General features: G+C 44.1%; 6 protein-coding genes and 2 pseudogenes across 8 annotated transcripts; 7 read left to right on the top strand and 1 right to left on the bottom strand.

Annotated features, from left to right (window-relative positions):
• Positions 1–14587: 14587 nt before the first annotated feature.
• On the bottom strand, positions 14588–50961 carry USP40 (ubiquitin specific peptidase 40). Of its 3 annotated transcripts, none has more exons than XM_074144937.1 (31): positions 50763–50961; positions 50187–50254; positions 49066–49179; positions 48353–48517; positions 47628–47774; positions 43802–43945; positions 42805–42933; positions 41613–41714; positions 41192–41299; positions 39294–39615; positions 38696–38777; positions 37476–37647; positions 36560–36644; positions 35305–35375; positions 33838–34157; positions 32459–32585; positions 31694–31751; positions 30978–31031; positions 28590–28678; positions 27848–27934; positions 26473–26509; positions 24918–25006; positions 24262–24336; positions 21970–22096; positions 20793–20887; positions 19451–19569; positions 19003–19068; positions 18368–18578; positions 18118–18213; positions 17179–17273; positions 14588–16765 (listed from the first exon to the last, which is right to left on the bottom strand). In XM_074144937.1, the coding sequence occupies exons 1-31, from the start codon at positions 50959–50961 to the stop codon at positions 16657–16659; spliced, it is 3762 nt and encodes a 1253-aa protein (XP_074001038.1). In that variant the 3' UTR covers positions 14588–16656. The 3 variants fall into 3 exon arrangements, with proteins under 3 accessions (XP_074001038.1, XP_074001039.1, XP_074001040.1); XM_074144938.1 differs by having other exon boundaries at positions 24918–24982; XM_074144939.1 differs by lacking the exons at positions 19003–19068; positions 20793–20887; positions 21970–22096; ... (21 more) ...; positions 50187–50254; positions 50763–50961 and having other exon boundaries at positions 19451–19566.
• A 7172-nt stretch (positions 50962–58133) lies between these two features.
• Positions 58134–59809, top strand: LOC141463474 (UDP-glucuronosyltransferase 1A9-like). Its single transcript, XM_074145902.1, has 2 exons — positions 58134–58979; positions 59774–59809. The coding sequence occupies exons 1-2, from the start codon at positions 58134–58136 to the stop codon at positions 59807–59809; spliced, it is 882 nt and encodes a 293-aa protein (XP_074002003.1).
• A 6373-nt stretch (positions 59810–66182) lies between these two features.
• On the top strand, positions 66183–67058 carry LOC141463468 (UDP-glucuronosyltransferase 1A6 pseudogene; annotated as a pseudogene).
• A 2573-nt stretch (positions 67059–69631) lies between these two features.
• Positions 69632–77261, top strand: LOC141463466 (UDP-glucuronosyltransferase 1A1-like). The gene is made up of 3 exons (XM_074145852.1): positions 69632–70468; positions 76826–76969; positions 77202–77261. Exons 1-3 carry the CDS (start codon positions 69632–69634, stop codon positions 77259–77261), a joined length of 1041 nt encoding a protein of 346 aa, XP_074001953.1.
• LOC141463233 (UDP-glucuronosyltransferase 1A5 pseudogene) lies at positions 73779–74672 on the top strand (annotated as a pseudogene).
• Positions 77262–78236: 975 nt separating the features above from the next.
• Positions 78237–79891, top strand: LOC141463465 (UDP-glucuronosyltransferase 1A1-like). The gene is made up of 2 exons (XM_074145851.1): positions 78237–79337; positions 79877–79891. Exons 1-2 carry the CDS (start codon positions 78237–78239, stop codon positions 79889–79891), a joined length of 1116 nt encoding a protein of 371 aa, XP_074001952.1.
• Positions 79892–80888: 997 nt separating this feature from the next.
• On the top strand, positions 80889–82345 carry LOC141463464 (UDP-glucuronosyltransferase 1A1-like). The gene is made up of 2 exons (XM_074145850.1): positions 80889–81791; positions 82331–82345. Exons 1-2 carry the CDS (start codon positions 80931–80933, stop codon positions 82343–82345), a joined length of 876 nt encoding a protein of 291 aa, XP_074001951.1. The 5' UTR covers positions 80889–80930.
• Positions 82346–83384: 1039 nt separating this feature from the next.
• LOC141463463 (UDP-glucuronosyltransferase 1A1-like) lies at positions 83385–97498 on the top strand. Its single transcript, XM_074145848.1, has 6 exons — positions 83385–83815; positions 89539–89974; positions 94344–94475; positions 94742–94829; positions 95643–95862; positions 97201–97498. Exons 1-6 carry the CDS (start codon positions 83385–83387, stop codon positions 97496–97498), a joined length of 1605 nt encoding a protein of 534 aa, XP_074001949.1.
• The last annotated feature ends 11292 nt before the right edge of the window (positions 97499–108790 follow it).

Below are 108790 nucleotides of genomic sequence, written 5' to 3'. Positions count from 1 at the left end.
ACTGGTATCAAGACATCAGTAACATGGAAGGACGTACAGACTGCATTATTGTAGAACAAGATCACAACAAGTCACTGTGTTGCTGACTGTGATAAATATTAGCAGGGTTTTGTGCTTGCTTCAATTGGTTTATCAGTTTTAGGACTTTTAAAAACAGTAACAGGAAACCAAACAGTTTGTAATTGTGCAGAGTTCTAAACCAAGTGGGGATTTCTCCAACAACCTCCATGGTAAAGGATTTGCGAGGTTAACATGAAAATCAGTTCCTCGGGCAGAAATAGTGATTCACACAGTACTCCTTACTTGCTAGAACAGCAACCAAACCAAGTCCAGAGAAAGAGCCCAAAATGCAGAAAGAATAGCATTTGATTGGGAGACAGCTTTCCGCACTCAACGTGCTCTTGAATTCTCCAGTCTCCTCTCCTCCTTTAAACAGCTGGGGGGGGGGGGGGTTGCCTTTTAAGTTCCTACCACCCCTTAAAAGCCATGTTTTGACATTTGAGCTCCTAATAAATGTGGAATTTGGAATTTTGTCCGGCAATCCCACACATTTCACGTGACTATCAACCATCAAAATTACTCCCAGCCCATCAGATAAACCTATCAAATGTATAGTTCAAACCACTGTGAAGACAGTATGGTTTTGGAGATCAACAGGAAGCTGGTGAAACGCAAACTACTGTCGTGCTGTACACCTCTGCTCCTAGATGAAGAAATTGTATTTGGTTACTGCACACACCTGAAATATTTGGTTGGCAGGTTCTGCAAGATGCCTTCGAAAATGTAGATTTAAAACAGCTTATAGCTGCCATAGAGTTCTGTTAAAGTTCATACTGTCTGCATCTCTGGATACGCTTTATTCTGTGAAGGATCTCCCTCCTATCCTGTTGTCACCAACTCCAGAACTGATACCAGCTTTGTCACACAGCATCTCCATGTGAAAAGTGTGGTCGTCAAAGCTACAAAACTACAAGGAGCGTGCGCTGCTCTCCCTGAGAGCAGCTTATATTCTTCTACAAGAAGGCCTATTTACACATATTTACTCTTTACCATAAATATGGTCCCTGGATTCCAAAAAATTGGTATCCAGTCTAAAGTCCTGAGCTAGGTTCTCCTCCTGACAATGATAAGAGTTTGCTTACCAGACAAGGTGTGATGGCTCATCAATACACCCTCTTAAGTTGGGAACAGTCATGCTCCACCAGCAGCTCAGGTTTTTCTGACAAATAAACTCAGACAAACGAATCCACATTCTGTGCTACACTGGCAAATGTTCAACCTTGACATGGAAAACTAATGGCTGTGACTGTTCCCCCTCTCTTCCCTGCTACTTTAATAGCACATCTCCACTGCAGTGGAAAACTAACCATTTTCACTTGGCATGGACATACCAGAGACACTTTGATGTGGTGTCATCTTGTGAATGTTTCAGAGAGCAGCCTCCAAGGATGGGACTTCACAGTGATCAGAGCTCCCACTTGGGACCACCTACGCAGTCTCAGTGTGTGCACGGTTCCCTTGTCCTAAAAGGTAATTGCAGAAGCCCAACACCTGCAGTATGGAAACCAGAGAGATTTTTCCATGTGGTCTGTGTCATTTTTTAGCTGTCCTCCAACTAGTAAGCCACGGAGAAATTGGTGACTATAACTCCAGGGCTAATGATTTCTCATTTTCACTTATTATAATTGCAAGAAAAGTCAATGATGGGGAACTTAAAGTTTGTAAAGGAGAATGAAGCTGGCATTTGACAGCAAGGATGTTCCCCATTGCTGGCTCTGCATTGGAAAGCCAGGGCTTGCAATAAGAAAAATAATTTTATTCCATGCAACTTCAGACTTGCAGGTTGCAAAATTCAGGTTCAGCCACCAATTGCTTCAACTGACTCCTTTCCCCTGTGTGCTGGATGGAGATCTCCAGAACACATTTGCCCTTCTCCAAGGCAGCTGAGCCGCATCTCACCAGTGCAACGTACTGCCAGATGCTCATGACCCCTTGGCTCCAAGCTGGTACCATATCAAAGGGGCAGACAGTTTAAAATGCTCAGCGTCTCTTGTGAAAGAGACTTCACACTTCAAAACACACTTGACTTCAAAATCTGAACCACATCCAATAGGATAAAATCTATGTCAGAGGGAAATTCTTTCCACCGGCCTGCCTGGTGACAAGCAATACACAGCTATAGGCACCTTCTACACCTTTTTAGTTTTCTGAATAGAGGATGAGTCTCAGAAAGCATTTTTTCTGCCAGCTGAGGTCCTGGCCTCTTACCTCTTTTGGGGCTGGGCATGGCCCCTGGGATTTGTTTCGTTTCCTGGCTGCTTGCCATAAGATGTATCTGTAGGGCTTCCAGCTCTGCCTGGAGAAGAGAAGGCTGAGAGGAGACCTTATCTATGTTTACAGGTACCTATAGGGTGGGTTGAAGGAGGAGGGAGCCGGACTCTTTTCAATGGTTCCCAGCGATAGGATGAGGGGCAACGGGCACAAGCTGGAACACGGGAAGTTCCATTCAAATATGAGGAAAAACTTCTTTCCGGTGAGGGTGCCAGAGCCCTGGAACAGGCTGCCCAGGGAAGTGGTGGAGTCCCCTTCTCTGGAGATCTTCAAGACCCTCCTGGATGCAGTCCTGAGTGATGTGCTCTGGGCAACCCTGCTTTGGCAGGGGAGTTGGACTAGATGGTCTCTAGAGGTCCCTTCCAACTCTGACAATTCCGATTCCGTGCCTTGCCTCTGCCGTCCAGCAACAATCCTGTGTCTCAGGAATGCTGTGTTGTGGAAAGCAAGGGAGAAATTAGGTGAATTGCCTTTGTGAGTTATTTTTTTTTCAGATATGAGAGCAATCAATTGATAAAATGCAACTTAAATACATATTGTGTGGACACAGTGACTAGACAGAGCTGTGTGATTTCCTAGATAGGCATTTCCTGCTGGTTTTGATAATTTCAGTACAGATTCTGTACAAACCATAAAAATACTTTGGTTTTCTTATCTTTACCTGCTGAAGATATGTAACAGAGGGACTGTTTGGTTTGGCTGGGTGTGTTTGGTGTATTGGATAAGACCCAAGCCCCAGTAAGCACCCTGGAAGCTTCAACGTGTTTACTCCAAGGGGTGTTAATGGAAAGGCTTGCTTGCTTTATTCTGTTAGATCAAATAAAAAGAATTTTGCAAGTAATGGGTGTGTGTTTCACAATCAGATTTATTTTATCAGGAGAAAGACTTCCCTCTGGGTCTGTTGAAGCAATGTAATATATCATGCCCGCAGTTCTGGTGTGGATCTATTCTATCTGCACTGCTGTAACTGAAATTGAAAACAGAAACTTCCGTGAGAGCTGGGTCTCTCCAAAGTGTCACTTCATTTTGGATTCTCCCCTTCTTTCCCCCCCCTCCCCCTTTTTTTTAATATTTTTTCTATATGTTAGTGTTGTGGTTTGAGTAACCCACAACAATTTACTGTCATTTACACAATTATTCTATCCCCTGACGAACATCCCCCTGACAATTATCCTATCCCTCCCCACCTGGGAAGGAGAATCGAGGAAAAAACAGGGAAAACCAAGGGTTAAAATATAAACAGGTAGAATAGTATAGATATAATAGAATCTTAATAGAATAAGATTAGATAATTAACATTAATAACGCTAAAGAACCAATATTGATCCCAATACCAATATAAGATATGCAAGGATTATACTCAGCCCATTCTCTCAGCAGGAAGCTGTGCGCTCCCAGCAGGGGACAGCAAATGTGGGACGCTGCCAGCGCTGTGGCTTTGGGAGGCTCAAGGGTCTGGCACCAGAGCAAGAAGTTCTCTGAATCGCAGCCATCAAGGAATAAAGAGGGCTTCGCAGCAAACTTTCTAATTTATATTGAATGTGACCTTCATGGTATGAAATAACCTTGTTGGCAGCCTGGGTCAAGTGCCCAGGTCTCACTCCTTCTCATCCCTGCACCTGGCAAGGCTCGAAAACACTGAGACCTCAAATCCCACATCCCAGAGCTGGCTATAAAGTAAATATTTTCACAAATTCAGACACTAGAGTCTTCTAAAAGTGCCATTTTTCCAAGCATTAGAAGAGAAATTAGTCCTGTGTCGCTCAAACCAGGACAGCTAGTTTCCTTTTGCCAACCTCTCCTAAAGCTGTCAATGCTGGCTTTTATTTCTCTTGTAATCAGAAAAGTTTGGCATTCGGAGCACAGCAGCATACTTGCGTTTTTTCTTACAGCCTAGCTTTGCAAATAAGCAGAGATTTTGAATTTCACCGTCATGAAATGACCATCCACCTTGCTCTGTACAGCTCAGCCTCCCATGCAGTTTGTAGCTGGACATCACGCAGTACCATTCCAGTTCAAGAAACGTGTGATGTTTGCACATTTCTGTGACTCTCCAGCCACTGTCATCTTCTGCCTCGAGCCAGCAATGTGCTGGAAGCCACTGGCCGTGAAACACCGTGTGAAGTCTTAGGTGGTGCTCCTGAGCTTCCTTTGTGACACTCCATGTCTGGATATTGCCTCTTCACCCTGCGAGTGACCTGGAGATAGAAGAAAACCACTGGTGATGTGTGAGAACATATATATGACCCTCTGCACCTGTGTTATGTTTTGAGAAAACCCATAACAATTTATTGTCATTTAGACAATTATTCTATCACCTGATGACCCCTCCCCACCCAGAAAGGGGAATTGGGGAAAGCAAGGAAACAGGAGGGTTGAAATATAAATAGATTTAATAGGATAAGACTAAATAATTAACAATAATACTAAAGAACCAGTATTAACCCTGATACTAATATAAGATATACAAGAATTATACTCAGCCCATTCTCTCAGCAGGAAGCCGTGCACTCCCAGAAGGGGACAGCAAATGTGGGACACTGTGAGCGCTGCAGCTTCAGAAGGAAGGGAAGGGCTAAGGCGTCTGGCACCAGGGCAAGGAGTTTTCTGGGCCACCACCATCAATGGAGAGAGCAAACTACACGGCAAACTTTTCTAATTTTATATTGAATGTGACATTCATGGTATGAAATAATGCTGTTGCCCAGCTTGGGTCAAGTGCTCAGGCTTCACTTCTCCTCATCCGGCAAGGCTCGAAAACACTGAGACCTTGAATCCCCCATCCCATAGCTGGCTATAAAGTAAATATTTTCATGAATACAGATACTAGAGTCTTCTAAAAGTGCAGTTTTCCCCAGCATTAGAAGAGAAATTAGTCCTGGGTCACTCAACCCAGGACAACCTGGCACCTTAGTTCTCTAGCTCAATAAAAACGTATGAGGAGGTGAGAACAGAGGGCAAGTCAAAGGAAAGAAGGGGCCTTTTCTTTCCCTTGAGCTGTGCTGGCACATATAGCCGTGACCCTCCTGGATGCAGTCCTGAGTGACGTGCTCTGGGCAACCCTGCTTTACCAGGGGAGTTGGACTAGATGGTCTCTAGAGGTGCCTTCCAACTCTGACAATTCCCTGATTCTGTGATACCTTTCACATGTGCCGTTTCCACAATGGCCAAGAGCACTGGTGCATTCAGCAGGGGAGAAATCCTCACGCTTTGTGCTTGGGAACAGGTACAGGTGCTTTGCTCCAAACTTGGGCTGGGGGGAGATCCAAGAGCCAGGCTGCTGATCAGCCGCTGGATCAGCTTTTCAGAGGCTGAGCTCGATAGACAGCCCCACCAGCAGCTCTCACACTTACAAAGGCATGCTGTACACACAGGAGAACATAGTCACACAGCCAGGCTGCAGCCAGCTCAACTCCTCTGCTGTCCTCCCTTGGGCTCTTTGGAAGAGTGGATGACTTCAGGGAGGAACCCTGGGCTCCAGCTTTCGAGTGGGTTTACCTGCTTTGGCAGGGGGGTTGGACTAGATGATCACCAAAGGTCCCTTCCAGTCCCTACCATTCTGTGATTCTGTGGCTGGAAATGCCTGTCTGTAACCCTAATCCACCACCTGAGCCCAAGCAAAACTGGGGTTTCACTCTCCTTCACTATCAGCTGTTTCTTTGCACCTTTCTGCTTGGGGCTCTCCTGGTACTCACAACCCACTTTGAGAGAAGGTGCCTAGTTTCTGCCACCCCATTGACGTGTGTGGCTCCAGCTCCCCGTTCAGCAGAACATCCTCATCCGTACTTGACCAGAAAATTAACTAAGGGTGCTCTCAACAGGCTGGGGAGATGACATTGAATGGGTGCAGACATATGAAGGACGTTTAGCACGATCAAAATACAGGTAATCCTCAATTCTTGTTATGCCGGATCATACGTTTAACGACACAGAACAAAGCGTGATGCTCAGACTGTGCACGGTGTCTTGCAAGCAAGGTACAAGATGTGTTTCGCTGTATAGTACAGAGGCTGAACAAGATTTTGATGAGTGCCAACCTTTTGGGAGATGAGCAAATGCCCTTGCAGTGCCTCCAGCGTTACCTTCGCAGTGATACACCCTTCTGCATGGGACTGTGTCCACACCTCCCTAATACCCAGGTTGCTATTGCTCCTCACAGGGTGAATTTATCCCTAGAGCAACTCAGTGCTGAAGACCCTGCAGGTGCAGCCTGTTAAGGGTCTGAGCCCCCTGCAGTGCTCCAGGCTTGGGGCAGAGTGGCTGGAGCTGCCTGGCAGAAAAGGACCTGGGGGTGTTGGTCAACTGTGGGCTGAACATGAGCCAGCAGTGTGCCCAGGTGGCCAAGAAGACCAACAGCATCCTGGCCTGGATCAGGAACGGTGTAGTGAGTAGGACTCTGGAGGTGATTGTCCCCCTGGACTGGGCACTGGTGAGGCCCCACCTCGAGGGCTGTGTCCAGTTTTGGGCCCCCCAATACAAAAAACACCTTGAGGTGCTGGAGCGGGTCCAGAGAAGGGCAATGGAGCTGGTGAGGGGTCTGGAGAAGAAGTCTTGTGAAGAGAGGCTGAGGGAGCTGGGGGTGTTCAGCCTGGAGAAAAGGAGGCTGAGGGGAGACCTTCTTGCTCTCTCCAACTCCCTGAAAGGAGGGTGTAGCCAGGGGGGGTCGGTCTCTTGTCCCAAGGAACAGGTGATAGGACAAGAGGAAACAGCCTCAAGCTGCACCAGGGGAGGTTCAGATTGGATATTAGGAAAAATTTCTACACTGAAAGGGTTGTCAAACATTGGAACAGGCTGCCCAGGGAAGTGGTTGAGGCACCATCTCTCTTGGTATTTAAAAGATGGGTAGACATAGTGCTTAGAGATATGGTTTAGTGATGGGTTTTGTCAGTGTTGGGTTGATGGTTGGACTAGATGATCTGAAAGGTCCCTTCCAACACAGGCAATTCTCAGTCCTTCCCTGCAACGTCATTTCAGCAAGAAGCCTCTGATGGTTATTCACCACCTGGAAGAATGTCCTTACAGCCAAGGTGAGCAAAGCAAACCCTGCCAAACCAAGTGGGGGATCCAAATCTTCCTGCCAGTGCTCATTCCTTACAAAGCATTTGAGCACTTGGTGTGAAGCCTTTGCAGCACATGCAGGGACTGGTGGAGAGACAGTAAATCCTCTGGGGGCCCTTGAGAAGAGTTGGGGAATAAAATGGCTGTAAAGTTTTTCTGGGCAGTAACATGCGCTAGGTCAACACTTGGCTACAAAAAAGGCAGGTAGTGACCAAGCTTTCCTCCTTCATTATCTTTCCCCCCTAATCTCCTGTTAATTCTCCTCCCTCCCTACTCCCAACTCCAGTCTTGGGCCTCAGCTAACATGCATATTTATCAGCTCGTGGGATTAAAGCTTGAGGAAGTTGTATCCCCCCAGAAAGAGGTCCTGAAAGTAGACCGTGTCAAGGCAGGGAGGTTAGCCATCAGGCTGCCTCCATTGTTTTATAGCCTGGCTTTGAAGTTACAGGCATCCTGCAAGCATGGAGAGCCAGACACCGAGAAAATTATCTCTGTAGCCTCATAATCACTGATTCACAGGGACTGCAACATGTCTTTAGTGGCATTATTTTCAGAACCTCAGAAGAGCAATAGTTTACAGCATTGGAAAGCTCAAGTCATCTTCTGGCCCACAAGAGCATCTGCTACCATCCCTTTTATACACTTTCCTCTTGCTCTTATGAGGCCTCCTGCCCAAGAGAATGTCAGACCACTCTGACATCTCTTGATAACCACCTAGGTTATTGAGATCAAAGTGGGATTTGTCAGGGAAGTCTGTCCCCACCATTTCTTATGAAACTTGTGGAAGTATTTGTTCCCCCAAATGCATACAGCATAAATTGACTCCTGTGCTCTGTCGTGCGGGGCCACAGATGGCTGAATAAAACCAAAGAGTGCGCATTCATGACCTCTTCAGCCCCTGGGAAGGAAACATGTCTGTACACCAGCATTTCAGTTTCTCAAGAAGACCTCAGGGAGGTGATTGTGCCCCTGTACTCAGCACTGGTGAGGCCACACCTGGAGTATTGTGTCCAGTTTTGGGCACCTCAATCCAAGAGAGATATCGAGGTGCTGGAGCAGGTATAGAGGAGGGCAACGAAGCTGGTGAAGGGCCTGGAAAACAAATCCTATGAAGAGCGGTTGAAGGAGCTGGGACTGTTTAGTATGAGGAAGAGGAGGCTGAGGGGAGACCTCATCACTCTCTACAACTACTTGAAAGGACACTGTAGGGAGGTTGGTGCTGGTCTCTTCGCACAAGCAATTAATAACAGAACGAGAGGGAATGGCTTCAAGCTCCAACAGGGTAGGTTTAGACTGAACATTAGGAAAGAATTTTTCACAGAAAGAGTGGTCAGACACTGGAACAGGCTGCCCAGGGAGGTGGTTGAGTTACCATCCCTGGATGTGTTTAAGAGCCGTTTAGATGTGGTGTTGGGGGATATGGTGTAGGGGAGAACTTTGTAGAGTAGGGTAGATGGTTGGACTCGATGATCCCAAGGGTCTTTTCCAACCTGGACAATTCTATGATTCTAAATGTCTTTTGCATTTTACTTTATGAGAATCAAGTCCTCCAAACTTTATGTGACACACACGCGTCACAATGTACCGCCAGCCATTTACTGGTGTATTTAGAATCAATATAAGATGATACAAAACCATGACAAGCAGTGATCCAGAATTGTTTTTTTCCACCCAAATAATGTACTTCTCTTTCTTTTAGTTTTAAGGAAAGCATTTGCTTCTAGCCCAGAGATTCAGCAGATGGCTCGGGAGGACTTTATCATGCTCAATCTGGTGGTAAGTCTGAATTTTAAAATATTAATCAAAATGTTAAGCCATCTTAAAAAAAATAAGCTATATTAAAAGCAGAAATTGAGTCACTTTGCACAGCTTTGAAGTTGTATTTGAAATTCCCTTTTTTCTCCCGCTTCTCTGAGGATGTACAACAGGAGTTTGCAAAACACCACCACGGTTCCTCCTTGAAGAGGGGACTGGGAGACGCTTCCATACACACATACACATACTTATTGGTATAAAAATACCATTTTATGTACTCCAACAACAGGTAGTACTCTGATACAATGAAAAAAATACCCAGTCCTCAGGCTTTCCAGGTTACACACTTCTGCCACCACCAGGAGTTAACAAAATTGTCCAAGTGAAAGGGAAAAAAAAAAAAAAAAAAAAAAAGTAATACTTCTGCCAAATTAGTGGCTTAACATTTCCGAAAAGCTAATTACTAATTGCAGTCAAAATCTGTCGCTGAGACAAAGTAACTCGAGAAAAGTATTCACGAAAATTGAAAAAAAAAATTTTTTTGTAAGACCTTTTAGACATCCAGAGTGACTTTAATTTCTGACCTTAAGCTGTGTAGACTTATAGGAAACTTTCCTGTCATCTTGAGTATCTTCTCGCTTTCTCCACGGTGATTGAAAACACGAGACGAGCGAAGCTGCTTCTGCACGCGGAGCTCTGAGCGAACGGCAGCACCGATCCACGTTAACAGAGAAGAATTTTCATTGCCAGTAAAAACTCTTCATTACTCCAATTAGCACCGTTCTGAAAAGGATACTGAGATTACAAATACGTTTTCTAAGTTCGTCTTGTGTGCGCCCAGCTACCTTGTACCTGTTGCAGTGAGTTTTCCGCAACACAATTTTTTTTTCTTTTTCTCCTCTTTTTTTTCAGCCCTAAGTCTTTTAGTTCGAAAGTCTTTTAGTACAGTAAGAAAAAAAAGCATGCAACTACAGTCTATATTAAGATAGGGTTTGTCTTTTTATTGCTTTGTGAATTGCCACGCTCGCTGCTGTGAATTTCAGGAAACTGGTTTATTATTATTATTATTTGTGTCGTGGTTTCGGCTGAATTTACCAAAACCGGACCGACAGATGGCCCTTCCCCCCCCCTTCACCCCCCCCCCAAAATTGGAGAGAGGAGGAGAAAGAGATAAGGAGATTCAGAAGTTTAGAATGAACTAAACTACTTCAATGAAGAATTAATATTAAAATAAAAAGAAAGAAGAAAATAATGAAATAGATACAATACATACAAAACCGTGTCAAGCTCCCAGGATGACAGTCACATCACCGGCAGGCACTGGGGAAGTCCCAGACTGGACTCAGTGACGAATGGGAACCGGATTCCAGCTCTGGAGTCAGGAACACACGGATCGGGATCAAAGGCAGACGGACAGACAGAGTCCTCTCTGGACATCGGCCATCGCAGGAAGGGACTGACCCTTTGATCCCTCAGCTTTTATACTGAGCATGGGGCAGATGGGATGGAACACCCCAGTTGGTCAGGTTTGGGTCACCTCTCCTGTCCACTCCTCCCCACTGATGTGACCTCTTTACGTTTTTTCCGTTTCCGGCCCTCTAAGGGGGCAAATAAGGAAATTGGCTGCCCTTGGTTGTTACAGCAATAAGGATAAGCAAGGGCCTCCCTGCACACCATCCCTTGGCACGGAGCACAAACATTGGGCTGATCATTCTGAGAACGAGCAGTTTTCTCCAAAATATGCCATTAATTTCAGAGAGTTAGAGGAGGCCTGGTTAGGATGTAAAGTTACAGAACAGAAAATTGGTTCGGTTTTACTCCAAACCGGGACAATTTGTTAAAACTTATGCTGTATGATTCAAACAACAAAAAATAAAGGATCAGCCCATTTCATTTCCAAATATCTTCTCTGCAGAACTGAACGAGTCCCTCTCATCACAACCCGGCTGGTAACCAGCTGCATTCAGCCTCCGGTCAGACACACCGAGCCTCTGACAGGAAAAATCAAGAATTTGTAAATCGCTGCAAGGAGCTGGGACTGTTTAGTTTGAGAAAGAGGAGGCTGAGGGGAGACCTCATCGCTCTCTACAACTACTTGAAAGGACACTGTAGAGAGGTTGGTGCTGGTCTCTTCGCACAGGTAACTAATGACAGAACGAGAGGGAATGGCTTCAAGCTCCAACAGGGTAGGTTTAGACTGAACATTAGGAAAGAATTTTTCACAGAAAGAGTGGTCGGACACTGGAACAGGCTGCCCAGGGAGGTGGTTGAGTCACCATCCCTGGATGTGTTTAAGAGCCGTTTCGATGTGGTGTTGGGGGATATGGTGTAGGGGAGAACTTTGTAGAGGAGGGTAGATGGTTGGACTCGATGATCCCAAGGGTCTTTTCCAACCTGGATGATTCTATGATTCTATGAAGGAAATTCTGACCGGAGAATCTTTAATGGCCCCTGCGCACCACCCCCAAGGCAGATAGGCTCCACGGGGGCATGGTAACTACAGCTGGATTCTTTCTGCAGTAATAAGTTTATTAGCCAAGTGAGACATTTATTAAGGAAACCAACTGGTGTCAGTTTAACAGTAACTATCGTGGCTGTACCTACCTACAACCAAAAAAAACCCCAAAAACCAAGCCTATCACAGCCTGTCCCTGTCATGAGCACCCAATGGGAACAAACCAAACCCCACCAGCTAACAATTAGCTTTCTCTTTACAAGTAAAAAGTGATCAAGTAGGGCAGCGATGGTGCCTCTGTACTCGGCACTGGTGAGGCCTCACCTCGAGTGCTGTGTTCAGTTCTGGGCCCCTCACTACAGGAAGGACATTGAGCTGCTGGAGCGTGTCCAGAGGAGAGCCACCAAGCTGGTGAGGGGTCTAGAGAAGAAGTCATAGGAGGAGAGGCTGAGGGAACTGGGCATGTGCAGTTTGGAGGAGGCTGAGGGGGGACCTCATTGTCCTCTACAACTCCCTGAAAGGAGGTTGCAGAGAGGTGGGTGTTGGCCTCTTCTCCCAAGGGAATAATGGCAGGACCAGAGGAAATGGTCTGAAGTTGGGGCAGGGGAGGTTTAGATTAGATATTAGGAAGAATGACTTTACTGAGAAGGGTGGTCAGGCCCTGGAACAGCCTGCCCAGGGAGGTGGTGGAGTCGCCATCCCTGGAGGTATTTAAGAAACGTGTAGAGGTGGCACTTCAGGGCATGCTCTAGTGCCCGAAAGTGTTGGTTTCTGTCTGTGGTTTTTTGTTGATTTTTTTTGTGGTTGGACTCAATGATAGAATCATAGAATGGTTAGAGTTGGAAGGGACCTTAAAGATCATTGAGTTCCAACCTCCCTGCCACGGGCAGGGACACCTCCACTAGAGCGGGTCTAGATGATCTCATCTCTAGATGATCTTTTATGATCTCAAAGGTCCCTTCCAACCATGTGATTCTGTGATTCTGTAAAAGGGCTGGTGTGTGGGAGGAGGGTTAAACTCCTTTAGGTGTTAAGAGCACAGGTACAATTCACAGAAACCACCCAGGAGCTGTTCCATGAGCAGAGGCTGCTGGCGGGGGCTTGCAGTCAGAACGTGGCTCTGGCCAGCATTGGCGGGCAGTTCCACAGTGGAATTAACACAGTGGTCTCACCCACTTCTGCATGGAACACAGACGGTTCTGTGATCAGCGATTCCCTACGACCACCAGGAAAAAGGGAATTAAAGAGGAATTTGAAGACAAGGCCTGTGGCAGATTGAGCCCCGGGGAGAAGAAGAGGCAGAAAAAAAAAAAAAAAAAACTCCGGGCAAATAAAGAGAGGAATGAGTCGTAAAGGAGGAAAAGCAAGCGTGGGGTTAGCCAGCAGGGAGAGCAGGGCTGGTACCAGCTCAGGGCAGCGGCAGGAAGGCGATGGGATGGGAGCATCCTGGCAGGTACCTGCAGGAGAGAGGCTGCCAGCACAGAGGGGCAGAAGGCACCCCTGAGCCCAGCCAGCAAGAAATTAAACAGGGTTGATCTGCGGAACCAGTAACAGTTACTAAATGCCAGTAAAACTCTTCAGCAAGGAAGCAAGCACGATGGCCTAAGGCCACTTTTGTTCTCGTTTTTCTAAGTTTCTCCCCAGTGATTAGCAGGGATGTTTTAACCAAAGCGAGTGGCTAAGCCCTACTGATCCCCATCCCAACACAAGCTCTGGAATCAAAATCTGTTTGGGCTGCAGTTAAACTTTATGGAAAAGCTTTGTAATGCAAGAGACCTTGGAGTCCTGGTGGACAATGAGTTGACGATGATCCAGAAACGGGGCCTTGTGGCCGAGGCCAATGGTCTCCTGGGGTGCATTAAAAAAAACATGGCCAGCAGGTTGATGGAGGCCATCCTCCTCCTCTGCTCTGCCCTGGGGAGGCCACATCTGGAGCACTGGGTCCAGTTCTGGGCTCCCCAGTTCAAGAAGGACAGGGAACTGCTGGAGAGGGTACAGCAGAGGGCTACAAAGATGATGAGGGGCCTAGAACGTCTCTCTTAGGAGGAGAGGCTGAGGGACTTGGGTCTTTTTGGTCTGGAGAAGAGAAGACTGAAGGGGGATCTGATCAATGCTTATAAATACTTCAAGGGAGGGTGTCAAGAGGATGGGGCCGGTCTTTTTTCAGTGGTGCACAGGGACAGGACAAGAGGTAACGGGCACAAATTTGAATAGAAGAAGTTCCACCTAAGCATGAGGAGGAACTTCTTTCCTGTGAGGGTGGCAGAGCCCTGGAACAGGCTGCCCAGGGAGGTGGTGGAGTCTCCTTCTCTGGAGACATTCAAACCCCACCTGGACACATTCCTGTGCAACCTGCTCTGGGTGGACCTGCTTTGGTAGGAGGGTTGGACTAGATGATGTCCAGAGGTCCATTCCAACCCCTGTGATTCTGTGTGACTTTGCTTTTTAACGGGCCACTTCCTCCTGCTCCATAATCACGTAAGCAAACTGTAATGAGTTACAAGGAAAAGAAAAAGGAAACCCACCATTTTCTCAAAAAGATTCCCAGGGCTGAACACTTGCTCTTTGACAGGGATTGCACCAGGAGCAGACGCAAGAGAGAACCAGTCCTTAGCAATCTGTGTTTCTTAGTCTGCGCAGAGCTGCAGCCCTCTAAATGATTTATGCTCGTCCTCTTGAAATCTAGACCAGATTAATGTGTTTGTGCGCAAGCGAGGAGTTAAAATAATGAGCAGGTCATTCTACACCGTGCTTTCCGAAAAAGGAAAAACACAAGCTAAAAATCTCTTTAACTTGTATCAGAATCCCAGTCCTCCACATGAACGCAGGTCTTTGCACAGTGCAACCCCACTTGGGTTGGGGAAACTTCTTGCACAGAGATGGGAATGCTGCCTTCCTAAGGAAAAGATTTGGAAATTAAGGCTTAATGAAGGTTGAGCCCATCCACTAACGTGTACTGGTGAGACACGCATAAGACAAACCAAAACAGACAATATAGAAACGACTTTTTATTTTGTGAAGAACACTTGAAAAATAAAGATGAAAGCTTTTCTAGGCTTTGGAATATAACCATCATAAACCGTGGAATCGCAAAGACTCCATTTTAAAAAGGTGTTCCCTCTCCCCACCCCCATTTTTAATGAACCCTCTTCATTGTGGAATGACCCACGACAGTTTTAAGAAAAAAAATGTGCACTTTGAGCCAACACTGGAAATCTAACATTGGCTCAGTGCAGGCGCTGCTACATTACACTTTAACAAAGGCACATACTCAAATTCCCACAGTAGTACTTGGAATCCATATTTAAATTTCTCCAAACTTCATGTTCTCAAGAAGAGACTGCAGTTACTGAAGGTAGGTGGGAAAGTTGAGCTCAGTACAGCTGCCCAGTAAGGAACTGGAAGAATTAAAGGGACAGCAAAGTAAGTGCAATGCGAAGGAACAATCTGCACACAAACCGTTCTTGCTTACCTCTGTAATCACTGTGTGCGATAACGTCTGTAAACCCTGGCTCACAAGAACACTTGTTGATACGGACGAAGGCGATGCAAAATAAGACGGGGAAAGCAGTTGGCTGCTCTCACCTCAGTCAGAAAAATCCAGCCATAAAACTAGGATTTGAAGATAATGACTACCTACAACCCAAAGAGCGGGGAAATTTAAATAGCCCCTTCTTGAATGAATCGACCTCAGAAAGCACAGAAGCACCTGCTGCTCAACTTTGAAGATATGCAAAGAAATAAATACTAATCATACGCTTCAAGGAACTTTTGACTTTTCCTCCCCCCGATAGCTGAGTCAGTTTTTGTCTTGAAGCTGTCTGAAATACCGGAATATTGTTAAAAAGGGTGAGAGATCTTCTCACACTAGCCAAAATTTTAGGAGTCTGTTGTACTGGCATTTGCTATTATGAAATCTTCCACACATACATAAAGGAGGTTAAACGTTTACGATAGTACCCATAAGTGACTGGTATTTTATCCTCTCATTACGAGAGTTTTAATTAAGGATCCTTCAGGCTATGTTCCAAAGCTATTTTTGAACAATTGCTTTGCTCGTTTTGGAATAGGTTTCCGGACATTTGTGTAGTTCAACAAGGCCCCGCAGTGTGTTTGAGAGCAGACTTCACTTGATACAGCAATCCATTCGCTCAGGCTCCCAGCAGCAAAAGGCAAAACCATTAGATGCCACCAGCACGTCACTGCTGCACAGAAACACTTGTGTGTGCCCACCGTCCCATTTTCACTTCATCATTCAAAACATGTTTGAACGAATAAGAGTACTGAAAAAAAAAAATACAAGCCTTTTTCCTGAGTACAATAAAAACCCAGCTCAGACCAAACATCAGCTCTGCTGATTTTTTCCATCCCTTTTGTTTGTTAAGGAAGCTTATGGACAACAAAAAAGCCCTAGAAACTTTATATTTTAAAGTTACCACACTGTTGTTCTGTATCACAAAGGTCTTTAGGTTTTAGAGCTTGACAAATTCTAAACTTGCCCTTCTTTGAGCCAATTTAATAGACTTCATCCAAAGATTTCCACATTTCCTTCTTTCCTGAAATCTGACTCCAGCTACTATAGACTTCGGCTTTAATAGACACAAAAGCAAGTTATAATGTTGCTAATAACTTCAGTGATCAGAGATGGAAAAATATTTCTAAAAAGAGATGTTTATGACTGTATTAGAAACCCCAGCAAACTCTGTAGTGGTGGTGCAAGACATCAGCATCTGACCAACAAAAAAAATCCCCCAACATACAGGGTGATTACTGAAAACAGTCACCAAAACATTATACAATATATTAATCCGTTTTTCTCATGGATAAAGTGCATTTACCTAGCCTGAGAGTAAGTACCACATTGATAAAGGGATGCTAAAGCACTTCCCCAAGAGAGATTAGAAGAAAATCAGAGTTATCCCGAATCCTACATCCAGTTTGTCTCAGCGATTCTTGAAGACACTTTGGGCCAGACCCTCTTCCTGGTCCAGTTGGGGTACTCCATTCCAACCGAGCGCATCGGCACTGTGGCCTGGTCAGCAAATCATCTCCTGTTGCTATCTGAAAATTCCCACATTGATAGAAAGAGCCACTTCTGGTTTACGGTGCTTAACGCTCAGCTTCTCCTCGGAGAAAACATGGTTCTGTAAGCGTTCGGCTTGCCGACTATTAAAAAAAAAAAAATTAAAATGCCTAATATTAGTATTGAGCCTTAGCACCGACAGCAGCACAAGCCTGGACTGGAACCCAATTTCCACATAGCTGTAAGAGTGACATTGCAAGCTCACACTTACCACCTGTGCAGCCCCAGTGCAGCTAAGGGGTTCATTTGTCATCTCCAGACAAATTCTGCAGCGCGTTGCAAGAGGAAAAACTAAGGCTCGGTGTAGGAACATGGCGCTTAAAGCCAGGAATTTGAATTACCTGAGCACGTCCTTCAGGACTACTGGAATTGTGTGCTCTGACAACACCCAGCTAGCACTGTCCCAAAAAAACTACCCAGGTATCAAGCCAGTCTGAAAAGCAGCAAAGAACACTTTGCATATTTCTAAAGAAAAATAAATATAAATACTCAATACCTTTTCTTTTTTTCTAATGCAAGCTGCCTTTGTTTCTCTTTTCCAACATCATCTCTCACTGTGCTGAAGTCCTTACTGTCATCAAGGAGAAGATTCTGTTGTGAAAAAGGATTGAGTGTTACCAGTTTATAATTTTCACCTACCAAAACCATATCCCACATTACTCAGTTCAAACAAATAACTTTCAGCGCGTTTCATTAAACTAGTTTTATAGCAATTAACTTCAAGTTAACTAGGTGGTAAAGATTCAAAAAAAGGCAGAAAAATTTTTTTAGACTCGTCTCTAGTTTTTGCATTTAACAGTGAATTTACATTATTCAGAGATTTCTCTCCATAGTATAATGCATCAGGACGGGACATCAGACTTTTCGCCTGCAGCTTTAAAACATAAAAAGTACGTTCTTTCAGAAGTCTCCTAAATAAGCCTTATTGCTAATTCAAACCTCAATATGCCGCTCTATAACTCTTATTTAAATAATGAAATAGATGTGTAATAATTCTTTGGAAAATGTAATGGGTTTAAATTTACAATATGGTTTTTAAAGGGTTCTTGGATTTTACGCAGAGATGAAAAAAAAAGTCAATAAAATGAGGGCAAGAAAAAAGATCCAGTTTCTTCTGGATCAAACGTAGTGTTCAAACCTAGAACAGAAACCGAGTGCTTGCACTGGCTGAGAGCAGCACAAGAGCCTCTAAGGTATTGCCCTCTAGTGCCAGCACCAAGATACAAGGGGAAAAGCACGAAAGCTCCACCAGGTTGCTAAAGAAAAACCACCAGTATCAACAAATTTCCTATCCACGCAAATGTGTCGCCCAGATGCAGAGATCAGCGCTTTCATAGAGACGCAGCAGGATGTAGGAAAACCAGGAAGAAATTCAGATACTGCAAAGCATACAGACTCTAATCCTTGTGCAACAATTCAAACAAAGTTAATTCACCTTCACACCAATGATATCTCCATCTTTCAGGTGATAAGGCGCTGACTGTAAACTCTCCTGCTTTTTCTTCCGTTTCCTCTTTGAAATTTGCTGTGTCTGAATTAAAAAAAAAAAAAAAAAAAAAAAAGAGAGGATTTGTACCCCACAGATTTCAGAAATCTGCTTAAATATGTTTGCTCAAGAACTGCAGCACAAACCAAAACATACTTCTCTCAAAACAACGGTTGGATTCTGTCATACCAGATCTTACCCAGCTAGATATCGGCAGCCACTCAAATTTTTCAGGGAAGTATTTGGCTATTTCAATTTTATCTACAGGGAGACAATAGTGAGAAGCCACTCGTTGCCTCAGCGCCCAGGTTGTGCACTCTTTGGAGATATCCCACACCAAATCTGTGGAGTCATAGTAGTCCCTCTCCCCTGGTATGCCCATCTGGACTCGAAGCAGCAGTTCATGGGGGCTGTCATCAGGAAGAGAAAATAGACCGTTTTCTTGTGAGTCACGCTTTCAGAACCCACAATTCCCAGTTTTCACTCCCTCCCGCCCTCCCTTATTTTTGTTTGTGGAAAACAAAAAAATAACCTCCAAAGTCTTCTCACATACCACTATCTGAAATCCTGACAGAATGTATTTAAGCCTTGGAACAGGCTGCCCAGGGCAGTGGTTGAGTCACCATCCCTGGAGGTATTTAAAAGACAGGTAGACATAGTGCTTACAGATATGGTTTAGTGATGGGTTTCACCAGAGTTAGGTTGATGGTTGGACTAGAAGATCTGAAAGGTCCTTTCCAACCTTGGGAATTCTATGATTTTAAGTTTAAAGCTGCTCAATTAAGTCTCATCTTAAAGGCACCTCTGTAATAAATAAGTAACTTGAGATCTTACCCCAAATGCTCTTCTTTTTGCAAAGCTTCTATGCAGATTTCCATTCGGGAGCCCAGCTTATAGTCACTGAAAATAAAACAAAGATTATACATATTTCCAGTCACATACCCTAAATTCTCCAAGAAGAAAAATCACTGTTTTAATCAAGTAGACCTGTAAGAACATCTTATATCTGGGAAACCAGAGCAAGAGGTACAAAAAGGAAAAACTCAGAACAAAAATGGCATTGAAAAACACCTAAAATAAAGCTTAGCATAAGCATGGTATGATTGACTTATCCTCACACCTCTCCCTTCCACAGCACTCGAGTTAAAAAACATGCTCAGTAAAAAACTGAAGTAACCAGAAATGAGCTTTCTGTTGACATTGGACTGAGGTGATTTAGTTCTCCCCCAATCCATCCCACAGTCCAACGCAACGCTACTTGAGCATTCCGTAAGACACCTACTTGAGTTGTTGCTTGTTGTTTCGTAGCAGCTTGCCTGGGCGCTTACTTTCCACTGTCCATGCTCTGAGAAATGAGGGCAGTGGGACAATCTGCTCCTGGCAGTATGGTAGGGTCATAGCCTGAAAAAAGAAGCATTTCTTCAATAATTTTAGCTGCCAGTCTTCGAGGGAAAAAAAAAAAAAAAAAAAAAGAAAAGAACAAACCACACCATCTTTTGGTGTGCAATCAGAAATAGGGCAAGGTATTTAGATTTATCCCACACCAGCTGTTGCTTGTGACTTACAGGTGATGGCTATGATCAACATATGCACTTTTCAGCCTCAAAGCCTCACTCCCTCCCAACATTTCTCAACTTAACTTCCATTTCAGAAGTACTGGATTTCTTCGTTTAACCAAAATTTATATAACTGAGAGGGAATGAGGCTGACAGAATCATGACCCCAACCTCTAGCCAGGTGCTAAGCAAGCTCCTTTAAGCCTTATCAAGGACACGATACTCTTCCCACGCTAAGACAATTCTCCTTGTTCACCAGATGCGAATGGTGAGTTTTTCCACAGCAGTAGTTTGCCAGAGACTGAAACTGAAGCTGTACCCAAAATAGTAAGTGCTGGTATAGATCAGAATCAGGTGAGATATCCTAGCCCCTGCAGTTTAAGTAGAACAGCCAACTGGCTAAACAATAAGGAGCCTTATGCTAGGACTCATTTATGTCTTTTTGTGGGTTTAGGTGGGTTTTTTGGTTGGGCTTTTGATTTTTTGCTTTTGCGGTGTTTTTTTGTTGTTTGGTTTGGTTTTTGGTGTATTAAAACATACTTTTCTGGTTAAAAAAAAAAAAAAAGCATATAAAGGCACCTTAATTTCTGGCCAAAGAAACTAAGCTACATCTTCCTCACTGACAAATATGACCTTCTGTGCATCAAATGCAATTCTTTATTCATTAGATTCAACATACAAAAAAAAAAAAAGCTGATGCAGAAAACAATGTGGAAATGGAAAGTGGCTTTTTAGGAAGTGCTTGTATGTGTGTGCTTCTAATGAGTAATTTTTACATTGTGAAATAAAGATAGGGCTGCAAGCCAAAGTTCCAGATGAAGGGCAACAAGGCTTTTGCAGGTCAGGACACATGACAGGTAGAATGGCAACTGCAGGAGACATACTAAGGAAGTCTCTGAGCTACATGCTCCAACTGCCTCTTGGTACTTACCACTGAACATGGCATATAAGCAAATGCCATATCAGAACATACTAGAGACAAGGGAAAAGGAAATAAAAAATAGGTATTAATAGAGCTCAATTGATCACAGTGTTGCTGTACATTTCCAATACAGGAGAACATCTAACCTGCATTTTCAGATCTTCCAAAGAAGCTTCTCCTGCTATTTCTATACTGCCAGCATAACAGAGATCCATGTCTGTGTGGATGTATTCTGGTGAATCTTCAGATGGGGGAGAGGAAGAAAGAAACAACGGAAGAGTCAACATGACTTTGTTTATCATCCTAAGAGGTAACAGTCACTTCAAGGTGAGATTTCACTTACAGAAGGGACCTGACCTCAATTTTTTTTGGAGGGCAGTTCAAGAAAGATAATATATAATTGATAAAATACATTCTGTTAGTTGCCAAACAGGATGAGTTCCACCTGAACCCATACTGCAAATTTTACAGTTATTCACATTTGTAAATAGTATTAATTACTGGTTCAGACTCTGAAATGTAGAGCATGTTGCAAGGAAACTTAAGTCTGCTCTTACCTACGCTACTGAAATCATCAGGGGAGAAAGTAAAACTCAGAAGACATTTGAGAGAAAAGGAGAAAAATGTGAATAAATCTTCTAAAAGGAGAGGGATCCTGCCCTGCAACACAACTTGGTAGCAAAGGAAGAGTATTATTTTTCCTGTAGAAAGGAAAATCAGTATGTTTCCCATTTTCCAATTTGCAGTTGTCCCCATTTCATTTTCTTCTTCTTTCTTAACCCTCACTTGATTTTCCTACCCTAGCTGGTTTTTGATTTCGATTTGAACTTTAGAAAAATAAATGCAGGTTAAAATACTGAATGTATTGTCTTTCATTCTATGTTAAGATTTACTTATCCCTCCTTTTTACAGCTTCTCAAAAAGCAACAAGCAAAAAGCCTGAAGGGAATGAAACGTGATCACCTGTATGCTACCTGAGTGGATGCTTTACAACGCCACTGCTTTCAGCTCTGGAGAAGCCATTTGATTTACTGACAGGTAAACTGCCCTGCTTCAAAATTTAGTGGAGGTCTTACCCTTGAACAAATACCGCTAAGGAACATCAGAATAGTACTATCCAGCATTCGTGGCCCTAGGAAACAGATGCAATTTTTCACAAGTGGCTCCTTTCACCATAAACTTGCTGAAACTTGTACAGTGACTCATAGCTTTCAGGAGGATTTTACAGCTTTGGACTAATATTTGGGTTTTGACTCAAAGCCCTCAATGTGATAATGGAGAATCAGGCCACAGAGTTCCTTTCAAAAACTGCATCAAGCTTACCTCCTGCAGGTGACATCTGCAAAGCATCCATCTTGCAGGTCATCCCATTCACTTGGTCTTGTGCGTTCTCTCCATGTTTCATATGACTTGAAGACTTGAACCACCAGATAGGTATTTTCAGGAAACCCTGAAACAAGTGAACAGAAAGAACTGGGTAGCTCGTGTGTTTCAACACAGAAAATGAAAAATGTTACCTTCGTCTCAGGAAGAAGGAAAAGACTTCTTCAAATCTGAGCTTTTATAATGGGATTGACATTCATCCAAGATCACACCTCATCAATTCTCACTTCCTACTTTTACAGGGACTAAAGTGAAAAAAATCCAGCCACACCCAGCCTAGCACCCCCATCCTGACTCTGCTGTCCTGGCATCCAACATCACGGGTGTAACTCAGTGGCTCCCAACACTCCTGGAACTCTTGCCACCATCTCATTGAGGGCACAAAAGGCGAGGTGGAGGGCAGTCCTGTGCCCAAGGGGCAGCGGAATGACACAGGGGAGCAATCCCTAGAGAAGGCACCGTTAACACCCCACCCCGACCCTCCTTCTCCCCCCACATTAGGGCATCTTCTAGGTCACAGGCCCCCCCAGCTCCCAAAACAGCCATATTTAGCAACATGGTGGTCTCCTGATGTTACAAGCCACCTCACTGCCTTCTGTTCTGGGCCCTACAAAGGCCCTGGCAACTAGCCCACAATTGAGCTTCAAGGCCCTCTAGTGCCTCTTATGCAGCTGACAGTGTGAAGCCCATGGAGGTAGATCTACCTGAAGACCAAGAAGAGCCAATGGAAGTGGATCCACCTCCAGCATGGCTGTCCTGGTACCACTACACTGTGCCAGGTCTCCCCTCCATGACACCACGCCAACACCAGCGCAGGAGCGCCCAGCCAGTGCCCTCCCACTGGCCCAGCCTCTATGCTTGGCATTAGCTGGGAGGTCCAGCCTCTCTGCCCAGCCATGCTGCGGGCTCACCCATGGCCCCTCCTGGCAATCAGCAATTGTTTTGTTGATTGCCATGAGTAGCGTGTGGCCCCTTCTCTCCTATTCCCCTACCCCCTTCCCCTACTTCCAGCCCTCCTGAAGGGGTGCCATCTCCTCTGCTCTGAGCCCCAAGAAAAGCAGGCCAGACAACGTGGCTTCTGTGGCCAAGGGGGCAGGAATCATCCCTCAGAGGACCACTGAGGACCCCGGGGCCTGGAGGTGGGGTCCCTTCACTTTGAGAACAATGGTGGTTGAAGATGAAGCCAGACCCTCTGTGGCAATGCATGAAGAAGCAAAGAAGTTAGAGAGACAGCTGCTCCTCTGGAGAGGCAGAAGACTACACGTCTGCCAAGAAGCAGCGCTGGCCTTTGGCATTAAGGTCCCTTCTAGCTGTTTCATTAGCAGTTCTTTCCAAGACTGAGTACTGCCCAATTAAAAAAAAAAAAACAACCAACAATAAAACAAGAAAAAGAACAGTAAAGATGCTTTCCTCCTTTCTGATTTGGAACTCTGGCAACTGCCTCTGGACTCCTCTGTCTCCTCCTGGTCTTTCCAGTCCAGGACAGACACTGATGGGTGGGCTGTGGGCTCAGCCCTTTGAGATAGTGAGGGGCCGGGGCACACAGCACACGAGGGCAGGCTGAGGGAACTGCCTCTGGTTATGAGGGTGGTGAGACACTGGCCCAGGTTGCCCAGAAGTTGTGGATGCCCCATCCCTGCAAATGTTCAAGGTCAGGTTGGATGTGGCTTTGAGCAACCTGGTCTAGTGAAAGATCAGAACTAGGTGATCTTTAAAGGTCCCTTCTGACCCAAACTGTCCTATGATACTGTTTGAGATTTCTTAGGAAAGAATCCTTCCGTTTGTATAACCATCCCTGACAAGAAGGTTTCTCAGCAGGGCCCTCCATTTCCAAACGCCATCCTCAGTACAAATCTTAACTGAAGGCAAACACTTCAGTTCCTCTATTTTTATGATTTTGTGAGCAAGTAGTAGTATAAGAGCCGTGCCTTCACAAGAACCTTGCATGCCAGAAATACTGATTTCCTCCAGATCTGTCAACCTTAACAGACTTTTAGGCAAAGAAGTTGCAGCGGGCAAGCCTTCTACTACAGAAGTTGAAAGAAGAAGAAATTTAGACAGACTAAGTATATTATAAATGTTGACTGAAATAAAAAAAAAAGCTGTAAAACTACAAAAAGCTTTATTCGTTATTGCTGATCAGAAAAAAAAAAAAAAAAGAAGAAACTACTAGCACAGTCAAGTCTTCAGACACTGTCAACCGACTGAAGAACACAATCTCTCTCGTTTTACCTTTGGTGGAAGTTTTCCTTCAGTTATAACCAAAGTATCTCCTCTGCAAACATTCAGCTCCTTCAGAGTGGCATTCTGCAGGAAGAGAAAGCACAGCATACTTGTAAGCCTAAACGTTCTTCTGCTTTGTTTCCTAAAGTACACATTGGTGGGTTTTTTAGCCAAGCACGCCAAAGGGCCAAGGTGTTTTGCTTTTCCAAAGAGCACAGAGATATCCATTTAACATCCCCTGCTCGGAGACTGTTTTGCAGCAGCACAAAAGTATTACACCTACAGGACTCTGCTCTGCTGGGAGCTCTTCCAGAGCATCCTTTGCACCTCCACTTCTCCCCAACTGAACACTTTGGGCTTCTTTGTAGATGTATCTTTAAAGTATTGTAAGCCTAGACTTTAGGGAAAAAAAACCCAAACCCTATGTAGATATGGCTTAATCCTAGTCCCTGAAAATAAGAGGCAGGTGCACAAGATTTACATTTTAAGCATACATATCTGTCTTTCTCAGGCCCTATGAAAGTAAAACAGGGTGCCTACTAATGTTGCACACACAAAGTCACCGCACGCTTGCTTTACCGCAGCTCTTCTCAGGGAGAGTCTCTACAGAAAAATGGAGTAAATAAACTATTGCACGAGTCAAGTCAAAAATAGGATCCTCTTACTTCCTGACTTAATGCTTCCCCTGCTTCATAGCACCAGTCAATCCTTCTCAAGTGCCAGTTGTCACCTACCAAAACACAAAAACATACGTATGGAAAACAAATTAGCTAATAACACTGCTTAAAAAACAAAGAAAAAAAAAAAAACAAACAAAACCCAAAATTACAAAACTTTCAGTAAGTGTTAAGGGGTTCTGTTGCTTGGTTTTTGATTGATTGGTTTTTTTAACACTGAACAAAGTACCACCTTCGTGTTCTCCCCCAGGCCCTGAAAACGCTTTCCTGTTTGGAAATGGTCTTCTCTTATTTGTAATAAATGTCTCTTCCTCACCTACCTAATTGATTTCCCTGCTTTAAGAGGAAAGCAAAGGAATTTGGTTGACAACACTTAGCCAAAAAGAAAACCAAAAACTATCACTGCAGGGGAAAGAAAAATAAAATGTTGAGAATGGAAAAAAGTCTGGAAACACCGAGTGTGAACTGATGATGAAACTCCCACGTCAATATACCATTTGAATCAACAACAGGCTCCTTAAAATAAAAACTATTAGGAAAAATCCAGCTTCCCCTCTCCAAGTGTCTACCAGGAGACCTCACACCAGAGGGGCAAAACGAAAACAAACAGAAAAACATGGTGTAGTCCAGAAACTACAATACTTTAGATTTAGCACCTATGTAGAAAGTGCACCATGTACAGAAGTAACAAATACACCTGAACTTTTTAATTTGATCAAATTAACCAATGAAAATGCACTTTATTCTTCACAAGGTAAAAAAATTTTGACTTTCATAACTAGTAAAACCCAAGCCCAGATGGCATCTCATCAATAAATTCTGCAGGGGAGGAAAAAAAAAAAAAAAACCAAAAAATACTTGCAGTCTTTTTAAACAAAAAAAGCATCAAAATCCACTGACGTCTGGCATTTCTTTGAATGAGAGGAGTCAGATCACGGATCGCTACACAAGGCCAAATGCGATTTTTTTTCCAAAACAGTAATATAAAACAAAGCAATAAAAACAGAACCGATGTTTCTTGGCAGGAAACCTGTTGTTGGACCAGGCAATTTATGTGTGCTGCTAGCACTGTCTAGGTCTCCTCCTTAATCCTCACGTAAAAGCTCAGTAACAAGAACCGCTAGCACTCAGATTAGCAAATAGTGGCCAAACTGTGATCTCATTTTTGAATAACTTGTTCTTGCAAAGTGACCAAAACATTATTTTTTCACAGTTCATCTCATGGAGTGGTTCCCACTGCCATAGCAAATCTTGTCAGAACAGCCAAACACCTCCACCTGCACCCAAGCAAAGAGTCCAGGAACTGTGAATTTTGCCCGATTTTGATTACGCAGCTTGAAACTGATTTCCAAGAGCAACCGCACGGCCAGCTTTTAAAAGAGCAAGACTAGAAGTTTATAATTCTTTCCTCTACTCACATTAAAATAAGACCGTAACAAATTTATGACTTGTAAGTTTTAGGGTAGCAAGAATATCTTAGAAATCCGGGAATTCCTTTTAAAAAAAAAAAAAAAACATGAAATAACAACATAATAGAACTAACCTGATAATCCAGATTTTTCCAGCATTAAATTTAGACACTGAAAAAAAGAAACAGACTTGTCTCAAGGCACAGGTTGGGAAATAAAGTTTTCAGCAAATCTACACAAGAATTTTCTAACATAAGAACTGAGTGACTGATTCCTGGTCAATTCCTAAAAAATATAATTGCATAAACACGGTGTATTTGAGATATATATTAAAACCTTCAAGTAGGAGATTGTTTTCAGGCAAGAAATTTACGTCGTCAGGTAAGTCAGCTTTTATGCTGTTAAAAAAAAAATAAATCTGTGCTGTCAGTTTGTTGCTTTGCTTGAACAAATTCTGTGCTGGTGTTTGAAAATGGCACTTTCGGGGAAAAAAAAAAAACCACCAAGTTTGAAAACTAAACCTGCAAACTCAATGCTTTCCAGCCACTACTCACAGATGTTGGCACTCCACCAGAAGTCGGGCTTGGCAGCACCAAGAACTGCTTCGTTCACTCTCCCCACAGTTCTTCCTGACTCCTCTCACTCTAATTCTGTGCGTTCAGAGTTTGATGAACTACAACAGAACCAGGGCAGGCTCTGCCTTGATCAAGTATCATGCTGAGGACTGCTATATATAAAATATATACATGCCTATATATATATATATATATATATATATATATATATGTAGAATCATAGAATTGCCTAGGTTGGACGGGACCTTTCAGGTCATCTAGTCCAACCACCAACCCATCACTAGACCATGTCTCTAAGCACTATGTCTACCCATCTTTTAAATACCTCCAGGGACAGTGACTCAACCACTTCCCTGGGCAGCCCATTCCAAGGCTTAATAACTCTTTCAGTGTAAAAATTTTTCTTAATAGCCAATCTAAACCTCCCCTGGTGCAACTTGAGGCTGTTTCCTCTTGTCCTATTGCCTGTTCCTTGGGACCGACCCCCACCTCTCTACACCCTCCTTTCAGGGAGTTGGAGAGAACGAGAAGGTCTCCCCTCAGCCTCCTCTTTTCCAGGCTGAACACCCCCAGCTCCCTCAGCCTCTCCTCATAAGACTTGTTCTCCAGACCCCTCACCAGCTCCGTTGCCCTTCTCTGGACCCGCTCCAGCACCTCAATGCCTGTTTTGTAGTGAGGGGCCCAAAACTAGATGCAGTACTCAAGGTGCGAAGCTTTTGGGCTACGTCCATCCTTGGGGAAAAAGCAAGGATGTCTCTTTACTACTTGTGATAGATCAAGGCATTCTTCCCACTGGTCTTTTGGACTTGAAACACTTCCTTCGCCTCCGTGTCTCTTGGTGGCCTGAAGTGACACAGGGGTATAATGCAAAGTTCTCCAGAAGCAGCAGACCTGTCCCAGCATGGCAAAAGCTTTCAAACGCAGCCAGACTTACCTCTTTGACAGAGGCAGTCTCTTCCACGATGATCTCCATCTCAGGGCTTGCGTTTTGGTCATTCCCAACAATAAAATATAAGAAGAGCTAAAAAGCCAAATATAAGCAATCAGAATACATATTTAAGTATGGAAATACTGTGAAATAACACCTCCTAATGCACGCATACACCAGTATAGCAAACCTGCCATCACCCAAGCAGCACTGGAACTCCTATGGGTTAAAGCGAAAAATTTAAGCAGGACAGAGGAGCAGATGCAATTGAGCTATGGCCATCAGAACAGCTTTATTAACCAGCTGTACGTGTACTTACCTGCTGCAAATGAGAGATAAGACCTGCTAGAACTCTGATTTTTAGAAACATACAATTATATTTTTCTTGAATAGTTGAAACTTGTCGATATCAAGAGCAAACTCTCCCTTTTCTTACTTTATGCTCTTTACAGAAGTATAGACATATCAAAGCACAGAAGTTGGACAACCACAAAGAGATGAATGATAAATGATTTACCATTAATCAAATGAGCTACATTAACTGGTCATGTATATGCTCTCGGTCTTCTACAACTGAGATAAATGGCATGAGCCTTCATGCTGATATGTGTAATTCTCAGTGCTACTGAGCATTTTTTCAATGCCTTTTGCAACCATTACAAGATAAATAAAATGACTACATGAAATATTGGGAAACGCAAGCATAAAAAGCAGCACAAGGCTCTCTTCAGTCACAGCACTACTGTACCTGAGTGGAAGTTGGAGCTTTCCCACGACACAGCCCTAGCAAGCTTCCCATTTTCAGTTCTGCTTCCTTGACAGTATAATCTTCAGGCACTTCAGGGAAGACAAAAACAAGGAGAACAACATAAGCTGCTGCTTCCTGAAAATACCCGCTCTATTATGCTGCTCTTTAGAATAAGATAAGAAGTTCAGTGACATTTAGAGAACTTTCGCCTCCACAGTGTTGACATCAGATCTGTAAGCCTCCTGTGACTAAAGCAAAGCCATATTTGTATAAAGGTTCCTCCCCACCACTTCTGGTATATGGGGTAACATATATATATATATATATATAACATATATATATATATATATAACATATATATATATATAACATATATATATATAACATATATATATATAACATATATATATATAACATATATATATATAACATATATATATATATATGGGGTATACAGAAGAATTTAGGTTGGAAGGGATCTTTGGAGGTTGCCTGGTCCAGACCTCTTCTCAAAGCAGAGCCAGCTCTGAAGTCAAATCAGTTCACTCTGGGCTTTTTCCAGTCAAGCTCTGAATACCTCCAGGGCTAGATATCCCCCCAGCTTCCCAGGGCTCCGTGTCTATTGTTCGACCTCTCCCAATGTGAATTCCTTTTCCCACCACCACCACCATACCCAGCTGGAATATCCCTTGCTGAAACTTGTGTTTGCTGCCTCTAATTCTTTCCATGTGCTCCTCTGTGAAGAATCTTGCTCTGCCTGCTCTACAGATCAATGCTAGCAAGTTAAAGATGGCAATTACTCCTCCTCCCCTCAAGCCTCTTCCTCTTCAGGTTGGAAAAACCCAGCTTCCCTCTTATCTCATATGTTCCAGCTCCCAGACCATTCTGGGTGCTCGCCTCTGGACTGGCTCTAGTTAGTAAGGGCTTCTTTCTCACATTGGGGAGCCCCCAAAATGGACACAATGCTCCAGATGTTGTCTGACAAACGCTGAGTGGAGGGGAATTAATCTCTCCTTGGCTTCCTGGCCATGTTTTACTAATGCAATACATTAGCAAAATATCAAAGACACAGAAAATGTTTCCCAGCAAGCACAAAGCCGATCCACTCAGCTTCTTACCACTGCCCCAACAATGGCAAAGCTGGGGGTCCTTTTCTGCTGAACGCTTGCCATCAGGAGCACAGTCACATAGTGACAAGTGGCACCACGTGTTCACGCAAATAAAAGAGCAGGCTACGGCATGATCGTGTTCCTCCACTCTTATGGAAGCAGAAATCCACACGTTATTCAGTGTGCTCCATAAACGACAGACGCAAGCTGCCTTCTCACAACAAACAGGAACCTAACAGTGCTTCCTCCACAACCGCCCAACTCAAGTTTTCTGCTCAAGTTGTCCTGAAATTCAACCTTGTGCATCAATGCTCTAACATATTTAGGCCATTTTGTTTCAGGAAATATAAGTCAGAAAGACACAGAACAATGACTTTGTTTCCTGGAACATCTAGAAAGTTGCTCTGTAATGTACAGTGGGAAAGTAACAGAAGATCAGCAAGGAGGACTGTAAACACGCTCAAGTGACTCACGCGTGGGGTGCTGGAAAACACGTATATCACACTAATTGTTGTTTAGTTTTGCGTGCTCAACAAGTAGAACATCTGCACTTAGATAGCATCGGCCTGGGATGGACTCAGGGGCACCTTATTGAAGATTCCCAGAGATTCCTGCCCTGCTGTTGAAGAGCTCAAAGCCCAAAGCGGAAAACTCTGCCTGCCTGAATCCTTGAAATACAGGTGAGAACAAGCAAGTGTGAGCTCTCTCGCTCCCTTGCTAACAAGGACTCTCTCGTGCTGCGCAGTGCCTGCATCCCCTGCTTGCCTGCCCCTGCCCGGGTGCTGCTTTGGAGATTCCCCGATCCATGAGGTATTGAGATTAAATTTGTTCTTTGCCTTTCATCCGTGGTTTTGTGGTTGTTCCTGCGTCCTGCCTGCATCGGCTCACACATTTACTAAATATGATTCAAAACAGACCTTGTAGAGACTTTTCAATTTATAAAATAAATACAGGGAATTGAAATTTCTGCTAAATCCTACAGTCTTGAAGTACATGGCCAGTGGTCAATAAACAACGGCAGGTAAGCTAAGCAGTTTTACTCATTAGGAAAGCAAGTAATAAAACCAAGCTGAGCATTTAAGTTTAACCTCTAGCTTTTTGTTAATAAGTAATAAATCTGGAAAAAAAAACAAAACAAAACAAAGCACATAACTGCTTCAGTTAAGCCTGGAAATTAGTGGAGTCACATGTATGTACTTCTCCCAGGAAAGGATAGAGTGAAGCTTAAAGTCTCCCGATAAAACTTCTTACAGAAAGATGATTAAATAAATAAATTTACCCGGAGAAAGAAGTTTCCCATTTCCATTAACAGGTCTAAGACAGCTGTCATTCACTGCAACAAGAAGGGCAGGAAAGAGATAGAGATGTATTAAGTAATTCAAATAGGAAATCTGGCTCAGGAGTTTAGACAGATAACATATTTAAGATTACTGACAACAACAGGTTTATCTTAGAGGCCTCTCTCTGGAGGCATTACATCACAAGTACAATTGGAGAGAGGTTCCCAGAGACTTCGTGAACAGCCTTAGTTTCTATCCTTTCAGCGCACAATTACTTTCTCTTTGAAGCCAGCTGCTAGCCACAATCAGTAAAATACTATGAAACGGATCAAGTGCTTCAAAAGGTAAAGACACCAACAAAAGCTTTAAAGAAAGAAAACTGGAGTTTCTTAAAACAAGAAATAAGGTTAAAAAAAAAGTCTTCTTCAATTCTTAGTGTAATAGATTATTCCTACTCTAACAGCTTCTGAAAAATAAGAGCTTCATAAAACATATTTTAAGCAAGATCTACATTGATTTATTTTTTTTTAAGCTAGGAAAAGTAACACTTTTATTCAAAATTGGATGAATTTAAAGTCTTTTGCACCCTTTCTGCCTCAAAAAACTCCTAATAGCAATGGATTTGCTGTTTTGAATAGACTGATACAAAAAGTAGGAAGCCAGCCACTAAATTCTAACATTATCAGATCTAAAACTAAAGCAGCTGAAGACTTACCTAGTTCCTCCTCTAGCTGAAGCTCCTGTATTGCTTTCATTTTGATATCTGACATCACCTAAAAGAAAGCAATATTAACACCTCTAATGCCAGTAACAAATCTGCCAGTCCACAAAAGGCAGCCTTCACTTGAAATGCATCATAGTTATTTTCTTATTCACATTAACACTACACATAGCTTTAACATTATCGTATCAAATATATATAATAAATAAAGGTACTGGTATCATAACACGTGTGAAAATATTCCTTAAAAACAGTATTACAAAGAAAATAAAATGGCATTTAATTTATCAAAAAACTAGTATTTCACAAATAGTAATTTTGTGAGCAAAACTAAGTAGCACTTCATATTTTCTGTAACAAAATCTAAGTTAAATGGCAGAAAAGATACCAGAGAAGTCCACCACTTGGGGAAAATCAGTATTTTTTTCTATCCTGTGTTGAAAGGAAGAAATAGTACTTTTCTCCCCTTTTAGCTTTTGTTTACTGACATAGCCTCACCAAACATACATTTACAGGATAGTCCAAATAGGAAACTGTTTCACACTACAATACACTAATGTAGACTGCACTGGTTTAAGTTACAAACATTACAGTCTTATTATACAGCAAAGTATTGCAGCAACAGTAACTCCAAGTCGTACACTTTTTAGATCACAGAAAAACTGCAGCCCTGAGGCTAAATCCAATCCTCATTAACCGGCCCAAGCGCACTGGCCAAGCTTTTCCGGGAAACAGGCTATGTTATATCGGACTTCTTACTGTTTCAATAGTGGCAGTAATTTTAACGTGTTTCTCTCCATCATCTGTTCTGCAGAAGTTTTTAACTTGGAGCCAGCTGATGTCATATGTAAAAGCAGTCAAATTGCCACTTGATGCATTCACGAAGCTGTAAAAATGAGAAGTGCAAAGATGATCGAAGACAGGAAAATTACACGTTGTCTGGGCTAGACTGCTAAATACCAAAGCTTGCAAATAAACCACAGAATCACAGAATGATATGGGGTTGGAAGGGACCTCTGGAGATCATCTAGTCCAACCCCCCTGCCAAAGTAGGTCCACCCAGAGCAGGTTTGAATGTCTCCAGAGAAGGAACTCCACCACCTCCCTGGGCAGCCTCTTCCAGGGCTCTGCCACCCTCACAGGAAAGAAGTTCCTCCTCATGTTTAGGTGGAACTTCTTATGTACAAGTTTGTGCCCATTTCCTCCTGTCCTGTCCCTGGGCACCACTGAAAAAAAGACCGGCCCCATCCTCTTGACACCCTTCCTTTAAGTATTTATAAGCACTGAAAGCAAACCAATAATGCCTAGGTCATTAATAGTGATGGCATGTTGCAGAGTAAGAGTCAGAGGCCTGCAGCAGCACCCAGGCACCTCTGGACTATGTTTTGGTAACTGGCTTTCAATAGGACTTGAGCTCCTGAAGGTATTTCAGAGTTTAAGTCATTTTCTGAGGCTGGATTTAAGGCTTCTAGGAAAAAAAATATGGTAAAGGCATACCTAGTCATAACTAAAATCTGAGATTTTCTGTGTCTCTCTGCTGCCATATAGAAACACAGAACCAGTTCTTGGTGAAGAACTCTCACTGTTTGATTTAATCTCAGTTTTACACCACTATTTCAACTATGAAGTCAGTAACAATGTATGTAACAAGCATATATACATCTCTGAAAACAGGAGCCTAACCTCAGGGCTATCCACGGGAAGCGAAACGAGACCAGAAATTTGCCCCTAGGAACTTTAGATTCAAGTGGGAGATTCAGCAGAGCTGCATACTCTTCTGATACTGCTGTGTCCTCTCACCCCACCAAGTCCCTCAGAGATCCACACAACTCAAACCTCAGAAATTCAGGTTTTGCCAAAGATGTGCAAGCAGACTGGGCACAAATTGTTTTCGCTAGGTTTTTTCCTTTACAAGTGTAAGTCAAAGGATGTGACTGCATCTGCGCTTCGAGAGCAAAGAAATATCTAATAGCTGGTAAGTACCTGATCCCCAAAATTTAAGAATACATTGTCTTGAATTAAAAAGCTCAAAGCGACAATTGGTTAAAAGAATACCTATGTAGCTAGCATAATTTAACTCCAATTATTCTGCCAAAATTGATTTTTTGTTTAATTATACTTGTTATCAAAATGGTTACCTCTGGTCATGGCTGTCTAAGATTAGTACTGAGCATCCATCCGTGAGACCAACACTTTTGACTGTTTCCTTCATATCTTCTTCAAGAAAAACTTCCCAGTTCTTGGCTTCTTTATCTGGTCCCGAGCCGTTCTTTAAGATGATTCCTCCTGATGGTGCTAAGGCTCTGCGCAGATCACCTAGTTTTGTGCTGCATGAGAAGACGTGCTGCGATTCTGTGAAATGCTGACCCTTCCCTCCTTCATTATACTCCGCTAAACGAAGAACGTTTACAACCACAGGTTCATGGTCAGGGCCTGTCATCACCTTTGTGCCACCAACCTGAAGTAAGGAATGCAAGATTTATGCAGAGGTGATCAATAAAATAAAGACTGGCCAGCAATAAATGACAACAATAATATGATTGAGACACAAAGATGGACCCTCCCTCCTCATTAGAAATAAACCACCTTTAACCAAATGCCTACTGAACAAACAACTAGACTGGGTCAAAGGTGTTAGGAAGAGAAGGAATGATGTTAAGATCTGTTCCAAGTCTGCATGTACAGCAAATGTATCGGTAACGGCAGCTGGGAAACCAGCGGACACTTGGTCTCCATCAGATTAAGAACAGAGGAATTTAACCTGTCGAGATATTAAAGAACTACCCTAAAGCGTGACTGAGGCAGATCAAAAGAGTTAGATTTTAAAATCTGACCTTTCTGATATCCAACCTAGGCCAAAAATACAGTTCCTTGACAAAAGCAATTTGATCAGGCAGGAAGCTGGAGTAGTGAAGACCATACCAAAAGTACAAGCATGATAAAAACAATTGTGTTGCTAGATGTTTCTTTTGATTTTTGGGGGTGGGTGATAAGTGAGGAAGAAAATGTATATTTTTATAACAAAAATACTTTAAAAGTAAAATTTTATTCCAGTACAGAGATGGAATAACTATGTTGCATAACCACTAAGGCAAGTATTTGAAAGTTATGCAGAAGCCTTAATATTAAAGGGAAGATGCAACACTAGAAAGGAGCACAGTACATTAGGGAGACCATATACAGAACTAGCCATTCGTAAGTCTAATTTTATATATGGAATGATTCACTACAGGGCATTAACTTTTTGTTCACGCATTGCTATTAATCAATTCTCCTTCAAAGAGGCACCAGATGTTTTCAGAATACACTCCAATATAACTGACATTGGATATCTACAGGCGCCTATCGATCTGACCATGTGACACTGCACAGTATAATTCTATTTATAATTTTATCAGGCAGCACACTGAACATCACATGAGGTATGCTGACAAGCTGTTAAAACATAGTATCCTAGATGAGGCTGAAGCAGTGTCCCCAATGCCAAAATTGGTATGTCAGTAGCCCATCTGCAGAACTGGAAATCAGTATTTCCAAAACCATGGCTGGAGACTGCATCTTATTTCTTCAGAATTGTCAAGGAGAGAGGTTTTCGGTGCTTTTACCTCTTTGCCATTCCACACGAAGATGTCTGCTCCGTCAGCCAGCCCAATGCCATCCAGTGTCCGTTCATCTCCTAAAAAGGAGCAAATCATCAAGTTGTTGCCCTCCACGAAACAGACAAGGAGGGTCAGCTAGTCAATGAAAAATAATTGAAATCATAAATTTTAAAACTGAAAAATATAACACGCTGGCTCAAGTGTAGCATTACAAAAGCTGCTGTGTGACTGGCATTTACAGAGGGTAATTAGGGTTCACTCACATAGCAAGAGCAACACAAGTGGGTACGCACCCCTACAACACTCATTAAGCAGAGGGCTGCAGCTTAATCAAATACTGAAATATAGTATCATAGTATATTATACTATACAAATACTATAACTATAATAACCATAAACCAAATACTGGCTTTCAATTCAATTTCCCTTGCAAACTGAAGCCCAAGTTAGCACTTGGCAAAGTTGTTTGGTCAGGATTATCTACATGAGATTTAAGAGTGAATCAATAATTTAAAATAAAAAGCTTGGATTTAATAAACGAGTTACATACTGTACATTCCAAGCTCATTCTTTGCAATACTAATGCCCCTGCTGCAGTTTCTTTTACCTTCCTGCTACAGGTCAGATTCACATTTTTTAAAAGTCACTGTCATTTAAAGAACATGTACTAGTTTGTGGAGGAATATTTACAGCAACTGTGAGTGTCACAAAGACTACAAAATTCAAAAATGGCTGAATAATAGGCTTTTAAACACTAACACCTAGAATTGCTGCAGACAGAACTCATGATTTTAAAATACTAATGTACTCTTAATAAATTAACGTCCTCCTTACGTAAACATTTTCCTTTACAAAATTCCTACTTCAGCTTAGATTTAACCTACATTTTTCTTATGTCACCCTGGCTCCTCTCTTCTATCCTATCCTCTAGCTACTCGGCAAATGCTACGAAAGCAAACATTCATATGCGAATCAAGGTCAAAATACAGACTGATACACTTTTGTCAGCAAATGCGTTTAACTTGCATAACATCTGCGGTCTTACTGCACTTCACAGCAAAGATTACGTACAAAAGTCTCAAAAACCTTTCATTTCACTAATAAAGTGTCCTAAATAACGGCAGTGGACTTGCACGTAAGTTTGAGGTTGGAGAGCGTTCAGTAATACACATCTCCAAGATGTTTTATGTATGAAATCCTCCTTGTCCGCAGTAAATACAACATATAACTAACATGGAAGCCTTGTATGCAGTAGTCTTACCATCAAGCATCTGGTAAAGATGCAGTCCTGCTGGTAAAGGCCTGGCAATACTGAGAATCATGTCTCCTTCCCAAGATTCCAACATCTAATTGGGAAGTAGTTTAAAAAAAAAAAAATTACATAAAACAACAGCAAGCAATAACTCGCGTCACTCAAAATTACAACTTCGCTGAAAGCTGCTACACCCTGGTTACCGAGCTCACTTCGCCACTTAACAAATCACAGCTATTTAATTCGACAAGCCTAATAACCCAGAAAACAGGCAAGCATTTAGGACTTGACCTTTCAGACTAGTCACCAGACAAAAATAAAGTTTCGACTGGACACCAACTGAAGGTTGTGAGGTACAGGAAAAGCAAACAGTGCTACCTGAAATTAAGTTAGTTTTGATTTAGATATCTACAAAAAAGCATTTTACCAACTGTCATATTCCTGTAACACAGTAGAGAATAAATGCAAAGATACCACATTCAATAGTTAAGCTAAATATTTCTTTTAACTACTTTTCTTTTTTCTTAATCTACTCTGATTGTTTCCTTTTAAGCCCAGCTAGCTCCTTGAAAATACAAACACAAATATGTCAAAACTGGAATGTTAAGAATAAGCCTGGAGTTTTGCAAAGCGTCGATCCGTGCCCATGAACACGCTGCCCAAATACAAATAATTTGCTTAGGAGGCCTTTAAAATGCACGTAGTTAAAGTTTCATCAATTTCATGGCTTCTTCAATACTTCAAGAACAGACCTCAAACCAATGTTTCCTTCTGTGTAAATCCATCTAGTTTTTAGCCTCGTAAAAGAACATTTCCTGTTGAAAATTTCTCATCGAGATAAAAATTGTGGCATGAATACATAAGTGAATGTTGTTGTAGCTCAAGTAAAAATAACGTGTTTGAGTTCATTTAATACAGCAAATACCTGGAATACTGATTGTCGAAGGTCTCCTAGTGTTTTTCTTCTATCAATAGTCAAATCCACAACGCTCTCTCTCCAAGTACGTGAAGGATGCAAAGCCCCATTGTGAAATTTATAACACGAGCTCAAATGGAGATGTAAATCAACACCATTGTTTGCCGAGTCACATTCCGCTCTTTGAAAGAATAAGACAATAACAAAGCAGTGAATTTAACACCTGACAAATGGCTAGTTTCTCTCAGAGATGCTTCTGGGCAGTTGTGCTGGAACCAATACCCCCACGGCTAAATTCACTGTCACATTCCTCCCTCCATCAAGGGGTGCAAAGAGGTACTCAAAGATGACAGTGATTTACACGTTATACAAGAGAGAGCTAGCACAGACATCCTCCACATAAACACTATAATAGTACGTTCTGTGTGTTTCTACACCTTGCTTCCACCTTTCTAAATGGAATAGCAAACTTCATCTGTAGGAATGTGGAGATTATAGGGTTGTTTTTCTCAGGCTGTGTTCCAGATCAATACTGGTGAAACGCAGAGAAAGAAAAACTGCATGGAAAGGGAGTCAGGACAGACACAGCCATGCCTTCCAACTTTATACCTGCATCCAGTTGTATTAGCTAAACATAGCAGCAAACACACTATTTAAAAAATAAAGGAGTGACGTTCGCCCAGTACAGAGAGATCCCACAAGACTTGCGTCTCTTGTGTGGGTCTATGTTTTGATAGCTTAACTGCAATTCAGGCGTATCATCAGTTCTGTGCGTTCCTCAACAGAAGGAAAAATTTCCACCAACCTGAATACCACTAGCTTTTCCCTCCACGTTTCTGGCAAAGGATACCATTTATCTGTTGTTTCGCAGTAAAGCAAGTCATTCCTTCTCCCAATGGAGAACTCCCTCTATAAACATAATTAAGAAAGCGTTCCATTCTCCTTCCATAATTGCACTGATTTTCACAAAAAATTGGTGCAATTTTAAACTGTAAGTAAGTTTCCATTGAAATTCTGTAGAACGCCTAGTTACGCCACTAACAGGGAGGCAGGGAACCAGTAGAAGGCAGAATCTGGAGGTACAAGTTGTATTCCTCAATTAACCTCTACGACGCTGAATCATTTTAGTATCTGACTCTACTCAATGAGTTTCTTTCCTTTTCAATCACTTTGGAAATCTGCAGATTAAGAATGCTGTTTAAGAGATTGGTACATTTACATTAATATACCTCTTTATTTGCAGCTCAGTATTAGCAGCATTCATTTCATTCAGAAGGTGTTCAGGAATTTGGTACCTTGGATTTCCTCGCGCTGCAACAAATAATATAGGCTAGTTTGGCCTCAGCTGCTTAACACGTGTTTTGGCAAACAAGAAAAGTGATCAAGATGAGACATTACAGTACGGTAATCATTGAAAATTCAGAGCAATGATGTTGCATTCTTTCATAATAGAGAAAATTAAACAGCAAGATGATACAAAGAACAAACAAGTGCTTTTACTTCTTCCCATCAGTCTTTCCCCATGGGAAACTGATACACGAATGCTGTTAGCAACAACTTCTATTTGTGTCAGTAGGAGATGATCTGCTAGTATTTGTGAAGCATACTAGAAAAGAGTTAGTGTCAGCCACAGCCAATTAACTGGTCACTACCTCCTTGGAGGTAACCTCTGTGTATCTTAGTTAACCCTTTTTTCAAACGAGCACTAGAAAGAAAACTGTATCTTCAGTTCTTGGAAAGGACAGAAAGGCCCAACAGCCTTTTCCCTCCAGAAAACAAACTGTCAACGAAGGAAGCCCCCAGAATATCAAGATGAGCTTTGTGTACCTTCAGGCGGTCTTTTTAACTGAGATTTTCGATAAAACAGCATGTAGGCACTCTCTTTACCCTGAAATTGTTTCTCAATATCCTTCTCCTTGATCGGCTGGACTTTTGAATCATTCAGATCAAACCAATGGCAACCAGCAGAACTGTCCCTTAGCCTTGTAGGGCTTTTTTCTGAATTCCACTGGACATCATTCTTCTGAGGAGGGCTTTGGAGATCTTGTCCTTGAGAATCGGACTTAAACAGGAGCTTGTGGTTTTCCTTCAAACCAACCGTATTTTCATCAGGACTGAACTGAAAGATCTGAGGATGGTTCTGCAAATACTAAAATGAAAGCAAGGACAAGATTAAGAAGATACCCAGTTTTAAATACAGCAGCCTGCATTAGCTACTTCACCAGACTCATCCTCAAATAGATACACAAACCTCATCCATTCAAACTTAATTTTATGGTGCCTCTTCATCTGTTCCTCAGTTTAGACAGAAAAATGTAATTTTCCTACCACCACTGATCTGTCTCATCTTTCATATTCTGTTGCTGGCTTCGTTTCTTATATAACTTCAAACTATCGTGCAAGACACTGCAAAAGATACATGTATCACTAAGAATTAAACCAGGCTAACTTCTGGATTTCAAGGAGTGCTTCAGACACTGGAGTGCTTTTAAAACACTTCTCACAAGCGCATACGCCCTGTCCCCGGAAAGGCAGCACAGGGAGTGATGGATGCTCTATGGGCAACCATAAAGCCTCTCAGACACACCGAGTACCATCCCAACCAGTTCAGCTCTCTAGCACTGGTACTTTACAATCCCTAGTCTCTGCAGAAAAGTGCCCTTATGGCCAAGAAGGCCAGTGGTCTCCTGGGGTGCATTAAAAAAAAACATGGCCAGCAGGTTGAGGGAGGTCATCCTCCTTCTCTACTCTGCCCTGGTGAGGCCCCATCTGGAGCACTGGGTCCAGTCCTGGGTCCCCCAGTTCAAGAAGGACAGGGAACTACTGGAAAGAGTCCAGCAGAGGCTACAAAGATGATGAAGGGAATGGAGCTCCTCTTTGATGAGGAAAGGCTGAGAGACCTGGGGCTGTTTAGCCTGGAGAAGAGAAGACTGAGAGGGGACCTCATCAATGCTTAATCTAAAGGGTGGTTGTCAAGAGGATGGGGTCAGCCTCTTCTCAGTGGTGCCTGGTGACAGGACAAGGGGCAATGGAAACAAGCTGGAACACAGGATGTTCAATCTGAACATGTGGAAAAACTTCTTTCCTGTGAGGGTGGCAGAGCCCTGGAACAGGCTGCCCAGAGAGGGCTGCGGAGTCTCCTTCTCTGGAGATACTTAAAACCCGCCTGGATGAGTTCTGGCCAACTGCTCTGGGTGACCCTGCTCTGGCCGGGGGGTTGGACTAGATGATCTCTGAAGGTCCCTTCCAACCCCTACCATTCTGTGTTTCTGTGAGAAATGCTCCCTTCTGTATTTGCCAGGCAGGGATATTGAGCTCAATCCTGGTCTGCTGAGCTGTACCCTACACAAATTAACGCTGCCCATTGTGGCATCTCAAGAACTTAAAACTTCCTCACACTGTTTTGCCCAGCTTATCCACTTGGTTCTTTACTTTCATTTTAGCCGCATGCAGATACTTCAAACAAGTTTGGTGTCCAAATGACACAAAACAAAATCGTGGCTCTTGAGAGATGGCGGAGGACACCAACTACCCTACACTTTCAGGCAGACGGTCCTTTGAGAGTCTTGTCCATGTTTCCCAGTTCACTAATTTATCTTAGAAGCCTCTTACACATGCTCATTCTTGCTAGTCCAAGTGCCAGTATTTTCAATCACCATCCTACTGACTCTTCAATAGGAATATAAATGTAAAGTTATCATAACAGTAAAATACATGCGTATCACCTTTCGTAACGCTCCACATTGTTTTCGGTATTTCTTATTCCACGACACTCCATTTTTCTCCAATAATTTCTGCCCTAATTGATCCACAGGAATTTGTTTAGATTCTTCCTACAGAAAAATTAAAACAAAGGCTACAAAAGTAAATTCTGAAGCGCTTAAAACTTTCCTATTTGTTAATAAGACAAGGTGACATCACATTTTGCAACAGCTTAGGTAAGCAACTTAAATACTCAAAAAGGGCCGTCTTCTGTATGAAGAGACACTATTAGTGTTAAAGTCAGGTTAAGTTACAAGTTTTATACGCTTCACAGTAAGTTCAGAAGAATTCTGTACACTTAAACCTGCCCACTCTCACATACACTAATCCCTTTTAGTTTCCTAGATACCAAAATCAAAGCAGTAAACTCCTTACATACCATACCTCTGATAAAATCCTTTTCAAGACAGCCAATGGATTTTCTATTTCTTTGGCATTTTCGGTATCTCGTAAAGCCTTATCTTCAATCAGTCTATCTTCTTCTTCCTGTAGAAGAAAAAAAATAGGCTCACGAATACTGTTGTTTCACACAGAACTAGCTGTTTTCTATTCTATTCTGTACTAACACTAGGATCCTGGGCTGCGTCAAGAGAAGCGTGGCCAGCAGGTCGCAGGAGGTGATTCTACCCCTCTACTCTGCTCTGGTGAGACCCCACCTGGAATACTGCATCCAGCTCTGGAGTCCTCAACACAGGAAGGACATGGACCTGTTGGAACAGGTCCAGCGGAGGGCCACGAAGATGATCAGAGGGATGGAGCACCTCCCCTATGAAGACAGGCTGAGAGAGTTGGGGTTGTTCAGCCTGGAGAAGAGGGGGCTCCGGGGAGACCTCATAGCAGCCTTCCAATATCTGAAGGGAGCCTACAGGAGAGCCAGAGAGGGACTCTTTGTCAGGAAGTGTAGTGACAATCCCCCTCTTGTAGTGACAAGAGGGGAGATTCAGATTAGATATTAGGAAGAAATTCCTTACTCTGAAGGTGGTGAGACACTGGAACAGGTTGCCCAGGGAAGTTGTGGATGCCCCATCCCTGGAGGTGTTCAAGGCCAGGCTGGATGGGGCTTTGAGCAACCTGCTCTAGTGGAGGTGTCCCTGCCCATGGCAGGGGGATTGGAACTCGATGATCTTTAAGGTCCCTTCCAGCTCTAACCATTCTATGATCCTAGGATGCACAATTTCGAAGTGTGAAGGAAGTTCTGATAAGCTGCCTCTGGCACCTGCTACAGACTGTATATTCTCATACAGAGTATTGACTATCAGTTTTTTTAAAAGAAAAAGGCATTTGCATTACTTACAAACAGCCATCCAGAGCCATCCATTCAAATGACTGTGCTACTCTTGAGCAAAGATATTAATTCACTTATAGTGAGCCCGGTAACGTGAGATAGTTTAGCAGATCCAAAAGCTAAAATTTGCTACAAAATCTTAACAGATACCATATAGGCAGACTAGCCTTCTCCATGAGGTAAGAGACCAGAATATTAATCAGTTTGGATGTACATTTTATCCACTTGGTTTTAAAACTTTTCTGAAAAATGAGATATATCAAGCAAGGAAGAAAAACCTTCAGGACTTACTTGTAACTGCCAGTTTCCTAATTCATCCACATCTCTGATATAAACATGATAGTGTCCTCCATAGCAGCCACCTTTATGTATAATAACAGAGAAGAGCTCATACATGTACTCTGAATCATCCATTTCAGTCTTTAAAAAGAAAAACAATAATAACAACAATAATATATATCAGTAACTCTTTCACACAAGGACAGTTTCATACCATCAGCATAGCTTCAGATAGAAGCAATGGACTGACATACACCATGGACAAAAAGAATAGGTTTATTAAGCAACTTTTTAGGCATGACTGTGAACAATACTGGAAATTTAAAATAATTAAATAGTGATGCAAATAATAGAACAGCTCAACCTGTCTGTTCACAACCAGGCTTATTTTGTTTAAAAGACTAGAGAAAAAATAAGCAACACATTTATAAACACCAACCAACTGAAAAAAAAAAAAAAAAAAAAAGGCTTCCCCAGATGCAAACACTGGGAAATTTCCAAGCTTGCACTGCAACATCTCAATAAGAAAAATTGCTTTTTCAATCACAGTGCCTCTATTATGTATATCAAGCACTAGTATAGCTGCTTATAATCAAAATACATATAGATGAATGCAAAGACAGATTCCTAAAATAATGAAATAACTACAGGCCTGTAAAAAATATATCGCTAAATTTACACATGAAATTATCAGACAGTGACAATATAAACCCAAATTTAATTTCAATTTCCAGGCGATAATCTTCAAGAAAATGTCAGACTAAGTTTTAGGTAATTATTATACCCTTTCCCCTTGTATAGCTACAAGGTATTTCCCATTCAATTAGAAAGTGGTCTTTTGGAAACAAATCAGAATTCCAAAAATTTGAAATTAGGGACAGAAGAAAACCCCACACAGTTTCTCAAATTCTTTGACCTGACAAAACGCAAAATAAAAGATAACTCGTCCTTGAGATATTGGTTCTCTGCAGATTATATAGAAACTTTAACAAATATCAACAGTACAAACCTGCTCACAGAAAGGCCTCAGATTTATCTGAATAGGGAATGTATAGCAGCTCGTTTCCTTGTATCGTTCGCACTTCTCGAAGTCAAAGTTAAATCTCAGGAGGGAAATAGTGAGAAAGGGTGGCAACTTGCGTAGCTTAGCAGACTGTAAAATGATTTTAAAAAGTTGTAAGCACGTGGTTATACAAAATAACGTTTCCACTTTGCTATGGTCATCTCTTCACTTTCCATCAAATCAGTGTTTTAATTTTTAAAATGTCTTCCTTAATTCTGAATTTCCTACCAACTAGACATTCTAAAAGCAACCCAGATCCTTCCCCTCCATAAAGCCCTACACCTTCCCTGAATGGTGATCACCAGTCCCATACTTTATCCTCCTACAGAAAATGAAGGAGGGCATTGCTGAAATTCTACTCAGCAAATACATTTCCATAGCCCAGGTGTTCTTTGCGAGAGGATTTTCTTGATTTTTATACTAAGAAGCAATTGCTTCAAACCCCTGGGTTTGTGCTTAGGCGTGAAGTCAGACCATGTAGCATCTTCCTGGCCACTTTGCTCTCAGCGTCTCGCACAGCACCTACCACCAACGGTCCCACACCAACCCTGGGAGCCCCAAGAAAAAACACCACCTCAACTCCTGCCGAGCAGCAGGTGCTGCAGAAGAGCAACACGTGTGTCCTGGGTTGAGCGACGCAGGACTGACTTTTCTTCTAATGTTGGGGGAAACTGCACTTTTAGAAGATTCTGGTGTCTGAATTTGTGAAAATATTTACTTTATAGCCAGCTATGGGATGGGGGATTCAAGGTCTCAGTGTTTTCGAGCCTTGCCAGGTGCAGGGATGAGGAGTGAAGCCCGGGCACTTCACCCAGGCTGGGCAACAGCATTATTTCATACCATGAATGTCACATTCAACATAAATTAGAAAAGTTTGCTGCGTAGTTTTCTCTGCCCTGATGGTGGTGGCCCAGAAAACTCCTTGCCCCGGTGCCAGACCCACTGAGCCCTTCCCTTCCTCCCAAAGCCACAGCGCTCGCAGTGTCCCACATTTGCTGTCCCTGCTGGGAGTGCACAGCTTCCTGCTGAGAGAACTGGCCAAGTGCAATTCTTGTATATCTTATATTAGTATCGGGATTAATACTGGTTCTTTAGTATTGTTAATTATTTAGTCTTATCCTATTAAATCTATTTATATTTCAACCCTCATGTTTCCTTGCTTTCCCTGATTCCCCTTTCCGGGGGGTGTGTGTGTGTGTGTCTTGTCCCGGTTTGATGTGATAGAGTAATTGTCTAAATGACAATAAATTGTTATGGGTTTTCTGAAAGCATAACAACGGGGTGGGTTCACCGCTCCCTCTTGAACAGTGGGGCACTCAGCACCCGGCATCGGCCCTGAAGCCACCCCAAAAGAAAAAATAGCTATGAATGAAGTTCCACTTACAAACACAGGCTACATGCTTGCTTCTGCTGGAAGGAAAGGATCTCAACAGAGGCTGGGGCTATGACTCCTCTGGCCCCTCCTGATCATGTCCTCCAAATACAGCATTTCTACTTCACCTGAGGTTTATTCCAATGACCATTGAGGAGTTTCCCAGTTCTTTGGGGTTGTGTGACCCCAAGTACCGGTCAGGGCTTGTACAGGAACAGTGTTTTCAAATGTGGAAGTCAGAAATTATCCTATCTGTAATATAATATATCTCTGACAGGTGTATATTGTCCAGAAAAAGAGATCATTCCCACATGTACTGTGCAGCCTGCTGCTGCGTGACTGTTAGGCTGCCTCCAAATGCAACAGAAATGGTCTGAAAAATGTCACCAGTGGCATTTTGCCTAAGACCTGCCAGCCTGCTCGAAGAAAAGGGCCTTGACTAAGATCTGTGGGCTACGGTAAATGAGCACAATGCTGTGCCTGAGCAGCACAGCGTAGGTGTACCCTGGAAGACCCTACAGCCAGCCACAGAATAACCAAGCAAGTGATACGTCTCCCTCATTTATCCAGGAGAGGATCTTCAAGGCAGGAAAGTCAACATAATCCATTTCAGCAAGGAAAATATTAATAAAGATCGAACAACTTGGTGTGTGAGCACATCAGGAACCCTGATGTGAAGCAAAAGCAACCATTTGTATCAGCTGTGAATGTAAGTGTAGGTTCAACAGACACACTTCCAAGCCTTTCCAATGTCTCCATCCAACTCTCCACCTGCAGAGCCGTAACAGACCCTCACAGGAACATACGTAGGGTGTAAACCCCCCCCCAATTTAGGTATTTCATATGTGTCAATCGCAAAGACTACATTGCAGAGCCTAGTGGCACAAAGGATTTTGCATGTTCTTCCAAGTTAAGGGTGAAAATCAGACTGTATAATTAAAATTTGATAAAGTTCTGGAACATGAGATTGTTCAACTCTTTCTTGAGATTGTCCATTCACACCCTGGCATCTCCCAGCTATGTGACTTCTTACCCAGTATCAGAGTCCCCACAGGCTTCTTGCACAGATAAGCACATTTGAGAGGTAAACGACTCTTCCTTTGCACTCCCTTGAACCCAGCAAAGTTTAACACAAATAAGCCCTTACAGATCAGCCACACGAGGCACTGGCAAACGATTCTGAACTCCTGAGCTACTGATTAACTTCATCTCTCCTCAGGTTGCCTTTGCATCCACTCCCTTCCACATTAATGTCAACAGTTCTCTGTTGAACACTGAGGAACTTCAGTGACTCAGCACAGGAACAAGGTCACTGCATTTGGCTGTACAAGTAATTTTTAAAAAAAACCTCAAAACTAACAGTTCTCACCCATAGCTGAGCACAGATCAAAGCAGTAAATCATTCACTAGGCTATGACAAAGCAGCAACAATTCAACAGACAAACCCATTGGCTTTCTTCAAAAGCATCTTCAAGCTACTGCCTGAAGGAGAAGACTTTTGCAGTCCGTATTCTGACCACAGGAACATGCCTTTGTGGCTTTGCTGCCTGGACTTTTATCCTCCTCCTTTCTGGCCTCTCAGATGTAAGGAAGCTCCTGATGGTGCCCATGGATGGAAGCCACTGGCTTAGCACGTAGGAAGTGGTTGAAAAGCTCACCAAGAGAGGACACAAAGTGCTGGTGGTTATACCAGAAGCTGGCAGATGGAAACAACACAGGCGTACACTGTGAAAACACACCTAGTGTCTTACACATTAGAAAAGCTGGATGGTTCCTTGCATGAATACATTCTTACTTACCTGAAGGCTCTAGCACACAGAATATACAATACAGAATATATTTCAATACAGAACATATTGAAAACACTTCCTAAGGTGTTAATTTATCACTGCAAGAACCTGATCTGCATCAGGGAAACAATGCAATACCTGGATGAACAGATGTCATTTGCCTGTGCAGAGTAACAGTTGTTCATTATTTTTCTCTCCCATTTGGGTTCTTCAGGAGAGAGTTACCATGGTTTTCTTAATTACATGGAGCCATTTATTTATTATATTCTAGCTTATCTTCTAGCCTATCCTCTGAAATGCCCAAAGCCAGGTGCCTGTAGAGGTGATTGAGGCAATACTCTCGAAACTACATGCCGCCCCATTCACCATTAGCTAGATTAAAGGCTGCAACAACGTTCAAGTCAAGAAGTGAGTCACGTGAGCTTTTCTTGACATAGCTGTTGAGATTTAAAAAACAGGTCAGATTTTGGCATCCTCTTGCTATATATTATCTGATTAAAGATACAGATTTTTAATTTCCGGAGTTAGAGGGCAGATACAGCCATGTAAACAAAGTTCCTAATGGTTAACATTGTTCCTAATGGAACACTGAGAATCACCAATGCATTACCTTTGAAGCTTCAACAAGTTTATCACAGGTTCCACATTGATACAAGTTCTCATTTTCAAAGTACTCTTCTTCTACATACATGTTCCACAGGGCCTCCTCCAAGCCAGCAACACCTTTTACCGCCACTGTTAGGTCTAAGAAATCTTCCTATGCAGAAGTACAACAAAAAGTAAGGTAGTAAGTAGTGCAAGTTCACAGTACAGTAGAAAAATATTCACCTCATTCACTACAGCAGATCAAAGCATTCCTTTTGCCTCCTGCTGATGGGGGAAAAAACTCCACACATCCACAGAAGAGAAAGTAATTAAAAAAAAACCAAAACAAAACACAAACCCAAACAAATAGACCTTTCTAAATTACAAAGAGCATAAAAGACTGTAAAGATATGCTTTACTGTTGTTACCCCACTGTTCAGCTCTCTGCTAACTACATCTACTAAAGGCAATGCTTGCCAACTCAGAAGATGCAATAACACTTGCTTTTTACCTGAGTCACAGCCTGATGTAGGTGGTTTAGAAAATGCCAGCCAAGACTTAACAACAGTCCTACATAATTTTCACGTTTTCAAGTCTGCAGCACTCTAACCAATAAACGCTACCTAGATTCACCAGTGACACTCAAGAAATAAGTAATTACTTTAATTGTTTTTTTGGAGTTTAAAAAAAAAAAAAAAGTATCTTCAACAGACTGAACAAAATCTAACCTGGAAAATCGTCTGGCTTTACCTGTCTCTCACTGATATTCTTGCATTCTTTACAAACAATCTGGTTGACAACAATCCCGTGATACAATCGGTTAATAAGGTCATGACCTGAAGTGCCCACAAGAGAAGTTTCCAAAGCACTGAACAGAATCCGATTTAATTCCTGCACATCATGCTGCCTCATTTCCTGCATGACAAAAAAACACAAAATAGCGCCATCTGCTTTGCTTATTACTTAAAAACAACACATATTAGCGGTGACAAAGACAGCTGCCTCAATGTCTACCCATACATTTACTACCCTGAGTAGTAAATTACTACTGTTATTACAATTTGTTATTCTTAATTAAGGTATGCTCTCTGAGTAGCTACATAAACTATAACCCACATAAGGCACCTTCACTTAGGTAGATTTAGACTAAACGCTGAGTTACACAGTTCAATTTAGGTAAGAATCTAAGTATTTGAAGGACAAGAACCCTAATTATTGTTGGAAAAACATTCCTCTAAAAACACAAGGAAAAGCTACTGAAGGAGTTTATTCTGTTTCTCACTGTAAACAATTGGCATGGACTTTACGTGGAGATACAATAGTACACAACAATAGCTGACCCAGTTCAATGCTATCTCTGCAGCTTGAAGTATTTTAAGATACCTCTTAAATGTCAAACTTGAAAAACATCTCCATTCAGGAAAAAGTTTATCAATGATAGTGTCACCGATAGTGATTTGTACCTCATGACTGTTCCACCCAAAGCTCTCCGTAAGGTCTGTCGTAGATGCAGCCTGCTGGTCCAAGAGCAGAAGCTGAGCAAATAACCGTTGAAGCTGTAATGGAATTATTCGAACCTAGAAATAAAACCCAAAATATACCCAACAAATCAGAAAGTCTTCAAACTAATCATTTAAATAAAAAGAAAAACAATTTAGTACAAAACTTGTCATAAACCACCGCTCTCTACGGCTTTCATAATACAAGTTACTCAGTTCACACCGAAACATCAGTCAGACACTTGGTTCCCCAAAATCTACGGCGCCTCACCTTACCCATTTTGTGATAAAGGAAACCTGTGTGGATTAAATTAAGCCATCACCACAGTGAAAAAGGACAGCTTCCTCTGACATTTTTCTTAATACTAAACCCTAAGAACCGCTACAAGACATCATGGCATACAGATTTAACACGTGCTACTCCTTGCTCAGTAAAGGCTTTGGTGGTGGGATGGAATGAGAGGGGAAGGAGAATGGTCAGTGTCAACAAGCTTGATTTTTCATATTTGACTTACAAAGAAAAAAATTTTCCGAGCAACCAGTTGTGTCACTTTAACCCAAGAGCTAAAGAATGATATTCTGCAGTCAACTTTAGCAAGCACTTTTTAAACAAAGATTAAATTCCAATCCCATACCATCTCGTGCATGAGTGGGCTGTTAAACCTTCAGACAGCCTCAGTGCAGTTTTCCAGGCTGCACGCATTTCCTCTTTTTTTTTTTTCCCTTTTTTTCCTAGTGACAAATAAGCCATAGCACTGTAACTTTAACTACGGACAAGAAAAAAAAAAAAAATCAAAGAAAGGACTGTACAGACTTTGAGATTGTTCCTGCACCCCTTAGAAAAAAAAGAAAAATTACCTCTCCTACGAACTTCAGCAGAAAAAGGCTCAATATCTTACTTCCGAAGCAAAAGCTTACAGCACTGAAAACTTACATCCGTGTGCAAAATCAAGCATCAGCCAATCAAACTGCCTTTCAGCACCAAAGTTAGGCTTTCATTCTCATAACAAGTTTCATGCAAATTGAAACAATATTCTTCCGAATCAACATTCGGCAGTGACTAACGACAAGAAAATTCTAAATACCTTCGCATCTGGTTTACCGCTATCACCCAGAGTCCCGAGCTCTTCGGGTCCTAGAGAGAACAGCGCCTCTGCAAATGTAAAAAAAAATGTCTATTTTTTAAAAAAAAAAAAAAATTCCTCTTTAAAGATTTATTGTATTTTAACTGTCAAGAATGACGATGCTATTCTTTTTTGCAAATTAAGACATTAAACAACATTTCCGAACATCATTCATCCTTACAACGGGTTCAAGCCATAAAAATAAAGCATAATAAGTACGAAGGTGGCAAAATATTTTTTTAGGAACTGTGGTGGTTGCATTAAAGCGTCATTCATTTTTTACGGACAGCAGTAACCTCTCTTACGTACACAAACTGTAGACTCTTTACCTGTAAGAAAATGTAATGCTTATAACTTATATGTTGTGAAGAAGTGGAGATATTAATTCTACAGACCAATAGCTCCAAGTATTCTGTAATGACTTATTTGAAGTAAAAGAAAGACCGCAGTTTATTTCAGTTAATATATAACTAGAAATGCAAGTCACTGTAAAATATCAACTCCAACATTAGTTTAAAAAGATTCTGAACACCTTACCTCTAAATTCGGGTGTGAAAAGCAGAGTCTGCAGAAGGGAATTGAGGTAGCAGGTTCCACCCTGATTTTTGATACCACTTAGGTTGGTGAAATCCCTGGGAGCTGGAGGCTCAGAATCTCTGGGCTTTGATTTCTTCCCTTTTTCACAATGATTGTTTGAAATAAAGGAAAAATCCTCTTCAAATAAGTCCCCAAACATTGTGAAGGCAGAACAGTCCTTAAAAACATATAAAATCTATTTACTATAAAAAATGCAATTGACTCCACCTCTAATCCTCCAAGATGAACCTTTCATCCCTGAAGAATTTGTTTATAACTGTTTTTATCTTATTCTGTTCATTGTAAAAATGAATGTCCAATCCATACAAAAATGTGCACTAATATAGCAAAAAAAGGGTGAATTAAAAGCATTTCTGTTAGCACAGGTATGAAGAGAATTTTAACCCGAACCAAATACATCACGTTTGAAATTTGCATAAGAAAAACCACACATAGCAAAAGAAATAGGTCCTTCTAAACACCTGTAATTAACTAGTGCTCAAGTTGCCCTGTTTCCTGCAGGAAAGGTATGTAAGGTCTCTCAAACTCATCAAAATCCCTACACTGTCTCTCAACAAATCCATGTGGACAAGTAACCTGCCTCTAGTATTGGCCAGTTCAGATGGGAAGAGTATAATAAAAAGTCAAAAATACATTGGTATTTTATGAACACATTATCTATTCTTTCAGGTGTTTGAGCCAGAAACTCAATGGCAACTAACTTAGGGACATTTTTAGAAGCATTGAGACCTCTTAGCACGTACCAGGACTCCCAAAACCAGTTCCCTTTTGTTTTATACTTGTGACCCCGTAATTTCATTTGGTAAGCTGTAGCTCTTGCAGTAGCAGTGAGTAATCAATGAGTTATACTGAAGCAATGGATAATCGTTCCCTCATTTACCTTCATTCCACATGCAACTTTGCAGATCTTTATCGTATTCCACTTAGATATCTCTTCCAGACAAAAGCTTCCACAAAGATGTATTCATTCCTGCAACTGAACTTGCCCCCCCCCCCGTCTTCAATTATCCTTATCTACCTTCTCCAAACACCTTAGACGACTCCTTTACCTGTTTCTGAGATGAGGAACAACACCTGCCTACAATGTTCAAGATGTGTGCAAACCACCGCTATCTATCTAAATATAATATACATTTTATTTTTACATATGTATTATATATAGCTTGTGTTTTATATATAATTTCTGTATTTATAAATAATGTTTGTTCTTTTTTTGTACAACTGCTGAGCACTAAACTGCCTTTTTTTTTTTTTTAAGAAATGTTTATTATTCAACTCTAAAAATTCAGTGAAATTCAGTGAAATTACCCCAAGGTCTCACTCCTGAATGTTCACATCAATCCCAAATATTACATACACACTTTACACAAATATGTGCACCAATACATAAAAGTTGTGATTGTCTCTGCCCCACGTTGCATCTCTTTGCATTCATCTACAGGTAATATTACCTGCTACTGTATCACAGTCATCACGAGCATAAAGACTTTAAAGCTTCACATCAGCGAAGCACTTGTGAAATAAACTGATATACTGCAGTAAAGACAGGATAAACTAGTCATTTCAGCATTCATTGGGGTTTTTCCTGACAGTTTATGGTGTGTTGAACATCGGCCCTAGCAAAGAGAGAAAAAAAAACCCTCCCCCTCACTCCCCTCTGTGACGGGTCATCTTCTGTTTCCCATCTTTTAGCTAATTATTTCATCAAGTAACAACTTCCTTCTCCTGGGTCAGCTTAATTTCTTTAAGAGCCTTTAGTGGCAAACCTTGTTGAATGCCTTTTGAAAATCCAAATGTGGTTTACAGCTCCTCATTCAACCAACTGGTAGTTCTTCAGGCATCTTCTAAAACTCTTTTCATAAATCAGCATTACATTAAGCTCATTTTAGTCCTTCCTGTGGCTTTTAGGCAAAAGGCTATGCTTAAAGCAGCTGACTATGAACCAGCATGGCAGCGTTCACTATGCTTGCTCTACAGTGCTTCTTCAGCATTTCGTCTATAGATATCCCCTTATAAATCCCCACAAAATAAAATTATATGGCTGGAGATCCTTCTTAATGAACACAGAAAAGAAAGAAATCATTTTGATCTCTTTGCATTAGGTTTTTCTTCTCTGAATACAGCTTTTATGCCTTGATTGCCTACAAAAAAAACCCAAAGCCTATAAAGGTCCTACCTTCCATGCTTTGAGACGCATTTGCCAGGTTTAGCACTCTTTCCAAACAGACTCTCAGCCTTCATTTATTTTTCAGTCAGGCCTATTGCACTTTAGTATTTAACCATCCAAAGATTATCACTCTTCCTACTTTTCCTCATCCAAATGCACAACAGCTTGCTCCTAATAGGTTTGTTCACCACAAAAAGGCACCAAATATCCAGGAGACAGCAATCTACTGACAGTCTGCTGTACCCACCCACCACTCCAGAGAAGCACTTCAGCAGGACAGTGCCAAATCCTCCCTCGCTCCTTATTTCTGGATCCTCAAAGCACTGCTGCTAGCAGCTTTCTTCCCTTAAAAAAAAAAAAAAAAAAAAATCACACAATAATATAGATTAGAACGAATCTCTGGATTATGTCTCTGATCCAATGCCCTCACAAAGCAGGGCCAACTTAGATCATATTGTTTATTAGGGCCTTGCCCTATCAAAGTTGGAATACTTCCATAAAAAGGAGATCCCAAACCCCGTAGAAGTCCCTGCCTCCTATTCCTCATCTCTAATGGGTACCTCCCATGTTGTAGCTTGGGTCTGGCACCTCTCATCCTACCCCAGGGCACCCCCTACGAAATCAGGCTGCACCTATGCCCTGCCAACAGCAGTACGGTCTCTCCCTCGCCTTCCCTTCTTCAGACTGATCTCACCCGGCTCCTCCCGCCTGTCTCCACCTCCCATGCGCTCCAGCCCCGCAGCCCCCACGGAGCTGGGCCCAGTCTTCAGACTCGGTCTCACCGGTACCGAAGAGAGGACCAGAACCGGTACGCTGGATCTACCGCCCGCACCCCCACCGGCCCGCAGCGCCGGAGCTAGCAGGTCACGGCCCCCCGCCGCCGCCTAGCCCGACTCACCTCTCGGAACCAGCGCCAGGAGCCGGGCCGGCGCCTACCGCCACGGCCCCGCGGCCGCCGCCATGTTTGTTGTGGCGCCGCGCAAAGCACGCTGGGACCTGAAGGCCGCCGCCGCTCCGGGACTTCACGCAGCTGGCCAAGCCCCGGAAAGAGAACAGCGGCAGCCCCTCGCTCCAGCTCCTTCCCCGATCCACAGAGCAAGGAGTGGGAAACGGGCGCCGGTGTGAAGCGAAGACCGGCCGGCAAGGCGAACGCGCACAGCCTGCCGGGAATTGTAGTGCGGCGCAAGAGCGGCGCTGTGCTGGCGACGGGGGCGCACTGCCTGCTGGGAGGGCGGGTCACCCGCAAGGCTTTCTGGGGGCTGTAGTTTCCTATCGGCCGCGGTGCACGGTGGGAGTCAGCCTGCTGGTGACACCGCCCCGCCGGGGGGGTGAGGGAGGCAGGGGTTGCCATGGAGACCGCGGGGCCTGCGCTGCCTCGCCGGCTTCAGGGCTTGGCGGAGGCTCCGCTTCTGCTGGGTGGTGGGCCTGGCAGGGGAGGAGAGCAACAAACCTCCGCCATCAGCCAGAGCTCTCAGGCCACCCCTAGGGACAGGCCCTGCTGAAGTCTTCTGAAAAACGAGACGGAACTGAAGCTCAATATACCAGCCTTGTAGCACGGGGGCTTCTGCTGCAAGGAAGGGCCCTCACAAAGGCTGGGGCTGCTTCTCCTTCTGCCCCTTCTGGTCCCCTTCATTCCCTGAGATTATGAGGCTCAATCAGGTGCAGGCCAGGGCTTGTACTGTTACCGCAAACTGGCAGATAAAACTTTCTAAGACTCAATTTAAAGTTTTAGAAAGCAGGCATTCTTTATTGGGGCACCGGGTGCGCAGGGGATAGCTCCTCCTGTTGTGCACACCGAATGCCATTGTCAAATCAAATTTATACACAACAGGGATACATAGTCGATGTAATTCCAAGAAAACATTAGCATATTCATTACATTTCCAAGAATTCATTTAGATATTATAATAAGCTTTTGGGCATGTGTAGTTGTGCCTTCTGGTGGTCCTCAGTTTGAGTGAGGGTTGTTTCTTCCTCAATCTTCATCTTCTTCACCTGTCCTTTGGCTCACTTTTCCTGTTGGCAAAGCACTCTAACTGCTTAATTGCTCGTTAAAACTAATGATCTCCCTGCTACCACCTGTTTGTCAGACGATGTCCATATTTATTGCATCCCTGTCTTAGGTCACCATGTTCTCAGGGCCACAGACATCCTTTCTTATCTCACTAAGCCCTTGAAACCGTTTGGGATGGTTACTAAAATAGCTACATTTCTTCTCTAAAAGAAGATTCTCTACAGTTTAACCATTTATAAACTACATAAAATCCGCCTTAGGTATCAGTACTGGCATTGGGATTTCAAACACAGGTGAGCCTGGCCAGTACTCAGAGAAGATGGACACCCTCTTTGAAACAAGCAGGTGTTTGCAGCTGCCTCCCTAACGCTGCCGCCAAGCCTAGAGCGGTCCAGCTGGCACCTCACTTGCTGCCAGCATTAACTCTCACTGTGGCTCTGCTGTGATCACGCGCTCCACCTCTACTCCCACCTGGAGCACTGTGTCCAGCTCTGGAGCCCTCAGCACAGGAAGGACATGGACCTGTTGGAACGGGTCCAGCGGAGGGCCACGAAGATGATGAGAGGGCTGGAGCACCTCCCCTAAAAAGACAGGCTGAGAAAGTTGGGGCTATTTAGCCTGGAGAAGAGTAAGGCTCCGGGGAGACCTTATAGTGGCCTTCTAGTACCTGAAGGAAGCCTACAAGAAAGGTGGGGAGGGACTGTTTGCAAGGGCATGTAGCGATAGGATGAGGGGAATGGTCTTAAACTAGAGCAGGGTAGGTTTAGCTTAGACATTAGGAAGAAGTTCTTTACCAGGAGGGTGGTGAGACACTGGAACAGGTTGCCCAGAGAGGTGGTGGAGGCCCCATCCCTGGAGATACTCAAGGTCAAGCTTGCTGAGGCTCTGAGCAATCTGATCTAGTTAAAGATGTCCCTGCTTACTGCAGGGGGGTTGGACTAGGTGACTTTTAAAGGTCCCTTCCAACCCAACGCATTCTGTGATTCTATGAGCACGCCGGCGGGGCCACGGAGCCACAAGCAGCAGGCATGCTGACACGATGTCCCTCCTTCCCACTGCAGCCATCCAGCACAGCCCCTCTTCCTTTGAGGTCGTCCGTTCCTCCCCCAGCTATGCCGCTTCTCACCCAAATTCAAAGTTCCCACTGTCCCCTTGCACTGGTGACCACGTGTGAGAGGTAAGCGACTCTTATCTCGCCCTCCCTTGAACCCAGCAAAGTTTAACTTACCAAGAAAGCCCCGCCACATAACCCAAGCCAACTGGGGGAGTCACTGGCAAGCTCTCAAACACTCAGAGACGCCTCTAAGGTACTGATTAACTTCACCCGACCTGCGCTTGCTTTTGTACCCGCTCTCTTCACATTAAAGGCGCCGAAAGGCTTGGATTTCAAATTTGTCGTGCTGCAGAAGGGAGGGGAGGGCAGGACATTTCTCTGCCTACCCGTCTTCACCAAATGGAGCGGGGTGCCCAAAAAAAACCACCTTTAAAAAAAATATTAAAATAAACCTTTTCATTGGAAAATGCTGCTTACAAAACCAGTCATTTTTCCAAGATAATTTTTAAGTACAGTTTATATAAAGCTGGAAATAATAACATTTTAGTTATTTCTCACTTTTTTTTTTCCCTTACAGTTTATAATGACAGAAAAGATTTTGAGAGTTTTTGTTTTTTCCACTTTTACTTCAGAGCTTCTTCCCCTAGTCTGAAGCTCAAATATTTTGTTTTCTGACAAGTTATCAAGTGCCGGAAAGAAAACTGCAATTTTGCCACTTACTCAGTAGTTTCTCTAAGCAAGGAAAAACTTACAGACATTGGTAAAGTGGGTAAAAGAAAGAAAAAGGCTTATAGAAAAACATGCAGAAAATGATGTAATTAGTTTCATTGAATTGACCATGGTACAGAAGGGAGTGAAAAGAAGTTGTGTGCCTCAGGGGCAGAGGCTGCATGTCTCTAAATATCCTATGTTTCACTATTTTTCCATGTCACAGTGCTATTTAGGCATCTAATCTTTTTTCAGCATTGATAACGTCAAAAGAAATGCTGTGAAGCCGATGGCTCTTGCAAACCCACACTTGCAGTGAAGCTGCTCATTGATTAAGTCAGGTCCAATACCTGTGCTCACACCTGAGTCTCTACTGAACAGTTCAAGCCATGCAGGGAGTAGTAGTCTAAAAACCACATTTATTACATGACTTAATGGCTGGCCTCAACTTGTTGTATAAGCAAGCGGTGAGGAATTTTTAACTCCCTGAGGGCCATCTCATAGGCTGTGAAACAACTGAATTAGTGCTCTGAAGCAAGGACCTGGGCTTCAGGCTCCCTGAACACTTCCCTGGAGGTGTTCAAGACCAGGCTGGATGGGACTTTGAGCAACCTGCTCTAGTGGAGGTGTCCCTGCCCACAGCAGGGGGGTTGGAACTAGATGGTCTTTAAGGTCTGTTCCAACCCAAACCATTCTATCATTCTATGATCTCTATGGTCTGAGGGGATAACTGAGACTGAAACTCTTAATTTATGCTCCATTACATATTTTTGTGTCTGACCAGAGTGCCATGGCCCTTTGCATGAGACTGGATCCCAAAGAGAAGGAGCCATCGAGGGTTTGACTGTGGAGATTCCTGATACCTCAGAAGAGTTCATCTGCCCTTTCTCCTTACCCTGAGGGTCTCCTGTTCTGTCCTCAGAGAAATTATCTGAACATCCATGTCTCCAACCGCAATGAAATCTCTTGAGGATATTTTAATTTGTTACTCTGGTATTGGAGTTGTTTGCACCAGGCTTGCCTTCCCTGGCCCTGGCCAAGGGGTAGAATAGGGCACACCAATGACCAAGAGAGAAGTCCTATAAAATCTGACTAGCACGCTGAGGAGCTCGTTCTCCATTGAACGCAGAGCAACTCCAATGACTCAGCACAGGAAAGGGTCACCGCATTTGGCTTTACAAGTAAAGAAAAAAAAAAAAAAACAATAAAACCAAACAACCTACAACCCAAAGCAGTGAATCATTAACTAAAAGATTATGACAAAGCAGCACAGCTCAACAGATAAACCCACTGGCTTTCTTCAAAAGCATCTTCAAGCTACCGAAGGGGAAAAGCTCTTTTAACAATCCGTGCTCTGACCACAGAAAAATGCCTTTTCGGCTTTGCTGTGCATGGATTTTCATCCTCCTCCTTCCTGGCCCCTCAGATGGAGGGAAACTCCTGGTGGTGCCTATGGTTGGAAGCCACTGGCTTAGCATGCAGCAAGTGGTTGAAAAGCTGAGTGAGAAGGGACATGAAGTGGTGGTGCTTATGCCAGAAGTAAGCTGGCAGATGAAGGCGGCACAGACGTACACAGTGAAAACATACCCAGCGTCTCAAACATTAGAAGAGCTGGACGGTGCCTTTAAAAAGTACGTCGCCGTTCACCTGCAGGACCTGCCTTTCCCGCTGAATGTTCTAGCCCAGTACAACACTTCAGTGAACGTTTTCCATACATTTTTTGTTCAGTGCAAGGACCTCTTCAGCAGCAAGGAGACCCTGCAGTACTTGAATCAAAGCAACTTCGATGCTGTCCTAACAGACCCCATTTTTATGTGTGGAGCAACACTTGCTAATTATTTTTCTCTTCCGTTTGTGTTCTTCATGAGAGGATTTCCTTGCAACTTACACTATGAAGCACCGCAGTGCCCAAGCCCTCTGTCCTACATCCCAAGACTATTTACCTTCAACTCGGACCATATGACTTTTTTCCAGAGAGTGGAAAATGCACTGGTTTCACTCCTGGAGCTTGAGTACTGTAATGGTTTCTATGAAGATGCTATAAAATTGTCTTCCGAGGTTCTTCAGAGAGACGTATCCCTGCTAGACCTCCTGAACTCTGCTTCCATTTGGCTTTTGAGATATGACTTTGTGTTTGAGTATGTGAGACCAGTGATGCCCAATATGGTCTTTATTGGAGGTATAAACTGTGCTCAGAAGAAACCGTTGCCTAAGGTATGTTCTTTTTCCTCCAATTTATACATTTGCCAGTGAAATGTGATTACATCATTTCTGGAAGTTTAGCACTATTGAATTTTTCTATTTCTGGTAATGATTTCATACAGCCAGGTTTTGGCAGTTGTTTTCCACTGGCTGAAATAAAATTACCTTGATGGAGGCAGATGAATTCTTTGAAGTTCTCAGTGAATGTACATTATTCACCATATATACAGTTTGGATTTAATTTTCATGAAGTCTAACATACATTTCTTTCACCTGACCGGTTACCCAAAGAACAGGCTCCGAGAGGCATCTTTTGTTTTTAACTCTAGACTCAGCAAAGTCAGTTAATTTGCTTTGGTTGTGTTTTCATGACATATGGTTTCCAAGCTGCCTGTCTTTAAGTTACCTCTATTTGTAAATCATGGTGAAACATAATTGTCATATTGATATGGGAAGAATTAATCTAAAATACGTATTTGGTGAAAGACACTTGTACGCAAAACTCACGTAAGCCTTTGTACTTATTTCTTCAAATTTGCTTTTACCAGGGTTATTCTGCAGGGCTTTTAAAGCTAATCTAGAAACCTAAATCAATTTTGGTAGTTACCATATAGTCTCCAAAACAATTAGTAGTGCTAGACATTTCTTCCCAGGCACAATACAGGACACAAACACCTTTCCTTTGAAATTATTCCCTCACTTCTGGATTGTGGTCACACAATATCAGTGCACAATTGCAATACAGTATCTTTGAGCTGAAGGTTTTTTTCTTTCTTCTTTCAGCTTTGTTTTATACTCTTTGACAGGTTTATGCAGAGTCCGCTGAACTCAATAAAGAGTAAGGCAAATAAAGAATAATATTATAAATTAGAACAGTAGAATAATATTATAACTAAGGCATTCTCTCACATTAGGCTCAAGAGAGTGGCATTTCATAGTTAGAGATTTAAGAGACAAATTCTTGCTGGTTGCATGCCATAAGTCTTTACTTTTACGACTTGAAGGTCAGAGCTACAAACTGGTTGTAGCTTGCTGCAGGGGTGGAACAATCCTGTCCTCATTTTATACCTGACATTACCATCTTCACGCTGACATTTGTCATTTGGTGGAAATCATATTTTCCAAGTCTTGAAAAACCTCATGAATTCCTCCTATATTCAGTCTAGCTTTTCTAGCTACATTTTCTACAGACAGCAGAGGAATTTCTCCTGTTTCGCTTTGAACAGTGCCCAGCAGCAAGGTGATGATGCAGGAAGTGTAAGCAAATGTGAAGTGATTCATGTAGGAAAAAAAAAAAATCTACCTATCCATACACAGTGGTAAGCCTTGGGTTGATCATCACTGTTCAGAAATATAATCATATGATAAGAATAGATAGTTCTCCAAATCCCAGTAGCCCATTGCTCAACAGACAAGAAAACAAAAAGTCAGGATGACTAGGAAAGGGAGAGAGAACAAGAGATTCAAAATGAGGTTTCTTTTCTCAGATAAGGAGCTTAAGCCCCAGACTTTTCTGTCACACCACTTTCCACAGTTTTCCACAGGCACTGTGGCCTCATTCCAGAAGAGGGCTCCTTCCTGCCGTATCACACATGGGCTCATGGAGTACCTGCTCTAGAGCTGAAGGCATCGGGGTGCTGAGGAACTTATGCTTTTGCAGAACGGGGCATATGTGTTTTATCCAGCACAGAGACAGGAATTAAATTGCAAGTTCCCTGACACTCCTGAGCCACAAGCATTGTCTGCAGCCTGCAGTCTCGGAGGGAGTGGGAGAACACGCGACCACAGGACTGGGCCTGGGGGGAACACAAACTGCACTTATTCTGACTAAGATAACCAGACTGGCTGCCTCAGGCTTTGTTTCCTCTTGTCCCACTTTGCATAGGCATCTGTCTTAGTAGCAATTACATATTCATTAACAGACACATAAATCCAGTTGCCAAATCCCAATGTGTCTGGGGGTTTAATACAAGGCTCAAAGGAAATCAGCCCCAAGATCTTGACTGAGCAGAGGTCCTGTGCCAGCTCACCCTATAACGACTCCAGAAGGACCTGAAGGCTGGCACTGTGAGTGGTCCCTCATTAGGGAGCCATGAACTCAGACTGTGAGCCCTGAGACACTTCGATGAATATCTCATCATTAGCCAAAGTTAGTGTAAAGTTGCTTTATTGGGCAGCTCGTAAAAATAAAGTTCATATGATTTGATCTAAGCAAAGTTCAGAAATGTAAGCTATAGCAACCTTTCATAGTTGTTCCTGTTTGGTTGGGTTTTTTTTAACCTAAAATGCCCATTACTTATTTAAACAACTGGTTAAGTTAAAACATTGAAATTTAAGTTAAGTAGGATTTAAATAGGTAGTTAAGTAAAGGAGAAGTATAACTGAATACAGACCCTGTGGTTTGTCCCTCCAGCACAAGGATTAAGAAAACAGGTCCTGTTTTGAAACCCTCCTGCCAGAGCCAGCAGCATCTGGGAAGCTCTGATAAGGAGACGTTTCTAACTGGTCCTCTGAAATATGCAGGTAATGTGGAATTCAGAGACTTTGGCAAGAAGCCAAAGAATAGAGTAAGCAGTACCAAAGCATGCACACATACCTGCTACACAGAGACATGCTTTTCAAAAGCCTGCCCAACCCAAATGTCACTTCGTGTGACTTCAGAAGGGGTCCCGTCACACCTGCGAGTCCTGTTAATTTGCTAATGTGGGTAACTAGGTTTAGTACAGCTATAGGGAGCTCTTCATTTTCAGCACTGGAGCAGTAGTCATCACGCTGTTCATGAACCAAATGCTAAGGTTGCGCTTTTTTGTGCGATATTCAAGGTGTTGATGAACCTAGTGGCAGTTCAGAGCAGCCTGATACCGTGTCAGCATCTGTCTATTATGCTTTTGTAAAGGATGTTGAGCACCTTTAAAGCTGAGAATACTGTTCATCTGCCTTATATTGCAATGGCAAGATACACAACGTCAGGCAAGTAAAAGCAGTGCTAACTGTAAAAAAGGAAGTTTAACCGTTGTGCATTGTACATCTTCAATGCACAGTATGTTTCAACCTGAAATGGCTGCTTTAACCAAACAGTTTATCTTTCTGTCCTCTTCAGCTTGCTCTTATCCACATCCCTCTGCCTCCCGTATTCTGAAGAAGAGATACTGAAGAAAGCTGTAAAACACAGTTCTTTCATCAAAAGTTCCCTCATATCAAACGGAACCACTGCCTTAGTTTCCTTTTCAGTAGGAAGTTTGTCTTCTGGTTAAATTAAAACACTTTCTATAATGTGAGTCTAAAGGTACTGTATTTGACTGAGGTCTGTGCACAAAAATCAAGAAAGGGTGTAAGACTATTAAGTTTACAAATACCAAACACATTGCCCTATAAAAGTTAGGAAATATTCTGATTACAGTTACCTGGGCAGCCTTAAATGTCACCTGTCTTTCTGAAAGGATACAGTCATTAATTTCAGGGTCAGAAACGATCTTTTTTTGGTATGATTTCTATTCGCTACTTAGAAAAGAGCTGCCCTAGAAATTATACATGTTCTGTGATTTGCTTAGCTGTCTGCTGCTTCTTGCTACCACGAAGACTTAGAGTAAGGTTACTTTTCCAACATGCTGCTCATATAACAAGGAGCTGCTGTCGTATCCATTTGCTATCCTCTTCCCTTAGTGCCACTCAGTTTGTTGCCCAGGTTAGAAGAAATCTACCCATCACAACCAGTCCAACTCAGAGGTAAGATGCTTGAGAGTTTTAGCACCTTTTCCAGCTGAAGCAATCACAGGGTGAGGGGTAAGCACACCTGCACCCAAACCCCTCGATGTGGTTATGGCTCGGGGTTCAAGCAGTCTCAGCTCCTCAGAGCCGCTTGCGTGTCAGTGTAGCACCGCTCCATCGCTGCAATGCTCCTCACCCGCTCAAAGAGACACCCTGAGGTAACCCACCCAAACCTTATTGCAAGGGATACTTCTGAGTGGAAAACAAATCGGCAGTCTTAGGTCACCCAAACTTCAGCCTTGTTTTACATAAATCTTCTGTCCTTCGGTACACAGTGGGGAAGCCTTTCCTGCAAGCTGGCGCGGGGCTCTCACTCTGTGAGACCTCTGTTCATCAAACTACTCTGGTGCTGCTCCGCACATACAGCAGGAGACCACTACGACCACCACGCCCTTCAAACCTGAAAGGTGTCCCGGTGCCCTTTGCTGCTGCTGCATAATAGATTAGATAGATTGGATCATTGGGCCAACATCAATGGTATGAGTTTCAACAAGGGCAAGTGCCAGGTTCTGCACTTGGGCCACAATAACCCCGAGCAGCGCTACAGGCTTGGGGAAGTGTGGCTGGAAAGCTGCCTGGAAGAAAGAGACCTGGGGGTTCTAATTGACAAGCAGCTGAATATGAGCCAGCAGTGTGCCCAGGTGGCCAAGAAAGCCAACGGCATCCTGGCTTGTATTAGAAACAGCGTGACCAGCAGAAGTAGGGAGGTGATTGTCCCCCTGTACTCGGCACTGGTGAGGCCACACCTGGAGTATTGTGTCCAGTTTTGGGCACCTCAATCCAAGAGAGATATCGAGGTGCTGGAGCGAGTGCAGAGGAGGGCAACGAAGCTGGTGAAGGGCCTGGAGAAGAAATCCTATGAAGAGCGGTTGAAGGAGCTGGGACTGTTTAGTATGAGGAAGAGGAGGCTGAGGGGAGACCTCATCACTCTCTGCAACTACTTGAAAGGACACTGTAGAGAGGTTGGTGCTGGTCTCTTCGCACAGGTAATTAATGACAGAACGAGAGGGAATGGCTTCAAGCTCCAACAGGGTAGGTTTAGACTGAACATTAGGAAAGAATTTTTCACAGAAAGAGTGGTCGGACACTGGAACAGGCTGCCCAGGGAGGTGGTTGAGTCACCATCCCTGGATGTGTTTAAGAGACGTTTCGATGTGGTGTTGGGGGATATGATATAGGGGAGAACTTTGTAGAGTAGGGTAGATGGTTGGACTCGATGATCCCAAGGGTCTCTTCCAACCTGGATGATTCTATGATTCTATGATTCTATAATGAACAACAAACACATGGAAACATACCATGTTATTTTGAGAAACCAGCCGGTGTGTTAATTTTCTGAATAATAATTACCCAGCTTAGATCTGACCTCAGCCGATTCTCTGCTAACCTAGGAACTCCGTCCTTTCTTTGTCTGTTTGTCTGTTAACGCTCTGTTTACCTCTAATTTATCTTTTTTTTTTTTAAATCCTGTCCTTCCTGTTGCTGCCTCACCTTTTCCACTGTTTTTACTCTGATGGTCTGGTACAAAAAGTACTGTAAAAGGACTGTTACAAAAAGGACTGTTGAGCCCATAAGAAAGTGTAGCCATACTATCAGGAGACTTGTTCTCTTATAGACACTGGAAGACAAACTTTGTGTTGTCAGTTTTCAGCCAGATAATTTTGCTGTTGAAGATCATACCTAAGTGCAGAGCAAAGAACACTGAGTAGCATGTTCCAAATGGATTTGGTCAGTTCCTGTCACAGCAGTTGCAATAAACTCTTTCTCTCCAGATTTCCAGCATTTAATCAGAATTATTTGTAAATCTGTTCAGTCTCACGCTTTCAGTCTGTGCCTTACAAAACTGTCTTCCGCCTCTCAACTCCCCCATATTTGGCCCTCTCTAGAAATCGGTTCTCCATGTCTAAAGGTGGTTCTTCTACGTCGGCGCGACATTGTAGAACTACGCAGAGCAGTGCTAGCACCTTATAGGTGCCTACTGAGACAAACCCTATTGCCTAAGGTTGTAAGGGTTTGTTTCTCCATAGTGAAGGTGCTGGGAATCCCACCACCACTTCTAAAAGGAAGGAACAGGAAAAGCTTTGGGCTGCTGATAGTTTTGCATCAGCACTATTCTTCACAAGGACCTCTTCCTTAGCACCAAACAAAAGACTTTGGTCTGGCATTGCTTTTGCTTGCAGAAAGACAAACATTCCTCCAGCAAAGCCCTGAGGGGCTCAGTTCACTGTTTCCAGAGGATAGCAGTGAAAACCAGCAAACAAGGGGTCACACCGCCCTAGTAAAGCTTTCTTTGGAAACCCAATCTGGGGTATTACCACCTAGTTTTTTTTTATTATGGCCCAGCAGTCAGTTCCTCCCTTAGGAAACATAAACTCTAGGGACAGCTTGTGCCTTCCCATCAGTAGATTCAAACCCACAGGTCCAGCTACCAAGTTCCTGGCTAATTTAAGCAAGAGAGGATCTCTCTTCTTATCAAAGCTGGGCTGTTGCTCAGAAGAGGAAAGGTGGGTTTGCAGCTCTGCCAGGGCTCAGCTGAAGAGGCCCAGGAGACACCTATATATGGTTGCTTACGTTACCGCCTATATCTGTGAAAAGAGGAGAACTCAGAAACCTAGTTTGCTTGTTGGGGTTTTCTCTGTGTGTGTTATCAGGGGAATTAGTAAAAGATATCATATGTCCTCCTAAAATTTATCTTGCTCACAATATATAAAAAGAGTTTTCAGGACACTGACCAAAGACTAAGACTCCTTCTTTGTGTCCCAAAAGGTCTATGCCAGCCTCCTTTCCCTTCACTTGCCCTGAACCCATCATTTAGTTCATTTTTTTTGGTCTAGTACCGTGGGGAGAAAAGCCAAACAGGATTGTCCTTCTCCTCCTCAGATTTGGGACTGCATGGCACGTCCTGGTAGCTGTGATATATTCGTAAGACATGCAGGTTTGACTGCTTCCAGGAGGTGGAAATTTTAATATCAGCCTTCTACATACTGGTTAGGTGTTCTCAGTTAGGCTAGTCCATAAAAGAAATGATGTTGAAATTTACATTCATTCTGCTGGGTGTATTTTAAAGGTTGCCTTTTGAAAGCAAAACCAGGCTTATTTTCTCCCTGGGCACTTACCAAGCCAATAGTACTAACCACAATTATTATTACAAGATGACATCCCTGGTCTTAGTGTCATGAAGGAAGGAATGTGCTGACATAATTCCAAGCTTAAAAATTAACAGAATGTGCAAAGGAAGACACCATTTTTCAAGAACATTTGCTCTCCTTCCCTGTTGTACAAGCAATTGCAATATTAAAGGATAACCACAACAATATTGGGAAGTTAAATATTTATTTCTGCAGTCAATAAGTTCCCTGCAGAAAAGTTAAAGCTTGCATGGACCTTCATATAAAGGACTCTGGCGGATGCCTCCAGAGCAGAACTCTACAGTTTGCTTCCACCGAAATGGCTCTTACATATCAGTGTTTTTACCAATTTACTGGGATACTTCTTCTTCTGACATCGTCTTTAATCTTTGCTGAAGGCGGAAAGATCCTGGTGATACCTCAGGATGGAAGTCACTGGCTCAGCATGCGCCCAGTGGTGGGGAAACTCCAGCAAAATGGACATGAAGTTGTTGTGGTTGTACCATCAACAAGTTTGTATATGAAGCCAAAGGAGCCTCAGAATTATACGGTGAAAGTATATCCAATACCTTATGCAGAGGAACATTTAGCTGTTGCGCTCAAGTCATTTGTTAATGCTCATTTTATTGAACAGTCTGTTTTGAACATTATTATTACGATGTATCAAAGCATATTAGAAATTTCCAGGTTCTTTTTCACTAACTGTAAGAGCCTGTTGCACAACGAAGACATGATGAAGTATTTGAGAGAGAGCAGATTTGATGTAGTTTTCACGGATCCAATTCTGATGTGCGGAACAATAATTGCTGAGTATCTTTCAGTTCCTTCTGTCTACTTCTTGCGGGGGTTTCCTTGCAGTATGGATTTTGAAGCTACCCAGTGTCCAAACCCTCCTTCCTATGTCCCCAGACTTTTCCTAAACAATTCAGATAGCATGACATTTGCTCAACGTGTGAAGAACGTGCTGGTCCGCATGCTGGAGTTTGTTTACTGTAAGCCTATATTCACTCAATTTGAAGAACTTGCATACGAGATTATTCAAAAGAAAGTTACAGCTACAGACCTTCTAAGCCGTGGATCTGTTTGGCTAATGAGATATGATTTTGTGTTTGAGTTCCCGAGACCAGTGATGCCAAACATGGTTTTTATTGGAGGGATAAACTGTGACGAGAAGAAAAAACTGTCTCAGGTATAAAATTTTAATATTTTTTTTTTTATTGAAAAGGCAATAACATAAATGTCTAAGCATCCTTACGTCAGAACCTAACTGACAACACCTTGGCATTTAAAAATAGAAAGCTAATGAGAAATCCTGCATGATGCAGAAATGTTATTTCCTAGTATCCAGCATTCAGATTAAATCATATCCTGGTAAACCTAAAGTCTTATCAGATATGAAAATTTAAGTGACCTGTAACTTTTATGCAATTATAAGCTGTTTTGTTGAACTGAATCTCACCTGCATTTTGATGAGTTGTAAACTTTCCTCCCCAACAAGAGCCAGACTTGTTAACTTCCATTTCAGCTAAGTTTCTTATGCTATGTCCATCTCCATGAGAGCTGTCTCTATGACCAAAGTCAAGCTTGGAGGACTTGGCTATATTGCTCTGAAAGAGCCTGAAGAACATCCATAACAGTCTGCTTTCTGTCTGCCCCATGGTGTCCTCCCTTTCCAGCTGTCTCATGGACTGTCTGTCCATACTTCTGGGTACCCGTTCTCCTTTCATAGACATTGAAAGTTATAGGGCTTAAGATTTTAGCTATTCATCAGTTCTTTTTCTCTCACGTCCATCTGCCAGATTGATTAATTTACATCTTTCCCATGATGTCAAGGTGACAATATCTAATCCCCAAAAGATTAAAATGTAGAAGGTCTAAGAAGAATAGCCCTTCTTTCATAAGCTATTTAATTAGGTTTTAATCTTTTTTGGGTGAGGATGTCTTCTGTAAATTCCTGTTCAGTGTTTTGGGGACCAACCAGGTCTCTGAATCAAGTATAGCATATTCTATAGCGGATCGAAGGAGGAAAGGAATATTCAAGTATTGCAAATTGTGAGTACCCCTGAAACAGGGTAGTATAGAAGAAAGACCTAATATCCTCCATTTTTGTCCAAATAAGTATGTTTAATGCTTGTGTTGGAAGTGGCAGAGCCAATCCTGTTACCAGGATAGTCTCTCTAACTGGTTACATATATTTGAATGAAGGAGAAGGAGTAGCAGTTGTTCCCAAGGGGTCTTTCAAAAGGACATGGAGTCAGGAGCAGGAAAGATTGCTGATCAGATGTTAAAGACCCAAGCGGATGTCTGTAAATGCCCCACATCAGAAATTCATTACTCTCTTTCTTCATCTGTCAGCCTAACTTGAACACATCTTTGTCTAGTGTTCATTTGCCAGCTTTTTCAGAGGTGAAGAGCAACAGATCTGTTTCTGTGCGTCACCTTCTCCTGAGCTGTTTGAAAATTCCCATTAAGTTAATCCTTAAGTTGTAAGCTACCAATATAGGGACAGTGCGGGTGATGGAGCTGGTTGCTCTTTTTGGAGTGCATGTTCTCTATAGGGTCAAAGCTTTCCCACTCAGGCTTGAAAATAAGTGTACAGAAACTGCATGTGAAAGAAAGCTCCGCCTGGAGGAGCATATCGTATGCCAAGGGCACCTGTCACCTACTTATAAACTTAAGTGGTGAGAGATTATCACCAACGTTTTAAAAGCCAGCAATTTACAACTGAGAAGGATCTGGACCCAAGAGTTGATGAACTGAACTGAACTGTTTCAGTCATACTGAACTGACATTGGCCATGACCTCATGAGTTCATGAATTAGAAACGTGGTGTTGGTTTAAGGTTATCTGAGGTACAACGGTGAACTGCAGTTTTGCAATTCAGTTTTATACCCCATTGGATAAGAGGTTAGACGGAAGTTATAGGTAGAGATGGGGAAGGATTTTCTGCTGGCTACATCTCTTAAAAAATGCACGTTTACATCCATGAAAAAAAAAGAATTCATTTTTGTCAGTTGTACCGACGGGTTTTGGTTATTAAAAAAAAAAAGGCAAGAAACAAAGCCCAGGTATTTCAATACCAATTTCTCATATTTATCTTTACTATAAGCTATATTTCACTGTACAACTTGCCTCAGCTTCATTAGAAAAGAAAATACTTACAAAAAAATACCAAATTACTACACTCTGCGACAACTCTGTTGGCCTTCAGTGGCACAGAGAACTCCAACACTAGATGGAAAAGAGTAATTTCAGTGTGCTTTTTACAGACCCAGTACTACCACGTGGGCTCAGCAGTGTTTCTGTCTATCCTCTCTGTGTATGCATTTCTTTCATGGATTCCCGTGCCCCTTAGAGCATGTTGTCAGTCAATGTCAGCAAAAGTTCCTGGGTTGCTGATGGTAAGAAGTGTCATGAAGCTGTGGTCCTACTATGGGAAGAAGAAGAGAAGGCTGAGGCATTCAGCTGTAGTCTCAGCTTGGGCAAGCCAAGTGTGTGATAGGAGAATCACCTTTCTTGTGCTCATGCCAAGCTGCTTTTGAAGTACAAACCTCATCTCAACCTTTTATAACCATTAGTCAGCTACTGTGACTCCGTTGCGTGCAAACTTGTGAACACCTGAAATGTGAGGCAAGTCAAAAGGGCAGAGGTATCACCAGAAAGCGTTGCCAAGTGGTGTGTTTGCATAGGTGGAGCACAGCTACAAAAAGCTTGTGAACAACCCCTGGCCTGTCTCGTGCATGAGCTCCTGTCCGTCCAGCTCACAACATGCTGGTGGCAGTGCTGCTTCTCTTCTTGTGCTGCCTGGGTCCTGCTGGGGCTGGGAAACTGCTGGTGGTCCCGATGGAGGGCAGCCACTGGCTCAGCATGAAGGAAGTGTTGGCGGAGCTGAGCAAGAGAGGACACGAAATAGTTGTTATTGCACCAGACAGCAAAATATTGATAGATTCCTCGGGGATGTATGAATTGAAAACGTATCCTGTACCTTTCAAAAAGGAAGAGATGGAAGGACTTATGCGCTCATTTGGTGCAAACTGTTTTAGCGAAGAGCCTTTTCTGACCAGATTTTTGAATACTTGGGATAATTTCCGAAAGAGCTCTGCCATGTTTCAAGTTTCCTGCAGTTCCTTACTGTACAACAAAGGGATGATGAAATACATCAAAGAAAGTAAATTTGATGCCGTCTTTACAGATCCTCTGACACCCTGTGGACAGATAATTGCTTTGCACTTTTCTATCCCTTCTGTTTTCTTCTTGCGGGGCGTTCCGTGCGCTATAGACATTCATGCTGCTCAGAGTCCGAACCCACCATCCTATGTCCCACGAATGTTCTCACTCAATACGGATCATATGACGTTCCCTCAGAGAGTGAAGAATTTCCTGCTGGACATTTCAGAGTCTTTCACCTGCAGTATGGTCTTTTCACCATTTGAAAGCCTGGCCTCAGACTTTCTCCAAAAGCCGATGACAATGACACAGCTTTTAAGTCATGGATCCATTTGGCTGAAGAGACTTGACTTTGTCTTCGACTATCCCATGCCTGTAATGCCCAATATGATTTTCATTGGAGGCATAAACTGCGGACAGAAGAAACCATTATCTCAGGTCAGTGACTGGCTGGGAAATGTATAACAAGGGAAAAGTTCTGGCAGTCATACACCTGCATGATCTGAGTGCGGTTTAATAGTGTGTTTGGTAGGGACATTTCTTACCTAAAGACATAATTTAGATTAATGCTTTCCTTGTAGCCAATCCAGATGAAAAACAGAGCAGGAGAACAAGATGTGATTCCACCTCCTTTCTTTGGGTCTGCCCATAACGGGGATTTCGTTAGGGGACATGCTATTTTGTGTTTAATTCCAGCTGAAGTCAGGTACACAAACGTCATCTCGCCCAGGAATTATTGCAAAGAGGGCAGGTGAACTAGAACAGCTCTTCCCAAAAATCTTTGCCTCACATAAGAGGGAGTAGAATATTTCTTCAAGAGCATTAGCTCCTTGTCCAGTCAGAAAACTGGGGTATGTGCAATAGCATCATGCGCTCGTTTCTGTAACAGCAGTCTTGTGTGTGAGTCAAAGGCTAATATTTTGTCCTGAAAGTTTTTGGTCTAACAACAACTTCCACCGCAAAAACTAGACAGCTGCATTCTCAATTGCAGTTTTAGGAGACATCCAGTTTGGATAGGGAAATGGTGGGTGGTTGCTTGGGCATCAGTGGTCTAAAAAGTACTTGATAAAGGCATTCATGTGATGTACATTAGCTGCTTGCTGCATGTGATATACATTCTTGCTTGCTTGTGCTGTAAGTAGAACAGCCTCATGAGAAGCCAGATTAAGTGGAAAAGGAGATATAGGAGGAGACAGCTCTCCTCAGCAGATGACTACAATCATAGAATTGTCTAGGTTGGAAAGGACCTTTAAGATCATCTAGTCCAACCATCAACCTAACTCTGATAAAAACCACCACTAAACCATATCTCTAAGCACTATGTTGACCCGTCTTTTAAATACCTCCAGGGATGGTGACTCAACCACTTCCCTGGGCAGCCCATTCCAAGGCTTAATAACCCTTTCAGTGTAAAAATTTTTCCTGATATCCAATCTGAACCTCCCCTGGCGCAACTTGAGGCCATTTCCTCTTGTCCTATCACCTGTTCCTTGCGAGAAGAGACCGACCCCCCCTGGCTACACCCTCCTTTCAGGCAGTTAGAGAGAGCAAGAAGGTCTCCCCTCAGCCTCCTTTTCTCCAGGCTGAACACCCCCAGCTCCCTCAGCCTCTCCTCATCAGACTTGTTCTCCAGATCCCTCACCAGCTTCATTGCCCTTCTCTGGACCCGCTCCAGCACCTCAATGTCTTTCTTGTAGTGAGGGGCCCAAAACTGGACACAGCCCACTGTTACCACAGCCAGGTAACTCTGTTACCTTCCACATCCAATAGAGGATGGAGATTCTCCCGAGTCCTCCACTTGTTTCTAATGTATTTATAGAGATTCTTTTTTTTTTGTTCTTAACATCCAGGGCCAGGTTAAGTTCTAGTTGGGCTTTGGCCTTTCTAATCTTTTCCCTACGTAGCCTTACAACACCTTCGTAATCTTCCTGAGTGGCCTGCCCCCTTTTTCCATAAATTCTCCTTTTTTCCTTGAGTTGTGACCATATCTCTTTGTCCAGCCAAGATTCTGGCTAATATCAGATCAGAATCTAACTACAGATGATTCTGATTAATTCTGATGAATCTGTAGTTAGTGTTATCCAACAGTTTCAGCAATAAATTACATTGTTTCCTAGATAGGATAAAGTTTTATCCTTAGTGAACATTACTTAAAAATAACCAGACTCTCCTCTGCTCTTCCCTTGAGATTATTTCATTTGCCAGCCTTCCGTTAGTCTTAGGGAATGGATTCCTCCTGCCTATCACCACTCTTACCCTTCCCCAAATTCATAGGCATTTGTGAACATGAATGAGTGAAGCTTCACAACAAAATAGATTTGCATTTTAGAAGCCTGGCGCACCTTCCCCAGAGGCAACCTTACCTAGCCTTAGCCTTTGCTTTGCTCCTCCCGGTACTTTACCTGATGCTGCCCATCGAAAGTACTGTTTATTTCTGTTAAGCTGCAATCATTCTTATCTCGTTTTTTTCACAAAAGTCTCTTTCGAATTACCTGTCACCCTCCCCCATGGCCACTTTTATCAAGGTGGTGCTTCTTCCTATCTGTCCTGTCCATCAGAGCTGCTTAATGGTTCCTCAGGGACACACTCAGGCAGATCCTCTGGGAAAGCAGCATCCTGCCTGCAGCTGAGGCCATGTGGCAGCTCCAGGTTAAAATCGGACTTTCATCTGAAAACAAAGCTCACTCTTATTCTCATCTTGCTCAGGGACTAAAGATCATAGTCCAGCAGCAACATCCATTGCAGAAGTACTGATCCTTCAGTCCTGATTTCTTGTTGTCTTCCAACTATGTCTCTGAATCACCGTTACATCGAAGGGCAAAATACAGTCCTGCAGGTTGACAAGTTTATCACAAGTACTTGTTAACTGCTCAGACATGGTACCTTACTTCCAGTTTTTCATCTGAAGTAATAACACCACCCCTTACCATTTAAAATCAATTCCTGGCCTAAAACAAGAGGGCGGTTACTGGCTACTTTGGTATTTGTACATTTGTATATGTACAGGCTTTCCTGTATTTAATTAGGTACAAGGGGAACTGAGTGGCTTTTCCTTCCTATTGCTCCTAGAAGAAAATGATTGAGAGAGGCACAGAAAGATAGGTCGGGATGAGAACAAAGAAGTGTTGTGCATGACAGCCCAGATTTGGTGGTTTTCCTTCACTGGTGCAAGGCTCTGCTGCAGTGTGGCTTATTGTAATAAATTTGTACCCGGCGATGTACAGTGCTGAGCTGTATGTAAATCACAGAGCCTCCTCCTTAGACTATGCACAGATATTGTGCTGTATAGTGGCATAATTTTATAATATTAAATATAACCTTAACAAGCATTTCAGAACGGCTTTAAAATGCCTATCAAAAAGACAGAAAGAAAAGAAGGGCAGCAAGAAATTATTTTAACACTTGCTTTCAGCAAGCCCAGTTACTTCCAAGTGCCAGCATTATTAAAAAAACTTGGGATTTCGTTTTTGCAAAGTCTGATTTTCTTTTCAATCTAACATCAATCAGCCCTGGGAGTCAATCAGAAAGGACACATCCCAAGGGAGCCTCAGATATCAAGCCCAGTTCTGCCCAACCCAAGCTGATTTATCACTTTCCTTAAATGATTCCTCAATACCTTGAATGGTGACTGGTTCTGCTGGAAAAGCTGGATCATTAAAGGGGAATGTGAGAATCTGGCAGGGGGCTGTGAGTCTACTTAAAGTCGGTTAGGTCAGAGCAAACGAAGAGACTTTGGATTTCTAGGAACATGGCTCGTGTAAGTAAATACAGTTCCTTAGTTTTGGCAGGGGTTTTGGTTTTCCTGTCTCTGTTTTGCTTGGCCGATGGTGGAAAGCTGTTGGTGGTACCAATGGATGGGAGTCACTGGCTCAGCATGCGCACAGTGCTGGCGGCCCTCAGCCAGAAAGAGCACAAGATTGTCGTTGTCACACCAGAAGTAAACCTGAATGTGAAGGCATCTGGATATTACACTCTCAAAACGTACCCAGTGCCTTTAACGAGGAAAGAACTGGGAGCAAGCATGCACTCCTTTGCGAATGATCTTTTTGAGAGAAGACCTTTTCTTCAAAGAATTACTGCGCTTTATGAAAAAGTTCAGGTCATCACTGGTATCTATGTCTCCTCCTGTACCGGTTTACTGCACAATCAGGATCTGATGCAGTATCTTGAAGGGAGTAAATTTGATGCTGTTCTCACGGATCCTATTGTACCATGTGGACAAATACTGGCTCTGCACCTCTCTATCCCATCTGTTTTCTTTTTACGGGGACTCCCCTGCGGTTTTGATTTGCAGGCTACCCAGTGTCCAGACCCCCCTTCCTACATCCCAAGAACATTTACAGACAACTCAGACCACATGACGTTTATCCAGCGTGTGGAAAACATATTTCTGAAATCATCAGAATTCTTTCTTTGCAATTTTGCCTATTTGCCATTTGAACTTCTAGCCTCAGATGTTCTCCACAGACCAGTAACAATGAAGGAGCTCTTAAGCCATGGATCCATTTGGCTTAAAAGAGTGGATTTTGTTTTTGAGTATCCCATGCCGGTGATGCCAAACATAGTTTTCATCGGAGGTATAAACTGTGGAAAGAAAAAGCCGTTATCTCAGGTCAGTGATTTACTTGGTAAAATATATTAAGGTTGGAAGAAAGAAGGCTGTTTGCAAATACTTTCTCTGTGTGTATATAATTGTATGCATGAGTTTGTGGGATTTATATGTGCAGTAAGTTATACTGTAAAGACAAAGAAAATCGGTGAAAAAACTGAGTTGATTTTAATTCTCTCTCATTCTTGCAGATACTCTTCTATAGCATTAGCAGTATCTCAGCATTTTTGCTTACACAATTTTTTTCTTTGGACTAGTTGGAAGTAGTTTATCGCTTCACTCTCTGCACACACCCACCAGTGAGGGTGATCCCTGTCTTAGCAGGCAGGTCTGCTGCTTGTATTTGCCAGGTCGGTATTATTATCTGAAACTATTTGTTTTACTGTCACAATTGATTTTTAAAAACAATGAATCTTTTCGGTTAATAGAACCATCCTTTCATAATTTAGAGGTAAAGTGTCGTAACATGTCAGTCGGCAGGTAATGTTCTGGTTGCTTTGTCAGTCTAGGCTTATCCTTTCACCGCATGCATTCCTTACACAATGTTCTGCAAAACTCTTGGAGCTTTCTGTTGGTGCTAGGCAGCACCGAGCCATCTGCAACAGCTTACGCTGCCTTCTGAAAACTTTCCTACAAAAGATGTACCTAGAGCTGCAGTAGTTTCGTAAATGTCCTTAAAAAAAAAAAAAAAAAACAAACAAAAAAACCAACCCAAAAACTGGTGCATATTATCAATCTTCATAGTAAATTACTGTATGGTCAAAATTACTTCTGTGCAAAAATTTTCATAATTAGGGCTGATTGACTGCAAATCTTGTCTGCGTGTTAGTGGTGGTTTTGCTTTTATGGCCCTGGGGTGTGATCTTCCCACGCTGATCCTGAACAGCATTTCTGAATTGCTAATCCAGTTTTAAATATATCTGGCAAAAACCATGCCCTTGTCCTTCCTCCTTCCAGCCCCTACTTCATTCTTCCAAAAAGAAGCCTTTTAGAGAAATGACCTTGGGTAGCCAGTCTTCTGTTTTCATTACTATGTCAAGGTATAAAACTGATAAAGAAACCAGACCATTTCCCATATGAAGCTTTAATAGTTTTCTAATCTTTTACAAAATGAAAATTATTTGGACTGGGAGAAGGAGAGGAATTTTCCCTGTGCTGAAAATCCTTGTTTGAACAATTAATGATCTGTTATGAGACCACTTGTTGAAGGTTCTCTCACTTCCCTAAATCCCAGTGCCCTTCAGTACAAAGAGGTGGGTGTTTCCCAGCCTAGCTCCTGCTCTGATTACTGTCTGCCAAACTGGCTGAACTTTAACATCTCTTGTGCCATCTTTGCTATACCCATGATTATACATTTACCACACAGCAAATGAGTCTAAAGATCATCCAGAGAGCCAAGGCACAGATTGCTTTAAGGCGTGGAGCTGGATATATACTTTCTGGGCAGCGCTCACCAGATTTCTGCAGAAATGGCCTCGGCGCTTAGTGCTCGTCCGCAAGTCACGGCGACGCTGGTTCTGCTCCTGTCTGTGCTCAGTTTGGCTGCTGGTGGGAAGCTGCTGGTGGTACCGGTGGATGGGAGTCGTTGGCTCAGTATGCGGGAAGTGTTGGACGGACTCAGGCAGAAGGGGCATGAAGTAGTTGTCGTTGCTCCTGAAAAAAATATACATATAAAACCATCAGAGAATTTTATTATGAAAATGTATCCAACACCTTTCACAAAGGAAGAGGTGGATGCAAATATCCATTCTTTTTCACGGGAAGTGTTTGAAGAAGGATCTTTTCTGGAAAGATTTCTTAAAATATACCAAAGACTGAAAAGCTTCTCTGCCATTTCTCTCTCTACCTGTGCGCACTTATTGTACAACAAAGAGCTTGTCAGATATCTCAAAGAGAGCAAGTTTGATGCTGTATTTACAGACCCTGTGGTACCCTGCGGGCAAATATTGGCTGAACATCTGTCAATCCCTTCAGTGCTTTTTTTGCGGGTAATGCCATGTGGTTTAGATTTTGAAGCTACTCAGTGTCCCAGTCCCCCTTCTTATGTGCCCAGGGTATTTACAGACCATACAGACCGCATGAACTTTTTCCAGCGAGTTAAGAATCTGATCTTTGACATCCCAAATTTTTTCCTCTGTGATTTTGCCTTTCAACCATACGCAAAACTGGCTTCCGAGTTCCTTCAGAGGGACGTGACTGTGCCGGATCTTTTACGCCAGGCTTCCATTTGGCTCATGAGGTTAGATTTTGTGTTAGATTATCCAAGACCTTTAATGCCCAACATCATTGTAATTGGAGGAGTTAACTGTGCTCACAAGAAGCTATCTCAGGTGGGTCATGCTGTGTTTTTAATTTGTGCTCTGACAGACTTCTGTGTTCACAAGGTTGGAATTTTGTGTTGCAGATAGGAATCAAGGTCCTGTTTGGGGTGAGTTAGGCAAATATTCACAAAAGAAGTCATTTTTCTCTCGCTTTCTCACTACCTTTCCATTTTCTGTGCAGTCAGCTATATCTCTTCATTTATAAAGTATGCTCAGTTGAAGAGAAACTCTTCTGGTGCAGATCTGTGATGGGACGTTCTGTCCACCAGACAAAGTGATTGCCAGTGTTTCTGGACAGTAAGCCAAAGGTGCTGCCTTTGTCTTACGAGCAGCTCCCATGAGACTGCCTACAAAACCTTAAAAGATCTGTCTGGGCTCAAAAACCCAGTCCTAATGAATGGAGACACGAATCAGGTCTGCTTTGAAACATCCAGCACAGTGTGACTAGCAGTGAGGCGATGGATGCAGCCTTGGTGATAATGCTAACCTCTCAGGTGCGGCTTGAGTGCCTCAGTCATAGAAGATGGCAATGCACACAGTTCTTACTGAAGACCCTCCTCTGCTGCTTTGTGGGAGAGCCTGGAGAATTGGGTTATTCATTTTGGTTCCCTGACTTTATCCCCAGTCATATTATTCAGGACTTGTGGACTATGGGGTAAGGTCACCACGGCTGCATGGCATTTCCACCCATCTCCAAGTGGCAGAGGTGGCTGTGGCATCTTACAGACATCCTCGTGCACACTGTAATTTGCCACCTGAGCATTCATACAATTCCACAGCTGCTGGACACAATGCAAGATTTGCCAGTTACAGAGAAGAAGCCAGAATTAGGCCCTCAACTGTTTCATGGGAAGTGCCCCTCAAAGAGTGTTCAGACATCTCTGCTTTCTGCGACCACAAAGCCAACCCCTCCAAGCCCTGAGGCAGGTCTCAGATACAGAAAGTACAGTTTAGTGCAGGTGATGTGTCCTGCAGACAAACCTGGCATCCTGCCTCCACCTTCATCAGTCTTCTCACCCCAGAAAAAAACTTAAACAGCTCTTCCACATCTGCTCGGGGGCCATAGGCCTCCTAGAGATGAGTCTTCAAAGAGTGAAATGGGACAGGTCATGCCCGAGGGAAGGGAGCAACCTAGGCTGAGTGATGATGTGGATGTGACATATCTCCTGCATTTGCAAAAAGTTCAGCCAGAGGGAAGCTCTCAGAAGTGCAGTCCCACCCAGAGCCACCCCTGCCTCCTTCCTGGGACACTCTTTGCTGCTACTCTAAGAGAAACATGGGGGATTCCTTGGTAGGTCCACCAAACACCGCCAGCCTGTGGTCTTGGCTGGAATTAAATGCTTATTATGCAGCCTGTTATCAAATGAATGATTATCCATTTACCACACAGCAAATAACTCAAAGGATCAAAAGTTGGGCTGTGGAAGAGATTGCTTTAAAGGGCAGAGCTGGTGCTGTTGCTTCACTGCTGCCAGTGGTTTTCTTTCTGGGCAGCGCTCACCAGATTTCTGCAGAAATGGCCTCGGCGCTTAGTGCTCGTCCGCAAGTCACGGCAACGCTGGTTCTGCTCCTGTCTGTGCTCAGTTTGGCTGCTGGTGGGAAGCTGCTGGTGGTACCGGTGGACGGGAGTCATTGGCTCAGCATGCGGGAAGTGTTGGACGGACTCAGGCAGAAGGGGCATGAAGTAGTCGTTGTTGCACCCGAAATCAGTATGTACATAAAGCCAACAAAGAACGTCGTTATGAAAATGTACCCAGTCCCTTTCACAAAGGAGGAGATGGATGGAAATTTCCAGGCATTTGTACAAGATGCACTTGAAGAAGGTTCTTTTCTAGAAAGATTCCTTAAAATATACCAAAGTATGAAAAAAGTGTCTGATTTGGCAATCTCCAGCTGTGCACACTTACTGTACAACAAAGAGCTTGTCAGGTATCTTGAGGAGAGCAAGTTTGATGCTGTCTTTACAGACCCTGTACTACCCTGCGGGCAGATACTGGCTGAACATCTTTCAGTCCCTTCCGTGTTTTTTTTACGAGGAATACCCTGTGGTTTAGATTTTGAAGCCACTCAATGCCCCAATCCTCCTTCTTATGTGCCCAGGATATTTACAGACCATACAGACCGCATGAACTTTCTCCAGCGAGTTAAGAATCTGATCTTTGACATCCCAAATTTTTTCCTCTGTGATTTTGCCTTTCAACCATACGCAAAACTGGCTTCCGAGTTCCTTCAGAGGGACGTGACTGTGCCGGATCTTTTACGCCAGGCTTCCATTTGGCTCATGAGGTTAGATTTTGTGTTAGATTATCCAAGACCTTTAATGCCCAACATCATTGTAATTGGAGGAGTTAACTGTGCTCACAAGAAGCTATCTCAGGTGGGTCATGCTGTGTTTTTAATTTGTGCTCTGACAGACTTCTGTGTTCACAAGGTTGGAATTTTGTGTTGCAGATAGGAATCAAGGTCCTGTTTGGGGTGAGTTAGGCAAATATTCACAAAAGAAGTCATTTTTCTCTCGCTTTCTTCCTCACTTTCCATTTTCTGTGTAGGGTCTGGTGTTTACAGAGAAATGCATGTCAGGCTTCTGTCCTGAGCCACCCTTGCTGCCTTACCACTTCTGTCTTTGTGAATGAGTTTGCCTGCTCCTTCACACGGGTATTTCCAAAGCTAGGATCAGCAGGAGTGTAGCAGGTTGTGGACTCTCAGGCTAAGAAGCATCATCTCTGTGCCTCAGAAGGTTGTGCCTTGGTGATGGCTATGTGAGATCTGAGAAAAAAAACAGTCTCGATGAGCCTGAAGGACCTGCGGTGGCTTGGCAGGTCCTGCTCAACGGTGACAGAGCTGCCAAAGCTTTTCTAATAGAAACAGATGGGGCTTGTCTGATGCATCCACCACCTTTACCTCTCACCTGTGTAGATTGATGAACTCTAGTGCTTTTTAACCAGCTTTTTGTCAAAACAGTGATTATATGTTTACTGCACAACAAATACCTCCAAGGATCAAAAGGGCAGATACTGGATGAGTGTCTTTCAATCCCTTCTGGGGTTTTTTTGCAGAAAATACTGTGTGGTTTAGAATTTGAAGCCACTCAGTGTCCCAGTCCCCCCTCCTATGTCCCCACGATATTCACAGACTGCTTGAACTTTTTCCATCTAGGAGATCTCAGAGGGTTCTTCATTCTAGAAGAAGTCTTAACAGGCTGAGGAGGGAACAGCCCTGTCCTACAACTCCACCAGCATTCATGGTGGGGGTTGGCACATCCATTGTATAGCAAAAGAGCACACCTTCGGCACCAGTCTCAACAGGTTATTGTGAGTCCAGCTCTCCACACCGTCACACATCTCATAGGGGAACTTCATCACAATCCTCATTCATTTGTGCCTTTGCAGGGACTTGTAGTACTTTCCAGATGCTTAACATCATTTTTGTCGCACTTCCATCTTCATGAGCCTTCTCACTCCAGAAAAAAACTTAAACAGCTCTTCCACATCTGCTCAGGGGCCATAGGCCTCCTAGAGATGAGTCTTCAAAGCGACAGGCAGGTGGGGGTGTTGGGGGCAGGTCTTGCCCAGCGGGAGGGGAACAGTCTCTGCTGGGTTGAATAGTGATGTGGATGTGACACATCTCCTGCATTTGCAAAAAGTTCAGCCAGAGGGAAGCTCTCAGAAGTGCAGTCCCACCCAGAGCCACCCCTGCCTCCTTCCTGGGACACTCTTTGCTGCTACTCTAAGAGAAAGAGATGGGCGTTATCCAGTGCATCCACCTCACAGCACGTGCCTGTGGACTGGGCTGAACTTAGTACCTGTTCTGTAGCCTTTTATCAAATGAATGATTTACCACACAGCAAATAACTCGAAGGATCAAAAGTTGGGCTGTGGCAGAGATTGCTTTAAAGGGCAGAGCTGGTGCTGTTGCTTCACTGCTGCCAGTGGTTTTCTTTCTGGGCAGCGCTCACCAGATTTCTGCAGAAATGGCCTCGGTGCTTAGTGCTCGTCCACAAGTCACGGCGACGCTGGTTCTGCTCCTGTCTGCGCTCAGTTTGGCTGCTGGTGGGAAGCTGCTGGTGGTACCGGTGGATGGGAGTCCTTGGCTCAGCATGCGGGAAGTGTTGGACGGACTCAGGCAGAAGGGGCATGAAGTAGTCGTTGTTGCACCCGAAATCAGTATGTACATAAAGCCAACAAAGAACATCGTTATGAAAATGTACCCAGTCCCTTTCACAAAGGAGGAGATGGATGGAAATTTCCAGGCATTTGTACAAGATGCACTTGAAGAAGGTTCTTTTCTAGAAAGATTCCTTAAAGTATACCAAAGTATGAAAAAAGTGTCTGATTTGGCAATCTCCAGCTGTGCACACTTACTGTACAACAAAGAGCTTGTCAGGTATCTTGAGGAGAGCAAGTTTGATGCTGTCTTTACAGACCCTGTACTACCCTGCGGGCAGATACTGGCTGAACATCTTTCAGTCCCTTCCGTGTTTTTTTTACGAGGAATACCCTGTGGTTTAGATTTTGAAGCCACTCAGTGTCCCAATCCTCCTTCTTATGTGCCCAGGATATTTACAGACTATACAGACCGCATGAACTTTCTCCAGCGAGTTAAGAATCTGATCTTTGACATCCCAAATTTTTTCCTCTGTGATTTTATCTTTCAACCATACGCAAAACTGGCTTCCGAGTTCCTTCAGAGGGACGTGACTGTGCCGGATCTTTTACGCCAGGCTTCCATTTGGCTCATGAGGTTAGATTTTGTGTTAGATTATCCAAGACCTTTAATGCCCAACATCATTGTAGTTGGAGGAGTTAACTGTGCTCACAAGAAGCTATCTCAGGTGGGTCATGCTGTGTTTTTAATTTGTGCTCTGACAGACTTCTGTGTTCACAAGGTTGGAATTTTGTGTTGCAGATAGGAATCAAGGTCCTGTTTGGGATGAGTTAGGCAAATATTCACAAAAGAAGTCATTTTTCTCTCGCTTTCTTCCTCACTTTCCATTTTCTGTGTAGGGTCTGGTGTTTACAGAGAAATGCATGTCAGGCTTCTGTCCTGAGCCACCCTTGCTGCCTTACCACTTCTGTCTTTGTGAATGAGTTTGCCTGCTCCTTCACACGGGTATTTCCAAAGCTAGGATCAGCAGGAGTGTAGCAGGTTGTGGACTCTCAGGCTAAGAAGCATCATCTCTGTGCCTCAGAAGGTTGTGCCTTGGTGATGGCTATGTGAGATCTGAGAAAAAAAACAGTCTCGATGAGCCTGAAGGACCTGCGGTGGCTTGGCAGGTCCTGCTCAACGGTGACAGAGCTGCCAAAGCTTTTCTAATAGAAACAGATGGGGCTTGTCTGATGCATCCACCACCTTTACCTCTCACCTGTGTAGATTGATGAACTCTAGTGCTTTTTAACCAGCTTTTTGTCAAAACAGTGATTATATGTTTACTGCACAACAAATACCTCCAAGGATCAAAAGGGCAGATACTGGATGAGTGTCTTTCAATCCCTTCTGGGGTTTTTTTGCAGAAAATACTGTGTGGTTTAGAATTTGAAGCCACTCAGTGTCCCAGTCCCCCCTCCTATGTCCCCACGATATTCACAGACTGCTTGAACTTTTTCCATCTAGGAGATCTCAGAGGGTTCTTCATTCTAGAAGAAGTCTTAACAGGCTGAGGAGGGAACAGCCCTGTCCTACAACTCCACCAGCATTCATGGTGGGGGTTGGCACATCCATTGTATAGCAAAAGAGCACACCTTCGGCACCAGTCTCAACAGGTTATTGTGAGTCCAGCTCTCCACACCGTCACACATCTCATAGGGGAACTTCATCACAATCCTCATTCATTTGTGCCTTTGCAGGGACTTGTAGTACTTTCCAGATGCTTAACATCATTTTTGTCGCACTTCCATCTTCATGAGCCTTCTCACTCCAGAAAAAAACTTAAACAGCTCTTCCACATCTGCTCAGGGGCCATAGGCCTCCTAGAGATGAGTCTTCAAAGCGACAGGCAGGTGGGGGTGTTGGGGGCAGGTCTTGCCCAGCGGGAGGGGAACAGTCTCTGCTGGGTTGAATAGTGATGTGGATGTGACACATCTCCTGCATTTGCAAAAAGTTCAGCCAGAGGGAAGCTCTCAGAAGTGCAGTCCCACCCAGAGCCACCCCTGCCTCCTTCCTGGGACACTCTTTGCTGCTTCTCTAAGAGAAAGAGATGGGCGTTATCCAGTGCATCCACCTCACAGCACGTGCCTGTGGACTGGGCTGAACTTAGTACCTGTTCTGTAGCCTTTTATCAAATGAATGATTTACCACACAGCAAATAACTCGAAGGATCAAAAGTTGGGCAGTAGCAGAGATTGCTTTAAAGGGCAGAGCTGGTGCTGTTGCTTCACTGCTGCCAGTGGTTTTCTTTCTGGGCAGCGCTCACCAGATTTCTGCAGAAATGGCCTCGGCGCTTAGTGCTCGTCCGCAAGTCACGGCAACGCTGGTTCTGCTCCTGTCTGTGCTCAGTTTGGCTGCTGGTGGGAAGCTGCTGGTGGTACCGGTGGACGGGAGTCATTGGCTCAGCATGCGGGAAGTGTTGGACGGACTCAGGCAGAAGGGGCATGAAGTAGTCGTTGTTGCACCCGAAATCAGTATGTACATAAAGCCAACAAAGAACATCGTTATGAAAATGTACCCAGTCCCTTTCACAAAGGAGGAGATGGATTACACTTTCTGGAGAACTAGCCAGGATATATTTGAAGGAGGATCTTTTCTGGAAAGAATTGTTAAAACATATGAAGGAGTGAAAAATACTTCTGCCATGTTCCTGGCTAGCTGTACACACTTACTGTACAACAAAGAGCTTGTCAGGTATCTTGAGGAGAGCAAGTTTGATGCTGTCTTTACAGACCCACTACTACCCTGCGGGCAGATACTGGCTGAACATCTTTCAGTCCCTTCCGTGTTTTTTTTGCAGCAAATACCTTGTGGTTTAGATTTTGAAGCCACTCAGTGCCCCAATCCCCCTTCTTATGTGCCCAGGGTATTTACAGACCATACAGACCGCATGAACTTTTTCCAGCGAGTGAAGAATCTGATCTTTGACATCCCAAATTTTTTCCTCTGTGATTTTGTCTTTCAACCATACGCAAAACTGGCTTCTGAGTTCCTTCAGAGGGACGTGACTGTGCCGGATCTTTTACGCCAGGCTTCCATTTGGCTCATGAAGCTAGACTTCGTTTTACACTATCCAAGACCATTGATGCCCAACATGATTCTGGTTAGTGGAGTAAACTGTGCCCACAAGAAGCTAACTCAGGTTGGTCATACTTTGCTTTTTTCATGTCATTCATACAAGCTTTTACATACTCTGAAAAGTTGTAACACAGTTTTTGTTATAAAGGTCCCTTTCTGGTGGTAAAAGTATTTCAAACGGCTTTTTCTTTGCAATGACGTGCCAGTACTCCTTTCAGTGAAAGCATCCATATCTCACAGTATAAAAATGGAGAAAGTGCTGTAAATGAATGTGGTTCTGGGAAACTCCCCATTGGTCATGTGCTCTCCTCAAAGTAGCTTTGACGCTATAGCAGGTTGCTCAGGGACTCTTTGCTCAGGACTGTTGATCTGCTGCAAGACAGACTTTCCTTTGAGGAGACCTTCGCTCATCCTGTTGTCCACCTTGTTGTTGCTGATTTCCTCCATGTTTCTGTCTTTTTTTCTTTAAAGAAGGATTCTCTATGTTTTGAATTGCCATAGGCTCATTAAATTCTTAGGTTAGGAGGTCATTTGCAGGCCTGTCAGACAATCTCCTCGTCAAAGCAGGTCCACTCAGTTCAGGTTGTTCCATTCTATGTCTTGTCAAGTTTTAATATCTCCTATGACCCTTCTAGTGAAAACACTTTATTATATCCAATTTATTATTATATCCAGTTTGAATTTTCCATGTTGCAGGAAACATTGCAGCTTATGTCTTGTTGCCTCTTGTCCTGTCAATCTCGCATAAGAGTACATCTTCACTGAATTTCACTGAATTTCACTGAATTTTTAGAGTTGGAAGGGACCATAAAGATCATCTAGTCCAACTCCCCTGCCGAAGCAGGATTGCCCAGAGCATGTCAGAGCATGTTACTCAGGACTGCATCCAGGCGGGTCTTGAAAATCTCCAAAGAAGGGGACTCCACGACCTCCCTGGGCAGCCTGTTCCAGGGCTCTGGCACCCTCACTGTAAAGAAGTTTCTTCTCATATTTGAGTGGAACCTCCTATGTTCCAGCTTGTGCCCGTTGCCCCTCGTCCTCTCACTGGCAACCACTGAAAAGAGTCTGGCTCCCTCCTCCTTCAACCCACCCTTCAGATACTTATAAGCATTGATTATAAGCTCCCTCAGCCTTCTCTTCTCCAGGCTAAAGAGTCCCAGCTCTCTCAGCCTTTCTTCATAAGGGAGATGCTCCAATCCTTGAATCATCCTCGTTGCCCTTTGCTGGACTCTTTCCAGTAGTTCCCTGTCCCTCTTGAATTGGGGAGCCCAGAACTGGACGCATTATTCCAGTTGTGGCCTCACCAGTGCAGAGTAGAGGGGGAGAATGACTTCCCTCCACCTACTGGCCACACTCTTCCCTATGCAGCCCAGGATTCCATTGGCCTTCCTGGCCACAAGAGCACACTGCTTGCTCATTGTCATTTTGCTGTCTACCAGGACCCCCAGATCTTTCTCTTCAGAACTTGACTCCAGCAGGTCCACACCTAACCTGTATTGGTGCCTGACATTCTTCTTCCCCAGGTGCAGGACCCTACACTTTTCCCTGTTGAACCTCATGAGGTTCTTCCTTGCCCAGCTCTCCAGCCTGTCCAGGTCTCGCTGGATGGCAGCACGGCCCTCCAGGGTGTCAGCCACCCCTCACAGTTTGGTATCATCAGCAAACTTCCTGAGGATACACTCGGTCCCCTCCTCCAGGTCGCTGATGAATATGTTGAACAGGATTGGACCAAGTACTGACCCCTGGGTGACACCACTGGTTACAGACCTCCAGCTTGAACCTGCTCCATTAATCTTTGTGTGCTTTATGCCCTTCCATGAAGGTAGTTAAAGACAGCAATAAGATCTCCTGTTGCCCTTTGCCGTCTATCCAGCTGGAGCGCAGCCTGTCTTCTGGCATGGAGTTAGCCCAGCCTGGCGGAAGAACTTTGCTTTTGCCTTTGCTGACCTTCATGAGGCTCCTGTTGGCCCATTTCTGCAGCTTGTGGCATTCTTTTTGCATGTCCCAGGCCAGTGATGCTCCTTATTTAAAGCATCAACTGGCATCATAAAAATAAATTAAAAGTGAGGTTACATTATTCTTATGAAATGAATGTTAGATTGATTTCAAATTTTTTTTAATGTGTATTCAAATGTATTTTGTGGTTTGCAGAGTAACATCATAACTTCTATTTTTAGAAATAACTCTTCCTGATAAGTAAGTTTTTCAGATATTGACTTTGCAAAACAGTGAAATAGGGCTTATTTTTCAGAAAGAGCAGAATTTCACACAGTAAAAATGAAGCATTTTTAAGAGGATTAAAACTTGGCACTCAGTCTAGGAAAGCAGAGACAGAATAAACCAAATAGCTAAACCTACGTAAAGAACTATGACAGAGGATCCATGGCAGAGGTCTATAAAATCCTGAAAAGTGTAGGGAAGGTGAAAGGAGAACTGATAGGCAGTTTCTCCCAGTACTTGACCTATGACTAACACTGAAATGAGGCGGCAGCAAGCTTAAAGCAAACAAAAGGCAGTACTGTTTCCTGTTCCACACCATACATAAAATGAAAAAAAAATTAATCTGCCTCTCAACACCAGCAGATTTTTTTTTTTTTTTGGTCGACAAAACCTATGAATTTAGAAAGGATCTGGGTGGTTTTTAAGAGTGTCATGGTCTAGTTGATTTTCACCCTGTCCCCCAGCAGCTCCCCCAGCTCTATGCTGAGCATGATTCACATGGTATGGAGCACCCCTTTGGATAGTTTGGGTCAGCCTCCTGTCCCAGATGTGTCCTGTCCCATCTCCTTGTGAAAATCAACCCTGTCCCTGCTGGAACCAGGACAAAGAGGTACATTCTGACTGCCAGGATTTGTAGACTTACAAAAGAGGTACTCATGGATTCCCCAAACTGGGGATATTCACTGGACCATTTCCAACCAATACAACCTTGGCACTCAAGTCTGTACTTTAGCTTTACTTTCTTCTGGTAGATATCTCTTTTCACCCTTGCCTTCGGACTAGGCTGAACTTGTGGACTTCATTCAGTCTCTGGACTCATAAATATGTGAAAGGGTGTTCTTTGCTCAAAGTCCAGTGGATGGGACTGTAGTGATGTCTGAAACTCCTTCCTCTTTATTGCAGTTTCCTTAGACGTTGCAGTGCTCCTTGCTGTCTAGAGAATGGCTTATGAGAATCACTTTTTTTTTAACGTGCCACACTTCTATCAAAATAAACTTTTTAGGACACACATAGTATTAGCCTTGGAATGTGCTTATCACACCCAGGTACCTTTAGCAAAGGTAAACATTTCATGAATCAGATTTCCCATCACTCCCACCCGCCCCAAGACAACTCTTCCAGGCTGCTGCACAGCGTGAAGAAACCATTCAGAGCTCTCTCCAATCAGGTGTGGTTGGTTGGGGAATCTAAACTGGTCTGTCTTCTCCAGCCAGCAATTGCTCTTGTGCAGCTACCGTTCCTGTATGGTTTTTTTTGCTTTTGCAAACTTGCAGACTTTCAGATCCACCTTTTCCCTTTCTGTGAAATATGCCTTAATGGCAGATGAGATCTGCTTGGTCAGGCACTTCTTTTAAGCACAAACTGCAGATATCTGCTTTTGTAGTTTTATCTTGAAAGTTTTCATGTGCCCTTGCATGTTCTCCCTGTATAAGGAAATTGCTTTGTTTATAGGCACCTATTTCATTCCCACATCTACTGATTGGGTTTCATTTGCAGCAGCTTCAAGCCAGGTTCTCAAGAATAATTAGACACTTAAATCCCATTCAGATCAACTTGATTTGGATATCTAAACAGGTCCTTAGAGTGGGACTCTCTTCCACATCAGATCACATCAGCCATGCCGTTATACAGGCAAACTTTCAAAACCTCAGAAGTAAAAAGCTTTATCCAAATGTTCTGTCTGAGTCTCTCAAGCTGCTGTTTGTGGCCCTGATTATACTATTTATTGCTACCCAGAAAAAACCTGGCATCGTCATTGTTCCTCCCCACCGAGTAGCTATAGTCTACTGTTGAGTGCTATAGAGAAGAGGACTTCCAATAAGGATGTTAATTTTTTTTGCCTTAAAAATCTTATCATAGCACATACAGAAACTCTGTTCTCCCCTTCTTCTGGTAAGCACAGGACACAAGTGTGGACTTCCCACTGGCTCACATCACAGCCAAGCCTTGGTAATTTCTTTTGAAAAGTAGCTATTACTAAAAACTTTAAAAAATGTTTGCCCCATAGCCTCTCACCTATGAATTCTTATGGCCCCTCTTGAGCAAGGACTGCATATTCTGCTGCATCATTGCTTTCAAAAAGATGTTTGGCCTTGAGCCACTCACCTACAAACTCTTATGGCCCCTCTTGAGCAAGTTCTGCTTGTTCTCACATGTTCTGCTGCATCACTGTTTACATAAAAAGGTGTTTGGTTAATATGTTACTCAGACTTTGGTGACACCACTACTTGGCGTGCCAGCTCCTGCTTACCATCTAGAACATTGTGTGTGAACTCCAGGGACCTTTCTGGGCAAAAGTGTAGGGAGAAAGTTGGAGCTTTAGGTCTTTCATGTCAGCAGTGCAACATGCTTCTTGTATTATAAGCTCTCTGGAGAAGCTCAGTGGCCATGAAAGTTGATTCCTGACTTGAATCTGGCACAGCACAGAAAAACCCCTGTGATAACAAGTGCTACCTCTGCTAATCAAAGAACCTGCTAATTGTTCTGTGACTTAAATGCATGGAAATGCTTCTTGCTTTAGGTACCTTGATAGCACTCTTATCACCATTTAAAACCTGATCTTTGACCTCCAACAACCTGTCTTAGCAAACACTTTCTAGAGGTAAAGATTAATGACCATCAAGTTATAAATGCGGTACAACTATTTCTTGCTTTCATATGCTCTGTGGAAGAAGTAAGAAGGAACAGTTGATTTCTTTTCCTGCCGACAGCCCCGTGACAGTTATGTGGAGGTATCAGACATACGCTGGGCTTGCTCTTTTTCTGTCTTTCTGGAGTTTGGCAGAAGGTGGGAAGCTTTTGGTTGTGCCTCAGGATGGAAGTCACTGGCTGAGCATGCGAGTGGTTCTAGAGAAACTCTGGGAGAGGGGGCATGAAATAGTTGCAGTGATTCCTGAAGCCACTTTGCTCATGAAAAGCTCACAATCTTTCACCATCAAAACATACTCAGTGCCTTACACACAGGAGTTTGTGGATAGATTCTACCATTCCATCGGTGAAAAAAGTTTTGATAACCCTTCCTTCCTAGAAAAAGTTACAGTTTTACTCAGCAATATATCAGACCTGACCAGCATGTTCTCTTCTGCTTGTCGGCATCTCTTGTATGATGAAGAACTAATGAAATACCTCCATGACAGCAAATTTGATGCCATTATGATGGATCCTGTGTTGCCCTGTGGACCAATTGTTGCTGAGCATCTCTCTCTCCCTTCAGTGTACTTCATGCGTGGTCTTCCATGTACCTTAGACTACAAAGCCACGCAGTGTCCCAGTCCTTTCTCTTATGTGCCGAGGACTTTCATGTCCAGTTCAGACCACATGACCTTTACAGAGCGTGTGAAGAACCTTCTGATTGGGTTTTCAGAGCCTTTGGTTTGCAATCTGTTTTATTCAAAATTTGAGAACTTAGCTTCTGAGTTTCTTCGCAGAGAAGTTACAATACTGGAACTGTTTAGCAAAGCATCCATTTGGCTGATGAGATATGACTTTGTTTTTGACTATCCGCGCCCAGTAATGCCAAACATGGTCTATATAGGAGGCATCAACTGTGAGCAGAAGAAGCCATTATCAAAGGTATGTCATTGTCTACATTGAGGGTGTTATAGCATTTATTAGCGATTGTTTAAGATTTGCTTTTCTAAGTGCTTCCTATAGTAGTATTTACGCTTGAGCCAATCCATGATTGAATACCAGGATGGCGTGATTTGGAAGTGGGAATCTCAGGCTCTGAGAGATGATCACAAGACCTTGGTTGCAGTGCAAGCAGCTGAAGAGTTTCTCTCTGGGAGAGTTTAGGTGAAGTTGTCTAAGCTGCGTAGCTGCCTAGGTATAGCTTAGCTTGTTGCCAGCATATCACCATATCATCAGACAATCATGGCATGTATGCTATATCTAGATAAATGACAAAATAATTCTCGGTCGTATGATTTTAATATCCCTTACAGTTGTGGAATACTGATTAATTGCAGGAGACTTGATTGGACAAAAAATAGAAGCGTGGAACTAACTCTGTGTATGTATCCAGGCACTTACAGCATGCAATAGAGACTGATAATGGGGGTGAATCCCCCAAAACCAGGGGTATGCAAAGGGAGCTCTTTTGCCTCTGAACTTCTGTAAGAAGGACTGTAAGATAGCATATAAGAAGGTGACTGGGAAAAGGAGCCTTCTACCCTCCCTCCCTAGGTTGCTTAAATCTCCCTAGTGGGCTGTGCAAATAGTGCAGATGTCGGTCATTTATTCTGTTTTTTCAGACTGCAGTGGTGTTGCAACAGCAGAAGTTATTGCTAAGCTTTTATCATGTTTACTACTCTAGACTATCAAAGTTATCACTTTGATAACTGGTATGATATAGAAACAAATCGGAAGATAAACCTTATCAACCCCCTGTATATCAAATCTCTGTCAATCATTGCTCCTTGTTTAGACTCTGAGAGCACAAGGTAATCCAACTTTTGTTCTGAGCTGTGTGTCCAATCGGCTGAGCGGACCCAAGGCAGGGAGTTCATCATTAACTGGATGTCAATAAGGTAGTGATTGCTTGGTCAGGTGTTACCATTCATAACTCTGCTCAGTCAGAGTCCCATTCATAACCCCGCTCAGCCTTCCAGTGCGACACACTGCCAATTGCTTGGTGCTTCTCCCTCAAGCATTCGAATCCGCCAATGTTAATTCAAACATTTGACTTTCCCTTGCAGCGTCCGCTTGCTTAAAGCCTTCACTGGCACAGGTGATAAACCCAACCTTTACCCACAGTTAAAAATTACCCTTATTTCTGTCCACAAACATAAAGTCCATTAAAAGTTAAACACTTACCTTAGTTAAGATTAAAGTGCAAAGTACCCCCACGATTCATTCCTCGTCCCCTGAAACAGTTTTGCAGCTGTTTGAAACTTTGCTGAGGGCGCAGGGAAAATGACTTCGTCAAATCCAGGATTTAAATCTATTACCTCCTGGGTTGTGCTTTTCCTGCTCCTGTGGACCTTTTCTGAAGGTGGAAAGCTTTTGGTTGTACCTATCGATGGCAGCCACTGGCTCAGCATGCGCCCGGTTGTGGAGCGGCTTGGACAGAGGGGACATGAAATTGTGGTGGTTCCTCCAGAGATAAATTTGCGGATAGATTCGTCAGTGCGTTATACCATGAAACCATACTCTGTGCCTTATACCAAGGAGTATGTGGAGGAGGAATTTAAAAAACTGGGGTATAGAAGTTTCACACCTCAACCCTTCTTGGAAAAATTCTCAAAAATGGCAAATATTACAACCATGTTCTTTGAATCCTGCAAACGTCTTCTGTCTAACAGAGAGCTGATCCAATACCTCGAAGAAAGTAAATTTGATGCTGTCTTTATGGATCCTTTCTTTCCGTGTGGACAGATAGTGGCCGAACACCTTTCCCTACCTTCTGTGTACCTTGTACGGGGACTGCCGTGCAGCCTAGACTTCCACGCTACCCTCTGCCCAAATCCTCCCTCTTACATTCCCAGGTTCTTCACCCGCTACACGGACCGCATGGCATTCCTCCAGCGTGTGGGCAACCTCATAGCCAGCCTGAGCAGTTCCCTGATTTGCAGTGTTCTTTATTCTCCGTATGATCATTTGATCAAAGAATTCCTCCAGCGAGAGGCAACATTGCTTGAACTGTTCAGCCATGCGTCTATTTGGCTCATGAAATATGACTTTGTGTTTGAGTACCCCAGGCCCCTAATGCCTAATATGGTCTTGATTGGAGGCATAAGCTGCACGCGGGAAAAAGCATTATCAGAGGTTAGTTACCTTTTTTTCCCCTGGCTTAGCTATGACTGCACTGTTTGCTGTCACCATAAGATGGAGCTCCTGGCAGTACAAATAATAACAGGAGAAAGAGCGAGGTGGAAGTGCTTAGGAAAGCACTTTGCACCTCTACATCCCTTGTGCAATGAGGTGTGAGTTCTTTTGCGCGTGATATCTGGATTTCCAGACAAGCATGCACGAAAAGCTGGGCTTTTCCAGGTTTTCTTCCAGTATTTTCTGACTGCCTATTTCCACTGACCTTGTTTTGTATACCTCTTTACAATACTTGGTGCTAGCTGGGGTAATGCAGCAGGCCAAGTCATCCTAGTTGATGCATCCCCTGGAGCAGAGGACAGAGCCCTTGAGCAGAGGACAGTTTCTGCAGCAATTTCAGTCTGTGGCAGACCTGAACAATATCCCTACAAGACGTTGTCCCAGATCTCGACTGCAATGTTTTGCTTGAACTATACCAAACTACCCAAATATGGGGTATCTGCCACTTTCCACTAGGAAATCCTCCCAACTCTTAGTGCTTTCTTTTATTTTTCAGTGAGTCTCTGCTGCAGGTGCTTCATAAATCTTGTGTGCAGTACCCACCGATACGCTCAGATGCTGGTTAAAAAGGCTTTACTGAAAGTAACCTGCCTATTCCCAAAGCAGGGCTGCAAAAAGTTTCAGGACGGTAGGGGTGCTTCTGAGAAAAAAAGTCAGACCTTGGCACACAAAAACATTTCAAGAACAAGAGTCGAACAGATGTGGTGGGTCCCACAGAGAATCCACAGGGTTAAATACACCCTGAAATAGCCCTATCTGTTCCCCTGCATCGGGAGCTGCAGGAACTAAGTCAGCCACTGGCCAAAGAATTTTGTACCAAAGCACATTTGTCCTTTGGGGAGGATCTTGCAGTTCCCAGATGTCTGTGAGTTTATACAGAACCGAGCCCTGAGTTCCCAACCAGATATCTGTGATGCCTTAATGGAGGGCATGGGTTCAGAGAAATCTGGTAAGGCAGAACCAAGCCCTGAAATTAGAGTTTACATTTCACCTTGCTTGCCCCGAGGAGAGCATCAGGTTCAAGGTGCAGCTATCAGCAAACCCTCAACAGCTCCTTCTCTTTGGGATCCAGTCTCATGCAAAGGGCCATGGCACTCTGGTCAGACACAAAAATATGTAATGGAGCATAAATTAAGAGTTTCAGTCTCAGTTATCCCCTCAGACCATAGAGATGATAGAATCATAGAATGGTTTGGGTTGGAAGAGACCTTAGAGATCATCTTGTTCCAACCCCTTTGCCATGGGCAGGGACACCTCCCACTAGACCAGGTTACTCAACGTTTCAATTGCCAGACCTGTGGAAACAGTTAATTTTATTCCACTCATTTAACTCTGATGCCTGCAGCAACTCCCTCCAGTTTTGTCTTTCCTTCCCTGGCTTTACCAAATATTTTTCTACGGCATAGGGTATTTGCTTCAGCCTTTGGCTGTTTTTATGCTTCACTGGAATCCTTTTCTTCTTAGATTCCAGTGATAGATCTCCTAGTCCTTCTTTTATTTAAATCACACAAACAAAACAGATTAAAAAAACCCCAACCTGGCAGTGGTTCCATATTCTCATACTCAAAGCGGGCCAAATAAATCCAGATATTAGAAGATAGAGCTATCCGCCATCAGAAGACTTTTCAAAATCTTAATTCTCTCTTGCAGCTGCATGATCTGAAAAGAAGAGCATCGACTCTAAATCCAGAGTATCTGACTTGCAATAAATGTGAAAATAAACCGCAACATACTCACCTGGGGATTGGTTGCCAGGAAAAGTATGATGATAAGCTGATCTCCTTAATTGGTTCGGCATCTTTTCTATTGCACAGAAGCCGATGTCTTTGAGCAGGCAGGCTTTGCTATGTGACAGTTTTAAAGTAACTTTTTTCTCCTGCCCCTACTGAATCTCAGTTCAGGCTTCAGTTCTGCAGGCACTCGCACACCTCTGTAACTTTGTTCATCCATCTGTGCCCATTTTTTTTCCCTGGGACTCATTTTCCTGTAATTCTCCTGATCATGATTTTCTTGTGTTGACTGTTCACCTTTCCAGGTATTTTTTTGGGAACGTGACAGAAATTATAGCACCTGACATGGAAGGGATTTTGACTGAGGATGTACTTTGTGTTGGCAGGAATTTGAAGCTATTGTGAATGCCTCTGGAGAACACGGCATTGTTGTCTTCTCGCTGGGCTCCATGGTCTCTGAGATTCCTATGAAGAGAGCCATAGAAATTGCAGATGCCTTGGGATCAATCCCTCAAACGGTATGGTTTCCCTCTCCCCCTTCCAGTACAGCAATTTAACACTGTTTTCAAATAGACTATACCATTACCTGTGGCTTTCAGTGTGCTTGGTCCTCCCTTCTTTCTCCTGCTTCCTGGTGCCAGAAGAAACTATTCCCCCTGCAGCTCTGCATGACAAAACAGGTTTCCTGCGCCAGGGATGTTTTCAGCTGTGGTTTTCCACCCCACTGAGGAGCAGCAAGAGGCCAGCTGCTGAGAACTGACATTGTTTTTACTTCTCTTGAAAGGTTTTGTGGCGCTACACGGGAGAGGTGCCCCCCAACCTGCCAAAGAACGTAAAGCTCGTCAAATGGCTGCCACAGAATGATCTTCTAGGTAGGTCTGAGATACTTTGAGGGATACCAGCGTGTTTGTTTGAATCCGATACTGCTGTCATAAGGCCCCTTTAGCATCATCTGTGCTGACTGCCTCTATCGCTGTGAGTCTCAGGACTTCCTTACAACCTTTGCTGTTTGAACCAGAGCTCATCTTTTAGGAACTGATCTGATGCAACTTCGAAGTTGCTGAATTATGAAACAACACTGTTTGGAAAGGTGTTCCAACACTTGACTACCCTTAGTGTCAAAAATGGGGATCTTTATCTCTGACTAGCCAGTCTCAACACCCAGCCAGGGATTTTTGTCATACCTTTGTCTACTGGACTGAAAAGAAAATGTAAGGTCCCCGAGTGAGCATTTCCAGACAGGTCATCAGGCTTTTCAAGCAGTAAAATTGTACGTGCTATTGCCAGGGGTGCATTTGTTGGTCAGACAACAGGGCTGGGCTGTGGGAGATCTGCAAAACCAGCAAATGGAAAACATGTGAGAAAAGTAAGGAATGGTAACATCTTCTTTAACCTCACTTGGCTCTGATTTCATCCTAAAATCTGAGAAGCTTTGGAGGATTATCCAAGGCTTTCCAGAGATTACCCAAACGAAGACAGAGCTCTAGAACCCAAGGTCCATTCAATCCCCTGCAACATCCTGTTCTCTGCAGCCCTCAGTCTGTCCCTAAGTAATGATGCACATGACAACCCAAAGTTCTTGATTTATATCTACCCGTATCATTTTTATGCAAGTTTTTCCCCAGAGGTGTGTTCCTGTGACTTAATAAATCAAATAGCTAAGCAAGTCTTTCTTTCCTCCACAGCTCACCCTAAGACTCGTGCCTTTATCACCCATGGAGGCTCACACGGTGTTTACGAGGGCATATGCAATGCGGTGCCGATGGTATTAATGCCATTATTTGGAGACCAGATGGACAACGCAAAGAGAATAGAGTCACGAGGAGCAGGACTGACACTGAATATACTTGAAATGACTTCGAAGGACATATCCACTGCTCTGAAAGCAGTTATTAACGATAAAAGGTCAGTAATAGAAACACAGCCTTTCTCCTCCTACTGTTGTGTAACAGCAGTACGCTAGCTTCCAGCTGAACAGAGTGTTGTCTGTTCTTCTATGCCTTCTTGATATACAGAGCTACATCACAGAGAAGCTGATGCTTGCTCTGGGTTAATCTTGTCCTGTCCCTGTGACGGCACTGTCCTTCTCACTGCCTGGGATTATAATCATTAGGTGACAAGAACTGGCTGATCTGAGAGGATGCAGGTAACAGAGAAGAGGGGGTATAAGTGCAATGCCAGAAATCAAGTTGACAAAAGAAGTGCCACCTGCTTAAAGCCAAATTTACCAGGCAGGGATGTAGAGGGTGTTGACATAATGTGGTAGAAAAGGCAAGTGGTGAAGGGAGATGTGGCAAACCGCTTTTGTTCCCCAAATCAGTGTTGACATGAGTGAGTGGAAAGCCTGAAAAAGTTGAAAGGCTCAGCTGCCTGGCTTGTTTTCTTTGCATGAGGGTTGCCCAGAGATGCTGTCTGCACAGCAGCGGGAGGAAGAAGACAAGTGGCAGAGCCTTGGTATAGTCCAGAGGCTGGCTGTACTGCATCAGAAGGCTCTGTCTTCCAGCTGGCAGGAACATAGCTATTATCACTCATTTATTTTACAGACGTTTTCCCCCAACTAGTGCTCCTAAGGAGCTGCATGAACACAGCCAGCTGCTGCCTGGCTCAGCAAGGCTGGACAATTCCAGCACAGAGCAGAAGGAATATGCACGGGTATGCTGAGGTGGTACAGGGAACCCCGCTAGACATCATAGTATTTATTGCAGTCAGCACGCCCAAGGTGTTTCAAGGCATCACAACAAAGGGGAACTTTAAGACACAGCCTCTTCTTCCCCGCTCCTGTTCTCTGTTGTCATTAGCGCCTCCAAGTCCTTGGCATCCTCTTTCCCATCTTGTTCCTGAGAACTGGCACCTTATTGCCATTGTTTCATCACCATCATTCTTACAGGAATACTTCTACTACTAAGATGGCTTTTTCTATAGCTGGACAGCTTTTCTATACCCACTCTCACATTTCAGCCAGATGCCTTCAACCTTCACCAAAGAGATTTTCCTGACAGCTCAAACGAAGCTTTTCTGCTCCTTTTACTAATACCTTTTCTCCTTTCTTTGCCATTGAGAACAGTACTTTTCTGGGCCCATAATTTTGCCATTATCCTTCTCATGGGATGGTGGTGGTGGGAAACACCACCAGAGAAGCCCCTGGTGGGCCATCAGACAACTGGCACTGCATCCTTTTTTTTTCTGGGGACTCAGTCTCAGCAGCACAAGTCATTGAAAACACCCAACGTCTTTTCTTGGCAGATACAAAGAGAACATCAAGCGCCTCTCGGACCTTCACCTCGACAGACCCATCCACCCCCTGGACCTGGCCGTGCACTGGGTGGAGTTTGTAATGAGACACAAAGGGGCCCCGCACCTGCGACCTGCTGCTCATGACCTGAACTGGATCCAGTACCACTCTCTGGATGTCATCGCCTTCCTCCTTGCCGTGGGGCTCCTCTCCCTCTTCATTTCTTTGAAGTGCTGCCTGTTCTGCTGCCGCAGGTGCTGCTGTAAGAAGGGAAGAACAAGAAAGCCAACCAAATCAAAGTCCCACTAGCAGGTGAAACCAGTGGTGGGAGCTAAGGCCTCTGCTCTGGACTGGAAGGGTCAGAGAACATCCCAGATTTCACTAAAATAATTGCTGAGTTTTAGTCAAGAAATAATAGCATTCCTTTAAACTAGAGCCACGGGAAGGGTTGTTTCACTGATACAGTTTTTGCCTTTAATTAAGAATCAGTTGTTAAAAATAATTTGTGTAGGAGTGCTTCAGTCACTTGGGAAGATGTTAGTGTGAAGTCCAAGGCTCCTGGCTTCTATGTCTTGGCATACAGAGGACTCACAGTCCTCTTTTTTAACCTCTCTATGCAATGGAGATGTATAGAAATTTCAGAAGACCTTGCTTCAAGGGCTTTGGGAGAACCATTTGTTCTGGTGTAAGACTGTCAGGTTATCAAGCACTTTGAAATCTTTGTACAGCTGTTGTAGAAGAGGCAAATGTTATACACTGACAATGTGTGTCACATAGGCCAAGCTAGATGCACATCTTAAATGGGTTTTGTGGGTGTTTACAATACCCTGGACTCATTTAAGGTTTCAGGAGGGAAGTGCTTGTAAAGCCACTGGTGTTTCACTTAAGTTCCCCATCAGGCAGAGTGCTGTTAGCTGGAGCTTACCTGCTAGGTGATGAGGCCTTTGTGAACAATATTTATGAAACCCAACTGATTTACTCTTTGTAAGTGATGTTTAAGTAAAGACCCAAAATGCAGTCCTATAAATAAATCACCGATACTAACAATAATGGCTCTTGTGTTTTCCAACTGAGAGATATGGGACTGGGTGCTCGCCAGTCATGGAGAGAGAGCTGGAGAAGGGAAAGATTCAATGCACCACGATGTGAAAGCCACCTCAGTGCACAAAAGCCAGTTTCTCAGCATTAGTATCTCACTACTTGGTGACTTGGTTACGTCCTGAGGCTGCCACAGTCCCCACTACTAGGTACAGAAAAAGCCAGAAAAGAGCTTTAACAGAAGTCAGTATTCACATATTAACATAAGTTAATATTCTAACATAAGTTAATATTCAACTGGGGAGAAATACCCCCCTGCACCAGTACAGGTTGGGGGTGACCTGCTGGAGAGCACCTCTGAGGAGAAAGACCTAGGCGTCCTGGTGGACAATAGGATGGCCATGAGCCAGCAATGTGCCCTTGTGGCCAAGAAGGCCAATGGCATCCTGAGGTGCATCAGGAAGAGTGTGACCAGCAGGTCGAGGGAGGTCATCCTCCCCTCTGCTCTGCCCTGGGGAGGCCCCATCTGGAGCACTGGGTCCAGTTCTGGGCTCCCCAGTTCAAGAAGGACAGGGAACTGCTGGAGAGGGTACAGCAGGGGGCTACAAAGATAATGAGGGGCCTGGAGCATCTCTCTTATGAGGAGAGGCTGAGGGACTTGGCTAGACTTTAGTCTAGAGAAGAGAAGGCTGAGGGGGGATCTGATCAATGCTTATAAATACTTAAAGGGAGGGTGTCAAGAGGATGGGGCCGGTCTTTTTTCAGTGGTGCCCAGGGACAGGACAAGAGGAAATGGGCACAAACTTGAATAGAAGAAGTTCCACCTAAACATGAGGAGGAACTTCTTTAGTTTGAGGGTGGCAGAGCCCTGGAACAGGCTGCTCGGGGAGGTGGTGGAGTCTCCTTCTCTGGAGATGTTCAAACCCCACCTGGACACGTTCCTGTGAAACCTGCTCTGGGTGGACCTGCTTTGGCAGGGGGGTTGGACTAGATGATCTCCAGAGGTCCCTTCCAACCCCATAGCATTCTGTGATTCCGGGCTCAAAACAGGCTGGGCCATCCTGGTACATGATGGCAACCCTCCTTTGCACAGGTGGCCGGCTAAGTACCTGGTGCTGTTATTTTCTACTGCTATTTGAAAAAACAGGTATTTCAGTGAAAGTTCAGTTCCAGAAGACAGTCCCTCTCCTCCTCAGCCTGTCCCTGTTGCAGCGTCTGATCTTCATGGGCATCCACACCGCCTGCAAACTGTCCAGGACCCGTGCCAACTGTTGCTTTTCATCCTCTGCCTTTCCCTCCCCTCCTCCTGCCCCCAGTAAACAGAAGGAAACCCTTCTGTCCCCACGCTGCGTGAGAGCTGACCTGCTTTTAAAAATGCAGGTTTATTTTGCATTTCCACACATTCCTGAAGTGACAGCTCTGGCTGTCCCGGCTGGAGCCAGGTGACAGCAGGGCATCTGTGCAAAGTCCCACAGCGCCTCTGGACCTCACAGTGCCCATCACACCATCAACCACGGTGTTTTCAGTCATTTCTGGGCACGGGGCTGGCTTCCAGCAGCCGTCTGATGAGAAACCCACTTAAAATGTCCCTACAGAGAAGTTCTGCTGCAAACAGGCTCTGCATTGATCCAGTGACTTCCCCTGCGTGGACAAGAGATTCATAGATTGATTCATAGATTGGTCCAGGCCGGAAGGGACATCCAAAGGTCATCTAGTCCGACCTCCCCGCAGTCAGCAGGGACACCCCCAACTAGACCAGGTTGCCCAGGGCCTCGTCGAGCTTCACCTTGAATATCTCAAGGGAAGGGGCCTCAACCACCTCCCTGGGCAACCTGTTCCAGTGTTCCACCACCCTCATGGTAAAGAACTTTTTCCTAATATCCAACCTAAATCTCCCCTTCTCCAACTTAAAACCATTGCCCCTCGTCCTGTCGCTGCAGGCCTTTGTAAACAGACCCTCCCCAGCCTTCCTGTAGGCCCCCCACAGGTACTGGAAGGCCGCTATGAGGTCTCCCCGGAGCCTCCTTTTCTCCAAGCTGAACAACCCCAGCTCCCTCAGCCTGTCCTCATAGCAGAGGTGCTCCAGCCCCCTGATCATTTTGGTGGCCCTCCTCTGGACCTGCTCCATCAGGTCCATGTCCTTTCTATATTGAGGGCTCCAGACCTGCACACAGTACTCCAGGTGAGGTCTCACCAGAGCAGAGTAAAGTGGCAGAATCACCTCTCTGGATCTGCTGGCAACAGAGATAAACCCCTTGATTTCAGACCAAATGAACAGAATTAAAAAAAAAAAAAATAATCCTGATTGCAGCTGGGGGTTGGTGGTTTTGTTTTTTTTTGTTGGTTGGTTGGGGTTTTTTTTTTCAACATCAAATGCCTCGTGTAGGTGGAGAAAAGGAGCTAAGAGAAAGACGGGAGGATGCAAAATGCCCGTCCCATGGCTTTCATTGCAGGAGGATCTCTAACAAAGCTGAAGCAAGACAGCAACAGAAACCGGGTATCCTCCTCCTCTCCTCTTCCCTTCACCCTCCTTACCCTCGACTGAGTTTGTCCTGCTCTTTATTTCCCCTAAGGCTCGTCAGGGAAAGGCGAGAGGAGCCTTGGGGGGGGGTGCAGGGCCAGGAGTGCGTGCCGTGTCGTGTCCCATTTCAACCGTGCCCAGCAGAGGACACTACGGTATCACTGACAGAAGGGAAGAAGGACAAGGCCATCCTTCCCCATCAAGCCAGCCCAAGTAGGTTGGTGTAAAGTTGAAAGCAACTTGTTTATCCGTCTGTGCTCCAGGAATATGGAACCCCGCTGAAGGAAGATGTTTTTCAGAGTGAATTAGGAGCGTAAGCGCGTGGGACAAGCAGCTTTGGGGGAGAGGAGGGAGTCGGAGGGGCTGCAGCATCCCCACAACAGCCTTCCCAACCCTTCTCAAGGAAAGAGTTATGCTGAGGGTACCATCCCTTGGGGCACAGAGCCCCAAGCCCCTGCTTCCCTCACTGGGGAAAGAAGAAATCGTAGCCCACGATGCATTTCTAAGCGACAGAGCTGAGACTGGGTCACTCCCCAAAGGGGGGAAACTGAGGCAGGGCCAGCCATCACTTCTCTCCCTGAGCTGTATGGGCTCCACTTGACCACAGGGCTCCAGGTGCTGCAGCTTGAGCTTTTCCAGCAAACTCTCCAAATCACTGGTTTTAAACCCCTGCCAAAAGACAGCTGCCAAAATCCCTTCGCTGTCCTTGGAGAACAGTGGCACAAACACCTGCCACCTCCGGCAGTCTCTTGGCATCACCAAGCGCTCACGTAGCACCCCTTCAGAGCTGGGAAAGGAGAGCTGTCGCTTTCCGCTCTCACACGGGGACTATTTTAGTGTTTTTTTTTTTATTTTTTGCCTGGATTTTAACATCCAGGCCTGCAAGAGTAAGGCTGGATTAAAAAATAAAACGAGCAGTGCAAGCCAGTGCTGCTGCTGGCTCTTCTGGTGACCCTTGGACCCAGCGGCTGCAAAACATGGGTGAGAGCCTCTTTGGCTTCAGGATGAGGGTGCCCGGGGGGACACAGCAGCCCTGGCTCTGGTGGGAGGATGCACTCGGCATCTCTTGCTGCTTCCCACCAGGCAGACCACGGGAAATTACAGGAATTGCTGACATTCTTCCGCAGCCACAGGGTTTCTGCAGCCTCACCCCAGCCCTCCAGTCCCCAAGGGCAATGGAGCCTTTTGCCCCCTAAAGGGCCAAAAGCCCCTTTAGGGCTCAGTGTTAGAACCATTTCTGTTTAACGTCTTTATTGATGATCTCGACAAGGACATAGGGTGTATCATCAGCAAGTTCGCAGATGACACCAAGCTAAGCAGGAGTGTTGATTCCCAGGAGGATAGGGAAGCTCTACAGAGAGACTTAGATAGATTGGATCATTGGGCCAACATCAATGGTATGAGTTTCAACAAGGGCAAGTGCCAGGTTCTGCACTTGGGCCACAATAACCCCAAGCAGCGCTACAGGCTTGGGGAAGTGTGGCTGGAAAGCTGCCTGGAAGAAAGAGACCTGGGGATTCTAATTGACAAGCGGCTGAACATGAGCCGGCAGTGTGCCCAGGTGGCCAAGAAAGCCAACGGCATCCTGGCTTGTATCAGGAATAGCGTGACCAGCAGAAGCAGGGAGGTGATTGTGCCCCTGTACTCGGCACCGGTGAGGCCACACCTGGAGTATTGTGTCCAGTTTTGGGCACCTCAACACAGGAGAGATATCGAGGTGCTGGAGCGAGTGCAGAGGAGGGCAACGAAGCTGGTGAAGGGCCTGGAGAATAAATCGTACGAAGAACAATTGAGGGAGCTGGGACTGTTTAGTTTGAGGAAGAGGAGGCTGAGGGGAGACCTCATCACTCTCTACAACTACTTGAAAGGACACTGTAGAGAGGATGGTGCTGGTCTCTTCGCACAGGTAATTAATGACAGAACGAGAGGGAATGGCTTCAAGATGCAACAGGGTAGGTTTAGACTGAACATTAGGAAGAAATTTTTCACAGAAAGAGTGGTCAGACACTGGAACAGGCTGCCCAGGGAGGTGGTTGAGTCACCGTCCCTGGATGTGTTTAAGAGCCGTTTAGATGTGGTGTTGGGGGATATGGTGTAGGGGAGAACTTTGTAGAGTGGTGTTGATGGTTGCACTCGATGATCCCAAGGGTGTCTTCCAACCTAGACGATTCTATGATTCTATGAGAGGGTTTTCCACTGCCATGGGTGCTCCAGGCAAGTCTCAGGCTTCTTCACCACCCCGGCACGGGGGTCCAAGAAGACCCATGGCCCACAGGGACACAGCGCTCAGAGGGGAACTTCTCCCCTTGCAAGACGTGCTGAGAAGTTGAATATGCTCATTATTCAAGGGCAGAGCAAGAAACAGGAGAGACCCGCAAACGAGCACTGCCTCCTCCTCCCCCGTGCAGGGCTTCCAGGGCCAGAGACCTGCAGGTGGGTCCCAGTGCTGCTTCACCCCACGTGCTCTCACTCAGACCTGCAATTACTTTACTTGATTTTTTTTTTTTTTAAAGATCTGTCTTTTGGGTGGTTTTGTCAAAATAAATACTTACTGCTGCTGGCAACCATCCATGACATCAGTCCAGGAGGTGTCACGGGAGCTCTCAAACCCCCTTTCAGCCTTGTTTCCCACTCCAGGAAAAGCACTGAAAGCTTGAGATGAGCAAGCGCGATGTGTGTGCCTGCTTCCCTGAGGAGTGTGGACAAGGGATGTTGACCTGCCAGGAGCAGGAAAAGCCTCATTTAAAAAAAAAAAAAACAACAAAAAAAAAACAAAAAACAAACCAAAAACCCACCAAAAACAAACACTAAAAAAAAAACCCCAAAACCAAGAAAACCCAACTCAAAACCACATGCATTCACAAACAAGGCTGCTTTGGGGTTGCAGGTGTGATGACTGCAACAGTCCAGAGCCCTGTTCTTCTCCCTGACAGCCTGGGGAGCTGCACAGGGGTAATGCTGATATGGGCAGTCTCCCACAAGCCCCCCACAGTCCCCACGGGAAATGGTTGTCCTCCCGCAGTGTGCCTGGGCCCTGCATCATTCTCCAGATCTATCCCTGCAGCATCCCAGTGGGTGAGCTGTACCCTGGGGCTTGGGGCTTGGTACTGGAGATATCCCATCCTTGTCACGCTGCGTGACGGCTTGCTCCAGATCCCAGCAGTGCCTGGAGGGTGATGAGGAGCTGACACTAGGGAGCCAGGTACTTTTAGCTGGAGCAGCCACATAGGTCTCCGATTAATTATCACCTGCAGAAGTGTTTTTAGGTGTTATTTACAGGTGAGCATGGTGAAACCTGGGGAAAGCAACTACCAAAGTGAAGAGGCACAAAATGCAGGACAGCCTCTCCCTCCTCAGAAAGGGAGCAAACTGCTCTGGCTTTAGCATTTACAATCATAGAATCACCTAGGTTGGAGCTTTTACATCATCGAGTCCAACTGTGAACCCAACACTGACAAAACCCATCACTAGACCATGCCTCCAAGCACCATGTCCACCCATGTTTTAAATACCTCCAGAGATGGTGACTCAACTGCTTCCCTGGGCAGCCTGTTCCAAGGCTTAATAACCCTTTCCGTGTAAACATTTTTCCTAGTATCCAATCTGAACCTCCCCTGGCGCAACTTGGGGCCATTTCACAGAATCACAGAATATTTTTGGTTGGGTGGGACCTCTGAGATCATCGAGTCCAACCAACAAAAAAAAAAAAAAAACCAAACAAAAAAACCACCCCACACCCAAAAAAATTTGCTCTTGTCCTAGGCTCAATGATCCAGGTTAAGCCCACGTGGCAGCTGAGCTTGGTCCATAGCTTGGCCCATAACCCGGCTGCTGCCAGTGCCCCGGGGCTGCCAGGACTGAACCAGGCTTACAAAGGGAAGAGGAGACAAAAATCTCCCTCCGCAAACGTTTCCTCGTTGTCTGAGGACGCTAGTATTTCCGGGACAGGCAGTGCCGTCTCTGAGATCTTCCTTCCCAGAGCAAACTCCTGCTCTGCCTATGGCGGATGTCCCGGCTCGTGCTAACCATCCCGAAAAAAGCTGCTGTCACATGATTCCGCTTCGACAGGTACTACCAAGTGCTCCCAGCATCAATTCCCTTTCTATTAAGGATGAATGAAAGGTTTCATACACCAGATCTGATTGCTTAGGATGATAAAAACAAGTCATCAGCACAGGCTGTACAGGCATCAGCAAATCCTAAATCCCCCCCAGTGGGATATTGGCTGGCTTTATCTAAACGCGTGACCTCTCTTCAAAAAGCCAGCCTGAACAAATGGAGCAGATTTCTTCCCTGAAATGCTACCAGCCTAGACTATCGGGGGGGCAGGGGGGACACAGTTCCCCCCTTCGCTGGGGCAGATCCAAGCAAGCTGCATCTGTTACCAAGCATCCCTCTACAGCTCATCGCCCTCCCCAACAAGGGACCGGACGGCATCCCGGTGACTCGCTTTGTGCCAAGCGAGACTTTGCAAAGCGTCTGCTGGAAGCTTTAATTAACATTCGGTGGGGGGTAATCAAAGCAGGGCAGGAACCCAAGGTTCATTCTCTTCTGGAGGCTGGTGGGGGCTGTCCATTGAGTTTTGGCCATAAACGGTTGGTCCAAACTCCTTGGAGGGCTGGGTCCAAGATGATTTTAGCGTACCAGGAGGGATGCTGCAGGATGGATCCAGTGATGGGCAGCGGAAGGAAGGGGAAACCATTACCAGTGGCACTCCTGTCATTGAGTGAATCTGTTAACAAGTAACAAAAATAACACAGTTATCTCCCCAGCCAGAGGTTTTTTTTTTTTTTCCTTTTCATGTAGGACATCAGGGTCCTTCCACCCCAAATCAAGCAATCGCTCACCCCTTGCAGAACTGACTGCTCAATGAGTGAAGCTTGCCTGTTGTTTGGACAGGATCCTCTGCACACAGCCTTTGGGGAAAAACATACCTTTATCTTCTGCTCCCCCTCTCCCTATTATAATAAAAAAAGCCCATGTGTCCTTTGTTGCTTGGAAGTCCCTGAGTTTCCCCCATGGCTTAAGCCTGCTGAGTTGTGAAGAGGTGAACCCCAGGGGATGCTTTGTGTAAAGACCTGTTATCCCAAAAAAGCAGCTTTTGAAAGGAGGCGTGAATGGGTCATGGATGCCAATGGGAGTTCCATTTCTAGGGACAGTGAGCACCTCTGTTAATTTACAGTCATCCAAGCCTACATTTTATGAGGGATCAAGCCCGATTAAGTTGGCTGGTGGGAAGGTTATAAGAGTCCGCTAGACAAGGAAACCCAAACCTGGAACAGGACTGCTGAGCCAGATGTGCTGGGATGCAGACAAAACCCAGCACTCAGGCCAGAAGTCCAAGCAATGCATCATCATCCTCGCTGAAGGTGGTTTCTGCCATGGTTTTCCACAAAGCAAACCATCATGCCTCTGCCTGGCACAGGGGATATGGCCATCAGAGGAGGGCAGATGCAGGAGACAGAACTGGGAACGATGGCCTTCTGGTGACAAAAGAAACCTGCCAGTAAGAGGAAGACCTAGGAGCAGCTAGAAGAAGCTAGGAAGACCTAGGAGCAGCTAGGAAGACCTAGGAGCAGCCCTTTAACCAACTGTTCTCCTCAAAGCACCCATAACCAGCTCCTCATACAGTAAGACAGGGGTGTCCTGACAGCAGATAGTCCACAACAAGCATTTAATTGTGAGCTGGGAAGGAAGCAAAGCAATTGGTTTTCAGTAGGGATTTCTAGGGATTTTGTGGGTTTCGTGTGGTAAGGTTGGGGGGGGGGGGGGGGGGAGCTACAGGAGTGGCTTCTGTGAGAAGCTGCTAGAAGCTTCCCCTGTGTCCAATAGAGCCAATGCCAGGCGGCTCCAAGACAGATCTACCACTGGCCAAGACCGACCCCATCAGTGACAGTGGCAGTGTCTCTGTGATAACGTACTTAAGATGGAGGAAAAGTTACTGGACAAGGGAAACTGCAGCCCAAGAGAGGAGCAAGAATGTGTGAAAGGAATAGCTCTGCAGACACCAAGGTCAGTGAAGAAGGACGGGGAGGAGGTGCTCCAGGAGCCAGAGTAGAGATTCCCCTGCAGCCCATGGAGAAGACCATGGTGAGGCAGGCTGTCCACCTGCAGCCCACGGAGGACTCCACACACGGACCAGGTGGATGCATCTGAAGGAGGCTGTGACCCCATGGGAAGCTCATGCTGGAGCAGGCTCCTGGCAGGACCTGTGGACCCATGGAGAGAGGAGCCCACGCTGGAGCAGGTTTGCTGGCAGGACTTGTAACCCCACGGGCGACCCACGCTGGAGCAGTCTGGTCCCAAAGGTACCTGCAGAAGGGACCCCTGCTGGAGCAGTTCATGAAGAACTACTGCCCATGGGAAGGACTCACGTTGGAGAAGTTCATGGAGAACTGTCTCCCACGGGAGGGACCCCACGCTGGAGCAGGGGCAGAGTGTGAGGAGTCCTCCCCCTGAGGAGGAAGGAATGTCAGAGACAACATGTGATGAAGGGACCACAACCCACATTCCTCGTCCCCCTGCGCTGCTAGGGGGAGGAGGTGGAGAATTCGAGAGTAAAGTTCAACCAGGGAAGAAGGGACGGGTGGGGGAAAGGTGTTTGTAAGATTTGGTTTTATTTGTCATTGTCCTACTCTGATTCGACTGCTAATAAATGAAATAATTTCCCCAAGTCGCGTCTGTTTTGTCTGTGAAGGTTGTTGCCGAGTGATCTCTCCCTCTCCTTTTCTCGACCCATCAGCATTTTGTTATATTTTCTCTCCCGTGTTGAGCTGAGGAGGGGGAGTGACAGAACAGCTTTGGTGGGTACCTGGTGTCCAGCCAGGGTCAACCCACCACAGGGATAAAAACAGATGCCCAGAGGCCTTTATTCAGGAACTCTAGTTTTCCCTGCAAACCGAGCTGGGTGTCCAGGCTCTGAGACCCGGTGAGGTTGGTGCTGGTCTCTTCTCACAAACAAATAGCGATAGAACAAGAGAGAATGGCTTCAGGGTAACGTGGTATGTTTAGACTGGACATTAGGAAACAATTCTTCACAGAAAGAGTGGTCAGACACTGGAACAGGTTGCCCAGGGAGGTGGTTGAGTCACTGTCCCTGGATGTGTTTAAGAGTCGCTTAGATGTGGTGTTGGGGGATATGGTGTAGGGGAGAACTTAGTAGAGTAGGGTTGATGGTTGGACTCGATGATCCCAAGGGTCTCTTCCAACCTGAATGATCCTATGATTCCATGACAAAGCAAAAATCATAGGCAGAGCAGCTCTTCTGTATAGACACCAATAACCCAGCGGTGACTTTTATTTCTCCTCCCCTTCTGACACATCTTCTTCAGCCATTTAGTGTTGAGCTAAGCTGATACAAGACGATGATTCAAATTTGATGGCTGAAGTAGAGGAGGAAATGGCGTGAATGCATTTCCAAGGTGACCTGTGCTGAAGCAGTTCATTCCCTTGATTACCCGAGGGAAAAAAAAGCCAACTCCTTTCCTTGAAGTTGAAATATTAGAGGAAGTCCATCAGCAGTGAAGCAGCTAATGGGGAACTGCTCAAATCAAGACAGCTGGTGCCCTTCTTGCCCAGACCATGTAGGAGAAAGGCAGCACACAGTGAGGCATCCATGGTGGGACATCATCTGTTCCCATCCTGGTGGGGACCTACAGTGCTGGGGCAGAAAGGAAGGGACTGGTAACCCCAGCAGAAAGCAACCCTTTATGCAAATAATTCAGAAATAATTCAGAAAATGCCACAGCAGACCATCACCAGGACATCACGTTACATGGCCACCAAGATGATGGGAGGGCTGGAGCACCTCCCCTATGAAGACAGGCTGAGAGAGCTGGGGTTGTTCAGCCTGGAGAAGAGAAGGCTCCGGGGAGAGCTTACAGCAGCCTTCCAGTACCTAAAGGGGGCTACAGGAGAGATGGGGAAGGACTCTATCAGGGAGTGGAGTCATAGGACGAGGGGTAACGGTTTTAAACTGAAAGAGGGGAGATTTAGATTAGATATTAGGAAGAAATTCTTTCCTGTGAGGGTGGTGAGACACT

The sequence above is a fragment of the Numenius arquata genome, chromosome 3 (genome assembly GCF_964106895.1).
Source record: "Numenius arquata chromosome 3, bNumArq3.hap1.1, whole genome shotgun sequence".
NCBI lineage: Eukaryota > Metazoa > Chordata > Aves > Charadriiformes > Scolopacidae > Numenius > Numenius arquata.
The sequence above is the reverse complement of the archived record's forward strand: the minus strand, read 5'-3'. Positions and strand labels throughout refer to the sequence as shown.

Bases quoted from the DNA above. Each gene is read 5' to 3' on its own strand.
- USP40 (XM_074144937.1), bottom strand. From the start codon at position 50,961: ATGTTTGGGGACTTATTTGAAGAGGATTTTTCCTTTATTTCAAACAAT. The intron at 34,158-35,304 runs GTAAAAGCACCG...TCCTTACTTCAG, and splicing joins TCGTGTGGAATGGCAAAGAG to GTTGGTGGCACAAAGGTGAT. The intron at 26,510-27,847 runs GTAAGTCTGGCT...TCTTTTTTTCAG, and splicing joins AGACTGCCTCTGTCAAAGAG to TGTCTAAATTTAATGCTGGA.
- LOC141463474 (XM_074145902.1), top strand. From the start codon at position 58,134: ATGCCTTTTCGGCTTTGCTGTGCATGGATTTTCATCCTCCTCCTTCCT. The intron at 58,980-59,773 runs GTATGTTCTTTT...ACTCTTTGACAG, and splicing joins AGAAGAAACCGTTGCCTAAG to GTTTATGCAGAGTCCGCTGA.
- LOC141463466 (XM_074145852.1), top strand. From the start codon at position 69,632: ATGCTGGTGGCAGTGCTGCTTCTCTTCTTGTGCTGCCTGGGTCCTGCT. The intron at 70,469-76,825 runs GTCAGTGACTGG...GAGTTCCTTCAG, and splicing joins AGAAGAAACCATTATCTCAG to AGGGACGTGACTGTGCCGGA. The intron at 76,970-77,201 runs GTGGGTCATGCT...CTTCTGGTGCAG, and splicing joins CTCACAAGAAGCTATCTCAG to ATCTGTGATGGGACGTTCTG.
- LOC141463465 (XM_074145851.1), top strand. From the start codon at position 78,237: ATGGGGGATTCCTTGGTAGGTCCACCAAACACCGCCAGCCTGTGGTCT.
- LOC141463464 (XM_074145850.1), top strand. From the start codon at position 80,931: ATGGCCTCGGTGCTTAGTGCTCGTCCACAAGTCACGGCGACGCTGGTT.
- LOC141463463 (XM_074145848.1), top strand. From the start codon at position 83,385: ATGGCCTCGGCGCTTAGTGCTCGTCCGCAAGTCACGGCAACGCTGGTT. The intron at 83,816-89,538 runs GTTTGATGCTGT...CCTCCATGACAG, and splicing joins AGGTATCTTGAGGAGAGCAA to CAAATTTGATGCCATTATGA. The intron at 95,863-97,200 runs GTCAGTAATAGA...TTTTCTTGGCAG, and splicing joins GCAGTTATTAACGATAAAAG to ATACAAAGAGAACATCAAGC.